At 36.2% G+C, this 144,179-nt stretch overlaps 2 protein-coding genes across 2 annotated transcripts; both read left to right on the top strand.

Annotated features, from left to right (window-relative positions):
- Positions 1 to 30,688: 30,688 nt before the first annotated feature.
- Positions 30,689 to 53,021, top strand: ARPIN (actin related protein 2/3 complex inhibitor). Its single transcript, XM_051981112.1, has 6 exons — positions 30,689 to 31,674; positions 36,032 to 36,107; positions 38,028 to 38,160; positions 45,804 to 46,010; positions 48,490 to 48,653; positions 51,426 to 53,021. The coding sequence occupies exons 1-6, from the start codon at positions 31,583 to 31,585 to the stop codon at positions 51,432 to 51,434; spliced, it is 681 nt and encodes a 226-aa protein (XP_051837072.1). The 5' UTR covers positions 30,689 to 31,582; the 3' UTR covers positions 51,435 to 53,021.
- Positions 53,022 to 54,791: 1,770 nt separating this feature from the next.
- Positions 54,792 to 100,389, top strand: AP3S2 (adaptor related protein complex 3 subunit sigma 2). The gene is made up of 6 exons (XM_051981113.1): positions 54,792 to 55,115; positions 62,066 to 62,157; positions 62,513 to 62,624; positions 63,369 to 63,440; positions 90,442 to 90,549; positions 98,822 to 100,389. Exons 1-6 carry the CDS (start codon positions 55,047 to 55,049, stop codon positions 98,948 to 98,950), a joined length of 582 nt encoding a protein of 193 aa, XP_051837073.1. The 5' UTR covers positions 54,792 to 55,046; the 3' UTR covers positions 98,951 to 100,389.
- The last annotated feature ends 43,790 nt before the right edge of the window (positions 100,390 to 144,179 follow it).

Below are 144,179 nucleotides of genomic sequence, written 5' to 3'. Positions count from 1 at the left end.
ATTTAAAAGGATTGTATATGTTTAACCTATCATAGATTGCTTTCTGTCTTGGGGAGGGAGAGGGAGAAAAACTTGGAACATAATGTGTATTTGGAAAAAGAAAATGTTATTAAGGAAAAAAGAAAATAAATTATCTTTGATAATTCAGCATTTGAAACATGTGAATATGCTCTCGATTTGTAATAATAATATTTTATTTCTCCCTAATTTTATGTAAAAATAATTTTTAACATTATTATTTTTTTAAATTTGAGTTATAAATTTTCTTCCCTCTCCTACTCTTCCTCCCTCTCTGAGATAGTTAGCAATCTGATATAGACTATACACATGTAATCATATAAAATGTATTTGTCATTTTATGGAAGAAAATTCAAATTAAAAAAAAAACATGAAAAAAGTTAAAAATAGTATACTTCAGTCAGCATCTAGATCTATCAACTCTTTGTCTACAAGACAAAGATATATAAATATTTATCTCGAACCCTTTGGGATTGTTTTGGATCATTGTATTGCTGAGAATAGCCAAGCCATTCACAGTTGATCATTGTACAATATTGCTGTTTCTGTGTACAATGTCCTCCTACTTCTGCTCATTTCATTTTGCATCAGTTCATCTAAGTCTTTCCAGGTTTTTCTGAAATCATCCTGTTCATCATTTCTTATTGCACAATAATATTCCATCAAAATAATATATTACAACTTGTACAGTCATTCTCCAATTGATGGACATCTCCTTAATTTCCAATTTTTGTGTTATCACAAAAATACTGCTAAAAATGTTTTTGTACAAATAGGTTTTTCCTCTTCCCCCTCCCTTAAAAAAATCACTTTGAGATATACACCTGGTGATGATGTTGCTGGTTAAAAGATATGCTTCTAATCCTTTGGGCATAGTTCCAAATTGCTCTCAAGAATGGCTGGATCCAGAGGCAGCTACTTGATGAAATGGATAAAATACCAGCCCTGAAGTCAGAAGGATGTGAGCTCAAATCTGTTCTCAAGACACTTAACACTTCCTAGATGTGTGACTTTGAACAAGTCACTTAACTCCCAATTCCTCAGCAAAAAAAAGAATGGCTGGATCCAGTATCACTACTGGATCTATATTCCAAAGATATCATAGAAGAGGAAAAAGGATTCACATATGCAAAAATGTTTAGCAGCTCTTTTTGTGGTGACAAGGAATTGAAAATTGAATGGATGCCCATTAATTGGGGAAGGCTGAATAAGTTATGGTATATGAATGTAATGAAATGTTATTGTTTTATAAGAAATGATGAACATTGATTTCAGAAAAGCCTAGAAATACATGAACTAAGGCTAAATGAAGTGAGCAAAACTAGGAGAACATTGTACACAGTAACAACAAGATTATATCATGATTTACTATGATAGACTTAGCTCTTTTCAGCATTATAATGATCTACAGCAATTCCAATAGACCTGGGATAGAAAATGCCATCTGTATTCAGAGAGAGAACTATGGAGACTAAATGAGGTTTGAAGCATATTTCCACTTTTTTTTTTTTTTTTTTTTTGGTTTGCTTTTTTTTCTGTTGGCTTTCCCCTTTTGTCTGATTTTTGTTTCACATGACAAAAATGGAAATATGTTTTAAATGATTGTACATGTATAACCTATATCAGATTGCTTGCTGTCTTGGGAAAGGGAGAAGTAAGGGAGTGAGGAGGAAAAACTTTGGAATTCAAAGTCTTATAAAATGAATGTTGAAAATGATCTTTACGTATAATTAGAAAAATAAAATAAAGTAAAATTAGAATGGCTGGGTCAATTCACAATTTTACCAATAATTCATTAGTGTCCCAGTTTTTCCATATTCCCTCCAATAATTATAATTTGCTTTTTCAGTCATATTGACCAGTCTGATGTTTATGAAACCTCAAGAATTGCTTTAATTTCCCTTTCTCTAATCAATAGTGATTTAAAGCATTTTTCAATACTATAAATAGATTTGATTTCTTCTTCTGAAAACTACCTGTTCATATCTTTATTCATTTATCAGTTGGGGAATGACTTGTATTCTTATAAATTTAATTCTATATATTTGAGAAATGAGGCTATTATCAGCAACAATTGTTTTAAAAAAATTTTCCTCCAACTTTCCACTTTCCTTCTCATGTTGTTTATATTGGTTTTGTTTGAATAAAACCTTTTAAATTTAATATAATTAAAATTATCCATTTTATATCTCATAATATTCTCTTTTTTGTTTCTAAGTTCTTCCCTTATTCATAGATATATAACAAGCAAACTATTCCATACACTCCTAATTTATTTATGATATGACCCAGTATGTTTAAATCATATACCCATTTTGATCTTATCTTGATATATGGTATGAGATGTTGGTCTAAAACCTGATTTCTGCCATACTGTTCTCTAGTTTCCTAGTAATTTTTTGTCAGATGGTAAGTTCTTGTCCCCAAATCTTAGATCTTTGAATTTATCAAATACTAAATTGCTATAGTTATTTACAACTCTGTATTGTGCACCTAATTTATTTCTACTGATCCATCATTTTTATTTTTTAGTATCAGATTGTTTTGATGATTATCACTTTATAATGTAGTTTGGGATCTGGTATGGCTAGACTGCTTTTGACTTTTAATGACCAAAAAAGTCATAGTTTCAAGGCATAGTTTTGCCTTGAAACTAGAAGAATGGCTAATGGACTTAGTAATAGCATAGGTGAAAAAGGCAATAGCAATGGGAGTGAGGATTGATAATGCTATAAATAGAAAGCATCATCTCTGACTCAAAGACTTCTTTGCAGAATGTGATGACTTTGGCTAACATTAGGAATAGAAGAGAAGAGAAACAGAAGTGAAACTGAAGATTGAGACCATGGGCTGGTTGAAAGAGATCTTTGGACCTTTTCTATTTTTACTCCTGTTGTATTGCTACTGTAGCAGAATGACTGGGCTTTTACCATGGAGGAACTTGAGAAGTTGCAGGAATTTAAACAGCTAAAGAAACATTTAAACAATAGTTATTTAGAATGTAGTCTAATGTAGGCAATGAATAGTTTCTGTCAGATGCAGAGTTTCATCAACATGGAAAATTTATAGAGGATTACTCTTACAAAATTAGCTGAACTAAGGACAGTTCCAGAGGACTTAAGAAATATGCTACTCACCTTCTCACGAAGAAGTAATACTTTTTTTAGATGTCCAACATTGGAATTTGTTTTGTTTGATTATGCATATTTGCGCCAAGGATTTTTTTTTTTTTGGATGGGGGGGGGAAGTAGGAGAGAGGAAAAAATATTCATTAATTGAATAAAAGGAAGAGTTTTTTTTAAATTAAAGATGACTTGAAGTGTCAGTATTTATGATATAAAGACAAAATTAAAAAAAACTTATCTTATTTTTCAGTTTTGTTTAATAGTAGTTGTGGTTGTAGTAGTAGCAATATTATTTTTCTTTTGCTATATAAATGTCAAGTTTTTCAGAGGACTTACATAATAATATCTCATTTGATCCACATCACAGACTACAGAAAAATATTATAGGATAATATGATCACCATTAGTTTTTTAAATTAAGTTTTTGTGATATTTTTTGTTTCTTATGCAATTTTTAAAATTCTGAGTTTAACCACCAAGAAAGAGCATTTCCATACACACAACAGAACACAAAAGAGAATTCCTATTACTTGCCACTTTTTAAAAAAAGTATTTCATGAATTCTACATGTTATTTTCAAAACTACCCAATAATATTGGTTCTATTTAAAAAGACATTCTGAGTATCAAATGTAAGGAGGGTTGTTTGAAGGAGTTCTTATTTAACATAGGAGTTCCCCTGCCAACTTGCTAAAATTGCAGGCCATGAACCTGGAGGAATTTGAAGAGCATAACCCTGTGGAATATGTTGCCATTATCCACTTAGCTTGCTAATAGAACACTTTGTGGGGGTAAGTTTGGAAAACTATGCAATTTATGTCCATGAATAGCTTTCTTCCACCAAGAGCAGTGGATGATAACTGGTAGTAAAACCACATAATAAAGGTGGATATTTTTCCTTAATCTCAGAATGAGATGGTAGCAACTGAGATACTGATAGATTTGTAAAAGCACGTGGCAGAGATTAATATGTGTGGGCCTACTTAGCCTAAGAATCCTGTTCATGGATAATGATCCACATATTCCTGTGGGGAGGAAAAGAGATTTTGAATTTCCTAGCCAGTGGAATCTAGCCTTTTAGCCAAAGATAGGAGAGTTCCTAGATGGCGCCAATTTTGGAAGGTGCCATATGGATCAAGGTTTTTAACCATTTTTTATGTCAGGACTCCTTTTGCAGTCTGAAGAAGTCATTGGAATCCTCCTAATAAAGTTTTTTATGCATAAAACCAATTGTATTGAAATATATTTATCAATGTATTAAAAAAAAACAAGTTTATATTTCTAATTCTTCCACATATGAGCTAAAGACAATTACTGCTCATCCCCTTTGGGAGAGAAGCACTGCAGGCACATAAAATTGAAAGAGAAGGAAATGTTTTTAAACAGTCTCCAGTTTCCACTGTGTCTACAGATTGGTGAGTTACATATGTTCCCACAGTTCATCAGACATCCTAACTGTGATTTGGCATATTTTTTAAATCTAATAAGCATCCTCAGCAGGAAAACTGGAATGTTTAAGCCAAAATCCAAATATTAGGTAACTCATGATGGTCTGGATACTTTGGTTGATTTTGTTTGTTTGTTTACGGAGCTGATTAATATCCTAAGGCTTTAGTTTTAAAGAAGGAGAACTGCCAGGTTCTCTGTGACTGCTTTTGAGAATAGTACAAATACCACACTTATAAAATATTATATCACTAGATTTGACTCCCTATCCATCAAGAAAGAAATAATTCCAGCAACTTTAATAATTTTAAAGATTTAAATTTAAATAATTTGGTAGAATTAAAGATAGATCATTAAGATCTAAAGAAGATAAAAATAAATTTAAAGATTTAAAAATATATAAGATTAGTAAAGCTTGGGATTCAGTTACCATTGAATGAACATGATTAATAAGATGGAAGACTAGACATTTTCTCTGGGTTCTCATGACCTCTCAAACCTCTCTAAAATAGGAAGAATGAACTAAGATTTGAATTCAGGTCCTCGACTCCAGGGCCAGGACTTTCACCATCTAACTGTCTCATTAATGTAGAAGAGAAAAAACAATTTAAGCTGTCTTTATGGTCTGACATCAAAGGGGAAAGAATTCAATGAACTAATATCAGAAAAGGCAAATTTCTTTTTTTTTTAATAACTTTTTATTGATAGAACGCATGCCAGAGTAATTTTTTACAGCATTATCCCTTGCATTCACTTCTGTTCCAATTTTTCCCCTCCCTCCCTCCACCTCTTCCCCAAGATGGCAAGCAATCCTTTACATGTTGAATGGGTTACAGTATATCCTAGATACAATATATGTGTGCAGAACCGAACAGTTTTCTTGTTGCACAGGGAGAATTGAATTCAGAAGGTAGAAACAACCCGGGAAGAAAAACAAAAATGCAAGCAGTTTATATTCATTTCCCAGTGTTCTTTCTCTGGGTGTAGCTGTTTCTGTCCATCTTTGATCAATTAAAACTCTCTTTATTGAAGAGATCCACTTCCATCAGAATACATCCTCAAACAGTATCGTTGTTGAAGTATATAATGATATTCTGGTTCTGCTCATTTCACTCAGCATCAGTTCATGTAAGTCTCGCCAGTCCTCTCTGTATTCATCCTGCTGGTCGTTCCTTACAGAACAATAATATTCCATAATCATATGGAATATGGTTCATATACCACAATTTACTCAACCATTCTCCAATTGATGGGCATCCTTTCATTTTCCAGCTTCTAGCCACTACAAACAGGGCTGCCACAAACATATTTGCACATGTGGATCCCTTTCCTCCTTTAAGATCTCTTTGGGGTATAAGCCCAGTAGAAACACTGCTGGATCAAAGCGTATGCACAGTTTGATAACTTTTTGAGCATAGTTCCAAATCGCTCTCCAGAATGGCTGGCTATGTTCACAATTCCACCAACAATGTATCAGTGTCCCTGTTTTCCCACATCCCCTCCAACATTCCCCATTCTCTTTCCCTGTCATTCTAGCCAATCTGACAGGTGTGTAGTGGTATCTCAGAGTTGTCTTAAATTGCATTTCTCTGATTAATAATCATTTGGAGCATATTTTCATATGTCTATAAATAGTTTCAATTTTTCCGTCTGAGAATTGTCTGTTCATATCCTTTGACCATTTATCAGTTGGAGAATGGTTTGATTTCTTATAGATTAGAGTCAATTCTCTATATATTTTGGAAATGAGGCCTTTATCAGAACCTTTGATTGTAAAAATGTTTTCCCAGTTTATTGTTTCCCTTCTAAACTTGTTTGCATTTGTTTTGTTTCTACAAAAACTTTTCAATTTGATATAATCAAAATTTTCTATGTTGTGGTCAATAGTGATCTCTAGTTCTTCTTTGGTCATAAATTCCTCCCTCTTCCAGAAAAGGCAAATTTCTAACCCTTTACTCAGCTTCTTCTTCCTCTTCACAGGCAAGTGAACCCATGGCTTAAAACACAATTTCACTTTACCTTCCCCTCAGAACCTTCCAGCTCTAAATGGGACAACCACATGGCTGAGCTCTGTTGTTATCCAGAGCTGAGAAAATGAAAAATAGAAGGAACTGGGGCAGGGCACATATGTGGGAGGATGTATAGCACTCAACCAGAATGCTCAACATTCAGTAGGGACCAGTTCTCCCAAAAGTCACTAGGACAGTGAGTGAGCTGGGGGGAGTTTGAAATATCTTTGAGGTTTTCCCCTACAGGAACCTCAAAGGAAATAGTGAAAATGCAAAGGAAAAGAAGTCAGAAAGTAAGTGATACAGGACTATAAAAAGAGAAAAAAAAAAAGACTAAAATTACCAAATATCTCAGGAGGAACAAAAACTCAACTTATTAAATCAAGAGGAAGATATTAATAACAGAAGGGATTATGGCCTTCACATCAGGTTAGGAAAAAAGTCCAGAAATCTATGAATAAAACTGTAAGAAAAAGGATAATGAATTAACATTTGATGAGGCAAAGAACCCTGAGGATTCCAAAGAGAACATGAAACTACAGCAGGATGTTTCTGAATAGTTTAAAAGAGAAATAAAAATTGTAAAAGCAGAATTTATGGCATGCATAGCAGAAAAAATTGGCAGAACAGAAAAATTTGAATCCATGCTGGCAAGCCTCACTAAGGAAACAAAAGAGAAAATAACAAATTGGGAATGCAAATACACAGAAATAAAGGATAATCTGGAAGAAAAGAAGCAAAAAGCAATAACAGCAAAGGAAAATATTATCTCTATTTAAAAAATGCATTAACCATGAGGACAGAATGGGTAAAGGTAATTAAGGATTATTTAGAAGAACATCATAAGCCAAAAAATTCTGGACACTATAATGCCAGAAATAATAGAAGAAAACTTCCAGAACTTCTGAACTCAGTCACTACTGAATAAATTACTTACGGGAGGTTAAATCTATAAATTCTTTCCATTCCTGTTGTTTCCAATCCACCAAGTATTTATTAAGCTCTTGCTATGTGCATGGCCCATAAATAAAACAAAAAACAATCTGGTAGTTCTTGTAGTCCTTGAACGCAAATCAAGGAGTTTACAAGGAAGAAAGAGAATGGGATGGTGATTAGACTTGTGGGGTTTTTGTTTGTTTTTTTGAGGCATTCTGGGTTTAGTGACTTGCCAGAATTTGAATCCAAGGTCGGTATGCACCACTTAGCTTATACTTACAGCATATAAACACATAGGGTGATACGTAATAATTTGAAGAGGAGTAAAGTGAACAACTATAAGGATTGTAAAAGAATTTTCCATAAGGAGGTCATTGAAACCTGGAGGTGCTAAATGTATCCTCCATAGAGATTGGAAAACACCTGACATGGAAGTCTATGTAGACCCTTGCATCATCTAAGTAAACTCTTGCAGGTGAGGATCCCTATCACTGACCAGACATATATTACTGATAACATGTTTGTAAAATATGAAATACTACAAAACTTGATCCCCTACTCACCAGCATGATAAGGCAGGAAATAATCGCAGCAACTGAACCAATTTTTTAAAGCACACTTACAAAACATTATCATCCCACATTCCATTTAGAACTGTGTGGTCAGTTAATTTTATCTTTTCCTCCTGACAGCTGCCACTCTAATTTACTTTCCAGTCATCCAGAATCACCCTTTGAATTGCTTCTTTCTACTCTCCCTCACATTGAGCATCCCCTAAGGTTTTTTTTCCTGGATCCTCTTTTCTCTCTATACTACCTCACTTGGCGACCTCATCACCTCCTGAGGATTCATTTATCATCTTTATAATGATTCCAAGATCTATATATTCAGCCCTAATCTCTCTCTTGAGGTCATTTCCAACTACCTGCGGTAGCTGAGCTGTGGGTTTTGGAAAGAAATAAGAGAAAGAAAGCCAGGTGAGACCTCTTTATGGGAAAGCTATTTTGGTCTAGCTCCCTTGGCTACCTGAGTAGTCGACTGGTGTATGTGTGTGTGTATGTGTGTATGTGTGTGTGTGTGTGTGTGTGTGTGTGTGTGTGAGAGAGAGAGAGAGAGAGAGAGAAGAGAGAGAGAGAGAGAAGAGAGAGAGAGAGAAAGAGAGAGAGAGAGAGACAGAGAGAGAGAGAGAGACAGAGAGAGAGAGAGAGAAAGAGAGAGAGAGGTATTTATGTTCTGGACTTTTGCAGTCTGGTTTCTGATAGTTCTGGTGGGTGGGACAAGTGGTGACACAGTGGCTAGAGTGCTGAGCCTGAAGTCAGGGAGGCTCAAATCTGGCCTGGTATATTTATTAGCTGGGCAAATCACTCAAGTCTGTTTGTCTCAGTTTCCTCATCTGTAAAGTGGGTTGAAGAAGGAAGTGGCAAAGCACTCCAGGCTCTTTGGCAAGAAAACCCCAAATGGGGAACAATTGAACAAACACTGATCCTACTTGTTCTGTCCCAACTTGAGAATTTAATCAATCTTGAGGTTAGTTCCAATGATCTTGTGATGAAGAGAGCCATTTACACCCAGAGAGAGGACTGTGGGATCTGAGTGTGGATCACGACAGAATTTTCAGTCTTTCTGTTGTTGTTCACTTGCATTTTGTTTTCTTTTGTATTTTTTTCCTTTTTGATCTGATTTTTCTTGTGCAGCAAGATAAGTGTATAAATGTTTACATATATTGGATTTAACATATATTTTAACATGTATAATATCTATCCATCTATCTATCTATAGCGTATCTATAGGGTACGGTATGGGGTGGGAGAAAGGAGGGAAAAATTTGGAACACAAGATTTTGCAAGGGTCAGTGTTGAAAAATTATCCATGCATGTGTTTTGAAAATAAAAAGCTTTAACTAAAAAATATTTTAAAAAGAGAATTTAATCAATCAAGAAACATTTGTCAAGCACTCATATGTGTATTGTGTATACACATAATATACATATGTATACATATGACATATGTACACATATATAGATATATCACGTACTGGAAAAACAAGGAAAAAAAGCATAATAATAGTCTTTGGCTTCAAGAGAGCCAATCAGTCAATAAGCATATTTGAAGCATTTACTGTGTACTAGACACTGGATTAAGAGCTTGTGATACAAAGAAAAGGAAAAAACTCACCAGTTTCTGTCTGCAAGGAGTTTACATTCTAATAAGAAAAATAACATGGGTATCTAGGATATACTGCAACCCATTCAACATGTAAAGGACTGCTTGCCATCAGGGGGAAGGGGTGGAGGGAGGGAGGGAAAAAATCGGAACAGAAGTGAATGCAAGGGATAATGCTGTAAAAAATTACCCTGGCATGCATTCTATCAATAAAAAGTTATTAAAAAAAAAAGAAAAAGAAAAAGAAAAATAACATGGATATAAATAGATACAGAGTAAATGAAAAATCGCTTTAGAAGAGGAGGCTCAAGCAGGTGGGAAAGAGCAAAAAAAAACATCCAACAGGGGGTGACAATTGAGCAGTCTTTTTTTTTTTTTTTTTTTAATTGGGTCTTCCTATTTTGCCCTCACTAGAAATACAGGGGCTACTCATGACCCCAGGTCCACTCTAATCACTACAGAGGCTTTGGATTGCTCAGTTTATGACCTGGACCAGTTTAAGCCCCTCTGTAGGCAACTTGGTACTCCCCCCAGGGGTTCACCATCTTAATGCTGAACATAATTAATGCTGACACTTAATCAGCTTAGCCTGCTATAGCTCAGAACTCCTGAGCTCAAGAAATCTGCTAACCTCAGCCCTCCTGTAACAGGGATTACAGACTTGTACCACCACAGTGGGCCTGAGTTGAGGCTTGAAGGAAGACAGAGATTTTGAGAGATAGAGGTTGGAAGGGAGAGGATTCTAGTCATTGTGGGGACAGCCAGGGCAAATGCATGGAGGCGGGAGACTGAACGTTTTGTGGGAAGAAAAGTCACATTGAGCCTGTATGTGTGGAGGGGAGGAATACGCTGCAATAGTCTAGGCAAGAAGTAATATCTGAATCAGGATGGTGAGTGGAGACATCAACAAGAAATATTATAGAAACAGAAATGGCAAGTTTTGGCAACTGATTGAATAGTAGTAGAGTGAGTGAGAGTAAGAAGTTGAAAATGATACTAAGGTTGTTCCCTGTTACTGTCAAGGGCATCCCTATTCTCCCATTTGCCAAGTAATTAGGAATTAGGAATTATCAGATAGGTATAAGGAAAACTGAGTCTCAAAACCCTGAGAAGGAAGAGTATCCAGGAGGTAGTTATTGTTTGTCCTTCCTTACTGAAGAGGACCATGACATCAGGGAAGTGATACCACGACATACAAGTAAATTGGATTTAAGTGAGGGAGACTGGGCAAGGTCACCAGCCTCACTATCTCCTCCAGAGCCAGCTGGGTCCAGGGCCAGATAGAGATGAGGAGGACTGGAGATGGTTCTGGATGCAGAGAGAGGCCTTGGCTTTTTTTGAACAAGGTCCCTAACAGGTCTCAGTCTGATTGATGCAGCATCTATTCAGTGATTAAGACTGGGTAGCAACTGAGGCAAAGAATCTCCTTTTGCATTTAGTCAAAAAAAAAAAAAAATCTAACTAAATAAAGCTGTGGGAGGGAAAGACCAAAGTTTCTGGCCAAAGCAGAAATAATTGCTGTTTACATTCAACCTGGATCCAAACAATGACCAAATGGAACTTGGCTAGGACCTATTAGTGGTGTAATCAGCTAGCTCATTTGCCTGTTAACCTAAAGGTTGGTGGTTCAAGCCCACCCAGCGACTTTAGTAACCTCAATCCAGGAAGAGAAGATGGTCAACGGCAACTGACACAGAGAACTCAAAAAGGCTGTGGACCGAGACAAGGTCATTGTCTATTAGGAGATCACCGGTAATTTTGGGGAGGGCAGTCTCAGTTAAATGATGATGTTGGGAACCAAATTGCAGAGGATTCAAGAGAGAAAATGAACTCATTCACTACGGTCCTACCTCTCCCTCCTCCCATCACCATCTGTAATGAGGTCTCAACTTTGCTTTCCCTGCTTTTGTTTGTAGGGAGATACACCCAATGACCTATTCTCTGACGACTTGCCAAGAGAAGCACGTGAAATGGCATGGCTTCTCTGCAGAAGGAAGTTCCTTTCATAGCCAACAGCTTTGGAAACCTAGAGAACTTGGGGGAATAAGTACACTTGGTGTCTGCACACAGACACACACACACACTTTACTCCACTATGTCTCTATCCACTCCATATTTTCCACTTTATCTCCAGCAGCTATGCTGCTGACAGAGGAGGTCCCAACTAAAGTAATAATGATTTTACTCTTCTCTTTGTCACTTCAAATAGTCCTTCTTTTACCAAGCCCTTAAGTCCATTCTCCTCTCTATGTTCCCTGACCAATTATAACCCATAATTAATGTATTATGACCCAGTTAGATTTTTGTGATAAGCTTTTTAAACTCATTTATACAACTTTTTTTTCCTCAATAGTATTTTATTTTTCCACTTTACATGTAAAGGTAGTTTTCAACATTCATTTTTGTAAGATTTTGAGTTCCACTATGCTGAAAGGGATATTAAACTGTGCATTCCCTTCAATCCAGCAGTTTCTATGGCTTGTATCCCAAAGAGATCATTAAAAAAGGGAAAGGGACCCACACGTGCAAAAATGCTTGTGGCAGCCCTGTTTGTAGTGGCAAGGAACTGGAAACTGAGTGGATGCCCATCAATTGGAGAATGGCTGAATAAGTTGTGGTATATGAATATTATGGAATATTAGTGTTTGGTAAGAAATGACCAGCAGGATGATTTCAGAGAGGCCTGGAGAGACTTACATGAACTGATGCCAAGTGAAATGAACAGAACCCGGAAATCATTATACATAGCAACAACAAAATTATACAATGATCAATTCCAATGGTCCTGTGAGGAAGAGAGCCATTTGCACCCAGAGAGAGAACTGTGGGAACTGAGGATAGACCACAACATAACCTTCTCTCTCTTTTTATTGTTGTTCACTTGTATTTTATTTTCTTTCTCATTTTCTTTCCTTTTTGATCTGATTTTTCTTGTGCAACATGATAAATGTGGAAATATGTATAGAGAATCACACTTGTTTAACATATAATGGATTACTTGCCATCTAGGGGAGGGGGTGGGGAGAAAGGAGAGAAAAAATATAGAATACAAGCTTTTGCAAAGATGAATGTTGAAAACTATCTATGCATATGTTTTGAAAAAAAAGCTTTAAAAAAAAAGATTTTGAGTTCCAAATTTTCTATCTCTCTCTTTACTTTCTCCTTCTCCAAGACTGGAAGCAATCTGATATAGGTTATACCTGTACAATCTTTTTTTTTTTTTTTTAAAGCTTTTTATTTGTAAAACATATGCATGGGTAATTTTTTACACTGATCATTGCAAAACCTTGTGTTTCCCCTCCTTCCCTCTATCCCTTCCCCTAGATGGTAGGTAGTCCAATACATGTTAAATATGTTAAAATATACCCTACACCAGGATATCATCATATACTTCAACAACAATACTATATGATGATCAGTTCTGATGGATGTGGCCCTCTCCAGCAATGAGATGAATCAAATCAGTTCCAATAGAGCAGTAATGAATTGAACCAGCTACACCCAGTGAAAGAACTCTGGGAGATGACTATGAACCACTACATGGAATTCCCAATCCCTATATTTTTGTCCGCCTGCATTTTTTTATTTCCTTCACAGGCTAATTGTACACTATTTCAGAGTCTGATTCTTTTTGTACAGCAAAATAACTGTTAGGACATGTATACTTATATTGTATTTAATTTATACTTTAACATATTTAACATGTATTGGTCAACTGCCATGGGGGTGGGGGGTGGGGAAGGGATGGAGGGGAAAGGAGGGGAAAAATTGGAACAAAAGGTTTGGCAATTGTCAATGCTGTAAAATTACCCATGCATGTAACTTGTAAATAAAAAGCTATTAAAAAAAAATATATATATATATCGCTAAATCCAACATATGTATATATAGTTACATAGTTATCTTGCTGCACAAGAAAAATCGGATCAAGAAGGAAAAAAGAACTGAGAAAGAAACTAAAATGCAAGCAAACAACAACAGAGAGAGTGAGAATGCTATGTTATGGTCCACACAGATCCCACAGTCCTCTCTCCCGGTGTAGATGGCTCTCTTCACCACTTAAAGCAACTGAAATTGTTTTGAATCATCTCATTGTTGAGATGTCCATCAGAATTGATCACATAATCTTGTTGTTGCTCTGTACAATGATGTCCTGGTTCTATTCACTTCACTCAGCATCAGTTCATGTAAGTCTCACAAGTCCTCTCTGAAATCATCCTGTTAGTCATTTCTTACAGAACAATAATATTCCATAACATTCATATACCACAATTTACCCAGCCATTCTGCAATTGATGGGCATCCATTCAATTTCCAGTTTCTGGCCACTATAAACAGGACTGCCACAAATATTTTTGCACATACAGGTCCCTTTCCCTTCTTTAGTATCTCTTGGGGATATAAGCCCAGTAGTAACACTGCTAGATCAAAGGGTATGCACAGTATAAAAACATTTTGGGTTCTTGGATCACTATATTGCTGAGAAGAGCTAAGTCTGTCATAGTTAATCATCACATAATCCTAATACTATATACAATGTTCTGGTTTTGCTCACTTCACTCAGCATCAGTTCATATAAACTTTTCCAGGCTTTTCATAATAAACTCTTAACACGTCTTCCTACCCCCACTGTCTTCCTACTATAAACCATATGACTATCTTCTTTATGCATATCAAAATTCCTCAATAGTCTACCTAGCTTAGTTTAGCAATCAGGGCTTTCTATAAAGCAATATTAGCTTGCTTTTCTGGTCTTATCTCCAATTATTTTCTTTGATTTATTATATTTTAGCCAAATAACTCCTTCCTGACCCCCATGGTGTCCTACACTTTCATACCTCCATGGTCTGGTTCATTTTTGGTCTTATGTCTGTAATACCCTCTTTCTTCCTGATGTCTGTTGCATTCCTACTCATTCTTTTTTTTTTTTTTTCCTTTTAATTCTTTTTTTAATTAAAAAATTTTAATAGCTTTTTATTTTTTCAAATACATGGAAAGATAGTTTTCAACAATCACCTCAGCAAAATCCTGTGTTCCAAATTTTTCTCCCTCCTTCCCTTCTCCTCGCCACAGATAGCAAACAATCCAATATAAGTTAAACATGTGCAATTCTTCTAAACATATTTCCATAATTTTCATTTTGCACAAGAAAAATAAGATAAGAAGGTGAAAGAAAAAAAATGAGAAAAACCCCTACAACATGCAAACAAACCACAACAACAAAAAGTGATAATATTATGCTTTGATTTACGTTCAATCTTCATAGTCCTGTCTCTGAATGTGGGTAGCTCTTTCCATCCCAACTCTATTGGAATTGCCTTGAATCACTTCATTGTTGAAAAGAGCCAAATCCTATCACAGCTGATTATCACATAATCTGGTTGCTGTGTACAATGTTCACCTTGGTTCTGCTCACTTCACTCAGTATCAGTTCATCTAAGTCTCTCCAAGCATCTCTGAAACCATCCTGCTGATCATTTCTTATAGAATAATAATATTCCATTACATTCATATACCATAACTTATTCTGCCATTTCCTAACTGATGAGCAACCAGTTCCAGTTCCTTGCCACTATAAACATTTTTGCAGATGTGAGTCCTTTTCTCTTTTTTATGATCACTTTGGGATACAGACCCAGTAATGAGGCTACTGGTTCAAAGGGTAGGCACAATTCCAAATTGGATATAATTCCAAATTGCTTCCCAAAATGGTTTACATTTACATTTACCACTCCATCAACAATGCATTAGTGTTCCAGTTTTTCCACATTCTCTCCAACATTTATCATTATCTTTTTCTGTCATCTTAGCCAATCTGACAGGTATGTAGTGATATCTCAGAGTTGTCTTATTTTGCATTTCTCTAATCAATAGTGATTTGGAGCATTTTTTTTTCACATGACTATAAATGACTTTAATTTCCTCATCCAAAAATTGTTCGTATTCTTTGACCATTTATCACTTGCAGAATGACTAAAACTATTTTCACAAGGAAAATTGCCTTATTTTAAAAAATGGAAAAAAGAATAAGTAAGCAAAAAAAAAAAAAAAAAGAAATAAAGGTTATAGCATGATGTAGAAATATTATGGCTTAAAAGAAACTGAAAAGAAGATACCAGAAGGAAAAATTAAAATCAGCAATGGCTCTAGAAATGAAGCTTATTCTATCACAAAACATTTTAGTATGAATAAATTCACAAAGAATGCCAAAATGTCAGTGACAGAGAAGAAACATATCATATACTAAAAACAATCATTCAAATTGTAAAAGTTTTTTTGCTCAGGAAAATAAAAGAAAGAAAATCATATGAATACAATATGTGGGAAAATAAAGGAAATTGTACTACATCCCCAAATTATGTGTTTAACCAAACTGAACTATTTCTGGGAAGAAAGTTGTTTTTTTTTTTTTTTTAACTCAACAGATTAATTCTTGGTTTTTCTATAGAAGAACCCAAAGCTGAAGAGGACCTGGGTTAGTGTAGTATGGTGATAAATTATACTAGATTTGAAGCTAGAGGATTTATGTAATGAGCTCCATCTCTACTCTCCTCAGGACCTCAGTGAGAAGTAGATATAGATATTCTTTAACATTCCTTCATGTCTAAATCTATGATATAATATATTTGATATTCATACCATTTAAAAAACTAAGAAGTTTTATCTTTACCAAGTTAAAACATCTTTAAAACAATGGAGAAGTAATTTGACTGTAAATTTTTTTTTAGAAGTAGCTGTTTCCTAGATCTCTCATTGTACAAGAGGAAACTCACATAAATAATTATAAAGTGATTTGCAAACACAGAATAAAATACTTGGACTTGTACTAAAGACCACTGGAGACTGGGATAAGTCAGTAACAATATAAACAGCATTTTCAAAATTCTTTATCTATAAAAAACAAAACTATCTAGGAAAAAACTAATATTGTGCTTTACAAATGAGGTGAAAGGAAGAACTGATTCAGAGACATTAGAGAGGGGAGGAGGGCTGGTAGATCTGAAAACTTGCTCAATTGGGAATGGGTTAAATATGTATTGTTATACGTATATATGCCATGAAGGGTTAGCACTCTCCAGAATCTATAAAGAAATAAGAGAGGGAGAAAATAGGATAAGATGGAATATAGAAAGGTCTATAGATTGATGGTAGTAAGGCAAAGTATGTCGATTCATGGGAAAGAGATAAAGAGGGAGGAAAAATTTGACAGGATAAGGTAGGGCATAGAAGGGTATTTAGATTAAGAGGAATGGGATAATTCCCAAAGTAAGGGAATGGGATAAAGAGAGAGGGAAAAAATGGGGGCAGAAGATAAGGGTGGGGAAGAAGATGAGGGAGGGATTCTTAAGAGGAGATTAACTATTAGCAAGATAAGATAAGGAGTAAAATTAAAGCAGAACAGTTACCAGGAATAGGAAATAATAAATATATGCAAACACTATAACAAGGATCAAAATTAGTGTTCATTAGGAGAAAAAATGTAGTACTAGTAATCACTGATCTCAGACAAAGTCAAACTTATAGAATCAATCAAGAGAGAAATCGACATTATGTCAGCCATATTAATATTGTTTTTTATTCATGTCTACATATATGTAAGTACATATATGTGTAGGCATGTAAGTATATGTATATGTGTATAAAGATATATGTGATTGTGTGTGTGTGTGTGTGTGTGTGTGTGTGTGTGTATCTGTGCTTAACTATAGTCTGCTTGGGAGAGGTGGGAAGGTTGAAAGGAAAAAAAAAGAAAAAAGTAAAACGTGCACAGCAGAGAACAAAGGAATAACCAACAAGGATGCAAAGAAAAGATGGATAGTCATGAATATAAAATTCTCTTCTATTATTATACATGCTTTCTTGAAATGGAAATTTATTGTTACATATTTTGACTCCTCCCTGATGTTCTGCTAGGCACATGACAATATTTTTTTCCCTTTTTTCTTTTTTTCTAAATAAAATAACCTAGCTAGAGTAGGGGAAGGAGTGATGAAAATCCTATAGCAGCAATATCAAATACTGCATTTTATATTGGAAGGGAGGCATGTGTTTGTATGCATTGTAAAACTATGTCTGCATTGATTCTAGTAAAAATTTAGTGGATTGTATGTCATGAATAAAATAATGAAATAGGTGATGGGAGAGGATCAATTATAATCCTAGAGATGAGGCAATATTTCCACTCTTTCTATTATTGTTTGCTTGCATTTTTGTTTTACTTCTCAGGTTTTTTTCTTTCTTTCTTTCTGATTTTTCTTGTGCAGCAAGATAACTGTATAAATATGTATTCATATATTGGATTTAAAAACTACTTGAACATATTTAACATGTATTGGATTACCTGCCATCTAAGGGAAGGGATGGGAGGGAAGAAGAGGATAAGTTGGAACAGAAGGTTTTGCATGGGTCAGTGTTGGAAAATTCCCCATGCATATATTTTGTAAATAAAAGCTATAATAATAATTTTTTTAAAAAGATGAAAGGCAATATAATATAGCTGGTAAACAATGTAATATAGCTGGTAAAGAGTTGCTGATGTAGGAAGGACAATATGGCTTCAAGCCTTATCTGTGACAAATACTTGCAGTGGAACCTTGTTCAGGTTATTCAACCTGTCAATATTTCAGGCAACCCCTACAGAACCATAAACTGCTGAAATGTCAGTCTGCATTGGTAAAGAATTCTTTTTTTTTTTTTCAAATTCATATATTGATAGTTTTCAGCATTCATTTTTGTAAAACTTTGTGTTCCAGATTTTTCTCGCTCCTTCTTTTATCTCCCTCTCTGTTCAAGAAAGTAAGCAATTTATATAGATTAAATATGTGTGATTCTTATAAACATATTTTCATATTTGGAGGACTCTTTCTTAATTGGAATTCCCTGTAAGAATGAAATTACAGGTTCAGTCTGAAAAGTAAGCAACTCCTAAATGAAAAAAGATTGAATTTTCCTACAAAAAGGAATATACTGGTGGAATTGTTTAGTTATATTTTGTTTTTGTTAGTACTTACCCTCTTTTTTTTTTTAATTTTTAATAGCTTTTTATTTAGAAGTTATATGCATGGGTAATTTTATAGCATTGACAATTTCCAACCTTTTGTTCCAATTTTTCTCCTTCTTCCCCCCACCCCCTCCCCTAGATGGCAGGATGACCAATACATGTTAAATATATTAAAGTATAAATTAAATACAAAATAAGTATACATGTCCAAACCGTTAAAAGAATTGGACTCTGAAATATTGTACAATTAGCCTGTGAAGGAAATTAAAAAATGCAGGTGGGCAAAAATATAGGGAATGGGAATTCAATGTAATGGTTCTTAGTCATCTCCTAGAGTTCTTTCACTGGGAGTAGCTGGTTCAGTTCATTACTGCTCCATTGGAGCTGATTTGGTTCATCTCATTGCTGGAGATGGCCACGTCCATCAGAATTGATCATCATATAGTATTGTTGTTGAAGTATATAATGATCTCCTGGCCCTGCTCATTTCACTCAGTATCAATTTGTGTAAGTCTCTCCAGGCTTTTCTGAAATCCTCCTGCTGGTCACTTCTTACCAAACAATAATATTCCATAATATTCATATACCACAGTTTATTTAGCCATTCTCCAACTGATGGGCATCTACTCAGTTTCCAGTTTCTGGCCACTACAAACAGGGCTACCACAAACATTCTTGCACATATAGGTCCCTTTCCCTCCTTTAAGATCTCTTTGGGATATAAGCCCAATACTTATCCTCTTTTTAAATTGTTTATATATGTGAATGTTCATAACTATGGGTAGGAGTTAAAATTTATTAATAAAAATGTATTTAAATGAAAAACCCAAACTTCTTCCTCAAGATATTGTTATATTTCAAACTTAAGTTAACATGATTACTACATTCCTAAGTCAAAACAACAATATCAACACTATTATTGAATTATAACAGCTAACATTTAAGTACTTTAAGTTTTACAGAGTATTTCACATATAATCATAAAAATAAGAGTTAGAATTTATATAAACTCTTGCTTATATAGGTTTGTAGAATGCTTTGCATATAGTAGTAATAATTTTCTTATTGTGTTTGATTCTTCATGATGCTATTTGGGGTTTTCTTGGCAAAGACTCTAGAGTGGTTTGCCATTTCTTTCTCCAGCTTATTTTACAGATGAATAACTAGGGTAAACAGTTAAGTGACTTATCCAGGGTCACACAATTACTACGTGTCTGAGATCACATTTGAATTCAGGCCTTCCTGATTCCTGATTCCAGACCAGGCACTCTATCCACTGTAACATCTGACTGCCCCAGCAGTTAGTAGTAATAATAGCTAGATATAGAAGAATTTTAAGATTTGCAGACAAAATTGCATATAGTAATAATAGCTAGCATTCATATAGCATTGTCAAGTTTGCAGAGGACTTTACACCTAGTAATAATAGCTAATAGTTATTTAGTACTATTACTTATAATATTATTTATTTGGAAGGATGAAGGAAAAGTTGTGTATTCAGAAGAATTCAGAGAATATTGAAGAAAGACTTTCTCATCAGCTAGGTTCTGGAAGAAGGGATTTAGGGAGGCAGAGTAAGGCTGAGACCACTCATTAACTTAAATGCTGTTAAATAGTGGCTGAGATAGAGGTGGGGGATGTGAGAATACTTGATAAAACCCTAAGTGATCTAACACTGGAATAATTCTGCAATGAATGTTTGATCCTTTCAACCAAAATTCAATTTAACAAACATTTATTAAAGCACCTGCTGGGTGCAGCATGCTGATCTAGAATTGGCAGAGATTTAAAGATTAAATCAGACACAGTTTGATGACTTTCAAGAGGAGAGGGGAAGGGACAGATTAAGAAATGTAGGAAATGTAAAAACAAAAGATATTACCAACATATGAGTTAATATAAAAATTTGAAACAGCCTTGCTTTCAGTCCATTGAGGAAGATCACTCCTATCTCCTTAGAGCCACCTCAGAAATTTAACTAAATAACTTTATTCATTCAACAATTGTCTCCTAGATTTACTTTGTCATTCAAGGCTCAACACAGGCCTTGTTCCTTCTAGGAATATATTCCATTGATCTTCATACTTCTGAACCAAGGAAAGATTGTGTCTCCCCAATCTGAATAATGTTTGTTCCTATCCCACTACAATTGTCTCCATATGTTTTTGGTGATTAACAGTAACTGTAACTAGCTTTGTCTAAAGCTCGCTAAGGTTTGTAGAACGTTTTACAAATATTTATATCATTTGATCCTCACAAGAACCAACCCTGGAAAAAAGGAATTATCATTATTCTTATTTTACAGAGAAAAAAACAGAGGCTGTCCAGGGTCATACAGTTATTAAGAGTCTCAAGTCCATTGCTTTGTCCATTGTGCCAACTATCTGTCTCTGGAAAGATGGTAGATTTTCCTTTTTGAAAAGTTAAATGGTTATGCTACATATTGTTATTAATAATGATTTCTTACCTTTGGACACATAGCATTGTGGAATTAGAGAAGGAAAGGAAAGAAACCTTTCATTTTAGCTCTTATCCCTTAAATTTTACAGGAAATGCTTGGCCAAACCTAAGTGAAGTAACTTTGGGTAATTCAGCCACAAATGTTGTGTTAAATGGCTTGCCTAGTTTCATGTGGCTGGTAAGTGTTTTTGACTTCTAGTCTAGTGCCCTATCTACTGCCCCATAAAAGTTAAGTCAAGTCAGCAAGTATTTATTAAATACCTGTTATGTACTAAGCACTGTACTGAGTACTGGGAAAATAAGGGAAATCAAAACCAGTAAATTTTAAGTGTGGCCCTTACTTAGAGTTGTGTCCCTTATAGAAAGGGTATTAACTATATGAAGCAAATATCAGATATAAGATAGCTATTTATTCCTTTCACTACAAAAGAACTGCTTAAAATGCAAATTACTCAAAGTGTACATTAAGAAATAAATAAAACCTAAAACAATAACCCATCATAAGTATTCTATTTTCTCAATAGGTAAGGATAATTCTGTAGAACTGCTGAATAGATATCTCATAATAGATATGATTAGCTCATACCTATAATCTCATATTGTAATGGACATCTCATATCTCACCTAGAATCTATTCTGTCCAAAGGGCTCGCAAAATCTAGATGTTCTGGCTAGGTTTGATTTGAGCTTCCTTAGTTTTTTCAGCTGTACAATCCTGTTTTAAGTGAATGTCATCTCATCCAGGAAGTGGAGTCCTTTTGTAAGTAATTATAATGGACGAGTACTAACTTCCTGGACCTTTTAAAATCATGGGGTTAGTCACAAAAGCTAGAAATAGCCTTTTCTTGGGATCACTATTTAGTGATTTGTGCTAAGGGTAAAATACATAAAGAATAAGACCCTGCAAGGCTTGGCTGGAAGTATAGTCTCAGGATTATCTAGGTATGAAATATACATACAAGTATGTATATACCTGTCTATATAATGTCTATATAGATATATGTCTATATACCTAGACATATACCTGTCTATATAATGTCCATATACCTAGACATTATGGCTACCGGAAGGGCAGAGAAGAAGCTCCCACTTTTTAGAAGTCCAAAGGAGAAATAGTTTGGTTGGGCCTTTCTTGTCTTCTCAGGCTATTAAATGGGTAGCTCTTCATGGCTTAATTGCTAATTATCTTTGGCAAAATTCCCTGATGCATTAATTAGTATTGTTGTACCATTCCCAAGCACAATCAGTCAGTCAACAAGCATTTATTAATTACTATGTGTTAGATACTGTGTTAAGCACTGGGGATTAAAAAAAGAAAGAAAAATACATACACACACCGAGACACAAATCCTCAAAAATCTAGATGGTAGTGGGGGGAGACAAGAGACACTTAAATAGAAATACACAAGAGAAATACAGTGTAAAATGAAGGTGCAAGTCTTGCAACACTGAGACTGACCACATGTCCATTTTCATAGAAACCAAGGATATTCATATACTTGCCTAGCTCCAAGGGCTGTGCCCAGAGCAGCGGATCCAGGATTCCTGTAGTCATCCCCAATATGCCTTGATAAAGCATCATACTGAAAGAAATCTCTGAAAGGCTGTACATCATAAAAAGCAAAAATGCAGCTAAACTAGGTTTAGTGCAATCTATATATAGTGAGAATGATTTTGTGACCTGTGCAGATAGTCCTTTTCTCCCAAGGAGGATGAGTCACTTAGTGGGGTGATATACATGTGGCTGTGTAAGATGGATAACTCTCTCTTAGTTCTTTGTGTGAAAGGTGCAGAAGGTACATCACCAATCTTCTAGTCTCTTGGGTTAATGAGTATAGCATTGGCCTCTACCATTCACTTCCACTCATGCAACATTTCCAGTTACCATATTGTTTCTACCTCCAGAATATCTTTCCAATCTGATCTCTTCTTCCAACAAATATTCCACTACTTTGGGTTAAACCATGTCACCTTTTATGTAGATTATTGCAATAGCCTCAAGTCTTTCCAGTATATCTTTATATTTTCCTTTAAATTGGATCTGATCATGTAACTACTCTATAGGTATATGTCAGAAATAATGTGAGTTCTGTTCAAGATCACCATAATTTAAAAAAATATCAATATAAAGCAAGTCACATAAATTTTTTTGGTTTTCCAGTGCAGATAAAAGTTTTGTTTACATTAGACTATAATCTATTAAGTTCTACTAAGTATACAATATATTCTTTCTTTTTTTTCTTTTCAAAAGATATGCATGGATAATTTTTCAATATTGACCCTTATATAGTCTTGTGTTCCAAATTTTCCCCTTCTTCTCCTTACCCCTTCCCCTAGATGGCAGGTAATCCAATATATGTTATAAATGTTAAAATATATGTTAAATTCAATATATGTAAACATATTTATACACTTATCTTGCTGCATAAGAAAAATCAGATCAAAAAGGAAAGAAAATGAGTAAGGAAACAAAATGCAAACAACAGAAAGAGTGAAAATGCTATGTTGTGATCCACACAGTCTCCACAGGGCTCTCTCTGGGGGCAGATGGCTCTCTTCATAAGTTCATTGGAACTGGCCTGAATTGTCTTATTGTTTAATAGAGCCATGTTCATTAGAACTGATCATCACATAATATTGTTGTTGCTGGGTATAATGATCTCCTGGTTCTGCTCATTTCCCTCAGTATCAATTCATGTAAGTCTCTCCAGGCCTTTCTGAAATCATCCTATTGATCGTTTCTTATAGAACAATAATATTCCATAACATTCATATACCATAACTTATTCTGTCATTCTCCAACTGATGGGAATCCACTCAGTTTTCTAGTGGCAATGTATTATTTCTAAAACAATAACAACAATGTATATCCCTTACTTTAAAAAGTATTATTCAAAAATATTGCCAGCTATCATCTGAGTCTTCAACAAGTCATAATTTTTTTACTGGTCTTGCCTTGAAATTGATAGTTACTGACTGATGAGGGTTGATCAGGTTGCTGAAGGTCAAGGTGGCTGTAGCAATTTCTTAAAATAAGACAGCAATAAGTTTGCTTCACTGTTGGATTCTTCCTTTCACTTGAACAATTAGGATTATTAATTGGCCTAATTTCAATATTATTGTGTCTCAAGGAATAGAGAGTCTGGAAGAAAGGGAGAGAGATAAGAATGGTTTGTCAGTCAGAACACATAAAATATTTATTGATTAAGTTTGCTGTCTTATCTGGGCAAAACAATTATGACAGTAACATTAAAGTTCACTGGTCAAAGATCAGCATGAGATATAATAATTATTAAAAAGTTTGAAATATTGCAGGAATTAACAAAATGTGACACAAAGACATAATATGAGAAAATGCTTTTGGGAAAAGGGCAACAATCAATTTGCTTGAGGCAGGATTGCCATAAACCTTCAATTTGTTTAAAAAAAAAAAGGATTATCTGTGAACTACAATAAAACAAGGTATGCCTGAATAGAATAAAAATAAGTTCCAATAGTTCCCTATTGACTAGAATAAGATATAAAACCTACTTTTAGCTTTGATAGAACTTAATAATCTGGCTTTAACTCATCTCCAGCCTCATTTTATGTTACTCCCCTTCCACTATTCTGAGGTCCAATCAAACTGGCCCTCTCTGTTTTTATGCATGATACTTCATCTCCCACTCCATGCTTTTGCCTTTCTTTACTATCCTCCAAGCCTGGAATATAATTTTTCCTCAACTCTGCCTAAGAGAATTTCTCTCTTCAAAATAACTCAAGTACCAACTTCTACAAAAAGCATTTCTTGATACACACCACCAATTGTTAGTGCCTTCCTTTTTTAAGTGCCTTATTATTTGTAGTTTTTTTGTATTTATTCTCTTTATATATATTCTCCAAATACTTAAATATGTACTTATTTCCCTATTAGAATATAAACTTCTTACAAGTAGGAATTGTTTTATTCTTTGCATCTGTATCCTCATACCTTGTGTAGTGCCTGGCACATAGAAGTTGATACTACTTGTTGATTGATTCTCCGTCTCTTCTACTGAAACTGCTCCAATTTAGATGTGGAATTCCCTTGAGGTTTTAAACTGGTACCTCTTTTTTTTTTTTAATACTCCCCTCCTTTGAGATCTTATCAGTTCTCATAAATTCAATGATCATCTCTAGTAAAATAACCACCAGATTTATGTATGAAGTCTTCATCTCTTTCCCGAACTCCAGTCCCCCATCTCTAACTATCTGCTTGACAAATGTACTTGAATGTTCCACAGGCATCACAAACACAATGTAAAATCCATTCTTCTCCCAAATTTCCCTACTTCTGTTGAGAAATCCTCTAGAGTCTAGAGTCTAGACATCATGGTTCTCAGTCTCAGGGTCATTATTGACTCTTTCCTCTCTGTTCTCACCCTAATATCACCTCCCATTTAATCAACTAAGTTTTATTGGTGCTTCCTCTACAATAGCTCTTCTATTAATCTTCTTCCTTCCAGTCACAAAACCTTTAACTTAGCTTAGCCTCTTATCACTTCTTGCCTGGATTCTTTAACTAGTCTTCTAATTGCTTTCCCTGATTCTCACTTTTCCTTTCCCTCATGCATTCTCTACAAAGCTTCCTATCATATTTCTAAAACATAAATCTGACCATGTCACTCTCTCCCTTGCTCAAAAATCTTCAGTAATACTTTGTTATCTCTTGAATAAGACATAAACTCTTCTGCTTGGCATTTAAAACCTTCCAAAATATGCTTCCCACCTATGTTCTAGCTTATTTCACATTACTCTCCTTTCCAACAAAACTTGTCTAAGAGATGCTTCTTATTCACAACTTTCTGTTTATCTCCTTCCTTTGAAGGGGCTCCAGGGTAAGAAGGCAGATCTTGGCTTTATATTAGAAGGAAGAACTTGAATTAGAATTCAACACACAAAATAAAGTAACAAACAGAACTATTTAGCAATGAAGGGGGCTATATCTTAAGGTGATATTCAAGTAGTTTTAATTCTGTAAGTGGATGAAAGTAGGAGACATGTCTGGAATAACAAATTCTGCAGCAATTTTTAATTGAAATGTCAGTCTGGGATAGGCAAACTGGTCAAAAATTAACTCAAAGGGAAAAGTGTATTATTGACTTATGAAGGAAATTCATTCTCACAATGACAATGATCAAGAATTTAACCATTTAAAAATTACCCTGGCATGCGTTTTATCAATAAAAAATTATTTAAAAAAATATATATATAAAATAAAAAAAAAGAATTTAACCATTTAAAACAGTACTAATTTAAGAGAGCATAGCACAATCATTCAAGACTAGTGAGTGTAAGAGATGAATGATAGTTTTTTGAGCTATGAAGTTAGAAGGACATATTTGGACTTCTTTGAATTTCAAATGATGAAGTTCAATTCCATGACGATAGTCTAGAGGGAACCCAGTTTGAGGGGGGAAGTTGAAGGATGAGGGAAAGATAAGGCAAACTGGAGGGAGAGAGATCTACTGCAACCCTGCCAGTGACTTTGCTGATGAAAACACATTATGGCCTCACAGGACAGGTCAAGCTACATAGTGATCCTTGCACAAAAGATATCCAGAATGTGCTATTCTGTGCTTGCAGAATCCCATTCTTCTATCTATAATGGACTCTCCTCCCCGACATTGAGGTCTCCCCATAGCAATGCAGATCTTTCTATCTTTTGACATCATCTCAGCCTGCCTCAGGAATTTGGTACAATGAGGGGGAAGAGGGAGCCTCCAAACAGTTGGATGTACTCAGCATGGATTGTTCAAATTAGGCATACTAAAGAGAGAAAAGGCTTGCTTAAATTTTTGAATTCATGCACCTTACTCGTTTAAAAAATATTTGTTGAGTGTTCATTATATATAAAAGAGAGAGAGAGAGAGAAAGAGAAAGAGAAATATGCATTAGAAACTAGTCCTGCTCTCAAGGCACTTAAAATCTATCAGGGAGGGTAGGAGGTAATGAGGTATAGCAAATCACTTACCTTCTTTGGTCCTCAGTTTCTTCCACTGTAAAATGAGGGCTACATGGCTTCTGGGATCCCTTCTAGATCCTATTTTATGATTTTATAATTTTATTTATATACATAATTATATGTGTATATACATAAATATATAAATAAGCAATACATGCTAAAAACATTTTAAAAGTTTTATAGGACTATAGGGAACATTTTTATGAAATATTCTCAAGAATCGAAGATTTCACAGGAAAGGTAAAATATGGGTAAGTGCCATTCTAGTTCAGGTCCTTATAACTTGTCTTCTGGACTATTGCTACATTTTTCTCATTGGATTTCCAGCTTCCATCCTGTTGTTGTTCTAATCCATCTTCCATGTATTTGTTAAAATAATCTTCCTAAAGTATAAATCTCAGTATGTCCCTCCCCTCTTCAAGAACCATCAGTCATTCCCTATTGTCTATAAGACAAATTACAAACCTCTCTGCTTGGCATTTAAAGTCCTTCATGATCTGGTTCCATCTAGCCTTTTTAGTCCAATCCACCAGTGGAGCAGTCTCCTTTACCCAATCCAGAAGTAGATTGAACTGCTTGGCTAAGATACTATAATTCCAGGTGACTGTCTTGTGAAGAACCAACCCAGCGGAACAATTTATCCATCATCAACATCAATGTTTCACCCCATATTGAACTTCATAAAGCCTCTCCAGAGAAAGAAAAGACACTGAGACCTAGCTGTTTTAGAGTTGTGAGTTGCCTTGGACACATGTATTCCCCATGTATGTGCCTTACTACAGTTGTACTTAAGTCTGGTTCCATACTTTTGCTTCATAGATTCTACATCTTTTTATGCCATTTAAATAATGCATTTTATATATACATATATTGAAATTAACATTTATTTTAACATGTTTAACATACATTGGATTACCTGTCATCTAGGAGAGAGGATAAGAAGAAGGAGGGGAAAATTTGGAACACAAGGTTTTGCAAGGGTCAATGTTGAAAAATTATCCATGCACATGTTTTGGAAATAAAAAGCTTTAATAATAAATAAATAAATAGAATATTACATTTTATAAAAGCCAACAGAATCTACTGGCTGAATGTTAAGTAGAAGCATAATAGTGGGGCTCCATGAGTTATGTTAGAAGAAAAACCTCTAAGAACCATTGCTAGCAGAAACCTTCTAGGAACCTAATGTGCCAGTGTCAGTTGGGGAAAGTATACAGAGGATGCTGCATGTAAAATGGAAGGGGTTGTACATGTTGATTTCTAATGCCCCTCCCAAGACCAACATTTTAGGACTATATAAAGTAGAAAAACAACCTATTTTAGGAAGATGATCATTTTAGTTTTAGACATCTTGAGTTTAAGTTGATGGAAAGATATCTAGATAGAGATATATAGCAGGAAAATTATAAATGGGGAATAGAAATTAAACTGCACAATATAGACATGATTTAGGAATCAGATATGTAGGAATGGATGAAATCACCTGGAGAGATGATACAATAGGGACTGTTCCTATTGCCTCATCTTCTATTGCCTGACCCTGCCAATGAAGAAGTACCATGGATGCCTATGAACTCTAATCAGTTGGTACTCTGCTGAAAGACACAATACCCAATGATCAGAAAGAGGTCTAAATTCACTTACCATAATTCAGTTCCAACTCTTGGGTTTCTCCTACACTTTCAAGTATAAGCTCTTGACTTAAAGGACTTATTTGATTGTAGGATATGTAGGACCACAGGCAAGTAAATATCTTATGTCTCAGCAGTGATGCCAAGGAGAAATTATATCATGGTGATAGAGTGTCACAGAAACACAATGATAAGACTGAGCACTTAGTTAAATTGCTTTCTTCTCTTCCTCCTTCTTTCTTTCTTTGTTCAGAATGCTGTCATCCTTTTAGTTATATGGTTCAAGCATAAACTGTTTATCTAATAGCTAAGATGTTACCATACTATAGCTTCTGTTCCTCTTTACTAAAATCTACAGATTTTTAAAGAATAGAATGTGTTATTTTTATTTCAGGAAAAGATGGGATCATAATATGGAAAAAATGGACAGTTAATTGACACCGATGAGGTTCAATACTTAATGATGAGGTTGGGTAGCAATTCTTAGCTTAAAATGAGGTACAAGGGTACAAGGCACAAGTGAAGAATTCAGAAGGGCTTCTTATTGGCGAAAGGTGTCTCTATCTACAAGAAGAGGTTACGGACAAAGTGAAAATATAAAATAGATACCAGAAGTGGTAAATATGAAATAGATTTGGGAGAGCAATTGAAAGATTATAGTTAGCAAGGAAAGGAGTTTTAACAATTAGCAAGGGGAAAGACTAGCTCCTTAGCAGCAAAGGTAAAGGGATTACACCATTGATTGGTGGGCTAGTCCCAAAAAGGGATTCAGCAAAGATGGTGTTGGCCATGGACAGATTTAAAAGGAAATTTAACTTTGAGGGTTTGACACCATATTTTGGCTTTCTGATCCGATACAATAAGGTAGAAAGTATTCTAAGAGTTCCACAGAGATGAGATTGCAAAGCTGAGCTGATCCCATCAGTGCCCTTCCCTGCTTGCCTAGGGAAAGTATTATAATTTTATCAGTACTTAAGGCTTTCTCTGCCAACTCTGTCTAGTTACTCAGGGCTTCATTAATATTATCAAAATCACTTTCTGATGGCATCTGCCTGCTTATAGTGAATAATGTGGAATAGTAGGGAATGAAATATTCTGGATAGGATAAAGCCAAAGGATAGTTTTTTTTTTCTTTTCTCTCTGTCTATCCCAGTTTAACTTTGTTTTAGAATTTTTGTACATGATACATACACGTTCAAATATTATTACCTCTACAAGTAGGAGTTTTTGGGAGGCTGTATAACACTAGTTTATTATAGAATAAACTATTTGGTTCTAATGCTACTTACTGTGTGGAATTCCCTTGTATTTCTTCATCAGTAAACGTAGTTTCCCTCTCTAACGTCCTTTAGTATCTTTTCCTAGTGTAAAGGTATATACCTGGGTTTTCCAAGTTCAAGCCAGGCCTTAAAATTTTGGGGAAAAGATGGGGCAAGCACCCGTCAGTGTGTTAGTTATTCCAGGACCAGAGTAAATTATGGTTACTAGGTGGTAATTATTTTTGGCCATAGCAGTTCCTAAAATTCTACTAAGGCAAGAAGAAGGATATGGTCTGAGTGAATTGAGAAATTTAGGAAATGTTTGTTTAATTGAATTAAGGGAGTACCCACATTAATCAAATCATGCATCTTTTGAAATATTTGTAGATTAAATCGAGGAAGGAAGTTTGTGTCCTTTCCCAAAAGATTTAGAGGCTTGATAACTAGAGGTCCCAAACTAAGAATGCATTCATTCTTCTAGAACACTGCCTGGAATCATTGGATTTCAGAACTGCATGTGTCTTTACAAAGCTTCTAGTCTAATTCTCTCATTTTGAAATGAATGAAATTCTAGGCCTGAAAAGTGAAGCTACTTGATTTGGCCAATTCAGTTAAGAGATTTTAGGATTTAGCACAGAGAGGGCCTTTGGAGATTCAAGCCCTTTATTTCCCATATGAGAAAATCCAAACCCGAGATCAGGAAATTTAGCTATAGCACATTGGTAGCGGCAGACCCACGGAAACTCTTTATCTTTTGTATTGTAGTCCAACGCAAGTTTCCTTCTATTTTGGGAAGATGGCTTGGTTTCTCCTGACTCTTAAAAAAACAAAAACGAAAGCGAGCAAGCAAGCATTCCCTATGCTCAGAAGTCCAGTGGTGGGCACCATGTGACCGTCTTTGGGGAGACAGGCTATCCTCTCCCTTCAGGTCCTGGTTCTTCCGAGATCAGGTGTGTTCTCTAATTTTCCACTACTCCTCTTCCGAGACGGACTCATTCTGAACCTACACTGAGCAGAGCCACACAGCACCTGTGGTCTCCTACTTTAGCACGCGGAGAAGGGAAAGCACAGAGCTGCTTTCTGGTCCTGATTGATGATTTTTTTAAAATCATTTTATTTACTTTTTTACTCCTAAATAAACACCAATCCGTGTTCCGCGGCTCTTTTAGTCAGAGACGCTATTGCGCCCCTTCAGGGAAGAAGGTACGTTGCAAGGCTTCTCTTAGGATACGCTCTTTTCCTTTAAAGCCAAATCTTGGAAAGCGGCGGCCTGGATCGTACCATTCCGTACAAACAGGCGGAGAAGCGTCGGGACCCAGGAGAGGCACAGCCCTTGATGCGTCAGAGCCGGCTCAAGGACTAGGCCGCGCTAGGTTGACGACGGGAGCTTGATCTGCACGTGTTCTGAAAGTAAAGACTTGTCTGCTCTTCCCTACCTCTCCTCCGGCAGCTCCCCACGTCTTCCTCACCCCCACCTCAGGCATCCCATCGTCCCGTCCCGGGGAGGAAGTAGTTGCAAAATCATTCCAAATCAATCGCCTCCTCTGTCCCGATGAGCCGCATCTATCACGACAGCGCCCTCCGGAACAAGGCAGTGCACAGCACTCGGCTGCCCGGTTCTTGGGACCCGGCTGCGCACCAGCGGTAGGGCTCCCGTCCGGCCTCGGCCCTGCGCCTGGGCTTGGGCAGCTGTTCTGGACCGCAGCCCCCCACTCTTCCCTGGGCCCGGGCACTGGACGGGGCGGGGCCCCTTTCTGTCTCCGTAGCCTTGGGCTGGCGTTGAGGGTGGGGAAGAAGGGGACTTGGGAGGAGCAGTCACGTCCCTGAGGCGCAGGGTGCCTCAGTTTTGCCGTTGTTGTCCGTCTTTGGAAAAAGATGACTTTTCGTGGTTAGAGCCCCCAAGCCACTTTAGTCCGTCCTGCTACCAACTGCACTCACAAGTGTGCCCCAAATGGGGAACCTGGGGTGCCACCGCGCGCATCCTAGGCCTCCGGCTCCCCCAGTCACATTTACACAATCCTTTAAGGGACCGAGGCTGTCTCCACATCCGTCCGATTAGGTGCAGTGCTGCGGCTACCATGTCCAAGTCACTGATGAGAAAATGGGCTTTAAAATAAAGGGCAATAGGTTAAGCGGCTTGCCGAGGTCGCACAACTAAGGCTGCATTTGAACTCGGACCCTCCTGACTCCCAAGGCCGGTGCGCCAGTCCCTGGGCCACCTAGTGTCCCTCTGCTCTTAGAGCACAGTGACGGCCTTGGGACTCGGTGCCAACTGTCTAGGGACCGAATCCCCTTCCTCTTCCGGACTTGGTTGTACCATCGTAATCCTAGCCCATAGTTCACAAAACTATTAGACACTTCTTAACAGCACGATTTTTGTACCAGTAAGAACCCCGCGGAGCAAAGAGGTTCATTTTTGCCTCACACCGAACAGTGGCAAGGCTGACGCAAATCCAAGATTTGGTTGTTTCTGTGTTAGTATTCATTTTGAAAACATTTATTAAGTGCATACTGTGCATAAGGCCTGAGAGGCTGTAGCTTCAGAAATAGAAAGCAGGCTGGCCTTGGAGTCGGGAGGGCTGGATTCAGGTCTTGCAGATTAGCAGCCACAGAATGGGCATCCCAACCTCAGCCGGACCAAAATGGAATTCTTTTTTTACTTTATCCCTCTGATGAGCTTTCCTACTGCTCTCCAGCGTCCCACTTTCTTCCCATTATTCCGATTGGAAACCGTAATCCAGGTCCTTTTCTTTTTTCACCTGGTCTTCAGCCTCCTAATTTGACTCTGCTTCACATCACCATGCCATATAGTTACCAAATGATTTTCCTAAAGTGTAAATCTGACTTCTCACTGCTCTACTCGATAAACCTCAGCGACTTCTTATTACGACCTCCTTTTGATAGTTCCAGAGTTCTTTATAAAGGTCTCCAGACATACACACAATAGCTCTTCATCCCATGGGCTATAACCTTACCATACTGGCTCTCTTTGTGCCTTGGAATTGTCCATGGTGCTCAGCCTTAGGATCCCTACCTCTGCCCAAGACTCAGATCAACCCCAGCTGCTAAAGCCTTTCTAAGGTTACCTTCCTTACAGTGTGGAGGAGCAGAGACTCTTCCATTTCTTTTCCTATTCCTTGGCCCTGACTGACAAGTTAAATACTTTCAATTGACTGATGAACCTCTCAGTGCCTCAATTACTAAAACTAAATTAAATCAGCTATGCTGGACTTCCAAGATAATAGGAAAAAGTTTCTGCCCTCAAAATTTACATTCTGTTGAAGTTTAGTATTTTGCTAGTTGCCATAGAGTAACTATATTAGGAAAATTTATTGATTCATGATAAATAAGAATTTTCTGATCTTCCCATGTGACTTTTTTAATAGTGAAAATAACACTACTAGCTCTGCTGATAATGTCTCTGGTATGATTTGAACCCAGTTCTTCCAACTGCACTCCATTAAATTGTCTCTTATTTACACAGTAAATAGATTAGAGTTTTAGCTCTAACAATTCAGTTGTTTGGGGTTTTTTAAGCCCTTGAAATTTAACTTGTTTTATTTGTTGGCCTTTTTTTCTCCATGCAAGATCAAATTTAAGGAAAATTTGACCCTGTGTGATTTTTAAATTCAGAACAACTCCTCCTCCCCCACTGTGTCCTTCTTCCCCTTCTAACTGGACTTTGTGAGAAAGAGGGAAAATTTATGGCAACTCAGAGGGATTATTTAAAAGTGAAAAGAATAGCCTCAAAACCCTGCAATATCTTTTTGTTGTGATTCCCCTGCTTTGGTTAAAGTTCATATCCACTGTAATAGTATGAGCTCTAGTTGAACTGTGTTTATTCTGCTTTGCATCATTATGGCAGTGAGAAGGCTGATTTAAGTATTTAAGAGAACAAAACAACAAAACAACACAGCACCAGGTGACCCTCCCCTAAATGCTGGGCTTGAATTATTTTCTGTTTTTGACAGATGGGGAAGCCAAATTACAGAGAAGCAAAATAACTTGCCGTACATCTCTCAGCAAGACTTAGGAGGGGAGCTCCAAAGTGATACCTGACTCTCAGTCTAACACCCTATTAATTGCTTAATACTTCCCAAGTGCAGACTGTGTCTCCTCTACCGGCTTGTGCCAGCTTCCCACTGGGATGGTGAATGTCCTGTTAATCGCTGCCAAGATACTAAGTACTGTAACAGTATTAGCATTGTATTCTCCTGATTTTGTATGGAGTGCTGAGTTTGTGCAATTTGGTCTTAGATCTTACGTGGTTAAACTAGAGAACATGTCTTTCTCAAGGAGTTTTAGGCTCATAGGGAATGTAGACAATGTCAACATTGACTAAACCAGGACTCGACAAATTTGTCTCAGATCTAGGGGCTAGCCCTAAAACTTGGCAACTGTATTGTTTTAAGGGAAAAATAAATAAAAATAAAAGGTGGTAGTGGTGGTAGAGAAAGGCAGCAAGCTTTTACCATAATCCACTGCTTTTCTGCTTGAGATGACTTAACTTAAAAAGATAAAGGAAAAGCAAAATCTTGTTAAGGGTGTGACCAGGAAGGGCAGTCTACTCAAGATTGGGAACAGAGTTTATGGAATCTTTGTTTTAAGCATTTGGAGTTAAGGGACTTTCAGGTCCTCCTGACTCCAGGGCTAGTGTTCTATCCACTGGGCCATCTCTCTGCTCCTGTGGAAGTTTTTAAGGTAGCTCATTTGATACATCTTGAGGCGCTTATCGATGGAATATATTACTACTCTTCCCCTAGGTACTTGTTGACAGCACAATTGGGGCTGAATAATTGGCCCCCTTCTCCAGACAGACTCACAATTTCTGATAAGGTCATTTTCAAACCCTGGTGGTCAGTAATCCTTCTGCCATAAATCTCCTTTTCTGGTACAGAACTTAATGGAAGCCTATATTGGAGCTACTGTAAGTGAAGTCAAACCAGAGCTCACATTGTTCCAGACTTCCATAAAGCAGAATAGTCTTTTCATTTTGCAACATTAGTACAATTAAAACATGCATGACTAAGAAGAAATGTAAGTGGGAAGAGTGCAGTACAATTCCATAGTTTGAGGGGAATATTTTCCTCAAAATGGCAGGCACTGCCATGGTGATTAGCCACTCAAAAGTTGGTTGAGCCCTGGAATAAGCTTTTCACTATTTTAAAAGCCTAAGAAGTAGGACTCTCTACCTTTTCCACAGGGCAGTAAAATAGAAGAGTGGGCACTGACTTCAGACCTTTACTAGCTGTCCTGTTTGCTTCAGTTTTCCTCCTCTGTACAATGAGAAGAAAATGGAAAACAATTCTGGTATCTGCCAAGAAAATCCCAAATGGGGTCACCAAAATCAGACCTGACTATGACCAACAACAACCCTGTGCTCTCCCATCATTCTATCCCTTGTGTGTTTGTGTGGAATGGGTTTAAAAATCCCCTCCCCCCCCCATCTATATAAAGATGATTCCAGCTCTTCATAAAGACCTCCTCCCTCTTCCCATCACCAGCTGTCTACTGGAGATTTACAAATGGACAAGTGATTGATTAGGCTCTGTCTACTATTTTTTTCTCCTTCCTTAGAGCCTGTTTCTCATTTGATCTAATGCCATAAGGTACATCAAATTTTTTTTTTAACTTTAAAGCAAAATACACATATCAGCTATCATATCATTTGCCTGTGAAATCTTTATAAGAATGCATGCACTGTGTCAGTTGAGGGGTTATTTTTCATTCTGTATAATTTAAATGGTGTTTTTTTCCCCAAATATATGCAAAGATAGTTTTCAATATTCACCTGTTCCAAATTTTTCTCCCTCTCCTTTTCTCTCCCCCTTCTCCAAGACAGCAAGCAATCTGATATAGGTTTAGTTTTGGGTAAGAGGGGTATACATGGATGACATGGGTCAGTTTGTGTTAGTGTGGCTTGTGACTTAGAGTCTCAGCCTTATGCTTCCTTCGTAAAGATGTCTAACTAGACTGATCTCCCTTTTCTTCTTTTTATCAGGGGAAATGGCATTCTTCTGGAGGGAGAACTGGTTGATGTCTCTCGTCATAACATCTCAGATGCTAGTGGCAAAAAGGTGAACATGTATTCTTGAGTCGGGGGAGTCTGTACAACATAAACTAGAACAATTTTGGGGAGATTCAAGCAATGTGGAACAGGGAGGTAGAGAATATAGTACGCCATTTGGGGGCAACATGTGATCGGGCCAACATTTATCCCGAGATATTTAGAAAAAGGGGAATAAACAGTTAATAAGCATCTACTGTGTGTCAGGCATTGTGCTGCATGCTTTACAGATATTATTTTGTTTTATTCTCACAATAAACCTATACCATGAGGTAGGTGCTTTTATTATCTTCATTTTTTTTTTTTTTTTGTAGTTGAGTAATTGAGGCAGATAGAAATTACTTGCTCAAGATCATACAGCTAGTGTCTGAGAATGGATCTGAAATATTTTAATATTATTGATATTAATTTAATTAATTAAAAATTAAAAACAATTTTTAAATCTATATAAAGTCCAGGTACTAGATACATGCACATACACAAATGAAGATAGATTAGACAATCTCTAAGTTCCTTGTTTGCAAGGAAACTTTTGCAAGTTTCAAAGTTTTTTCCTTCCAACCACCCTTTGAGGAGGTAGTATAATAATATTATCTTGATTTTTTTAATGTTTCTAAAAAGAGATGTTCCATTCCATCACCCCTCCAGTGGTTAACTGGTACAATGGGTAGTGTGCTGAGCCTGAAGTCAAGAAAATTTGAGTTCTAATGTGGCCTCAGATGCTAATTAGCTAGCTGTAGGATCCTGAGCAGATCACTTTAAAAAAAAAAATCTTGATTTGCCTCAGTTTCCTCATCTGTAAAATGGACATAATAAAAGCACCTATCTCACAGAGTTATTGTGAAGACTAAATATGATAGAGATGGTAACGAGCTTAGCCCAGGGCCAGGCAGGTGATAAGTGCTATATAAATGTTAGCTGTTGTTATTAAACGGAGAAAAGCATGTTTCATGCTTTCAACTTTCTGGAGTTATGATTGGTCATTTCTTTAATCAGAGTTCTGAAATCAAAGCTGTTTCCCTTTACATTATTCTAGTCATGGTCAAATTTGTTCTTCTGATTCTATCCACCTTATACTGTATCAGTTCATAAAAGTTTTTGGGTTTTCTGTGAATCTTTTTGGTACAATAATATTCTATTCCATTTATGTACCATTGTTTTTCTAGCCGTTGCCCAATAGACAGGTATCCATTATATTTCCAGTTCTTTGCTTCAACAACAATTTTAAAAGTTGCCTTTTTTTTTTTTTTGCATGAAATATTTTTGCATTATTACCATTTTACCGAGGTGTAATAGTTTACTATGCGGTCGGGGGTGGGGGTGGGTCCAGAATAATATTAGCCAACCTGTCACACAGTGAATAAATGTCTATTAAACATATATTATATGCTGGGTTCCAGTAATTGATGATTTGATGATTACTCTCCTAACTGTGATGAACTGTGATTCAGTGCTGGTATTCAGTGTTCTAGTGCCTGGGAAAAGTGGGACAGTCCCCAGGCCAGATGGCACATAAAACTTGAGGAGAGGGTGTGTGAAAGTCATGGATTTTGGGGGTGGGAGGGCCACATCCTGGGTCGGGCAAGGGACCTATTGACAGCTGTTCCACAAGTGGGAGTAAACAGTCCCCTTTATCATGTCACCATTTGGGACGTTGCCCTGTTCACCCCAGCTTAGTTCCAGGTCTGGCTCCTATCTAGTCTAGCACTGCTTATCTGAATTATAGAAGCAAGAGAATCAGAATTTATTGGGTCAGAGTTTCACAGATGTAAGGGATTGTTTCCTCCTGGCTCTAATCATTAGTACAAGGTGTAGCACATGACAGAGAGCGGGCAGTTTTAATAGAAGGTGGAAAATGTGGATGGGGGCCCCAGAAGCAGGAAGGACGAGGCGGGGGAGCTGGTTTTACTTTTTCTCTGCTTGACTGCAGGAGCGTTACTATGTGCTGTACATCAGACCCAGCCGCATCCATCGCCGCAAATTCGACTGCAAAGGGAACGAGATAGAACCCAACTTCAGCAACACCAGGAAGGTGAACACGGGCTTCCTCATGTCCTCGTACAGTAGGTATCTCTCTCATCCCTTCTGCCTTATCCTCTGGAGCTCTCCTGCTCTTCCCTTCCCCACCCCTTCTGCCGGCCTTGCCCCCCCTGCTTCCAGATTCCTTCATACCTTGGACTTTTTCCTCTTGTAAAACCAGAGTTCAGAGGAGAGAGCACTGGGCCTGGAGTCAGGAGGACTTGACCCTTACTAGCTCTGCTGAGATCCCTGGGCGAGTCACTTAAGTCTGTTTGCCTCCTCATGTGTAGAAGGAATTGGAGAAAGAAATAACTAATTGCTCTGGTATCTTTGCCAAGAAAACTTCAAATCAGGAGTTGAATATGACTAAACATACTGTCTGAAAGCCTTTGCAGCCCAATATGTAACTTGGTTAAGGAAGTTCTGTAGGATGGGGGTTACCTGCCAGTCTTACCCTCCCAGTCCAAAGAAATAAATAAGAGGGAAAGAAGAAAAGCAGATAGATGAGTAGCAGAGTGGAGAAAATACTACCCGTCCCTTTTTTTCTGTTCTGGGCACCATTGAGCAAGCTGGCTGATTCTGTAATATGGTCCTTTATCCATGTTGGCAGGGGCAAAATGAGTTCCATTTAGAGAAATTCTTCAGTCAGTGCTTTTCGTGGGGAATAAAAGAGAAGACACAAAATTAAGTGGGGGAAATAGGTTTGTTTTTTTCTTTCTATTTCTTCTCAAAATATGAGGCAATATGGTACAGTAGATAAATAACAAGACTCAGTCAGGTATTTAGGACTTTAAGTCTCTCTCAAACATACACAGATTGTATGTGATCCTGAGGTAATCATTTAACCTCTAAGAGGCAACTCTCAAAGATTACAGAACCAATGTTGACCGCAGTGGTATGGAAAATTTCTTGGAAAACTCATACAGTGATGAAATCACAGATCTTTCCCCTCAAAATGTTTGCATGAATGTATGTGTGTTTGTGTTTGTATGTCAGTACGTGTGAATGTGGAAGTGTATTAGTTATTTGAAGAAGGGAAAATATATTGTAAGGATGGGGGTTGACTACATTAATCCAATTAGGGCAGCCAAGTGGCAAAGTGGATAGAATGCAAGTCAAATCTGGCCTCAGACATTTACTACCTGTGTGACCCGGGTCAGTTTATTTGTTTACCTCGGTTTTTTCATCTGTAAAATGACCTGAAGAAGGAAATGGCAAATCACTTCAGAATCTTTGCTAAGAAAATCCCAAATGGGGTGAAGAAGAGTCCTATAAAACTGAATAACAACCAAAGAAATCCCTGCTAGTTTATTTGAATCAATTAAAAGGGTCAACTTTTTTTTTTAAATAACTTTTTATTGATAGACCCTATACCAGGGTAATTTTTTACAGCATTATCCCTTGCACTCATTTCTGTTCCGATTTTTCCCCTCCCTCCCTCCCTTCACCCCCTCCCCCAGATGGCAAGCAGTCCTTTACATGTTGAATAGATTACAGTATATCCTAGATACAATATATGTGTGCAGAACCGAACAGTTTTCTTGATGCACAGGGAGAATTGGATTCAGAAGGTATAAATAACTCAGGAAGAAAAACAAAAAATGCAAGCAGTTTATATTCATTTCCCAGTGTTCTTTCTTTGGGTGTAGCTGCTTCTGTCCATCCTTGATCAATTGAAACTGAATTAGCTCTCTTTATCGAAGAGATCCCCTTCCATCAGAATACATCCTCAAACAGTATCATTGTTGAGGTACATAATGGTCTCCTGGTTCTGCTCATTTCACTTAGCATCAGTTCATGTAAGTCTCGCCAGTCCTCTCTGTATTCATCCCTCTGGTCATTTCTTACAGAACAATAATATTCCATAACGTTCATATACCACAATTTACTCAACCATCCTCCAATTGATGGGCATCCTTTCATTTTCCAGCTTCTAGCCACTACAAACAGGGCTGCCACAAACATTTTGGCACATGCAGGTCCCTTTCCCTTCTTTAGTATCTCTTTGGAGTATAAGCCCAGTAGAAACACTGCTGGATCGAAGGGTATGCACACTTTGATAACTTTTTGAGCATAGTTCCAAATTGCTCTCCAGAATGGCTGGATGTGTTCACAATTCCACCAACAATGTATCAGTGTCCCTGTTTTCCCACATCCCCTCCAACATTCCGCATTATCTTTCCCTGTCATTCTAGCCAATCTGACAGGTGTGTAGTGGTATCTCAGAGTTGTCTCAATTTGCATTTCTCTGATTAATAATGACTTGGAGCATATTTTCATATGTCTATAAATAGTTTCAATTTCTTCATCTGAGAATTGTCTGTTCATATCTTTTGACCATTTATCAATTGGAGAATGGTTTGATTTCTTATGATTAGAGTCAATTCTCTATATATTTTGGAAATGAGGCCTTTATCAGAACCTTTGATTGTAAAAATGTTTTAAGGGTCAACTTTTTAATCCAAAGCACAAATAAACCAAAACCAAAGTATAGCCTCACCAAAAATTCAGCAGAAGAGCACAAGAGAGGAATTGTGACTGAATAGTATAAATTGAAAGTAATAAAGTGCTTTGATCATTGGATTAAAAATAGATAATGTTACACAGAAAATAACTGTGACTAGTTGAGAGAAAAAGATACACCTTTGGGTCTGGGAAAAAAAATAACAAGCCAGTTCAATCAGGTGGCAGACCATTGTAGTTTGTGAAGGGTCCCAACCAAGCCTCCAAGGGGGAATCATTGAGAGGAGAAGGATTTATCTCCTTTTGCTACCTTCTACCTCTCTTCTTCCCTAGAATAACTGGAGCTCCTGTTTCTGAGGCAGGGGATAACCTGTCAATACAAGAGCTGTCGGATGTGATGTTAGACATGGCAGCTGATTTGTTAGTTTCCTCTCACCTTTTCTGCTATCATTGCTTCTCCTGATTTTTTTCTGGTTTTCCCTACAAGGATGAAGCTGAATGGGGTAGGTCAGCCAATCAATCTTTAGTTCTCCTGAACTTGGCCTTCCATGGGATTTCTATTGATAACAAAAATATTGATAAAAAAAATCCAGTTAGATTAATTTTACTTCCTAACAATAAAGAATAGAGGAATGAGGAGGGTGGCTTATTGGATTAACATAGGCACAGGCAGCAATGAACTAGATTCCATTCTAGGATTAGCCCCTGAATCATGGACTGTCCTCGTAAAAATGATGATGAATTGCTGTGTGCACTTTACAATGATCTCATTTTATCATCCCCTAGAAGCTAAGATGTGGTCACAATATTATATCAGGGTTAATACTAACAAATGTAAGTAACATTATGGAGAGAGACATCAAGGTTGTTTTAAAAGAAAAGAAAATGAAACATATCCCTGCCTTAAGCATCCAACTTTATACTATTTCTAAGTGTTTTTAGCTTCTACTGTTAGCTTTAATGATGGAGCCTCTCATTTCTGACTCCATGTTTCATTCACATTGAAATCTTGTCCATCCTTCATGACTTACATCCAATCCTAGCTCATCCAGGAAACCTTTCTACTCCAGGTCTTTCTTGATGTTACCTTTGTCTAAATTATGGCAAGCATAGTATGCAACAGACAATTTAATACTTAAGACTTTTAATACCTTGATGGATCTGTGATCTCCTCAGTATGATTTCTAATTTCTACCTTTGTATAGATGCTGATCCAACCACACTATTTTATTCTGTGGGATTCTTGCCCATGTCTTTCTGTATATATTCTTTTCCCCTCTTCAATATATTTTATTTTTTCCAAATACATGAGTTTTCAACGTTCATTTTTGTAAGCCTTTGAGTTCCAAATTTTTTCTCCCTCCCTCTCTCAGCTCAAGGGGCAGCTTCTCCCTTCTCTAAGGGACAGCAAGCACTCTGATATAGGTTATATGTATACAATCATTTTAAACATATTTCTGGAAAGATTCCATGAAGAATCTATGCAGTGCACTGGAGCTCCTTCTCTGACTCTTTAGCCATTTTTCTGCTATGTGACTAACCCATCTGTTGCCAAATTTTGATAATACATTTATCTTCACTTGAAAGCCATCACTGATAATATTCTGCAGGCTGCTTGTGTGTCTATCCATTGGACTTTGGGATTTAAAAAAAATTAATTGATAAATTTTGTTTTGATCCAAAGCACAAATAAACCAGAACCAAAGCATAGTCCCACTAAAAATTCAGCAGAAGAGGACAAGAGAGGAATTGTGACTGAGTAGTGTAAACTGCCATTTGCTTTTGTAATGACCATTTGTTAAAAGAGAAAAATGCTCATTTCCTTTAACTCATACACAGCACTACAACACTATCCATTGTTGTTGCCTGAATTTTGTTGCTGTTGGAGTTCATCTTAATTTACGTAGTTGTAGGGCACATGAATCGTGTCCTTTGCATCAACTTTCTGCATCATTTCATAGAAGTGTTCCCACATTTCTCTGAATTTTTCATATTTGTCATTCCAAGAATATTCCATTTCATTCATGTGCTACAGTTTATTCATTTACTCTAGGCACTGGGTGTACAGTTTGTCTCCAGCTTTCTGCTTTTATGAATAGTGCTTCTTTGGAAACTTGTGTAAAGATAATATCTTTCCTTGTTGTCATTGACCTTTCTGGAGTAGAATCCTCATAATGAATAACTAGGTTGAAAGATATGAAGAATTTTGTAACTTTTATTACATGATTTCATATTGATTTTGAAAAGAGACCAATTTATGCTCCCATTGTCAGTGAATTAACATAGCTATTTTTCCATAGGCCTGTCAGCCTTGAATATTTCAATCTTTTCTATTTTGATGGGTTCAAGGGTCACCTGCTGTTTTTGACTCTTCTGAAATTATGATATTCCGTGATTGACTGCCATTTTGATATGATCATCATTATCATCATCATCCTAACATTTATATACCCTTATATATACTAGATATTGAATTAAGCATTTTATAAATATGTTGTTTGATCCTCACTACAATTCTGGGAGGTGGATGCTAATATTATTTCCATTTTGCAGGTGATAAAAGTAAGGCAAACAGAAATTAAGTGATTTTTCCAAAGTTATACTAGTAAGTATGGATAGCTAGGAGATGTCTGAGGCTGGATTTGAATTCTTGGGCCTTCTTGACCCCATCCCCATCACTAGTAGAATTATGTTGACTCAAAGGATAGGCTTTTTGTATCACTGAGACAATTGGAATAATTGAAAGTATGGCGATATCTCAAATGGGTTCCAGCTTGATGTCCTCCTCCTGTTCAGTGGTGGACTCAGCTCATTGCCTAACTTGTGTCACCTGTGGGAGGAGAGTCCTAGCAGCACTGAGAATCATCATTCTGGACAATCTGTACTTTTCCTCTACTTTATTTCTGGGTCAAATGGCTAAGCCACTTTTTTTCCCCCAAAGAAGCTATGGCCTTTATTTAGAAAATTCTGTGTTTTCCTGCAGATCAACACAATGTTTTGTACAAAAAAGGAGCATCTGGAGAATTTTGCCCTGAATTTGTTCTTCAACTTCTAGCCTCTTTCAGGTTAATAATAGCTGATGTTTGTGTTGTGTTTGAAAGCTTATAAAACAGACTACATATTTTATGTGATCCACACAAAATCCTTCTAAGATACTATAGACATTAATACCCCCATTTTGTAGATGAGGAAGGTTTGCCCATGCTAACATATTAGTGTTAGAAGCAGGATTTGAACTGCTTATTGTAATGCTCTTTCCAGTGCACCATGAAGACTGTTTAATTCCATGACCCTTGTACATTTGTTGGGCATGTGTCTGTTTTATGGCTCACCTTACCGTGATCCAGATTTTTGAAAGTTCTGTCATAGAATCTGTGTGTTATCAACACACATGGAAGCCACTTCCCTTGGAAAGACTGAAGTTCATTCTAATAGTTTTTTGTAACAAACAATAGCCATGTTGCCTACCCCTCTCAATGTGACTCTGAACAGGAAAATCACCTGAAAACCTGCCTCTTCTCATGTTCATAAAAGATGCATCAGTGTGTGCACAGGCTCCTCTGACAGCTTGTATGAAGCACACCTGGGTCAGGAGTAACCTTTTTCTTGGGGCATAGTCCTAAGTGTGATCTTTCCCTCTCTTTTGGAGTCTTTCCTTCTTTGAAATATCTTAACAATTGATCCCTGACTGCTTTTAAAATTGTGTTCCCTCCAGCAGGGATTTCTTTTGTATGTATTTGATTTGGTGCAGTTCTTGTGGATTTTATGTATGGATCAGACCAGACAAACCATCGAGGCCCCTTTTAATTCTCAAAGTATATGATTTTAAGATTTCATTTTCTTAAGAAGGCTTTTATATGTGTGTGTATCCACATGTGCATTTGCATGTGCATGCACACATGTAGGTATACATGTATGTATGGATACAATACATGTATGTATGTATGAACGCTATGTTTATAGCTTTCTGTTTGTCTATATTCCCATTACTGTCACCACCAGCACAACCACTGACCACTGCTGCTGCACTGTGCGTATACATATATGTGCATTTATACAAGTGTATGTATAGGGTCTATATCTATATTTATAGCCATCTATCTATATTACCATTACTGTCATCACTAGCACAACCACTGACTATTGCTGCTGCTACTATTATTATTAGAGTGGTTTCCTTTTGTCTATTATATTAGGTCTGTGTATATGTATACATGTACATGGATGTGCATGTACACATATGTCTATACAGATATATGTTTATATCTATGTCTCTTTTACCTATCTTGTCACCGCCATTACCAACAACAGCTGCTGCTACCACTATTATTATTATGGTGTTTCTTTTTGTCTGTTATCTTAGGGAGTGTGTGTACATATGTGTGTATACATATATTTAATATAAAAGACAAATATACACACAAACACATATGTACACACAGTGAAGTTCCTGGGTCGTGTGTGTGGGATATATATGTATGCAAACATGTGTGTGTGTGTGCATGTACATGTATGTATAGGTTTATATTGATATCTATATGTGTATTTACACACATGTATTTATAGGTTTGTGTTTATGTCTATGTGCATGCATACATGTGTATATATAGGTTCATGTTTGGATTTATATTTTATATAGGTATATGTTTATATCTATACATAAGTATATATAGGTGTATGTTTATATACATGTTTATATTCGTAAGTGGATTGTAGAGTATGTGGAGGGGAGACAAGTGTAAAAGAATGGAAAGGTGGGGAGCAGCCAGCTTGTGAAAGGTTTCCATTTGGGCTTTGGGGATGGCTCTTTGATATCAGCACCCAAAACAAGGAGCACCTGAAGTTGAGAGAGAAATGCCATGCTTGGGACTACAGCTGTATTTAGTATCAGTGGAGTCCGGCTGCCTCAGAAAATACATTCACTGTCAGAAGAGGTATTTTCTCCTCAGACACTTGAGAATTTCTGATAGAACAGGTATGATGTAATCCCTGGGATTTGAGGGTTTAAGATCCTAATGATTAAAAGCTGTCAGATGACTCCTGGAAAGACCTCCGAGCAGAAAGCAGGATCAGGTTAGACTGTTAGGTGAGTTGGAAGAGCTTCTGTTTGCTCCTGGATTCCCCAGGGATCTCGTTCTTACCCAGAAGACCCTGAGGAGCCAGAAAGATGTTTTGCCTAGGAATTCTAGGCCTTTAATAGAATCTTGTTTGGTCTGGTGGTCAGAGGTGGAAGCCAAAGGTGACACGGACAGGCTCTCGCCCACGGAGTTGAAGGGACTGGTGGAAAAGCCAGAGCTGGTGGCGGTGACAAAATGCCACACTCCAGACCAGGCACTAGCCTTTTGGATTCCAGAGATGGAGATGGAGAAGATTGAACTAGAGCTAGGTGCAGAACTTCGTCTGAAAACCCGGGGTGATGGTCCTTTTATAGGTGAGTAGCAATTTCCTTTCTTTCTTTTATTTTTCCACTTGATAGTATTTTGTTTTAAATTACATATAAAGGTAGTTTTCAACATTTTTTTTTTTTACCAATAGAATATTTGTTAAACTTTTAAAATAAATTATGTGCTTTTGAAAAAAAAAGTAGATATTCATAATGAACATATATATGTATATTTGTTTTATTTTATTTTTTTTATTATAGCTTTTTATTTACAAGATAAATGCATGGGTAATTTTTTTTTTTTTAAATAACGTTTTATTGTGTGCATGGGTAATTTTTGCAAAACCTTCTGTTCCAACTTTTCCCCTCCTTCCTCCATTCCCTCCCCCAGATGGCAAGTAGACCAATACATATTAAATATGTTAAAGTATATGTTAAATACAGTATATGTGTACATATCCATACAGTTATTTTGCTGCAGAAGAAAAATCAGACTTAGAAATAAGGTAAAATTAACCTGAGAAGAAAATCAAAAATGCAAGTGGACAAAAACAGAGGGATTGGAAATTCTAGGTTGGGTTCAAACTCATTTCCCAAAGTTCTTTCACTGGGTGTAGCTGGTTCTCTTCATTATTGAACAAATGGAATTGATTTAGATGAACATATATTTTAAGAAATCATGGGCTTTCTTTATGGTGTTTCTAATTATGGTGTTTCTTTTTGTCTGTTATCTTAGGGGTGTGTGTGTACATATGTATGTATACATATATTTAATATAAAAGACAAATATACACACAAACACATATGACACAAACACAAAGCACATGGTGCTGACATGAAGAGCTTTTTTTTAAAAAAAATGTTTGATTGTAAATATTTTTATCAGGCCTTCTTATTACTGACTTTCCAGGATGCAATGCAACAAGGAATCAGGTTTCAGAAAGAATACCAGAGTTTATTCAAAAAAGAGTAAAATTCAGGAAATAGTTTTAAACTTTGATTCCCATATCACAGTTTGACATTCATTTTGGTAAGATTTTGAATTCCAGATTTTTCTTCCTTGCTCTTTTCCCTCCCCTCTTCCCAACACAGTAAGCCATCTGATATTGTTTGTACAAATACAATCATATTAAACATTTTTCCATATTAGTCATGTTGTGAATGAAAAATCAGAACAAAAGGAAAAATCATGAGAAAGAAAAAACAAAACAGAAAAAGTAAAAAATAGTATGCTTTGATTTACATTCAGTTTCCGTAATTCTTTTTCTGGATTTCTATCACAAGTTTACTGCAATTATCTTGGATCACTGTATTGCTGAGAATTGGAAGGACTTAGTTGGTCATCATGTAATCTTGCTGTTACTGTGTACATTGTTCTCCTGATTTTGCTCATTTCACTCAGCAACAGTTCATGTGAGTCTTTCCAGACTTTTCTGACACCAGCCTGCTCATCAATTTTTTTCTTAAATGATAATAGCTTTTTATTTTTTGAAATACAAAGATAGTTTTCAACATTAACCTTTGCAAAACCTTGTGTTCCCAATTTTTCTCCCTCTTTTCCCCCTTGCCTCCTGTCCTGGGCAGCAAGTAATCCAATATAGGTTAAATGTGTGCAATTCTCGTAAACATATTTCCACATTTATCATGCTGTGCAAGAAAAATTACATCAAAAGGGAAAAAATGAGAAAGAAAAAAACCAAGCAAACAGCTACAAAAAAGGTGAAAATACTTGCTGTGATCCACACTCAATTCCCCCAGTCCTCTCTCTGGTTGCAGGTGGCTCTCTCCAACACAAGTCTATTGGAATTGGCCCGAATCATTTCATTGTTGAAAAGAGCCACATCCATCACAGTTGATGATCACATAATCTTCTTGTTGCTGTGTACAATGTTTTCCTGGTTCTGCTTGCTTTACCCAGAATCATGATGTTCATATACTTCTCTCCAGGACTTTCTGAAACCAGCCTGCTGGTCATTTCTTACAGAAAATAATATTCTATAACATTTATAGAATTGATTCAGCCAGTTCCCAACTGATGGGCATCTCAGTTTCTAATTCCTTACTACCACCAAAAGAGCAGCTACAAATATTTTTACACAATGGGTCCTTTCCCCTTGTAATTCCCCTTTTCAAAACCTCTTTAGCTTACCAATTTTCTCTCTGCTCATGTCTCCCTGGTTACATGAATGGAGGTGCTCTCATGGACCTTACTTCTTAGGTCACTCCATCTTTCCTAGTATTCATGAGAATTCAGCAGATTTTTTTCTGTGCATAGGTAGTTTCATTATGAGACATATGTGTGTGTGGGACAAATCCCTTGGGAATTCTTAATCCTCGGTAGGTTCCTACAGGCTCCTTTGGGTGAGGGGTGACATAATATTATGGGACTTTTGTCATGGATCTAAGAACCACCATCTGGTATCCAAGTTGGTAAATGTGTGCTGAACATACCTGTGGTAGTAAGTTGAGGGCTTGGGGGCTTGCTTGACTCTATTTTGATAGTCATTTTAATGCTCTTCTTTTTTAGGCTCTCTAGCAAAACTTGAGGCTGGAACAGTGACAAAGTGTAATTTTGCTGGTGATAGGCAGACAGGAGCATCCTGGACAGATAATATCATGGCACAAAAATCCTCAGAAGGAGTAGCCTCAGAGCTTCGAGGCCAAGGAGATGGGGCCGAGGATGACGAGTGGGTAAGTTGGGAGTGACTTGGGGGAGTCTTAAAATTGGGGGGAGAAATGGTACCAGGAGACAAGAGGAGCGCTGTCCATTTAAATCCCAACTTTTTTAGGTCTTCTGGCAGTTTTAGAGAGAGTTAGCAACAGACAGAATCCACATTGAATTTAACAAACTATTAATCACATCGTGATGTACAAAGCACCTCTTTTCTTCAGGGGAGAGCAAGATTGGTGAATAGAGAGCTTTCCTCATTTTCACTTTGCATTGTAGTTACAGTGTACAGTGGGATTGATCCCTTGGTAATCCCTACCAGGAGAGGCAGTGTCTGATAGTGGAGAGAGGGCAGTTTTTGCGGTCAGAATGGCCTCAGTTTGGGTTTTGTGACTCTGGAAAAGCCCCATAACTTCTTAGTAGCTTGACCAATTCTTTTGGACTACAAGTTGCACAATAGTAGTTGATCTTTAATGGTGAAAAGATTTATTGGGAACCCTTTGCACCAAAGAAATAAACACAGACGCACAGTAGTATATGCAACTCATTGAATAATGTGATGAACAACTCTGCATCAGCTTTTTATAGAGAAAACCAAAACAATGAACCTTAAGTACCAAGTGCTCCTCTAACCTCTCTGGTTTGTCCCCTTTTCTCCCTTCTCTCAACTCCACCCAGAGCCTACAGATTTGGAAGTAGAACCAGAGTTTGCAAAATTTATATATCTATCTGATATATATATATACACATTTCATTATATCATATATATATTAATTAACATACAACAAAAACACTTTCAAGAATAAGAAAATATCTGTTTTTGTTGCATGTTAATTAATTGGTTAGCCAGGCAAAAAAGCAAGTATTTATTAGACATCAATTAAAAGTCAGGTTATATTGGATTTACATATGTTTTTATTATGTTTAACATATATTGGATTACTTCCCATCTAGGAGAGGAGGTGGGGGAAGAGAGGGAAATTGGAACACAGGGTTTTGCAAGAGTCAATGGTGAAAAATTATCCTTACATATGTTTTGAAAATGAAAAGCTTCAGTTAAAAAAATAGTCATGGGGCAGCTAGTTGGTGTAGTGGATAGAGCACCAGCCCTGAAGTCAGGTGGACCTGAGTTCAAATCTAGCCTCAGACACTTAACACTTCCTGACTGTGTGACCCTGGACAAGTCAACCCCGAAAGTCTCAGCAAAAAAACAAAACAAAACAAAAAAATTAGTCAGGCAATCTGCTAAGTGGAGGGTTAGATGAGTAGCAATAATGAGAAACATTGACTAAAATATTTTTCAGAATCATAGATGCTACAATTTGGAAGGGACATAAGAGATAATTCTTTAAGTCTCAACTAAAATTTCACCTCCTACAAGGAGTCTTTTCCCCACCCCCCCTTTATTCCAACAACAAAAAAGGTCATGCTCTGCTTTGATCCACCTCCAGTCTCCTTTGTTCTCTTTCTGGATGTCAGTGGCTCTTTCTATCTTGTCTATGGGAATTGCCTTGAATCACCTCATTGTTGAAAAGAGCAAAGTAACCGCTGTTTATCTTGTATGTAGCTTGCTTTGCATATATTTGTATGTTGTCTTCCCCATGAGATTGTAAACTCCTTGAAGTCAGGGACTAGCTTTTACCTCTTTTTGTATCTCTAGTGCTTAGCACAGTGCCTGGCACATGATTGATGCAGGATAAATGTTTATTGAATTGAATTGAATCTGTTTGAAGTGGCTGCCATTCTCCTTCCTTTCCCGGGAGGCATCTTCAGTGATGAGATCACTGGCCCTCTCTTGACACATCTCTCATTCAGTCCCAACCTTTATCAATCAAGGTGGCAATACAGAATCCCATAACAGAAGGAAAAAACGTTCCCTCAAGTGAATTGAGCAATTCTAACTAGGCTGAAGTCTCTGAGTTTAATAACCACAGTAATTACCCAATAAGCAGTTCTACTCCCCCTCCCCCCTTTATTTTTTTTTTTTTTTGCTGAGGCATTTGGGCTTAAGTGACTTGCGTAAGGTCACACAGGTAGAAGCTGCCCCTCCCCCGCTTTTAGAATATATTGTAGTAGTTATATAAAAATAGACAGGTACAGAATAAGGAGAGAAGGGATGTAGAGTGGGGGTGGGGCAGCTAGATGGCTCAGTGGAGTCAGGGAGATCTGAATTCAAATCCAACCTCAGATACTTACTATCTTTTGTGACTTTTAATGTCTCTTTGCCTCAGTTTCCCCATCTTTTGTGTGTGTGTGTGTGTGTGTGTGTGTGTGTGTGTGAGGCATTTGGGGTTAAATGACTTGCCCAGGATCACACATCTAGGAAGCGTTTAGTGTCTGAAGCTGGGTTTGAATTCAGGTCCTTCTGACTTCAGGGCTGATGCTCTATCCACTGGACCATCTAAGTACCCCCAGTTACTTCATCTGTAAAATGAGGATAATAATAATAATATCTTCTTAGGATTGCTGTGAGGATCAAATGAGATAATAATTACAAAGTGCTTAGCACAGTGCCTGTCACATAGTAGGTGCTATATAAATGTTAGTTATTATTATTATTTGTTATATTATATTATTATTTTATATTTTATATACAGGCATAATTTATTATATAATAATAATAAATGTTATTTATTATTATTTTTTTTCCATTTTGTGGAAAGTTAAACAACTTTCCCAGAATATATTTCTTCTCATCAGATTGCTCTGGGAATTCTGACTACATTATAGAATTTATTTTATTTTACCAATGTGAGAATTTCAAATAATGTTCTCTGTTAAAAATGTTTCTCTAGGATGACTGAAAATAGCAGGAAGAGGAACATCTTGGTGACCACTCTCAGGATGCAGCTTCTTTTGAATACCTTCACTCTAATTTCATGTTTGATGCTTCTTATGGAACAGCAGCGGTAGAAAGGGAAGATGTCATCACCTCCTCTTAGCCGGAGTTGGAATACACTTCAGACGGCCCATCTCTGCTAATATCCCATTGTGGCTCCTGAAGGATCTGGACTCAAGACCTGTTCTTAGAATTTTCCCATGTTTAGGTGTCATCCAGGAAAAGGACTCCATTTCCTCATTTGGGTGGTTTAAGAACCTTCTTGGAATGTAACCTTTGAAATGAATTGGAGTTATATATGACTACGCTTGGAGGAAACAAAAATGATTCATTCAGCTGAGTCAGTGGCTCGTAGAAAGAAGTTGGTGAATTCCCTGCTGATCATTTTGGCTTTTAACTTCTTGCATGAGTTCCTGAAAAACTGAGTTTGGATATAAGTTCTGTCCCTTTTTGTGCCCCTTCCTTATGGCCTTGAACAGATTCAACTACTCTCTTTCACAGCTCCACCCCCTTTTTATCTGTCTTGGCAATGCAGCCATATTTCCATTTACACTGTAACCTTCATCCCCAATTCCACCTTGTTCCTCTGATAATTGTCCCCTCACTACAGCTGGCTATATTAATCAACATCTCCCGATTCCAAGATGTCTTGGATTGACCACCACTAATTGAGTAATTGATGGGAAGAACCAAAGAGATAGAGTTATCCATCTCTACAGGTGTATCTAATTATTCTATTACTCTAAAACTAATCCTACCAGTCTAGAATGTTTTGTTTTGTAATGTAATTTATACTTCTTTTATAACAGCTAATTTTATCAGTGGTTTTTGTCAATTATTAAATTTCTGGAGGTGGAAGAACATAAAACAACTCTCTGATTTAAGTATGTGATTCCTAGTTTGAATCAGGTCAGCTTACTGTGTGCCAAGAACTTTATTAATCTTTCCAAGTTTCAGGATGCTCTTCATTGAAAGTAATTTCTAAGCATTGGTAATATGTAATGAAAAACAGAATCTGAAGTAGTTGAAATCTACCTTTCCCAAAAAAGGAGTGGACCCAGGTGGGGCCTTGAAGACCTCTGTAACTTAATTTCTAAACTGAACAACCTAAGAATATCAGGCAGTCAGCAAGCATTTATTGAATACCTATTTTGTGCTAGGTGTTATATTAGGGGAAAGATAAAAAGACAAACTGGTGACTCTATTATCTTTCCCTAGATTGGATAGTAACTGAACTTTTATTTCATCGCTTGGTTCTGCCAGTAAGCATTTATTAAGCACTTACTATATGTCAGGCACTGTGTTAAGTACTGGCAGTACAACGAAAGGCAAGTCCTAAAGGAAAAGAGTTTAAAAATAATGTATTTATCTTGAAGATTTTCTGGTCAGTATCATTTTTCAGATGGACACCTAGAAAACTTCTAGTTGCTCATGATGGAAGCCTATTTTTCCGTATTCCAGGGATCTTGAAATAGCATCACTGATGGATTAAATCCTCTAACATTATTTTCTTCCAGAGGGGAAAGAAATAAACATTGTAAAGTTCCTACTATGTGTCTAATACTGTGCTGAGTATTTTATTATTATCATGTTTGATCCTTACAACAACCTTGCAAGCTTGGTGCTGTTAATATCCTCATTTAACAATTGAGGAAACTGAGGCAAACAGGTGACTGGCCCAGTGTCACATAGCTAGTGTCTGAGGCTGTCTTCCTGATTGCAGGTCCCCACTTTAGTGCCCTATCCACAGCCTAAAATGTGTGTTGTATCACATGTATTTAAATTTTTTTATTTTGGTTTTTATTGATGGACTGATAGCTTTTGTTTTTATGTCACCTTGATTTGTGAATATCTCTCTCCCAGGGAGCAATTCTTTGTAACAAAGATTAGGAAAGAAAATAGTAGATGGACAAAAGTAACAATTTTGCTATGTCTCACAGTATATGCAATATTCTTTACAAAATGCAAGAAGATACACTTTCTTCTTACGAATTCTTATGAAACTTGTATACGATAGATCAAAAAAATTTATAAAAATTCTATAGGGTTAGGGTTAAAAGGAAGTTAGAAACTATCCTCACTTTATGATAGTTAGATACTCTACCTGTCTTTGAGGAGGGCCTGATTCTGGGGCTTTGAGTATAAATAAACTGTCTTTCAAGGCCTCTAGACTGGTGGAATTGAGCATGCATGAAGATTGGAGGGTCATAGAATTAGAACTGTTAACGCTTTCATTTTACAGATGAGGAAATTGAGGTCCAGAGAGATTGACTGATTTGCCTAAGGTCAGACAGCTAGGGCTTACCTGAGGTGTGAATTGAGTGGAGATTTTACATGCTCTCAAGTCCAGTACACTTTACACACCACTTAGTTTTGATACTGATTAAACAGGTGCCTTTAAGTAATTTCATTCCTGCTGTACTTTCTCACAAGATTATTTTGTGGATAAACTTTTAAGAGCAAAGAGTACATTATAATAACAGATAGCATTTATGTAATATTTACCATGTACCAGGAACATTTAACTCATGTGATCCTCACAATAACCCTGAAGGTGCTATTATTATCCCCATTTTATAGATAAGAAAACTGAGGCATGTAGAGGTTAAGTGACGCTGACTTTGACCTTGGGTCCTTTTAACCACCTCCCCTGCATTCTGTCTACTGCAATGACATAATAACTAGCATTATAGTTATTAATATAATAATAACTTGCATTTATATAGCAGCTACTATGTGCTAGATACCGTGCTGAGCAATTTATAAGTATGGTATTATCTCATTCAATCCTTACAACAACCGTAGGAGAGAAACGGAAGCAAAAGTGGAGTCCCTTGCACAGTCACATAGCTAGTGAGGGTCTGAAGCTGGATTTGAACTCAGGACAGCCTCACTCCAGCTCCTGCACAAAGCCAGGATCTGTCATTTATCCCTCATGTCCAATCATCCTGCTTATTTGCGGCAGGGAGGGATATGGGTCTTTGAAAACCGGGCTTTTTTTGTAACAAAGATTAGGAAAAAAAATAGTAGATGAACAAAAGTAACAATTTTGCTATGTCTCACAGTACATGCAATATTCTGTACAAAATGCAAGAAGATGCATTTTCTTCTTATGAATTCTTATGAAACTTGTATACGATAGATGAAAGGAAGAATAATGGTCTGAACCAGTATGGGGAACCATATATACACACACACATAACATGGCTTCCCCGCCCCCCCCTTAAATTTTTATTTATTTTCATGTGTATATGTGTGAGATATATGTTTATATCTCACACATATAGATACATATCTCACACACACACACGACTTTTTTTACCCCCTTAAATTTATTTATTTATTTGTTATTTTGATGTTGTAAAGGTCAGTGATGGGCTCCCAGGATTACAAAAGAGCTGATGGGAAAACTGAGTCCCAGGCAAGAACACCCTAAGGAGACGGGTTTTAAGCACCACCTCTAGATTTCCGGGGGGACGTTATTGGCAGGGGGACAGGCCGGAAGTCGGCGTCAGTCCTGGCGGAAAGAGCTGGAAGCGGTGCCTGAGAATCGGTAGCGGCGTCGGCCCCAGGAAAGATGATCCAGGCAATTCTGGTGTTTAACAACCACGGGAAGCCGCGGCTGGTCCGCTTCTACCAGCGCTTCGTGAGTGCGGCCCCCTTCGCGCTACAGCAGAACCTCCTCCTACTCCTTGTCACTCGACCCTTGACCCCTTCCGCCGGTCGCGAATATGCAGCTGCCCGGGCGTGTACACCTGCCGTCCGGGTCCTCCTGTGATCCTGGGAGGCGGCGGGTGTGGCGGAAAGAGGGCAGGGTTTGGAATTTTATATTCCCGAAATAGTGAGATTATCTTGGCGCTCAGCCCTCCTCCTGAGGCGGAAACTGAGGCCGATAGAGAGACGCACTGGTGGGCATTAGCTGAGTCAGGATTCGAACGCAGGGCACTTGATGGCCGGAATTTAGGTTTTCACCCGGACGCTATCAGGGCATCCTTGGACCGGAAATTTCGCCTTTCAAATCCTCAGTTTCCTTTTCTGTAAAAAATAGGTGTGAGGGGGGACGGATTGGACGTAATTGAGGATAAAAATCCTTTCAGGTTTTCAGTGGTCATCTTACTGCCATATACCATAACCAACAGTATTATAAAAATTACAGGGGCCTTCTCTGCTAATCTCGGTTGGCATAGTTTGCATATTTTTGTTTGCTTGTTCCCCCTTCCATTACATTGTAAGTTCCTTTAGGGCCGGGACAGCCTTTTGGCACTCACCTCCCATCCCCCACGAGACACACACACACACACACACACACACACAAATTTTTTTTTTTTAGTCTCCAGAGTTTAACTCTACTGTGCTTAATACATGTGGATTGAACTGAATTGAAGCCGTCTAACTTAACGGCATGGCAGGTTAGAGACTGTAGTTCCTTATTTTTTGTCTCTTTCTAGACCCCTAAGCTCCCAGGCTTTGACTTTATTAGGTCAGTGACCCTTTGCCCTGCCTTGTTAGATGCCCATCTGCATTACGATCTTTATCCCGAGGTACCCTGATTAAACCGTTATTGCAGAAAAAATAATGAAGGGATTTGAAAGTATTTTCAAGGGATAAGTGCTACATATTGTATTGTAATATTGGGTGGACTGGACCTGAAAACTGATTCCTGTGCATAGCTTTCACAGGTCCTGAACTAAGAGGAAAGATCACAGAAATCAGAGCCAAAGAATTTAGCTTCTAGTCATGGCTCTGCTACTTAACTACTGATAGGACCTCGGGCAAGTCTGTCCAGTTTCCTTATCTGGAAAATGAGGATATTAGGGTAAATGATCTCTACAGTTTTCCCCAAATCAGTTATTACATGACTTACCACCAAGAAAAACCCTTAGGGTTGGGTCCTTTTCCTGGAAAGGCATCATGGACCAGGCTGCATGGCATAGTTCCCACTGTGCTGGATTGGGAGTCAGGAGAACAGGATTCAAGTCTTTTCTAATACTACTTTCTAAAGTTATGTTTGAGTCATTTAACTAATATGAGTCTCAGTTTCCTCATCTGTAAAATTGGTCCAGTACCTGTAATACTTGTCTCTCAGGGTTGTTATGAGGCACAGAAAAATATGATGTACGTAAAGTGATTTGCAAACTTGTGTACTATAAATGTCAGTAATTGTTCATTTATTTTTATTGATTTGAAATGCTTTCTTACTTGTATCATTGCCATTATCATTACTAAAATTTTGCTCTTAGATCTTTAGTCCCTTTCCTTGGATCCTTTGTACTGCTTTTCATTTCTTCTCCTCACACTTAGGGATGTGTAGAATCCCGTCTTCCAGAGAGGCAGATCTTTTGAAAATTTGATTTATCTATTTAATTCCACATATATTAATTATTTATCAAATGTAAGATAGCAGATGTGCAAAATTAAAATGAAAATACACAAGAACATAAGTAAGACAGCTTTCTGACTCCAGCAGTTGACATTTGAATGAAGGATATAAGATATGCATAAATAATAGAAAATAGAACGTTTTGCTTAATGAAATATGTAAAAATTATAAACAAAATTGATTAGCATCATCATTTTCCATTTAGAGCAAGATAAGATATGGCTGCATAGGAAAGGTAACATTTGAGGTGAGCTTTTGAAATAGAGGTGAGATTCAACATTCTCTTAGATTTTTTTAGTATAATTTTAAAATTCCAAACACTACTTTTTAAAATATCTTAGCCATATGAAAATGTTTTGCATGATTGCATGTGTAAAATGGGTATCATATTGTTTTCCTTCTCAATAGATGAGACAGGGCTAGAGGAGAGACATGATTTGAATTTCAAAATTAAAAAAAAGATTAAAAAATACTTTAGGTTCAGTTATTTAAATTTTGTGTAGGCAAATGTCAGTTCAGGGCAGCTAGATGGTGAAGTGGATAAAGTACCAGGTGTACAGTCAGGAAGACCCTGGTTCAAATGTGGCCTCAGACACTAGCCTATGTGACCTGGGCAAATCAAATTTGTTTGCCTCAGTTCCCTCATCTTTAAAATGATCTGCAGAAGAACGTGGAAAAATACTTTTAGTATCTTTATCAAGAATACTCCAAGTGAGATCATGAAGAGATAGATGGGACAAAAATAACTGAACAGTAACAAAAATGTCAATTCTGATAGTCCTGGTATGTTGGAGATTATATTGTATCATAAATGTTCAGAAACAAAGTTAAGTGCTGGAAATTTTAACATTGCAGTATTAATAAAATAAATCAGACAGTAATTTGATTTCTCTTTAAGATGGACAAATTGCTTTATTTCATGCATTTAAATGCATATTAAGTACTGCAAACTTTTCCCATTATCTTTCTCTCAAATACTGTTAAGCCATGTTGTTCAGTGTTGCAGCCAAAACACAGAATTCACCCTTTGCTATTCAGCATCATCACAATCTATTTCTATTCTCTTCCCAAATAATGGGCTTATGAAACCAATCAAGCCTTCCCTCATTTAATGCTCTTCCTATAGACCAAAGGGAATTATTATGGTTTCAAAATTCAAAAGGAAATAAATGGGGCAGAATTTATTTTCATATGCGTTCCCTAATTCATTGTAGGAATTATTTTAAATTTAGTTTAAAATAGAAATTCTGTATGTGCCTTAAGTATTTAAATATGTCTTAGAGATGACAGTTGCTTTATACATTAAAGATATGATATTGTTCAGTCGTTTTTTTCAGTCGTGTTCAACTCTTCCTGATTTTGTTTGGCATTTTCTTGGCAAAGATACTGCAGTGGTTTGCCAAGGCCTCCACCTCATTTTACAGATGAAGAAACTGAGCAACAAGGTGAAATGACTTGTCATACAGCTAGTAAGTGTCTGAAGCCAGATTTTAACTTGGGAAGATGTTTTACTGATTCCACACTCAGTTTTCTACTATACCACTTTAGCTACCCTATAAATTAATTTCCAATAATAATAGCTGGAAAACAAAGCAGACTAAAGTTTGTTACTTACATGTCCCTTTGGTTTCTAAGCTACTAGGTTTCACAGACCAATGGGAAGCCAGTGTAGTAGAGGACCCTTGAAAAATGAAGAGGGAAGAAGACAACATTCATTACTTTTAAGTTCCACAGAAACCTAAATTGAACATTCCCCTAGTCTCATAAAGTTTAGATGATTGAGGGCATATAAGCAATTGTTATTTGGCTTTTTCTTGATTAGGAATTTAGATATCTATTTCCCCATCTGTTATTTTATAAAACAGACTTAGTTTGGGAGAGGTTTTAGCCATTTAAAGAAAAATAATTTGTAATTAACATATTGTATATATTTTGTCAAGGGATGAATCAATACCTACAATAATACTTTAGCAATTTTGTATTAAAATTGGGTATTAGTTGTTTGGAAAAAAAATCTTCATCACTGATAAAATTAATCTATATCAAGCTTTTCTTTTGAGTTTTTTTTTTTTTTTATTAGTTAGATATGAGTAGGCAAGTACTTTCCTGTTATAGTCCAACTAGGAGAAGGGTTACAGTTTCAATCTTTCTATCCTCTCTCTGTTCATTCTTATTCTCTCCTCACATAATTTTTTAGTGTGAAAGACAATATCCATAGCTCCTTTTCTTCAAAGATTTTGAAAACAGATTTAAGGTACTGGAGGCAGAGACTAAAACCTCATAGGATTTAGCATGAAATAGATTGGCATCTGAAGATGAAGTATGAACATGGTAGATGAGAAATTTAAAGCATTAGACTTCCTGTTCTGCTACCAAGCCAGGGTCAGATATTTGTCCTGGGATATAGAAGAGCCTGAGTTTGGGGCCCATATACTTAAGGTAGCTCCCAAATCTAATTAACTAATGTGATAGGTTGTGCAACAGATGAAAAGCTATTTACCTCAGTAAAGTCAGTTAATTTGTTGGTTCACAAAGAAATGTATGTGTATATTTTATAGCTTCTGGGGAAATATGTAAATTCTATTTGTTGCTTATAGGCTCAAAATCAGCTATGTTTCTCCACTGACCTCTATTTGATAATCATTTTTATTTCTTCAGAGACTACAGGGTTCCATGCTTCAAAGTCTTACAATAACTCCATACCAGAACACTGGTAGAATATTGGTATTTAAAAAATATGACTTTATTTGGGGGGAGAAGCTTAAGATCATTAGAGTGGCTTTGCAATTTCCTTAAGGCAGAGTTAAGTGGTGAGGAATATGATGGGTTGAGCAGACTGCAACTGTGAGCAATGAAGAACTTCAAAGAAAAATGAGAGGAAAACTTGCTATTGAGGCTAAAGATAATAGGAAGATTAGCCAATCATATGGTTTGATCAAGGAATGGCAATAGATACATAAACTGGGTGCTGCTCTGGATATTTTCTCATATTCTTCACTTATCACTAACTTAGGACTCTTATATCCTCATTTGCTAGTACAGAATAAAAATCATCCAGAATCAGTAGAAAGGTAGGAGTAAGTAAAAGGATGTACCATTACCAGAAGAATATTTACTCTCCTTTCGTAATTAAAACTGTCCAAGAGCAGCCAGGTGAACTTGGAATCAGGAGGAGTTCAGATCCCAAGTCTGACACTTCTTAGATATGTGACCTTGGACAATATCTGTGAGCCTAAATTTTCTTGTCTGTAAAATGGGGATAATAATTTTTGATATGTCTATGTTAGTTATATCAATGTTAAATGTAATCCTTAAGGTGCTACATAGATGTAAATTTGTTATATGAGAAAGAAATATACACCAAAGTAAATACATCTTCAAGGTAAATTCAGAACAAATCAGAGTCCCTAGGGGAAAAAACCCCAAAACATTTAACTATTTTGACTCTTTGGTCAGTTCCTGTGATGAGAACTCTTGGTATTGAGGTTTAACTATCTATCCATTAAGCTTTTACTGAAAGTAAATGCTAATTTGAGGTTTTTCCTCATTAGATCTCAAGGTTTCATTTATTGCTTTAGCTGTCCTGCTAAGAAGAATGATAGCAAACCAAGAGACTTTACTTGTACAGAAGGGATTGTTTACTCAAGAGTTAAAGCACATAGATTTATTTCCATAGAAAAGTCTGAAAAGACTAAATCGTAACTTGAACTCTGTGTAGCTTATCTAGGAGTACACATTGTTCTGAAAAATAGCAAAGTCTAACCTTAACCATATGACAAAATTACTCATGTGATGGATAGGTCGGAGAGACATTGTGAGGTCAGAGGGGACAGTTGATTCCTAACATTGGATTTTTCTGAAATATCCTATTGAGATCTGGATTTTTGACAATAGAAGATGGGAACAGAGTGACAGGAACAAGTGTATTTTTGCTCATCAGACAATTCTTCTGAGGAAATATTTGAGGTATTAGGTCTCTGATTGTATATTTACCATAAGGTTGTTGCTGATGAGCATTGTAGGAAAACAGTTTTAAGCCTTAGGGAATGTATTTTTGGTAGGTCAAAGTGTATTGAGTCGTTCTAAGAATGATAATTTTGGGGTATTGGCAAAAGTCCATGTTATTCCTACTCAGTGATTATGAATTTTGATTAAGGGAAGAATGAGTTGATCTAATAAATTACTTTTAACCAGAAACAATTGCCAGAAACAAGAGCTTTTTCCTGGATCCTTTCCTAACTTTGGGCTTGTGTCTTCCCTAACTTTCAAAAGTTCTAATTTTGAATTTACATGATTTGGACAATAAAGCACTCTTATAACTATGAATGGGAAGGTCTCAGAAAAGATTAATCAAGAGATAGAGCTGGAAATATTTGTGTTGCCAAGAGCTGCCTCATTTATTTTATAATTCATCATGGTGCTAGAAATGAAGACTTGATTGGCAACCACTTGATGTTAGTTGACTAGCAAATATTTGATGCTTCAGGGAAGTAATTCTCAAAGTGATTATCAGGGTCTTGAAGGTTTCCAAGATTGTTAAGGGGATCTTCAAAGTCAAAGCTATTTTCATAATAACATTAACAATACATTATTTGTCTATCAAAGTACTCCTCCCTCTTTCAACTACATATCTGTGTGAGGTGAGATTTTCATCATACACATCAACCAAAACAACATTTCACAGAGCATTTATTTATTTGAGAATCCAGCAATCCTCCGTTAAGCTAGATTTTTAAAAGATTTGCAAAAATTTGTGAAAGTAATGCCATTCTTCTCACTAAATTTTTTTGTTTGGGAACATATAGTTATTTTTTCCTTAAAAAAAAGTTTATATTACCATGTAATAGATTTACAATTTTAAGTGAAGTAATAGTTAAATATTTTAAAAGTTATTAGCTATAATTTCTAGTAGGATAAATATAAATAAATATAATCCACATCAAAGTTCTTTGAAATCTTCAATTTTTAAGAATGTAAATGAGTTCTGATACCAAACAGTTTGAGAACTGCTTTGTCTAGGACAAATCATGTGAGTCCCTGATAATAGTAGAGGGGAATGGGAAAGAACATGGTAGAGAAGGAGGAGTATGGTGAAGACTGGAAACTTCCTGTTTCCAATGTTATGGAATAGCAGAGTTATGTGCCTTAGAAATTTGCATAGTGCTTCATTCTTGTGATTTTCACTGATTTTTCTGACTTTTTTTTTTCCCCTGTAGCCAGAAGAGATTCAACAGCAGATTGTCAGGGAGACTTTCCACCTTGTCCTTAAGCGGGATGACAACATCTGCAACTTCCTAGAGGGGGGAAGGTAAACCAGCAATTTACTTTTTCTTCACTTATTTAAGGGTCTGATCAACCAATAATTCCTGGAACTTCAGGCTGGTGTTGGTAACTCTAAGTATAAAGCTGGATCTAGAATACTTGTAGGCTTTAGCCTCGATGGAGATGTTCATGAAGAGACCCTGTGCTTATAAATTCATCTCTCTTGTGTGTTCCTCTTTTTTTCTCATTGTGAGGAGGGGCTACATGTTACTTTTGCGATTTGAATGTGAATCTGATGAATTTTCCTGTGGATTTTTAGGTAGTGTTTTATAGTGGAAATCACATTTACTGTAGCACAATATTTCAACTTTCTCTGGGGGGGTTGTCTTTTGTTCCTGCAGTTTGATTGGCGGTTCTGACTACAAGTTGATTTACCGGCACTATGCTACTTTGTATTTTGTGTTTTGTGTGGATTCTTCAGAAAGTGAACTGGGGATCTTGGACCTCATTCAGGTATGTATGGTGAACTTGTTGAGAAGTAGAACAGGTACTTAACTTCCTGGGATCTAATTTTCTTATAGGTAAATGAAGGAGGTTAGGCTGGCATTATTGAGCTCCCTCCCAGCTCTAGATCTATGATTCTAGAATCCTAGGGTGAGGTGATAGTAAAATGGCTCCAAGCCTTAGTCAGTGGTGTAAACTGCCCGTTTTACATTATCTTTGCTCATCTCTTTTATCCCTTGGGTCTCCTGGAGGCTCTGTGGAAAGCTTTGTAGTTGGTTTGCCTTGGATCACCAAAACACTTTACTAGTGTTAGGTTGATACCTGAGACAGAATTGTCAGATGACCAGCAGGTGGTGCTCTGAATCAAGTCCTTCTGAACAACTCTAAGTAAAAAGTGGGAGATAGGCAAACAAAAGCTTAGATTAACTATTGATCAAGTAAAAAGGAAACCTCTTGCTATATAAAAACTTTGGGGACCTCATGAAAGGAGAAAGTATTCCACCTGTCTCTGTAAGCTTTGGAGCCATATTAAAATATGAGATTTTTTTTCTCTAGAAGCTTTTTGCATTCCCTGTACTGGGTTACAGTAGTGTTCAGTTAACACTTAATATTAAAAACCCAGTACATATTCTTTTGAGACGTAAGGGTAAGCTTAAGATATAGCTGTCCAACTCCCCAGCGATTTTACTTTTAAAATATATGAACTAATTTTTCTTCCATTTTGATTTAAATTTATTTTTCTTCTTTCTGTAGGTTTTTGTGGAGACATTGGACAAGTGTTTTGAAAATGTCTGTGAGTTGGACTTGATCTTCCACATGGATAAGGTACATCTTGTCCCAGAACAAGGTTCCCAGTAAGTTAGGAGCTTCAGGCTATTTCTATCTCCTTTTCCCTATTCTTTTGTCCAACTTCCACCTTAGGAATGTTCCAGAACTGTCTTTAATATATTTAGTTTGTGTTTTGTTTTCAAACTCTGCATAGCCTCTATTCATTTGTGCAGAGAGAATTGAACATTCATTGAACTCAGAGTAATTGGATACCAGAGTGAGATTTAGGCAGATTATAAAATGTTATTCCATGCTTTGGCCAGGACCCATGGGGGACTTTTGCTGTAGTTTTCAAAGTATGAATTTGTCATGGAAAGTGTAGTTACTAAAATGAAGGTGACATAATTCAGGGTTGTGCTGCATTTCAGTAAGTAGGTGACCACTAAGATCATATTTGGAATGGGAAGAAGGTATGAGTGGGCTAGAGAATTTGTTCTTAGATCCATCTTCAACTATAACTGTGGGATATAGTCTATCCCTTCACTGTTGTGAAGATAGGCTGACTGATGTAAATGAATTATTCAGAGATGGAACATGAAAATTCCAAGAGAGAACCTGGAGCCTGTATTATACTAGTACAACACATGTCCACGTTGTTATCTCCAATATGAACTTGCTCATTTGAAAATCTATTTATATAAGATGACTCATATTTAGTTATGTTCCCTTTAATAAGATCCATCAGTAGGATCTATTGTCCCCATTAGAAGTTTGTCTTTCAGATGTTAGTCTATTACAAGACTTTTTTTGTCAGATTAAATGTTCCTAAGGCAAATCATTGATAGTATTTTTTTTTCAGAAATTATTTTTCATTTCTGAATAAGTTTCTTTGTCTCAGTATTATTGGTCTGCATTGTCATTAAACTCAGTGAAGAATTTTGGAATGAAATTAGATATTTTTCATTATTTTTGTTCTTGGACCCTATGAAGTATGATTCCTGTAGCTCTAGAAGAGAGCCTAGAACATGTGCAGGAAAAGCATAACTTTCTTCTTCTTCTTTCTTTGCTTTACTTTGGATTCTTGGATAGTTATACCAGCTTTCAAAGCCTTCAGGGAAGATTTTGAGCAATCATTCTCCTCTTTCATTATGGGAAAAGATCCTAAAAGCCTCAAAGGGTTACTAGTATATGAATTTAAGTCCTTTGTATTGTGTACTGAATAAGTTAGTTGTTAAAGCTTCTTTTCTCCTATCATATAACTAACAAGGAGATCTAAAATAAAAATCTGCTTCCCTGTTGCATTATTGAATGGACAAAGCCAAGAATAAATGGTTTTGAGAATGTCACATAATGGTTCCTTTCTTTTGTGCTTAATGGTCTTTTTCTCATGTAATTTTTTGAACATTTGTAATTCTCATAAAATAATAAAACAGTTCAAATACATTGACATATTATAAAACTTGATCTTGAAATACATTAAGTAGACACAGAAAAACTGTTGTAATTCTTCTTTACAGTGTTTATCTTCATGTAGTCTCCCATAAAGGATATTGCTGATGTCACAAGTTATTTTTATAACTTATTAGATAGTTCATTGTATTTTACTCACATGTCATCAGAAAAGAATGTCACCCCTGAGATTATTGGGCAACAAATAATGCAGAAAGTAAATTAGAAACCACACCCTGCTTTGAGTGTCAAAAAGATATCTTGCCTAAGACATTTTTTGGTTAGGTAAGACTTCAAATTCATCTTTGATTTCATTTCTGTTTCTGAGATAGATTTAACCTCTTCAGATACAGAAAATAAAGGGGGGAGAAAGATGCTAGAAGTATCATCCTCATTCTTGATTTAACTATTTTATTGCTTTAAATTTAGAAACACAGGGTAATGGCTCCATTCCTAGGTTTGTCTGACTAAGCCTTTTAGGGGCCTTTCTCCTCAGAGTTTTATTGGAATGTTGTACTTCTTCTTTCTTTCTTTCTTTCTTTTTATATTTTATTTTATTTTATAATAACTTTATATTGACAGAATCCATGCCAGGGTAATTTTTTTACAACATTATCTCTTGCACTCGCTTCTGTTGAGATTTTTCCCCTCCCTCCCTCCACCCCCTCTCCTAGATGGCAAGCAGTCCTATATATGTTAGATATGTTGCAGTATATCCTAAATACAATACATGTTTGCAGAATCGAACAGTTCTCTTGTTGCACAGGGAGAATTGGATTCAGAAGGTAAAAATAACCCGGGAAGAAAGACAAAAATGCAGATAGTTCACATTCATTTCCCAGTGTTCTTTCTTTGGGTGTACCTGCTTCTGTCCATCCTTGATCAATTGAAACTGAGTTAGGTCTCTTTGTCAAAGAAATCCACTTCCATCAGAATACATCCTCATATAATATCGTTCTGGAAGTGTATAATGATCTCCTGGTTCTGCTCATCTCACTTAGCATCAGTCCATGTAAATCTCTCCAAGCCTCTCTGTATTCATCCTGCTGGTCATTTCTTACAGAACAATAATATTCCATAACATTCATATACCACAATTTACTCAGCTATTCTCCAGTTGATGGGCATCCCTTCATTTTCCAATTTCTAGCCACTACAAACAGGGCTGCCTCAAACATTTTGACACATACAGGTCCCTTTCCCTTCTTTAGTGTTTCTTTGGGATATAAGCCCAGAAGTAACACTGCTGGATCAAAGGGTATGCACAATTTGACAACTTTTTGGGCATAATTCCAGATTGCTCTCCAGAATGGTTGGATTCGTTCACAACTCCACCAACAATGCATCAGTGTCCCAGTTTTCCTGCATCTCCTCCAACATTCATCATTATTTTTTCCTGTCATCTTAGCCAATCTGACAGGTGTGTAGTGATATCTCAGAGTTGTCTTAATTTGCATTTCTCTGATCAATAGTGATTTGGTACTTCTTCAATCTCTGGAATAACCCTGGTTCTAAAGTGGCTGTATGTTTTATAAATGATCCCATCATGTGACCAAGTTTCTTCAGCTAATTCAAACATAATTGCTATGCAACATCATTGTCATTCATTTCCAAGAACTTTTCCTACTTACTTTTAAATCTTGACTAATTGAAATGAAAGCTTATAGTTGAAATTTATTAACTGGGACTTGTTCTCTCTTAATTAAAAGTTATTAAGGCATCTTATCACTTTAAGTAGGATTGAGTGCAATAAACTCCACTCTTATACTCTCTCCCCATTTTTGATATCTGCTTTTCCCAGAAAAATCTACTGGAGTGTATTTGGCAAAACCTGTAAATCCCAAATCCTGAACAGCTCTTTTAGTGTTTGGGGGTGTTCTTCATTTCCTTTTTGAAGGCCTTGCCCAGTGTCTCTAGAAAAATCTACATAGCATAGTTCATAAGCAAGTCATTAACATTCTTTTGTACTTATAAATACGTAGTACAAATGATTTAAAGTTGTAATAGATTGATTCTTATGTTGGTACTTTGATGGTCCTTACCTAACCTAAAAATAATAAAGATACTATCAAACCACCTTTTTCAGAGTAAAGTCTGTTTACAGTGTTCTCTGAGAATTGTGGGCTTCTTTCCACAGGGATTGAATTCTCTACAAGTCAGCCTTTTACTCTTCTGTTGAGAAACCAAATGAATTTGACTTGGTGTTTGTATAGCAACATTGATTAATTGGTTCTGGGGGACTGGATCCTCATTCTTTCTCTCCTGTGGAGAGGCTTGTCTATTCTGTTAGTTCAATTCCCAAGTGCTACAACAAAACCAAAATTGGGTCTAAGAGGCTTCTGCCCACAGAGATTGGAGACCTAGAGTTGACTAGAAGTTATGCCTGCACAATTAGATGAGAAACTAAACCATTCTAGGTAAAACTTGCATGATTTTCTTTGCCCATGAGGACGTCTGACTGGTTAAGACAAAATTTCTATGTGTTCCTTTGTACATAAAATACAACAGATTTCTCTGGAGATCTTGCTATCTTAGTGATTCTTGTGACGATACAGTCAAATTTTTGAGTCCTTGTACCAAAAGGCATCATTATTTTCCTTGAAAATTTTGACATTTTGTTCCTCCAAATGAATTTTGTTATTTCTTTTCTCCTCTGTAAAGTAATCTTTTGGTAGTTGATGATTGTTATGACCCTGAATAAATAAATTAGTTTAGAAAGTATTGTCATTTCTATTATATTTCTAGCTTTCTTCCTAGAGTTCGCTATATGAACTATCATATCATCTGCAAACTCTAATAAAATTATTAGAAAAAAAAATTGTTTTTCCTTTGCCTGTGCTTATTCCTTCAATTTAATTTCTTTATTGTTTTAACTAGTGTTTTATCACAATGTCATGAAATAGTAATGATACAGACATTCTTGTTTTATTTCTCATCTTATTGGAAAGGTTGTTAATTACTTTTTAAATATTTTTATTTTCTTTAATTATTTCTTTTTGTTTCATGGAGTCATTGAGTTCTCTTTGCTCCATTTTAATTTTCAGAGTTGTTATTTAGGTAGGATTGTTCACCTTCTGTTGAGATTTTTTTTTCTTTTTCTGATTCTTTCTCACAAGTAATTTTATCTTTTATCTCTTGCTTCATTTCCATAAAAGCAATGTTTAGTTTTTCTATTTAATCGTCTTTCCTACCTCAGTTCCTCATTTATGATTTAGTGCCAGTGTGACTCTTCTTCTTCCCCTCCACACAATTATGCCATGTTTAATCCTGACCTTCAATTTCTTGAGCTTCTGTCTCTGGCTTCCACTTCCCCTTACCTATCTACACGGATAGTGCTGACAAGACCTCCTGGCTTATCCACGGGATCATCTGTGGTCTCCAGAGTCCTTAGGAGCAAATGAGGTCAGACTAAATGTAGATGTCTAGTTTTTTTTTCCATGAAGCACTATAGTTTTCATTCATCTTTCTTCCCTAACAGCTTCTCCTTTCAAACATTATAGATCCTCTTTTCTATCACTGAAGGCTTCAGGGACCCCTGGAGTTTCTCTAGTCAGAACACTGGCAAGTTTCTGGCTTGCTTATCTTTGTTGAGTCTAGCTTCCCTAGTAGGATCCCTTTTAAAAACCTCCAGGCTTCAAGCCATTTTATTTATTTAGTTTTTGTTTTTAGTCAGGAGTTGTTGTATGAAGAAATTTACTTTTATTTCTTTTTGATCTGGTATCCATTTGGGTTCTTTGTCAGATTATAGTTAGATCTTCTATAACTCATTTTATTTATTATTATTATTATTTATTAAAGCTTTTTATTTTTCAGAGCAGTGGACAATTCTTCAACATTAGCCCTTGCAGAACCCTGTGTTCCAATTTTCTCTCCTTCCCCCACTCCCTCCCCTAAATGGCAAGCAGTCCAGTATATGTTAAACATGGTAGAAATATATATTCTATAACTCGTTTTAAACAAAAGTCCTTGCATAGTGTTTTCACTATAAAAGTTTCCTGATGTGAATACAAATAAATAAAATAGGTCATAGAGTAACCCATCCCATAAAATTCCGCTTAATTTTCTTTTAACAAAGTCTAGGAAGGTTGTTACATAGGACAGGAGTGAAGTACTGACTACAGATAATTTTTTCCAAAGAGAAGGATGCTCTGAAAGGGAACAGAAATAGAGCACAATATCTAACAGACAGAGCATGGAGAATTTTTTTTGAGGATGGAGTAGATATGAGTGTTTTTGTCAATGGGTAGAGAGTGTGAAGAAAAGTAAGACAGAGGGGAATATGTTGGAAAACATGGGATGAAATAGAATCACTTGTGCATGTAGAGGGGTTTGCCTTGGCAAGAAGAGCTATCTCCTTGTGTGACACAGGATTGGAGGAAGTAGTAGGGAAAGACATTTAAATAATATGATATAGAGAGAGGAAAAGGAGCTCTCAATGAATGGCCTTAGTTTTTTCAGTGAAATATGAGGCAGGGTTCTCAGCTAAGAGGGTAGGGAAAAGCTTTGAAGGTTTGAAGAGAGATGAAAAAGTCTGGAAAAGTCACTGGGGAATAGGATAACAAATCAATTAGGTAAGTATAAAAAGATTGCCTATCAGCAATGAGGAAGTCCAGTTGAGTTATGTATTATGAGATATAGATAATTTAGGACCAGATTCTGGAGGGCTTATGTACCAAGAATTTGGATTTTCTTTATATTGTAATAGTTAGCTATATCCTGTGGAATATGAAGTCCTTTACATGCTCTCACTTTTCAGATGACATTGTGTTGGTGGCCTCAGACTCTAGAATACCTCACAGCCCCTGGAAGTGATCTGTAAGTCCTAATTGTCCATGTAGGAAGCATCAAGTAGGTGAAGAATATTTTGTCCAGATTATGACATACATCTGGATGGAAAACCTATAGAGCTTGTCCATCGTTATGTGTATATAGAACAGAAGGTACAAGTGACTAGAGTTGGGTCCAGAATTAAACAAAAGGCAGAGAACAGGATCATTTGCTTTCAGGAATTGCAAAGTTCATTTAATGATGCTAAGCTTCTCCCAACGACAAAAAAATTACCCATCTTTTTTAAACTAATCTTCTACTAGTGCTATTATAAGACTGTAAGACATGGAACATAACAGTCTCTGAAGGATTGGTAAAGAATGTTGTACAGAGGCCAGTGGATAGCTACCCAGTAGGAGTGAGCAGTTTATAACCAGTCAGATATTTTGAAGAACAGAAGAACAAAGATACCATCAAGACATTGTATGATAGGAAGAAAAAATATACTGTTATGTGATAAGGGTGAAGGATGACAGGGAGATAGCTTGAACTCTCCTCAAAACATCAGGAAAAGTGGTGGAGATCCTCCAGCGAGTTGAGAGGACTGTGTTGAATTTACAAAAAGAGTAACAAAAATCTCCCAGGGCAGCTGTGAATGGACTGCAGCTTGGGTTATTGGAGGAAACATCTACATCTATAAGATGTCAAATCCGTTTTAGAGAGCCAGTTAAATAAGGAAATGACATATATAAAGCTGTGTATAAAATTTTTTTAGTGATTCTTTTTATTTCTTTATACATTTATTTTCTCTCCTCCTTTACCTTGTAACAATGAGTTACAATTTTTTTGCATTTTTTGCATTTTATAGTATTTTTCTTATATGCAAAGAGAGTTTTTAGCATTCATTTTTGTTAGATTTTTGAGGGAGAAATTTTTCTCTCTCCCTCGGTTTCCTACCCCTCTCCAAGTTTGCAGTCCCATATAGGCTATACATGTGCAATCATGTTAAACATATTTCTATATTAGTCATGTTGTAAAAAAAAAGAATCAGGACCTTCATTCATTCCGACCTATAGTTCTTTCTCTGGATGTAAATAGATAGCATTTTCCAATGCAAGCAATGAGTTACAATCATTATAATCAAACAGGTTAAGCAGAACTGACCAAAAAATGGCTATGACTAAGAGTATATACACTATTCCTTTTTCATAGTTCCCTATTTCTCTAACAAGAAGGGGGAAGTCTGTTTTATTATCTAATTGATTTTTTTAATCAGAATTGCTAATTTGAAGCATTATTTTAGGGAAATTATTTTCTACCATTCTTGTCAAGTTAATCTGTAACTGGTTAACTTTTACCAACTAATTTCCCTTCTATGTCCTAAGCTACTCAGTATTGCTAAAGAAAATTATAAAATGTTTATTTCTATCCATTATAAATTTATGTTTCTTAACTTCAAATACTCTCATTTCCATTTCTATGTTCTTTTATTCACCTCTTTTTAAGTTCCTTATCATGTTCTCCACAACAACCATTTGAACCATTTCTATCTCTTTAAACCCAGCTTCCTTGATCAGTATCTTCTGGACATCTCTACCCAGATGTCCCATTGTCATTTCAAATTCAGTATGTTCAAAACTGAATTTATGCTCTGTCTTTTCCCTTAATTTGTTATTCCTTCTATACTGCAACATATCCAACATATAAAGGACTGCTTGCCATCTAGGGGAGGGGGTGGAGGGAGGGAGGGGAAAAAATCGGAACAGAAATGAGTGTCAATATAATGTAATTATTAAATAAAAAATTTAAAAAAAAAAGAAATAAGACTTTGTTTGAGCTAAATGTGATCTCATGGAAGCTATTTATCCTTTTTGAACATCAGTTTCCTTATCTAGGAAAAACAATAATTGTATTACTATAATATATGCTATAGGCTGTTATGAGAATCAAATTCCCAAATGGAATGGATTTCCTCTGAAAGTAATGAGCCTCCCATCACTAAAGGCCATAGGATTGTGATTATTATGATTATTAGACATAATATATACATTGCTCTTGGCATGTTGGCTTCCATTTATATTGTGATAGCCGTGAGAGCAGTAATTATTCTTGCTTTTCTATGTTTCCCCAATACCGGCTTTTACTGAATTCTTGTTTACTTGATTGGAAGAAATTTGTAATTCTGAAAATTAAGTGCCTTGCCCAAAATCATATAGATAGGAATGACATGAGCAGAAAATAAATTTGTGACCACTGACTCTAAACATAAAAAAAAAAAAAAAAAAAAAAAAAAATTTGTTATTCCTTTGAATTCCTTTTTTCTGTTAACTAATCATCTGTCTTATCTTTGCTTGGAAATCTGATGTCATCTTTGACTTCTTCCTTTCCCATACCATTCACATTTATTTAGTTCTCCCTCTGTGATATCATAACTTCCTTCTCATTCCTGTTGTTACTACTTAAGTAATGATTTTTCTCATCATCTCTTGATTAGACCATTACAGTACCTTAATCAGACTCTCCATTCCCAGGCTTCATCCTTCCAACACATTGTTCATATCACTACTAGATTAATCATTCTTAGGTGCAAATCTGATTGTCATTCTTTTGCCTAATATAGAGCATGTCACACAGCTGGCATTTAATATGTTCTTGTTGATTATTGCATAGTGGCTTCTCATTTCCTAAAGGATGAAGAACTAATTTTTGGCATTCAAGTCTCTATAATCTCATACTAATTTAACTTACATTTATTACTCAATCTCACACTGCTTCTAAAAGCCTCCCAACTTGTTGAAATTCTATTTAGCCTTTAAACCCAGATCGAATGGTACCTCTTTTATGAAGCCTTTCTTTATTCCTTCACTTGGAAATTATCTTTCCTTCATTAACATTTTTTTATTAAAATAAATTGAAAGTTTCAAAATGTATGCATAATTTTCAACATTCACCTTTATAAAACCTTGTGTTCCAAATTTGTTTTTCTTCCCTTCGCCTACTCCCTTCCCCAGATGGCAAATAATCCAATATGTTAAATGTGTCAATTCTTCTATACATATTTCCACAGTTATCATACTGCATGTGAAAAATCAGATCAGAAAGGAAAAAAATGAGAACGAAAACAAAATGTAATCAAACAACAATAAAAAAAGGTGAAAATACTATTTTGTGATCCACACCTAGTTGCCACAGTCCTCTCTCTGGGTGCAGATGGTACTCTTCATCACAAGACCATTGAAACTAACTCATCAGCACTTTTTAATTTCATTATTTTCTATTTTAATTTTTTTATGTTTCTCATCATACCAAACTCTGCCTTTGAAGAACCATGACTAAACTTCATCTTGCTCTTTTCCATTGTATGGCATAGTGAGGTAAATATAGCTGGTGCTTCCATTAATTAAATTTATTGTTGCATTTGGATTAGTAGAAGGAGAGATTGATGTCAAGAAAACTTAAACGACTATTGAAATATTCCTAGTTTGAAGTGATAAAGGGCTGGTCTAATGTTTTTAACAATGAAAATAAAATGGAATGGGAAGATAAGGGAAATATTAGGAGAAAAAAAGGTATAGAAAGAATTTGAATGTTGAATGGATTTGGATAAGAAAATGGAAGGTGGTAAAAGAATTGTGATATTTTGAGCTTAGGTACCTGAAAAAATAATTAATTATACTATTGATAAAAATGGGAGATGTCCAAAAGATGAGGTAGTTTGGGGGGAAAATGACAGAATTTGAATCTTCTCTCAGAATCACCACTTACTAGCTGTGTAAATTTGGACAAGTTATTTCTTCTCAGGTGTTAATTTCATCTTCTATAAAGTACCAAGGACTAGATGACTTCCATTGTTGTCACTTGAAGGAACCAAAAATGTTTTGTCTGAAGATGAGAAGATTTAGGGGAACTTGATAGCTGTCTTCAAGTATTTCAAGGACTGTCATGTCATGAAGGAGGGACTAGATTTTTTCAGTGAAGTCACAGAGAGTAGAACCTAGAACAAATGGTGAAAGTGGTGAAGAAGCAAATTGAGGTTCAATATCAAGAAAAATTTCCTCATAATTAGAGCTGCCAAAAGTGCTTGGAAGGCTTAGAGAGACTTTGCCCTTTCTTTGTAGGTCTTCAAGCAGAGGCTGGATCACCATTTATTGGATTTGTTAAGAGTGGGTATTTGTTGTTTGTGTATGGATTGAATTAGCTAATTGCTTAAGGTCCTTTCTCATTCTCAAATTATATTATTCCATGAAGATCTCTTATATTTGTGATTTTATTATTGTTATTTTTAATATGTTTGACTCTAGACATGTTAAATTTGATTTGAAGATAAGACATCCAGGAAGAAAAGTTAGAGATGCTGCTTGGGAACCCAGGAAATAGGTTAAGATAACATGATAGTTGAAATCATGTGAATAAATTAGTTCTTAAAGAGCTATTTATTTAGATAAAAACTTTTGGGGCAAGGCTTTAACCTTGTATTATACCTGCTATAGGGTTGAAAGTCCTGCCAACCTGGAAAGTCTTCTCATCTAATTCTAGGGATGGACTTTGTCATCTGAGAAACTTCCTAGGTAAGTTAGGAAAGATTTCATCAGATTGACTATGGTGATGAGTTATTTTGCTCCAGCTTTCCCAAAGACCATCAACTAAGGTATCTGAGGATTATGTTTGAGTTTTTAGAGGGGAGTACCTACATCAAGCTTACAATCTTTTTCTTCACCTCAATCCCTACTCTCATTACAAGATATCTTTAGGTATACATACAAATGTTCTCCCAAATAATCTAATTTCTTAGTTCCTTAGTTTGCCCAATTCATCTGAATTCCCACTCCCCTAGTTCTGCTCATCTACACATAGAAATAGAATGACCTTGATTTCATTACTAACAAGTGTTCCATTTCCTGAAACCCCAAATTGCTTTATTTATTTTATTTGAATTTATTATCATTCTAACTTGGTTAGCATTCCACTTCAGATATTTACTGGAAGTATGGTCAGGGGCAAGATAAGTAACATCTCTGAGCTTTAGTTTCTGGAATTATAAAATGGAGATGATAATATTTATAGTACCTACATTACAAGATTATTTGGAGATTATAATAAGTTCTAGTGCCTACTGCTCTAAGGCTAAAGATCTGAACTCTGGGTTCTATTGAGGAGGAAAGGGGAAAAAGTGAATGATGAGAGCAGAGGACAGAACAGAAGAAAGTTTAGAAGAAAACACAGAACAGCTTTGGAACTAATACGCAAAATATATATTTTAAATAAAAATAAATATATGGACTTTAAAAAAAAACAAGCTATATATAAGGGAGATTCATGGTTTTTAAACAGTACTTCAGTTGTTAGGATGTTAATGTATATTATATTAGATATCTTATATATATAGGTTATGTAAATAACAAAAAATATATATATATATTTAAAGTAAACTAGTATATGAGTTACTTATTTACCTGTAGCCTAATATAGAGAACCTTGGTTACCTAATTGCACTTTCCTGGATTGCTTGCAATGGAAAGTGTGTATAACAAGGCTCACAGAGCCCATTTAAAAAGATTAATCAATTTATAATTCTACCTGGGATACTTTAGTGAACCTAAGGATATATAGCTAGACTCTGTATTTTTATGTACCTGGTAGAACTGGGATCAAATGATGAATATGCTTTATTTACATCTTCGATAAGAAAATGAGTACTCATAAAACTGGTGGAGCCTTATCTTTGTTGAAAGGCAAAAAGACTTTGCACAATTGTTAGTTGATTCTGAATGACTCATTGAAAATAGTGGAAAGTTTTTGCTATCCATTGACTGACTACTTGGGACTTTTAAGTATTTCAGTTTTTGGGTGGGCATATGAAAACTCCTCTTGCTCTTCCTTCTACCTATTCCCTTTACTCCCATTATGACCCTCCTTTTGTTAATCTGCTTCAGACTTTATAATGAATAGTTTTTGAAGCATCACTTCCCAACAGGATCATATTTCTTGTTGAATCATTTCAGTTGTGTCTAATTCTCCATGACTCTGTTTGGGATTTTCTTGGCAAAGATCCTCGAGAGGTTTGCATTTTCCTTCTCCAGTTCATTTTACAGATAAGGAAACTGAGACAAACAGTTAAGTGATATACTCAGGGTCACACAGCTGATAAGTGTCTGAGGCCACTTCTCTGTGTCTAGATCCTCCTAACTCCAGAGCTAGCGTTTTATCCACTGGGTACCTAGCTTCCCTATGGATCTTCACAATGCTTCCTATTTCCACAGCATATTCTACTCATTAGTAGTAGTTCTTTACAGCCTTCAGAGGTGAAGTGATAATGCTAGTCTGTTTTAGAGCTAAGGAAATTGAAAAAAAGATGAAATAAAGATATCCTGAAAAGCCATTTTCTTTTCCTAATATTCCTATAACTGTCAGGGATATACTGCTTTTTCTTAGTTAGAAACCCTGGAATAATCTTTTATGTTTACTCTTTTTGTGACTTTGTTCTAATTCACCAAATTATACTGATATATGTTTTTTCCACATGCATATATATGTCATTGGGAACTCACGTAGGTTGCTGGATTCTTGGAGATGATAGTCTCATTCAGCCCTGGAACCAAACCATGGATCCATTTAGTCCCAGTAAATCTCTCCCTTTCAAATAAAATATTAAAAACTCTCTAATTTCTATCTTGCCTCAGTTTCTCATCATTATATTTTGGAGGCCTCCCACCAAGATATTAGAAAATGAGAGCAGGATTAGAGTTTAGAGACCTTCGGGTCTCCTCGCTTTGGGCCTTGGGGCGGCTGGAAATCTGGGTTCTTGGCCTGGAGAGGCTGGCCCTCTGGATTTCTCCAGAGTCTCTGGGAAGGAGAGCAGTTTTCAGCCACAGCCCAACATGGATGCTTCATTTCGGCCGCTGGAGAGTAAGTCTGGATGTCTTAGGATATAATCTGATCTGTTTACCTGTTCTGTCTGTGCTAGCATCTGGATTCTCAGAATAATAAAATGCCAAATGGGCATCCAGGATTCTGGATGATACTCTTCTAAGACACATCTGGTCTGATCTGATTCTGAGTGCCTTTTTGGGCACTATCTGGTTATATATGTTAAATGTTTTGTTTAATGTTGTAATTGTGCAGTCTATGTGATTTATGTTCTGTGTTCTTTGTGACTTGTCTGTTTTGTTGGTTAAAGAGCTGTGCTAAAGGTTTAAGAACAATTCAGGGAAATCAAGGCAGGACAATTAGGGAAACTGAGTTAGGACAATAAAAAGGAACTGTGGCACAACACTAGTTCATTTGATTATATGTATAATCCATAGCCTAGAATTAAAACTTAATATTTACACAAACCATTTTCAGATTTTGGGACTTCTCATTAATAATTGTATGTCTTGTACTTCTATCCAGGATTTTCCTTGGGAACATCAGAATTTGCTTTCTCTAGGTCTCTACAGAAAAGAGTAAAGATCTTGCCATTAACAGCCTGCAAGCACTGACTAACCACACATTGACTATAGGATAGACTTTATTCCCCTTTGAAAGTGAAAGACCTAAAGGACTCGCTGGGCCTTTAGGTAATTAAGATAATTCTTCTCTCCCTGAAGATAACAGTAGTTTTTGTTGTTGTTCAATCATTTTAGTCATGGCTCACTTTTTATGACTCCCCTTTAGGGTTTCCTTAGCAAAGATATGGAATGGGTTACCATTTTCTTATCTAGCTCATTTTACAGATGAGAAAACTGAGGAAAGCAGTGTTTAGTGACTTTACCAGGGTCACACATCTAATAAGTGTTTGAGGTTGGATTTGAACTTGGGAAGAGAAATCTTCCTGACTTTAGACTTAGCACTCTATTCACCTCTGGTTGCAAGTCTGTGTTCTCAGTTGGTCACTGCTCCGTGTAGATCATCTCAAGTAGACATATCGACCCCTAGGCTCCATCCAAGGTCCAGTCCTATAACACAACTTCTCAAATGGAGATGTTGATCTAGCTGTCCTATGGGCATTGAATTAAGTATTTTCAAAACAAAATTCTTTATCTTTCCCCCAAATCATCCTTTCCTTCTAACTTTCCTATTTATTTTGAAGGGACCACTATCCTTTCAGTCACCTAGTTGGTAATCTTGGAGATTCAACTCTTTCCTTATGTCCATCCAATCAATGCTAAGTCTTACTGATTATATCTTTTTCCCAGCTCCCCCCTTCTCTCTGGTTCAAATGCTCATCGACTCTCCCCTGTACTACTGTAGAAGCTGCATTCATTTGTCTCCCTTCAGTCAGTCCATCCCCTACACAGTCTCTCTCCAACACACAGAGATGCCTCCACTAGGTTTTAGCTCCCCTCAAAAAGACAAAAAGTTCAAGATTGCTAGAGATTTAATTCTTCTCCTTATGATGGGAATGATTCTTGTCTTCCAAGTAATGACATAGGAAAAAGACAGAAAGAAAGCTATAAAATGCTCTATAAAAAGAAGTAATTCTTGCTTGGATAGATTATGGATAGGAAGAGGTCCAAGGGGCTCTGGGAGGATCATATAATATTTCTGTATCCTTTCCTTTTTTCACTTCATATTAAAATATATATAATTGGTGTTCTGTTAAAATATGGAAATTACTAATTAAGGAATTGAGGCAATTAAGATAACTCTTCTCTCTCTGGAGACAACACTAGTTTTTGTTGATTGGCACTATAAGCCCTTCTGATTCTGCTTTGAGTGCCCTCTAAGGCTTTTTCAGAATGGCTAAGCTTTCCAGAGGAACTGAGATTTAACACATCTTCAAGCATAGAATATTAACTGTCCTTCCAGAAGGCAGTTACTTGGAATTTTTAAAAGGAGAAAAGGAAAAGGAAGAAGCCAAAGGGGAAAGAGGAAGGGAAGGAAATAAGCATTTCTTAAGCATCTTCTTTGTACTAAAACTTTGGGCTAAGTCCATTATAAATGTAACATTTGACCATTAAAACCTACTAACCCATGAAAGAGTCAGGAAAATAGGCTCCTTTGTAAAGATTCCTTTTTAAAATGTAAAATGCTTTATGTTTTAGTTTTGTCATATATCACTGGAGTCAGTGCTGAATGACAGAAAGAAACTCACAGTTACCTTTTATCCCTGGCTTTTTTGAAGTTTATATGCTATAATATTGTAGTTCTTTTGATTTAGTAAAAATAGTTAATTAGCATGTTTTAATTGGTATTACAGTTTTTGTCATTTACTTTATTAGATAACATGAACATGATCTCTTTATTATATTTAAGACCACTCTCTCAGGAATCCAGCTTTCTGCCAGTTAATTTAAAAAAAAATTTCTCAAATAGAAAGACATTCCATTTAGACCACATTTTGGCTTAGAAAACCACAAATTAACATTATCTATAATTATATTATATTGTTATTTATTTTGTTAAGCATTTCTCAATTACATTTTAATCTAATGGCAATCTCAGCAAGTTTGACACATTTGATCTAGAAAACAGTACTATGTGAAATGTTATCTATTACTTTGCAGTTCCTTGTAGAAAACTACACTTAATAAATGTCCGTACATAAAAGGTAGTAGCAGGAGTAGTCATAGCCCAGACTCCTTATTGCTCTTATGTTTGAAAATAGCTGCCCTTTGTTTCTTAATTTAAAACATTCTGGAATGACTGACATAGTGGTACTTCATATTATTTTTTTTCCTCCTTTCAAACCCATTCCCTGTCTTGGAGTTCTTGCTGATGCTGCATGGGATGTATTTATGCTGTCTCATGTTGAAACTTAGAATTTCCCATATGGTTATAAAATATTTGTTAAGTACATATGAAATAATAACCATTAATTCTATATTTAAACTATGTTATGAGTTAAATAGACTTGTAGACTGACGTAGAGATTTATCTACTGTTTTAAACATGGTATTTAAAGGAAAATGTATTCAAGCCATTGAGTTATACATTAACTTTTAGAACATAATATGTCCATAAACTGGGCGATGCTATGTTTACTGCATCAATAAAAATGCCTGGATTTGTACTTCCCTTACTTAATTCTTTTGAATTGGTTTCACTGTTCCTGTTACTGAAGTTGAAGCAAGGATGGGAAGTTAGGGAATAGACATTCCTCTAAGGTGTGGGTTTAACTTCACTTGAGATATGTTTATTATTTTTTTGTTATAGTGGTTTTCTTTTGGTCTAGAAAATACTTAGGACCTCACCCAGGTTCCAGAGGTAGGAAAGAAAGCCAAATCTACATCCTATCAGCCTTCTGATTAAGAAGTGTGGTTGATCTGAGCACCTTTCCATCTCCTTCCTTAGATGTAGAGCAGAGTTCCTATACTTGCTCTTAGTTTTTTTTAATATTTTATTTTTTCTCTAGTCACATGGAAAGACAATTTTTAACATTCACTTAAAAAAAAATTGAGTTCTAAATTTTCTCTCTACCTACCCTTACCTCCCTCTTCCTTGAGATGATAAGCAATTTGATGAGTTATAAATTTTCAATCATGTAAAACATGTTACCATATTAGTCATGTTATGAAAGGAGGCAGACCCATAGGGAAGAAAAACATGGGAAAAAACACAGAAAGTAAAAAATAATAATCTGCATTCAGATTCCATCAGTTCTTTCTCTGGAGATAGAGAGCATATTTCATCATGAATCCTTTGGAATTGTTTAAGATCATTGTATTGTGAAAATAGCTAAGTCATTCACAATTAATCCACATATGGTATTACTGTTTCTGTGTACGACGGTTTCCTGCTTCTGCTCATTTCACTTTGCATCAGTTTAGATCTTTCCAGGTTTTTCTGAAATCCATATTCATCAACTAATCATTGATTAGTTTTAATATGGGAATATAATATCAATTCAGCACACTTAATGGAAGTGTCTTGTTACGGCCAACAACATCTTTTTCTAAGGCACCAATATGTCAGTCATTGTTTGTAACAACCATCTCAAAAACGTTTCCCCTCCTTAGGATGAGAATTTTAAACACAAATGATAGATTATCATTTTTAGGTATTTGACACCCTAAATTCTGAAAGAATATTCTGTGAATATTATAAAACTGATGAGAAGATTTCAGTGTTATTGTTATGTTATACTTGTTCTTTCTTTTATAGTGAGGACTAAAAGTAAAACAAATGAGTGTTGGAACCAGGATACAAACTTTTAAATCTATATCCTTCCCATGAAAATGTATTGCTGTGGGAAATGTTCAAATAGTGACTCAGAAAAAAAACAAGAGTTGGGCAAAATTGACAGAGTAGCTGGTCCTCTTGTCACATTTTTCTGCTTTTAGAAAAGAGAAGTTAGTTATACAGAGTATATGATGGTCTTTCTTGTATAGACAATTGAAGTCCTTGCTTTTGCTGAGGAACAGAATAGAAGGTATGAGAGAAGAGAGTGTGATAAAAGACAGGGAAATATTTCACGTAGGAATAAACCTTTCAGTTACGTGTTGCCAGTCTGTACAGCTGACAGCTTTGACAAGTTGCCCTGGCCATAATGGCCAAGAGAAGAAATTAATTGGACTGGGGCTGCTGCTTGGACAGTAGGAACCAACCTTTGCTCACTAACATTTGACCATAAATTTATTGCTGATTCTTTTATTTGATGTTGAAGAATGTGATTATGTACACAGTTTCTTTTCTTTCTCTGTTTTCCTTCTAGTGTCACACTGTGCTAGAATAGGCTTAGTCATTCAGGATGCTTTTTTCTTTGCTATCTATTATCGTTATAAGAGCTTATTAGTTTATGGATATTGGAAGAATAATTTTCCCACTTAGATATAAATTTTCAATCATGTAAAACATGTTACCATATTAGTCATGTTATGAAATGAGGCAGACCCATAGGGAAGAAAAACATGGGAAAAAACACAGAAAGTAAAAAATAATAATCTGCATTCAGATTCCATCAGTTCTTTCTCTGGAGATAGAGAGCATATTTCATCATGAATCCTTTGGAATTGTTTAAGATCATTGTATTGTGAAAATAGCTAAGTCATTCACAATTAATCCACATATGGTATTACTGTTACTGTGTACGACGGTTTCCTGCTTCTGCTCATTTCACTTTGCATCAGTTTAGATCTTTCCAGGTTTTTCTGAAATCCATATTCATCAACTAATCATTGATTAGTTTTAATATGGGAATATAATATCAATTCAGCACACTTAATGGAAGTGTCTTGTTACGGCCAACAACATCTTTTTCTAAGGCAACAATATGTCAGTCATTGTTTGTAACAACCATCTCAAAAACGTTAACCCCTCCTTAGGATGAGAATTTTAAACACAAATGATAGATTATCATTTTTAGGTATTTGACACCCTAAATTCTGAAAGAATATTCTGTGAATATTATAAAACTGATGAGAAGATTTCAGTGTTATTGTTATGTTATACTTGTTCTTTCTTTTATAGTGAGGACTAAAAGTAAAACAAATGAGTGTTGGAACCAGGATACAAACTTTTAAATCTATATCCTTCCCATGAAACTGTATTGCTGTGGGAAATGTTCAAATAGTGACTCAGAAAAAAAACAAGAGTTGGGCAAAATTGACAGAGTAGCTGGTCCTCTTGTCACATTTTTCTGCTTTTAGAAAAGAGAAGTTAGTTATACAGAGTATATGATGGTCTTTCTTGTATAGACAATTGAAGTCCTTGCTTTTGCTGAGGAACAGAATAGAAGGTATGAGAGAAGAGAGTGTGATAAAAGACAGGGAAATATTTCACGTAGGAATAAACCTTTCAGTTATGTGTTGCCAGTCTGTACAGCTGACAGCTTTGACAAGTTGCCCTGGCCATAATGGCCAAGAGAAGAAATTAATTGGACTGGGGCTGCTGCTTGGACAGTAGGAACCAACCTTTGCTCACTAACATTTGACCATAAATTTATTGCTGATTCTTTTATTTGATGTTGAAGAATGTGATTATGTACACAGTTTCTTTTCTTTCTCTGTTTTCCTTCTAGTGTCACACTGTGCTAGAATAGGCTTAGTCATTCAGGATGCTTTTTTCTTTGCTATCTATTATCGTTATAAGAGCTTATTAGTTTATGGATATTGGAAGAATAATTTTCCCACTTAGATATAAATCTTTCTGATTAAGAGCACTATTAGACCAAGTTACCATTGGACTTTCTCAGTTTTAAATCAATAACACTTTTGTCTAAACTCAGTCAAGAAAAAATTTCTAAGTGAACTTCTGCCATTTGAAATTTTAAATTAGTAAATTGCCTAACTAGGGATTATCACTTTATGTTAAATTTAAGTGCTCAAAATATTTGTGTTGCAAGATCACAATCTCAAAGAAATCTATTTTCTGGACCCCTTCTTTGTGATGTAATTTCCCAATTCAAGTTCAGTCACTGATTCTCTGATATCTTGTTCTCCCTGTATTCATGAAATTCCCTCTTCCATTTTTTTCTGCTATTGTCCTTAACAATTATCCCTAACATGCCCTGACCAGGTTGTCTCAACTTCTTCATTTGAAGTTCTATATAGTCTCAAGGTCAAACTATATGCCACTTTATCCACAAACCTGTATTCCCTCCCTAAATATCTTTTCCCAAAGTGATTTCTCCCTCCTTTGAATTTATCTATTTTTATGACAGTTTTATGTGACAGTTTTGTTTTATAGTTGTTTATCTCCATGTCATCTTTCCCCCTTTAAATAGTCAGAAAATTATCTCCTTCATGGTAGAGATCATTTAACATTCATATTTGTATTCTCTATAGTTTCCTGCATGTAATAGGTGATTAATATACATTTGCTGAATGAATGAATGAGTTCAACAAACTTATATTAAATATTGGGCAGCTAGGCAGTGCAACGGTTGGAGCACCAGGTCTAAAGTCAGAATGACCTGAATTCAAATTTGGTCTCAGATACTTCCTAGCTGTGTAAACCTGGGCAAGTGATTTAACTCTGTTTGCCTCAGTTCCTCAACTTGTAAAATCACCTGAAGAAGAAAATTGCAAATCACTCCAGTATCTTTGCCAAGAAAATCCCAATTGTGGTCATGAAGAGTTGGATTGATTGAAAATTGATTCAAAAATCAAGCCATTCTCCAATTAATAAATGGTCAAAGGATATGAACAGACAATTCTCAGACGAAGAAATTAAAACTATTTAATTTTTTTAATTTATTTTTTCTTTCTTTCTTTCTTCCTTTTTTAAATTTTTTAATAACTTTTTATTGACAGAACCCATGCCAGGGTAATTTTTTTTACAACATTATCCCTTGCATTCACTTCTGTTCTGATTTTTCCCCTCCCCCTCTCCCCTAGATGGCAAGCAGTCCTATATATGTTAAATATGTTGCAGTGTATCCTAGATACAATATGAAATTAAAACTATTTATAGACCTGTGAAAATATGCTCCAAATCATTATTGATCAGAGAAATGCAAATTAAGACAACTCTGAGATACCACTACACACCTGTCAGATTGGCTAGAATGACAGGGAAAGATAACGCAGAATGTTGGAGGGGATGTGGGAAAACAGGGACACTGATACATAGTTGGTGGAATTGTGAACACATCCAGCCATTCTGGAGAGCAATTTGGAACTATGCTCAAAAAGTTATCAAACTGTGTATACCCTTTGATCCAGCAGTGTTTCTACTGGGCTTATACCCCAAAGAGATACTAAAGAAGGGAAAGGGACCTGTATGTGCCAAAATGTTTGTGGCAGCCCTGTTTGTAGTGGCCAGAAACTGGAAACTGAGTGGATGCCCATCAATTGGAGAATGGCTGGGTAAATTGTGGTATATGAACATTATGGAATATTATTGTTCTGTAAGAAATGACCAGCAGGATGAATACAGAAAAGACTGGCAAGACTTACATGAACTGATGCTAAGTGAAATGAGCAGAACCAGGAGATCATTATATACCTCAACAACGATACTGTTTGAGGGTGTATTTTGATGGAAGTGGATCTCTTCAATAAAAAGAGCTAATTCAGTTTCAATTGATCAAGGATGGACAGAAGCAACTACACCCAAAGGAAGAACACTGGGAAATGAATATAAACTGCTTGCATTTTTGTTTTTCTTCCCGTGTTATTTGTACCTTCTGAATCCAATTCTCCCTGTGCAACAAGAGAACTGTTCGGTTCTACACACATATATTGTATCTAGGATATACTGTAACCTATTCAACATGTAAAGGACTGCTTGCCATCTGAGGGAAGGGGTGGAGGGAAGAAGGGGGAAAATCGGAACAGAAGTGAGTGCAAGGGATAATGCTATAAAAAATTACCCTGGCATGGGCTAAAAATAAATAAGTAAATAAATAGATAGATAAAATTAAAAAAAAAAAAAGAAAATTGATTCAACAACAAAAATGCAAAAAGGTACTGTCCTAATATTAGAGTGAGAATGTAATGTGAGAAGAGAACAGTCCTTGTCTTCAAGAAACTTGAAATTTACTGAAGTGGTAAAAACAGATACATAAATAGAGTTCCTTGGTCTTTACTGAATGATAAGTTAAGGAGATTTGTATTTTCAGATTTCTTTTGGAAATAGTTGGATATACTAGATCAAACTGTGGTGATTGTTTTGCATAGTTTAAATCAGATCAACAAATTAGAGACCACATTATCAGCAGGACTAAATGACATATCCTTGAAATTTTATAATTCCCAGAATGAAAAAGGATTAAAGTGTGACTATTGGCCAAAATATAAAACTTCTTGTTAGCCATGTGCCAGTGAGAATGGCAAATTATGTATGATAGAGATTACGAGAAAGACCATGGAAGTTATAGTCCATTATATCAGGCAGGTTTGTAGAATATATAGTAAAGGGTTGAATCTTTGAAAACACATATTTTTAGGAGAAAGACAACATGATTTCTACAATGGGAAATTATATTTAAACAATTTTTTTCTTGGAAAAGGTATATAAACATGTATGAGGAGTGTGTTTCTGAAGATATGGGAAGAAATAAAAAATAGAAGTAGATAATAATCTATGAATATGATGAAGAAAAAGAAAAAGGCTTTTGAATTTTGGGATTAAGAAGTCATTTTGACCATAGAGAGAGTAGTTTCAGTGAAGTGATGATAGCAAATGATTGTTGGCAAGAAATTGATGGAGAGAGTAGGTAATAAAGAAGCAGTGGTCTCAGATGTAGATATCTTTTAAAAATATTTCATTGATTCTTTTAAAAAATATTGCTGTCATTACTTACACACATTTTCTCTCTCTTGCTCTTTTTCTCTCCATTCTAATACAGAGATACGAAAGAAAATAAATATATACACTGACAATACATATGAGTCATTTCACACCCCATAGTCTGCCACTTCTATGCTGAAAGGAGCCAATCAGTCAACAAGTTTACTGAAGGCTTTTACTCTGTTTCAGGCATTGTTTTTATTGCTTGGAATCTCTTATCTCTCATCTTAGAGATGCTCTCAGCTCAGCTCAAGTACTACCTCCTTCAAAAAGCTTTTTTTCTGTTTCCTCACTTGTTAGTGATATGGTTAGGGACCCAAATGATGTGGTTAGTGGCAGTACAGAGAGTTGAGCTGTGAGAATCCCCTTCTGGTCAGCGTAGGTTCAACGTGAAAGAATTCATGAACCCAAAAAGTTTGACTGGCAAAAGGGAAGTTTTATATTGGCACTGAGAAGTCAGTCCTGGAAGAGAGATAAAGGCCCTAGCAGAGAAATCCTGGCAGAAAGATAAACAGAGGTGTTGACACTGAGAAGAGAATGTCTTTACAGCGGGCAGGAGTCCTGACAGGCACCTATGCCAAAGAGAGAGAGAGGTTCCTTGGCAATGGGTGGTCCTGCTTTGGGCCTCTGCAAATTATGAGTTTAATATTACCTTTTTTATAAGAGATCAATTGAATGAGATCACTGCCTCCAGACCTAGATTTCCAGTAGAATGAGACTACTTAAGTTCAGGCTAAGTAGGAGTGGTCCTGAACTAATTTTCAGCTCACTGGAGGGTGCTGCTAGTCCCATCAAGATAACAGAATAAAGCCACTTTATCTTGATTTCCTGAGGCTAGCCTCTCCCCAAGAGTTTCTCAAGAGTTCAAGTAGAGTTTCAGGAATTCATACCCATGGCTTCTCCCCCAAAGTCAGAGGACAGTTTCAGGGTTCCTCTCATCATTAGTACTCTCATTTCTCTGCCAAATCTCTGTATACTTATTTTGTTTATAATCCACATTTATTCACCTTTGAACATGTTGTTTTCCTTTAGTGTAATATAAGTTTTTTTTTTTTTTTGTAATATAAGTTTTTGAGGGTAGAGACTGTCTTCCTTTTTTATATTGTATTTGTATTGTATTTGTATCCCCAGAGCCTGACATATAAAGAGTTTAATAATGATTTGTGTATTGATTTCTCATCAATCCTCAGAAGTGGATATTGATTTAGGCAACTTTTTCAAGAAGTTTACTAATAAATAAGAAAGGAGAAGAGAAAGGTCAAAGAAAGGATTTCTTTAATAGTTTTGAAGACCTGAGGGATTTGTAGGAGCCATTGTAGAGAGAGAAATTGAAATATAAATAAAGTCATAAATGAACAAATAGAGAAGACCAGAAGAAACCTTGGATACACTATGTGTTGAAAATTGTGCTGCAGTGTAAATAGTTCTAAATATATGTTTGGTTTTGTGGTTGACTGGAGTTTGATACACAATAGTTTTTTTTTTTTTTAAAGGTGAAAATACTATGCTTTTATCCATATTTAGTCTCTATAGTTCTCTGAATGCAATTGGTATTTTCATCCCAAGTTTATTGGAATTGTCTTGGATAACTGCATAGTGCACAATAGTTTTGAACTAATTAACACATCAAAGGAAGTTGATGACTATTGCAACAAGGTCCTGAAGGAGGTAAGAGAGCTGTGGGATCAAGAATATAGGTTAGAAATCTACTCCATTTTGTTAATGGTAATGATGATAAATTTTGAAGATTAAATATCCCTTAAAACAAGAGATGTCATTGAGGAATGTTGATACTCTAATGGTTTAGAAGCAGTAGCAATGGAGAATAACGACTATGTTCATTCTTCTTTCTGACCAAAGACACAAATAGACAATACATTTCCTAGGTCAAGTTGAATTGGAGTTGGGGAAGATGCTTATACAAGATATGGGAAGACTTCAGAATACTCTCTGAGTCATTGCATTCCCGCATTATTGCTGACCTTGAGTGTCTCATGTGAAAGATCTGCAGGCCCTGTAGCAACACAAAATAGACATACTCAGAAAGGAGTGATTTGTGATCCAGAGAACTGTGGTATACTATTTCTTGTGGCATAACAATAACTCCTGATCCTTGACCTCTTTAATACCTAAAAAACTGAAGAAAAAATAGTAGATTGAGTAGGGTACTGAAGTAGAGGAAGACAATTTCCAGGAGCGGGCAGATGACATTAAGATGCCCTTGGGGATAATGGCTCAGGACCAGTTAGGGCCAAAGGAGTAGAGGTAATCACTTTGTCGTTTCTTTATCATTGCTTAAGGGAGTAAGGACATGGCTTGTGTAAATGATTGTAGAGGCAAGAGGGCAGGTTGAGTTTGGTTGAATCATAAATTTTAGTGCCAATTTAGTGCAAACTCCTTTAAAAATCCTATTTTGTATAATTCTTGTGTATGTATTTGTATAAATCTTCCATAGAGAATCTACCCAATATATCCTCTTTTTCTAATTTTATATATATATATATCCTGGTGTTCCATGCTATATAAAATGACCAGGAGAATATTGGTCATAAAAATAGGCATTTGCTACAGCAAGTAGACAGGACCTTTGAAAGTATATTCCCATTATCCACATGTGATCCTAGCTTCATTTCCTCTTTATTCATTCTTGCCCAATTTATTGTTTGTTATAGCATGTTTTCTAAATAGATATTTATATGTATACATATATACACATACACATATATACTTACATGCCCACAAGTGCATACACAGCAACAAGCATGCACATACATGTATATGTGTATTGTGTGTGTATATGTATATACATATATACACACATATTTTATATATGTATGTATCCACAGGTATGCATGCCACAAACACAGAGCTAAGTAGTACAGTTATTAGAGTACTATACCTTAAGCCAGGAAGATTTAAATTCAAATGCAGCTTCAGGACACAACTAGTTATATAATCCTGGACAAGTCACTTAACTGCTCTCTATTTTAGTTTCCTCATCTGCAAAATGGTGATGATAATAGCATCTACCTCCCAGAGTTGCAAGGAGGACAAAATGAAATAATATTTGGTTTTGGTTTTTTTTTGTAATTTTATTTTATTTATTTTTTCCTTACTAGCTTTTTTTTTCCTAATTACATGTAAAGATTGTTTTCTTATTTCTTCTTTTTTAATAGTAACTTTTTATTTTTCAAAATACAGGCAAAGATGATTTTCAACGTTGATCTTTGTAAAATCTTGTGTTCCAGATTTTTCTTTTCCCCCCATTTCCTCCTTCCCCTAAACAGCAAATAATACAATATAGGTTAAATATATGCAGTTCTTCTAAAACATATTTCCAGATTTGTCACACTACACAAGAAAAATCAGCTCAAAAGGAGGAAAAATGAGAAAAAAAAACAAGCAAGCAAACAACAACAAAAAGGGTAAAATACTATGTTGTGCTCCACATTCACTCCCCATGTTCTCTCTCTGGATGCAGATGTTTCTCTCCATCACAAGTCTATTGAAATTGGCTAAATCACCTCATTGTTGAAAAGAGCCAACTTCATCACAGTTGATCATCACATAATAAGTAATGGTTTATGAATGTAATGAAATATCATTATTCTATAAGAAATGATGAGCAGGCTGATTTCAGAAAAGGCTGAAAAGACTTACATGGACTGATGCTGAGTGAAGTAATCAGAACTAAGAGAACACTGTATACAGTAACAGCAAGATTGTATGATGATCAACTATGATAGACTTAGCCTCTCTTAGCAATATAATGATCCAGGACAGTTCCAATAGACCTGGGATAAAAAAATGCCATCCGCATCCAGAAAGAAAATTGTAGAGACTGAATGCGGATTGACACATACTACTTTCACCTTTATTTTTGTTTGCTTTTTCTTTCTTGTGGTTTTCTCTTTTGTTTTGATTTTTGTTTAAAATGATTGCTCATAATAACTTAAATTAGATTGCTTGCTGGAGATTGCTTAGGAAGGAAGGAAAGAAAAAGGAGGGAGAAAAAAATTGGAGCTCAAAATCTTACAGAAATAAATGTTGAAAACTCTTTATGATCATAAAAAAGAGAAAAGGACCCACATATGCAAAAATGTTTGTAGCAGTGCTTTTTGTAGTGGCAAGGAACTGGAAAATGAATGGATGTCCATCAGTTGGAGAATGGGTGAATAAGTTATGGTATATGAATGAAAGATAATTAGGAGGATTAGAATAGAGGCTAGTAGGGCAACGACTCCGCCTAGTTTGTTAGGAATTGATCGGAGGATTGCGTATGCAAATAGGAAGTACCATTCTGGTTTGATGTGAGGAGGGGTATTTAGTGGGTTGGCTGGTGAAAAGTTGTCTGGGTCTCTGAGCAAGTCTGGTGAGAATAAGGCTAAAAGGAAGAGTACAAGGAGTAATAGGATTAGGCCTAGGGCATCCTTGATGGTGTAGTATGGAATATTATTATTCTATAAGAAATTATCAGCAGGATGATTTCAGAAAGGCCTGGAGAGACTTATGTGAACTGATGCTAAGTGAAGTAACTAGAACCAAGAGAATGTTGTATACAACAACAAGATGATCACAACTAATCTGTTCACTCTCAATTTGCAGGAAACTCCCTCCTTTTTCTTTTTGGAGGTGCTCAGCTCAGACCCAGGAGCTCTAATTGTTCTTATCTTTGTCTCTCCTTTAGGTACATTATATCCTGCAAGAGGTAGTGATGGGTGGTATGGTGCTGGAAACAAACATGAATGAAATTGTCGCTCAGATTGAAGCTCAAAACAAATTGGAGAAATCAGAGGTGAGTATATCCCTAGGACTCCATTCCCATGGAGTTGAATATAATTTTGTTAGAGGACAGCCAGCAGAAAGGATATGTAGATTTGTTATTTCACTTTGCCTTCCTACTACTGTCCTTTTCTTCTTCCATGCGGATGGGCAAGGTATGGTAGGAAAAGCGCCAGAAGAAGGAGGTGCCCTGGATTGAAGAAGTCTTGTTTCACTCAAATCATTGAATCTCAGAGTTGAAAAGAAATTCACAGTCTGTCCAGTTCAATCTGTACTTGAATAATTCCTTTTACATCGCAGCCCTGATTGTGGTCATCCAGTGTCTGCTTAAAAATGTCCAGTTGTGGAGCATGCTAGTAGGCCTATTTCTTTAGGCGATGCATACCATTTGGGAATGGTTTGAATTGTTCTTTTTTTCTCCCCTTTGTCAAATCTGTCTCTGCAGCTTCCTTCTCTCATGCTTAATTCTGTGCTATGAGCTTAAGTACAAACTCTTCTCCATGATAGCCCTTCATATGCTTGAAGAGAATCATGTGCCCCTAAAATGTCCTCTTCTTTACCCTTTGAGAGTATGGTGTGGAGTCTTCTCTGCCTCCTGGTGATGTTCAGGGTTTGCAGGGACCTTCCTAAGATGTGGTACACAGAATTAAACATGATACTTCCAAGGTTGTCTGATAGATTCAGATGGGACTATTGTCTCTCTTCTTCTCCATTATTCCTCTTTTAAAGCAACCTAAAATTGCATTAGTTTTGTATTGCTATTGAGCTTACAATTCAACAGAACCCTTAGATTTTTTTCATTGAAATCATTTCATCACATTTTGCATATCTTAGACTGGTAAAGTTGTTTCTGAGCCAAGTTTAGGATTTTATGTATTATCTCTATTATATAAGATTTTTTAAAATGTAAACTATTTTTCTAACCATGAAATTTATATATATATAATTTATACGTATATATGTACATATAAATTTATACATATATATACACACATATATGTACATAAATATGTATACACAAAAGACTTCTTTTTATATATCTTTCTATAGTCACCCCCAAAAGACTTGTTTTTTATATATCTTCTTATAGTCTTCTTTCTTCTCCTCTGGGTATTTGCAAAGACAGAGGAGGTTATTGGAAGGAGAAGTGTCATCTTTCCAACAGTCCTCAAGGTTTTTCCTTTTTAAGGGGATTTAAATCCTGGGACAGATCCTGAGGAGAGACAGAAAGTTACTTTGACTAAAGGCAGAGATTTGGAGGTCAGTCCTTTGTGCTTTGCATTTTTTAATCAAGTGAAATCTATTGTGTAATGTTAGTCTGGGTACTTGCATGGATATTTACCCATTAAGACAAGATACCTTTTCTGTAAAGAACCAGCCACCAGCCCAATTCTGATGTCAGGGAAATCCTGGATAGATGCATAAATTAAATAGAAATTTTAGTGAGAAACTCCCAATTTGAAAATTATCCTTGTAAGCCCAAAACTTTATTTCTGGGCTATGTATTATACACACACACACACACACACACACACACACACACACACATATATATAACCTAATGAACTATTCAAATCAGTAATAAAAGTATTTCACAGCACAGTCATGGACAGATTATTGTGGTACCCCACCAGAGATCTCCATCCACATTAGCAGCAGTCCATTTTCAACTATCCTTTGAATCCAGTCATTCAGCTACTATCAGACACACTTAATTGTTATCTAGCTTGCATCTGTTTTGTCCAGAAAAAATGTGAGACTATCAAATATTATGCTAAAATTATTTTCCTAATGAACCCATAATAGCCTTGTTGAAAAAGAAAATGAGGTTAATTTTATATGGCCTGTTCTTGGTGAAACCATAGTGACTCTTACCATTCATCACTTTCCTATTTAAATTTGCAGATTTTCCTTTTGATACATCATTATGTTATCAATATGATTTTTCAGATTTGGGTACTACTTTCACAGATGCAGATTGTAATCCCCTCTCCCAATTAAATAGACCATTTTCAAGAGTCTCTCTGGCTGAAAAATGAATCCCCTTGCAGCCAAATTGCTAATTTATCTCTATAAATGTAGCAGGGTTGATGATGATCATATTATAAAGCAAATAAAAAAGTTTATAAATCAAAACAGTTTGATACTAAGAAGTAACATCAATGCAGTCCATCACTGGGACTGGACTGTAATCTAAGTCTTTTCAGCCTGGTAGTTCTTGCTATGCCTTATTGGTATAATTCTCAAGAACCCAGTTTTTATCTGTACCATAAGATATCACAGTAATTAATATCATGGTACAGAGTTTTGCCAGGAATTGAAGTCAGGCTCATGGCTTATCATTGGAAGGACTGTCTTTTTCTCTTCTTTGGAAATTTAACTTTAAATTGCTCCTCTCAGTTCTGTAGCACCTCTTCTGCTCTCCGTGATATATCAAAGGTCACTGAAAACAGCTCAGCAGTCACAGCTATCATGTCTTGTAATGGTTGCATGTGAGCAGACAGATGTCAGAGGGAATAACTCTGGCCCTGACTCAGAGGTAGTAGATTCATGTCTTTTTTGTGACACTACCTGTATCTTCATAGGCAAGTCACTTGCCCTCTTAGGTCTTCCCATGTAAAAAATGGGGTTGAAGTAGGTGGTCTCTGAGGCCCCTTTCAATATTGATAGAGCAGTTGGTAAGTCCTTATAGTAATGTATGCCAGGCTCTGGGCAAAGTGTGGAGATTTAAATACAGGCTTCCATTCTATTGGGGGAGCACAACACAAAAAAAGGGCCCTAGAAAGTGAAGGGGTTGGAGAGGTGAGGGTGAAATGGGAAGTGAGGAGGAAGCCTGGAGGCTGACATTTCTCCAGGGTAGCAAAGTGGCAGGCAAAGAATCTGAAGAGAGAATTTAGGCAGGAACTCTAGGTCGTTGAACAATTTTTGTTCTTTTATTTATTGAAAGCAGCTCAGAGCTTACTCTTTTTTTTCCACACTCTCCTTAGATAAATCATAACTCTCAGTTAAACATTGTTGAGGGGATTCTTCCTAGTCTGAAGATCATTTTTCTTGCTAGAGAAAAATAAAAGCAAAATTAAATTCGAATAGTTTTTCTTTCTCTGTAGAAGCTATTATCTCATTCTCCCCATTTTCCCAGCAGCCATCTTCCTTTTAAACTTTTTTTTCTTCTCTCTCTCTCTCTGTGTTCAGTTATTTTTCAGTTGTGTCTGACTCTTTGTCAGAGTGGTTTGCTGTTTCTTTTTCTGCTCATTTGTCAATTGAGGACATAAAGGAAAACAGGGTCAAGTAATTTCCCCAGAGTCACATAGCTAGTCCGTGTCTGGGTCCATATTTGAATTCAGAAAGATGAATTTTCATGGCTCCAGGCCTAGCGCTATGTTAGCTGTGCTACCTAGCTGCCTTCTCTTGCCTTTTAACATAGCTTTAAAAAAAGAAAGAAAACTGTAATCATTAATATTTATCTCCATCAGATTTCAAATTATATTATAAAGCAAATAAAAAAGTTTATAAATCAAAACAGTTTGATTCTAAGAAATGGAATAGTGGATCAGTGGAATAGATTAGACACACAATATACAGAAATAAATGAGCATATTCATTCAGTGTTTGATAAACCCAAAGATCAAGCTTTTGTGGCAAGAACTCAAACTATTTGACAAAAAACTGCTAGGAAAGCTGGAAAGCATTCTGAAAGAAATAAGGCAGATCAACATTTCACATTATGAGATGTTGTTAAAATGAGTACATGATTTAGGCTTACAGGATGATATAAGCAATTTAGGGCACATGAAAAGTTTTACTTGTCAGATCTTTGGATAAAGAAAGAATTATGACCAAATAAGAGATAGAGAGGCTCATGGGAAGTAAACTGGATAATTTTGATTACATGAAATTAAAAAGGTTTTGCACAAACAAAACTAATGCAGCCAAAATTAGAAGAAAAGAAATTGGCAAGGAATTAGAAATTGAGGGTTTGCTCATCAATTGAAAAATGACTAAACAAGTTGTGGTACATGATTGTGGTGAAATACTATTGTGTTATAAGAAATGATGAAGGAGATGATTTTAAGAAAAACCTGGGAAGACATGAACTAATGCAAAGTCAAGTGAGCAGAACCAAGAGAACACTGTACATAATAAAAGCAATAATGTTAGGATGATCAGCTGTGAAATATTTAGCTACTGTGATCAAGACAATGATCCATGACAAAGGACTCATGATGAAAAATGCCATCTACTACAAGAGAAAGAACTGAGGAACTGGTTAAAGCATATTTATATTGCTTTTTCTTTTTTCTTTGGCAACATGTAGAACACATAGCTAATATGGAAATGTGTTTTACATGATTTGTAAATTTGTAAATTGTAAAGTATTGCATTACTTGCCTTTTCAGAGGGTTGGAGGATTAGGGGAAGAGAATGGAACTCAAAAAAGTGAATGCCTCACAAATAAATAAATAGTGGGAGAGGAGATTACGCCTCAAGATAAATAAAAAAATCAATAGTTTCAACCTTACCCTCTGCTCATTTTGAAAAAGCTTTAATGCCCTGGTTCTTTTAGAACATTGCTATTCTTTTTCTTATTGAATATAAAATCCTTGAGAGCTCAGATAATCCTGTGTGTGTGTGTGTGTGTGTATGGGTCCCCAGCACCTGGTACTCTGCCTGAAATAGAGGAAATGCTTAATAAATGCTTGTTAATTGGTTACTTTTATATTCATTTTCATTTATTAGCTTTTGCTTCTATTCATCTGTATTTTAGTAATCTATAATATTAAGTTATCTCTTCATTCATGTCAGTCTCTTTAGATAATTTCCTTTTTCTTCCTTATTAAGACTATATGTTATATAAATTTCAGAATTTAATTCTTAGAATATTTTCTCTCTCTTTGGCTTTCCCTGTAGAATTTTTGGCCTTAGGAGCCTGTTCTCTGAAGTCACCTTTACAGTATATCTAGGGTACTTGTCAGACCCATCTTCCCTCTTTTTTTTTTTTTTTTTACCATAAATTCTAATATGAAATGATAATTTCCTGTCAAGGTTCTTAGTTCACTCAGTTCATTAATATTTTTCAGAATCAGGTCCAGAATAGCAATTCTTATTTTTTGAAGAATGAAATTCTCACTAAAGCAAGACAGAAAATTTTCAGATGCTTTGTTTTTTGAAACAGAGTTCTAGCAGTTAGGTGGATTTCAGCAATCCTCCATTACTGTTATATCCTGTGTCCATGCCAGATTTATGATCTGTTTTGCAAACTCTTTGTCTATTTCCTCTTGTCTAAGTGATCCTATCATAGTATAGCTCCTTTTCTTGTTAAAGTATCATTCTTGCTAACATTATTTCCTTTTCTAATTCCTGGATTTCCTTGCATGAACATGTTTATAATTTCTAGTGTCACTCTGCCTCTTTTATGTGTTCTGTTCTTTTTAATTTCATTTATCTGTCTTATCCCATTAATTCTCAGTTATTCAGCACTGAAAGGCCCAAATTTGCCCCCTTCATTAAAGTGGCTAGTTAATTTTGTTTATTAGCCATACATTGTATGAGTTTATGTAGACATCTGGGGCAATGTCCTAGTTTTGTGAGAAAGATTTATTTCCAAAGTCACTTAGCTTCCCTGAGCCTCAGTCTCCTAATTTATGAAATGGATAGCTTATGTTATGTTCCTCATGAAGATTTTATAAGACTTTATGGGGTATAATGTATACAAAGCACTCTTTAATCATAAAACACTATATAGTAACTTCAGTAAGCTACTTATTTGTTGTTCAATTGTTTATACATATCCATGTGTCTTCATGATCATGTGGACTCATAGCACACAAGTTTTCTTGGCAAAGATACTGGAATAGTTTGCTATTTCCTTCTCCACTGGATTAAGACAAACTGGGTTAAGTTTTTGAGGTCAGATTTGAACTCAGGTTTTCCTGCTCCAGGCCCATTGAGTTATCTAGCTGCTTCTTAAGCTACTTATGCCAATGGCCAAACCTACACACTAAAAGGATAGGAATGAAATTGGAAATAGCATGCTTTGTATACTTATAGTATGGGTGGGAAAGCCAATGGGTATGTTTAAGGAAAGCGCCAACCCCGACTATTGGTGTTTTATCCATGCTTTGGTTCCTTGTGTCACTATTCCAAGCCACAGGGCTTCTGGAGGAGTCCTCCATCAGCTTCTCAGACGCTGGTGAAATTTTCTGGTTTGCCTATCTTCTGTCTCTTAACAGAAATTAGAGTTAACTTAGACTTAAAACAGATGCATGGATGAATGGACAAGTATTTATTCAGTGGTAACTACAATTGTTGTCCTAAGTGCTGAGGACAAAAATGAAAAAGAAATGGAATTCCTGGTCTCCAGAAGCCCCAACACACGTAGTAGGCTTCAGCTAGAGATCCAATGAGAGGTTCAGTGCCCATTGGGGTGCAGTGACAAGGCAGGTGGTAGTGCCTCTCTTTAGTTTTTGAGCCATATTCACTGAAAAAACCATAATTCTTTCTGATTTTGAGGTAATTTATAGTGCTCAGGAGTTGGGTGGGGAGAACATTTCTGGGTTATTAGTAGCTAAAGCTCTCAAAAGGGCAGAAAACCATTGACATCTTCATAGTAGGGACAGGGAGCAGGACAGATTATCTGGAAAACACTTGGACTTATCTGACCTTCAGTAGTAGCTGGCATTGCTTCTTTTAGGATGGTTGGATTTTTTCCACTGGGCTCGCACCCCTGAGTAGTGGTTGTGGATTAGATTAGACTGGAAGCAGGACTGGTGGTTTGAAGGGACCTATTTTTTTATTTCTGGAGCTGTTGAGCAGTGTCTTGGATTGCTTCCACTGGGGACTAAAGGAAGAGGTGGTCAGGATTAGGGCAGTGGTTTGACCTGTTTGGTACATACTGTCTCCTGCCTGGGTGGTTGATTGCTTCAGCTGACTTGCTAAATGGCATTGAGAAATCAGGATTGCTTCTTTTTCAGAAATACAAAATTTCTTGAAGAAACTAGATTTGGGTTAATGATTTTCCCCTACTATCTCTGAGGCAATTGGAGTTAGTTAAGTGACTTGCCCAGGGTCACATAACAAAAATATTAAGTGTCTGGGACTGGATTTGAACTCATATCCTCCTGACTTCAGGGTTGTTGCTCTATCCACTGTAGCATCTAGCTGCCCCTGGGTTAATGTTAATGTTTGAAACTAAAATAATAAATTTCCTTTCAAATTTTCCTAGTATCCTGAAACAATTAAATTACTCTATTTTGGCTGAGCTACAAGAAATTCCCTTTTCCACAAAGCCTGGAAGTTTATGATGTGGAAGTCTTTCTAGATTACTACCATAGTGGCAGTGGTTTCTTTAGGAGTATTAGTTAGCCTGATGCTAGAAATAGCAAATGAAATCAGGATCAAGGGATTTTCTAGCTGATGGAAATCAGACTTGCTGAGTGAGGATAGGCTCTATGTTCATATACAGGAAATGGATAGTTAGAAAAAGGAGATCTTGGGAAACATCTTTGACAACTTCTTTCCTTGTCCTCCTGATCTCCGCTTTCCTCCTCTCCTATGTCTATTGTAGATGATGGTGAATGTTTGGCCACCAGCTGTCTTCATCTGCTTTTCATTACAAGTCCTGCCAGTTATATTGCACTTTGGGGCTCTCCAACTTCACATGCGTGTCATTGGTTCTCACATTATAACCACGTGAAGTTTCAAAAGCCAACTCTTTCCCATTTCTTGCAATCTCGTTGGCAAATGACTGAAAATAAAGCAATAGTTTCATTTCCCTTCCAAAAAAGGTTTTTCTGTGACTTAGTTTTCTGTGAAAGTCTAGTTGCTAAGATATCTGACCTAGAAGAAAATATGTAATCTTTCTCCTAATGTAATAACATATCTGTCTGGCCTTAAGGCCTGGAGAAACCAAATCAAATAAAATGCAGAATTTACTGTCCTAAACAGAGCTTTGAGACTATTATATGAAGAATTGCTTGTTATACTTGAAGGATGAGATAGAGAAAATCATAAGTGGGAAGTACCATGGTGCTATGGGAAGAGTTTTGGATTTGAAATCAAAGATTGGAGTTTGAATTCTGACTACCACTCAATACTTCTGTGATTTCAGCCAATTCAGTTAGACTCTTTTGGCCTCAGTTTCATCATCAATCCTTAGCTCTGCAATTTGTTTAGCATTGACCAAAAACATTTGTTTGTCTTCTTTTTTTTGGCATTAAACAGGCACTCAAGAACCTATGATGATATAATCCATTTGACTCATGTTTGTATCTCTTCTCTCCCACTAGGGTGGCCTTTCAGCAGCCCCTGCTCGAGCTGTGTCTGCAGTGAAGAACATTAATCTCCCTGAGATTCCTCGGAACATCAATATTGGGGATATCAACATCAAAGTTCCCAACCTCTCTCAATTTGTCTGAGGACTGAAAGAGCATTAGATGGATCAAGCAGAACTGAATCTCTTTAAAAGTCCAAGGCCAGACTGATCATGGATCTGAGCAAAATTTGAGCCTTTTAGAAGCATTAAGACCTATGATGTGATCTCTTTTTGTTTGGTCAAATTTATGGATGAGGGATTAGGAAAAAGTCAGTGTCATTATATCACAATCTCTGTGCACATATCCACATGAAGGTCTTCATTGCCTATAGGTACAACATTCATATAAGGGATGCATATCCTTCCTAAGTAAGTCAGCTAGCATTCTCAAATCTCCTGCCCCATTTTCTTCTGCATGCTGAATCTCTTAAGGGTGGTGGTTGTGGTTTGAGTTAGTCCCTCCAGATTCTGGTGGGGCAAATGTCTAAAGCTCATTATTCTCAGTGCCACAAAATTCTTGTGGTTATTATACCTTTCTGCTAGGTGCCAAGGATTGGCTCTTTAGATTCAGATTCAGGAAAGCTGGCTTTCCTCTGAAGTCTATCAGGAAATGGTAGGGTGGGGAAACTAATTTTCATAGTTTCACAGATTTCTGAATCACCTGTTGGCTGGATTAAGGTATGGCCAATATTCTTCTGTCTAACCATGTCTTTTTATAGTAAATAACATTTTCCTTCCAAGAAAATATCTTCTTATTTGACAAGAATCCAAGATCTGTTTTTTTGTGTTTTATGAAAAGTATATGGTCAGAAACATGACAGCAGCTTATCCATTGTTCATGGCTTATCCCTGGATTGACAGTGGATTTACAACCACCCAACTTCTCAACAGATGACAAATCTAATAAGCTCCCTGCTTTCGGAATGGTCTTAGCTAAAGGAGTACTTTGGGGGCAGGGAGCCTTACTTTATGCTAATGTGAAATGATATTTGGTTTGTTTTAGGTTTATAGTTCTCTTGTGGTCTTTTGTGAAGTCTTCCTTGGTTAACCTTCACTTGGGAGTTCAGGGCTGAATGTTGCTTCTACCTCTTCTATATCATAAAATCATTGCACTTCCATATATAAGAATAGATCAGGGATCAGGTAGAATTAAAGGAGCTATGTATTTGTGGCAGGGATCAGAGTGAGGAGTGGTGGTGTTCAAGGACTATGGTGAGGAGTATCAGAGTGTCAGCTGAGTCCTGGGTTGAGAATAACCTATTAATGAGTTTAAAGAGGCCCTTCCTGAGTTTCAGGATAGGGTGTGTCCCTTTCCTTCCTGGTAATAAATAATCCTCCATAACTAGTATATCTCTTTTTTTTATGATAAATTTACAGCTAAACTGTCCATAGTAATATCCAAATTCAAATTCTATCCCTCCCAATTGCCTTTTCACTGGACCTGCTCAGATCCTGTAACCGAGTTATTTCAACAGCACACTCTCTTACCTGTATAGTCAAACACATCCTTTTGTCTTGTAATAAATCTTAATTTAAGAGGAACTTCTGTTTTGTATAAAACTTTGCATGCTCTTCTATTCCCCTCCAGGGGAGGGTGTGGGGAACAGAGCTATCATTTTGATTCTTAAGCTTCCTGGGAAGGTAAGTTTACTTGACTCATAGGACCATGATTGAAGAATATTTTTGTCCATATTTGAATTGTGCAACTCATGACACTTGGTCTTTTCACCTTACCACATTTTTCTTTGAAAGAAAATCACTGTCGTTTTGCATTGACTTTTCCTAAGCCCTCCCCAAAACTCTCCCTAGTAATAAGTAGATATAATTATGTATAACAGATCTACACATTGCCTGTGTATAAAAAATGTGGGCTTCCTTCCACCTTAACTTCAAACCTAAAAACAATTTAGGCTTCTATATAGCAGGTTATCCCTGAAATAACCTTAGATTTAGTCTTCCTCAGAGGACAAATTGAAGTTAACAGAGATATTTGCTTTATTGGGTACTGTTAACATATAGAATTAGGACTGAAAAGATCTTTAGATGTCATCTGATTCAATTTCCTCTTTTCCAAAACCGAGGCTCCCAAGAATAAATAAATATAATAATATTATTTATATTAATTTAATTAATTATTATTATAATTTATAAATTAAAATAAAATGTTTTATAAATATAATAAAATTGAAGATTTGTACCCAGCTTCTTTATTGGGACATCTGATATTAAATTGGGACATCAGAATAAATATCTTCCAGCCTCTGATCCCATTCCAAAAGTTATAGATTCTTTCCCTTCTGCCCTCTTTGTCTTTCCCCCCAAGTGTTTCTTAATTCCCAGTAAACTTACGTTAACTAAACTTAAACCTTAGGTAAAAAACTTCTGTCAAAGTCCTGATTACTAGTGAAATGATTATTTAACTGAAACCAGATAGCAAAGAACTTTCAAGGTACTTTTGTATAGTTATAACAGATGATAAAAATTCTAAAAACATTGATAGTGATGTGGGAAAGATTTGTTTCTAGATTCCCATCCCCTCCTAGTGAATGTAATTACCCTTTGACTCACAAATCCTGGTCCCTTTGAATTCCAGTAGAAGATCGGGACCTGCCCCAGCCCCCACCCGGATCTGAGCCAACTTTGGGGCTATACCCAAAAGCCCCTCAAGCTAAATCTCCTATTATAAAAGGGCCATGCTGGGAACCCCTCTTTGCAGAGATTCCAAACATGCTAGCCATGTGAGGACCCTCTGTCCACTGGACCCTCTGTCCGGTGCTCTCCTTATTTCTATCTTCACCTATCTCCTTACTTCCAAACCCAATAATAAACCCCTTTTATCAATCTAGCTCTCAGGCTAATAAATGCTTTTATTGGGGACTAGCGCCAGTACTAGACCTCATTTATCGCTGTATCCTTGCGCCGAATCCAAAGGGGTTGCAGGGGATCTTTGCTTGACTCCCTGTACCCCAAACCTGCCACTAGAGGTCAACTAAACCCTAATCTCATTTAGGTACCCCAAATCTAGACCTCAACAATAGGGCATCTAGGTAGGGTGCTGGGCCTTAAGACAGAAAGACTCAATCATTTTTGTGAATTCAAATCTGGCTTCAGACTCTCTACCTCGGTTTCTTTTTCTGTAAAATTAGCTAGAGGAATAAAAGGGAAATCACTAATATCTTTGCCAAGAAAACTCTAAATAGGATTACATATTCAAGAGATGAAAGTGATTGAACAACAGACTTTTTTGGTACCTTTCTATTATCCCCTTCATACCAAGTATTTTGTTTCTACTTAGAAATATTTGTTTTTTTCATCTCTTTCCATTCTCACTGCTCATTAATCTTGTAGAGAGCCTTATTACCTCACACTGGTATTATGGTCAACCAGCATTTATTAAGCACTTAATATATGCTGAATTATGGGAATACAAATATAAGCAAAAAAAAATTTAGTTCCTTCCTTCAAGGAGCTTACATTCTAATTAGGAAAGACAATATATAAGGAAATTGGAGGGAGTATGAGGTCATGGTGGTAAAGTCTAGAGAGTCAAAAGCGGGGTTAGGAAAGGAATGAAGGTTAGTTCACATGGGCTCATTCTCCAAAATAGAGGTTCTGGGAGGAAAGGAAGCCACAGCGGAGTGAGGGAACTTGTAATAGTTTCCTAACTAGCTTCTCTGTGTCTTAGTTTGTCTCACTCCCAGTCCATTCTGCATTCTGCTATGAGACTAATTCCTGCTTATTCCCACCCCCCATTCCCTAACATCCCATCCTACACATAAGAGAAATTTCATATTCATTCTTTGTAGTGCTATCCCATTGCCTTCAAAATAAAGTTTGGATTGGAGACTACCTTTCAAGGACTACCACAGTCTTGCCTCAACCTACTTAATCTCTCATAACTCAGAATAGAGTGAAGTTCTCACTCATTGAACATTCCGGTGATTGTGCTTCTTCAAAACCTAAAATACCTTTTTCATTTTTCCAAATCCAAATCCAAATTGCAAATCCTCATCTCTGTGGAGTTTTCAACAATGGGAGCATACCCATTTCTTCTTCACCCAACTTCTATAGCATTTATTGCTAGCAACTCATTTTGCCTTGACTTTCCTACTTTGCTTCCTTTTTTACCTTTGATGCCCTTCTAAGGGAGACCTTTCCCCACTCTCTTCCCATGCTCAAGTTTTCTTTTCTGTTTACTTATTGGTCTACCTGTTTTTACATATGATGCTCTACCTACTCAAATTTTTTTGTATTTATATACATATTTCTCCCCAGAATAAATGAAAACTGAGGACAGGACTGTTATATTTGTATTTCCTTGTATTTCCAACAGACTGGCTGAGTGACTGGCACATTTTTATTTCTAGTAAGTATGCCTTGTTCCTTCAACTAGACATTGAACTAAACTTTCTGAAGGTAAGAATCATTGCTTGTAAGATATTATAATACTTCAAAGGATCCTCCCTTTAAGCAGATTATATAAATTCTCAGTCCTTTAGAAGATGGTCTTTGTAAAACACTGTTGTTGAAGTTACTGGGTACAGTTGGACTCTTCCCCATATCATGCTACCAAAATGTTGAGGTTTGGCCACCAGATGATGTGGTACAGGCTGTTACCCAAAAGTATATTGGGGTTACAGACCAGTGTTACGAATTGTCTCAAAAGAATTTATAGGTTTAGACATCTTCCAAAATAAGGGGCAAAGATTTTTTTTTTTATGCTGCTAGGAGCAAGCTAAATCCTTAAGGAATCACTTTAACCCCAGTGTGTGTGTGTATTTGTGGGGAGGCGGGGGGGAGAGAAGGCGGGTAGACTCATTCTAAAAAGGAGTTAATGGGGATCTACAATATGAGCAGATTTTTTTATAGAGTAAATATAACCTTGGTGATTTGACATCATAACTTGACTTTCTAAATGGATACAGTAACTGTGGGGTTAGGATGGTTTTGTCAATTGAAGGTATTTGGTTAAGAATTCTACCAGGTACCTCCACCTGAGATGGAGTTGTAATAAAGTTTACTTACTTAAAAGCCTAATTAAAATCAAAAGGGTCCATTTATAATCCTATCAGTGCTCCTTCTGCTTGCCTCAGGGAGTAGCTAGGCTTCCAGATTGTATATAATAATTCAAATTTTCTCTGCTAATGCCCCCAAGCTATCTAGGACCTCATCATTGTGGTTGGTTGGTGGTCAGCCTCCTGGAAATGTGCATCTCTAATCTTAGCTAATGTTCCACTAATAAAGACTTTGAGAAGCCAAGATCACCTCCATGCCATGATGAGACACTTAGATATTTCTAGAGGAACAATAATGACCATAACTCCTATTTTTACAGTAATAACATTCTTCACATTCATCTGTTCTGATGCTGTGGAGGGGAACCTAAATTTTTCAGGGTCATATCAACAAACTGTCACGTCCTGCCTATTAAGCTGGAAATACTGGAGTCATCTGATAGATGGATCATAGGACTGACTTGTCCATTATCTGAGATCTCACCTACTAAATTTGGAAAATCTCTTCACTAAGTTAACACTTCTTGAGATAAAGTCAAGAAAGAGTCTACATAGGAATTTCCCAAACAGGCAAGATCACATATCTCTGAAGAACTGAAATTTATTATCATTATTGTTGTTCTAAGGTCTTAGAATAGGGCTGAGTCTGTAGTAGACACCCTGCAAATGCCTGATGAACTCGACTTCTTATAATATAAATTTCTTCTAGAATAGTTGCAAAAGAGAATTAGAAAAGCAAGACCCAGGTCTGCTAACATCAAGCACAAACAATGGCCCTCTTTGACTGGTCATTTATTTGCCTGCCATGGAGGACTCCAAGTCAGTGTGCTCTGTTCAAGTCAATTCCATTCAAGTCAATAAATATTTATTCAGTATCTATTGTGTATAAGACAAAAGTACCCAGTATAATGAAAGATATGCTAGATAAACAAGACCGGACTTTGGGTTGAAGAATCTGAAGTCTTTTAAGGGCTGCAAATAATGATAATGTAAATCAGATTGAGAGCGGGCAATAATCATGTTTACCCAGTGGAGAAAGATAACATTGAGGGCATCCCAATTGGCAGCTTATGAGTCACAGACTTAACTCTTCACTGTTGTACACACACACAATACACATCCAATACCATTCAGTTGCCAAGTCTTTTGATTCTATGTCCTCAACATTCCCTTATCTATCTCCTTCTCTTTACTTTGTTTAGGCTCTCATCATTCCTTACCTGGACTGTTTGTTTTATTTTGGGTTTTTTTGGCAAGGCAATTGGGATTAAATGACTTGTCCTGCTAGTAAAAATTAAGTTTAAGTAAATATTAAGTCTGAGGTTAGATTTGAACACAGGTCCTTCTGATTCCAAGGCTGCACCATCTACTTGCCTCTGCCTGGACTAGTTCAAAAGCTTACAAATTGATCTCTCTACAGCATGTCTCTCCTCTCTAATCCATGCTCCACATAGCTACAAAAAAGGTCAGAAAGGATGAGGACTGAGAAAAGGCCATTGAATTTAGCAAAATCCAATGTGACTAAAAATAAAGTTTCAAAATAAAGAGCCCATTGTTATCTTTATAAAGAACAATTTTGATTGAATGGGAGTGATAAGATTCCATTCAGGATCCAAATCTTCTGGTTCCAAGTTCAGAATTCTTTCACTTCCACTAAGACAGAGGTAATGAGAGTCTGAGTTGGTGTGGTGGCAATAGAAAGAAGGGATAGATGGGAGAAATATTTTGAAATAAAAATAGCAGTCCTTAATGAAAGGTTCTGTATGAAAGCAGAAAGACAAAAGGCATCAGTCTACCATTAAGGAAAGAAGTTTTTCCTTTGGACTGAATTCCTAGTTCTGACACTTATTTCCATCCTAACCCTCTTGGAGCACCAAGGACTCTGTGAAACTATGGGAATGTACTGAACAAATTGTAGCAATAATTTCAAGGAAGAAACATCTTTAGAGGATCACTTTAGCGACCCTAGGGACCTGAGACTAAAGGAGCTGCTATGAGTTTTATTTTATTATTAAATACTAGTTTATTTTTTTCTGCTTCCCCTTTTGTCCCCTCCCTCAAGATTATTTTATTTTGCTTATTTTTTTATTTAGTTTTTCAGTACCAAAGTGCTGAGAGGGACTTAAGGAGACTTGCAGAGGCCAAAAGCCTTTCTGTTTGGGGCTAGTTAAATCTTAATGGTTGGCTGGGAATCTTGGAGGCAGAACCAGATTCCAGGGGTGGAAGGTTATCTCAATGCAGGAAACCAGAGTCGCAGCCTTTGCTCTGAGGTACTTGACTGGGTAAATACTTGAGTTTTTTTAATTTTAGGGTTGTATTTTTTTTTTTTAAACTCTATTGCCTTTGCTATCTCTAAAGACCTGGGGCAAATGATTTGGTGACCACATTCTTGAGCTGCCAGACAAAATGAAAGGGATGCATATTAAGTGGACAAGAAAAGAGTTAAAATTAATATTAATTGGCTTTAGTCTTAAGGAATTGCAAAACCTTTAAAATCTTTTATTAGTATAATTAGCACTATTAGTGAACTATCTTTGTGGCATTTTGCTTAACAGAATTTTCTGAATAATTCCTATTTGGGCTAGATTAGATGTATGTATAATGTGAGCTATGTAATATACTAATTTGGGCCCTTGGGACAGAGAGAAGACACCTTTGATTCTTAAAAGAGATTTTGTTTTCTTTCAGGAATCCATGTTTGAAGGAAACTGGGTTAAAAATAACAATAGGAAAAGATTGGGCGCAATGGTATTACATCAGGCATTGCTAGTTTAGCAGTACAGCAGGCTTCACTGCATACCACCTCTTACCCAAAAGTTGGGACTGTATAAAGTGGGAGACTACAGCTGTTGTTCTTGCTGTTTGGAAGGAGGTGGAGGCCAGAAGCCATGAAGAAAAGGAGGGTGGGCATGAGGTTCCCCAATAGGTTTCTAAAATTAGATATGAGACAGTGTACAGTTATGTGATCAATGATGTGGGGTTTGTCACCAGATGATGGTAAGGCACCAAAAGGGGAGTTTGGTCATGTGAAGAATTCACAATGGCCATTCTCTTTGGCAAAAGGTAGATTTAGTTAAAGAAGAGGTTACAGACAAAATAAAGGGATACAGTAGATGCCAGGAGTGATAAATATGAAATAAAGTGGGAGACATGTGAAATACAAGTAACTCAGTGGAACTCACAATTACCCAGTAGAAAGGTAGTAGCCCATGAGGCTGGGGCATGCCCTTAACTGGCAGACTAAATCCTGAAAGGGACTTAGCACCCTAAAAGAGTTAGTCAGCTATAAGGAAAAGTAGGGTTGGGAAGCAGAGTGACGTTAGGGGGGATACCACATGGCAACGAGGAGAGGTAAGGGGGGCAGAGTGCTATGGTGGACTGACCCAAATGAAGACAGCAGCCATGGGATGGCCCATAAGTAGATTTTACAGGAATTTCTGATAGGATATGGCAAGGGTGAGATTGCTGGAGATCCCTACAGATTCTGGATCTTAAGAGTTTTACATAACTTGGATTTCATACTGGATGACGTCTCCAGAGGGTGGGATCATGGAACTAAACTGATGTCTACCAGGTCCTTCTGCCTTCTTGCCCCAAAGATCAATTTTTCTATTAACTACATCTAATAGTGAAGACCTCATCATGCATCATGATGATATGCTAGACTGAGGATCATGAAGACCATAATTCTCTGAATTCATGGGGTAGACAACTGCTATTGAAATATACACAACACAGAAATCATAGAGGTGAAAATCTAGGTTTTGTTATGCTTAAGCATAGGTTCAAGCCTCAGAGAAAACAGTGAACTTGAATAATCATTAGAATCTAACAAAGCCTCTTAATAGACAATTATCAGAGTGACAGAGAAATAATTCTTTTATAACAGTGTGCATTTATATATTGGACAATTTTATACTCTTAGCCCATTAAAGTTAAAGCAAATATAGATGTATAATTTCTTGTTTTCTTAAATGTTATAAAAATTGAACAAAGTAAGTAGAGCCATAATCTCATATAAACAAAATTACCTTAAAAAGGCAATAGGGAAACAAAATTGAGTGACAGATTAAACTTCATTTAGAGAATTCACAAATAAGTTGATCGAGGGAGAAGATAATTACATGTCTTCAAATAGTTAGGGAAATTTGAAATTCTTCCTCTAGCATCTTATCTAAAGAATGTTCAAGGCCTTAAGTAAATTTTCTTGGGACAGGTTTTGGTCAGGTGAGGTTGTTAACAGAAGATAGACTTTCAGTTAACCAAAAGATGTTGTAGGAATGACCTTGAGCCCAAAATAATAAAAATTAATAAAGGAAAATTTATATTTTATATAAAGCTTTTTATTTTCAAAACATATGCATAGATAGTTTTCAACATTCATCCTTGCAAAATTCTTGTGTTCCAATTTTTTTTTCTACTTCCCTGCACTCCCTCTACTAGACGGTAAGTAATCCAATATTTGTTAAACATGTGCAATTCTTCTCTACATATTTCTACAGTTATCATACTGCACAAAAAAATCAAATCAAGAAGGGAAAAATTGAGAGAGAAAACAAAATGTAAGCAAACTACAACAAAAAATGGGAAAATACTATGTTGTGATCCATACTAAGTTCCCACAGTCCTGTCTCTGGGTGCAGATGGCTCTCTTCAACACAACACCATTGAAACTGGCCTGACTCACCTCATTGTTGAAAAGAGCCCCATCCATCAGAATTGATCATTGTATAATATTCTCTTAGTTCTATTCATTTCACTTAGCATCAGTTCAAATTACTCTCCAGGCCTCTCTGAAATCATCCTGCTGGTCATTTCTTATGAACAATAATATTCCATAACATTCATATATCATAACTCATTCAGCCATTCTCCAATTGATGGGCATCCACTCAGTTTCCAGTGCCACTACAAAAAGGGCTGCTATAAACATTTTTGCACATATGGGTCTTTTTCCCTTTTTTATGATCTCTTTGGGATACAGGTCCAGGAGACACTGCTGGATCAAAGGGTATGTACTATTTGATAGCCCTTTGGATACAGTTCCATATTCCTCTCCAGAATGGTTAGATCAGTTCACAACAATATATTAGTGTCCCAGTTTAGTTTTCCCACATCCTCTCCAAAATTCATCATTATCTTTTCTTGTCATCTTAGCCAATCTGAGAAGTATATAGTGATATCTAAGAGTTAATCTTTAATTTGCATTTCTCTAATCAATAGTGATTTAAAGCAATTTTTCATATGACTAGAAATGGTTTTAATTTCTTCATTTGAAAATTATCTGATCATATTCTTTGACCATATATCAATTGAAGAATGAGTTGTATTTTTATAAATTTGAGTTAATGCTCCATATATTTTAGAAATGAGGAGTTTATTAGAACCCTTGGATATAAATTTTTTTCCCACTTTACTGCTTCCCTTCTAATCTTTTATGCATTGGTTTTATTTGTACAAAAACAATAAAAGAAAATTTTAAAAATTTCCATTACAATTTAAATCCTACTCAGTTTTTAACTTATAAAATGGGGATAATAATATCTATGGTAATTACCTCATAGAGTTATAAGGCTTAAATGAAACAGTGTTTATAAGGTGTTTTACAAATAGGTACTATTCAGGTACTATTTAAATGTCAAATGTTATTATGGAGAGAAACTATGGTTATTCCACTTAAAAGTAAATGCTTCCAAATAAAGTAATATTGTGGTAAGGTTAAATAAGATTAAGTTAATTCCAAAAATCAATCATGAGCAAATTCACACAGAGGTACATCATGGTATAATGGAATAGATTATTTGGACTTGGAAATAAATGACAGAAGTTTGAATACTGGGTGTTCTGCTTAATGTCTGTGATATCAAGCAAATCACTTTACTTCTCTGGGTCTCTGTTTCTTCACCTGTAAAATGAGGAGATCTGACTATATGATCTCAGTGTTCAAGAACTCCTTTCTAAACCTAACAACCATCCAGTCAATCAACATGAAGACTGAAACAGTCCTAACTCCTCAAGGAACTTAGGTTATTTTGGAAAAATAGCAAAATAGATACATAGTAGATGGGAAGAAATTTCATTTTAAAAGGGAGCAGAAATCAAGTAGTTCTAGCACCTGAGAGGAGGAGATTAGGAAAGCTTCAGGCAGGAGAAAGAACCTGAAGAAATTGAAGTAAGTCTGATATTTTCAAAGGTGAAAATAGGAGAGAGAAAGAACCTCAGGCCTACTTCTCCACCTATAGCTTCTCACTTGGTTGTGAGAAGTAATTTTTTTTTTAATTTTTAATAGCTTTTTATTTACAAGTTATATGCATGGGTAATTTTACAGCATTGACAATTTCCAACCTTTTGTTCCAATTTTTCCCCTCCTTTCCCCCACCCTATCCCCTAGATGGCAGGATGGTCAATACATGTTAAATATATTAAAGTATAAATTAAATACATAATAAGTATACATGTCCAAATCATTATCGGACTCTGAAATATTGTACAATTAGACTGTGAAGTAAATCAAAAAATGCAGGCAGGCAAAAATATAGGGATTGGGAATTCAATGTAATGGTTCTTAGTCATCTCCCAGAGTTCTTTCACTGGGTGTAGTTGGTTCAGTTCATTACTGCTCCATTAGAACTGATTTGTTTTATCTCATTGCTGAAGATGGCCAGGTCCATCAGAATTGATCATCATATAGTATTGTTGTTGAAGTATATAATGATCTCCTGATCTTGCTCATTTCACTCAGCATCAGTTCGTATAAATTTCTCCAGGCCTTTTTGAAATCATCCTGCTAGTCATTTTTTACTGAACAATAATATTCCATAATATTCATATACTACAATTTACTCAACCATCCTCCAATTGATGGGCATCCTTTCATTTTCCAGCTTCTAGCCACTACAAACAGGGCTGCCACAAACATTTTGGCACATGCAGGTCCCTTTCCCTTCTTTAGTATCTCTTTGGGGTATAAGCCCAGTAGAAACACTGCTGGATCAAAGGATATGCACAGTTTGATAACTTTTTGAGCATAGTTTCAAATTGCTCTCCAGAATGGCTGGATGTATTCACAATTCCACCAACAATGTATCAGTGTCCCTATTTTCCCACATCCCCTCCAACATTCCGTATTATCTTTCCCTGTCATTCTAGCCAATCTGACAGGTGTGTAGTGGTATCTCAGAGTTGTCTTAATTTGCATTTCCCTGATTAATAATGACTTGGAGCATCTTTTCATATGGCTAGAAATAGTTTCAATTTCTTCATCTGAGAATTGTCTGTTCATATCCTTTGACCATTTATCAGTTGGAGAAGGCTTGATTATGAGAAGTAATTTCAATGGACTGGGAAGGAATGAAGTTAAAAGTCTAATTATACAGCAGAAATAGATATTCTATAGAATAGAAACATTTAGGATCAATAGATTTGTATTTTTTTTTAATGTTTTATTTAATTTGAGGGACCCAAAAATCAAAGTCCCTCAAATAACTGTTGACTGAATAAAGACTGAAAGGTTTTTATCCCCCTACATAAGTGTGAATTTCCATACCTGATTACATCATTATATTTTTCCTTGGCATTCATCTTATTTTGATGTAGTTCAGTCCTTCCCCTGATTTGCCACTGGCTGAGTACTGCAAAGGTTATGGCCTATCAAGTTTAATTCCCTGACTTGAATTTGTCCCCTCAGACTGTCTCTTTACATCTTCTTCCAAATCCTCATCTCTAATTATATATTACATTGTATCTCTTATTTTAAGTCCCCACCTCTGAGTACATTTTACAATGTGTTTCAGTATGTTTTCTTATTCTAAATCCCTACCTCTGAATACATTCTCCCTCCATTTTCAAGTCTGAATCCCCTAACTTTGCTTATATTTTTCTTTTATTAGTTTTGTTTCCTTGTTCTAGCTCCCAGACTCCATTTCCTAAGCTTTAACCTCATCTTTCTAATTTGTTTCATTTCTCTGCACCTCTCCAATTAAATTTTCTTAATTCTGTAGAAACCAAACCTCCATCCAGTTCGCATACTCTTGACTTCAACAATTTCTAGTGGTTTAATTATCATTTCTATGCAAATAGATCTATCTATCTATAGATCTATCCAATATTATTTGTTATGTGAATGGCTTTTTGGGAGGAAGAGAGAGAGAATGGAAATAATTTTGGTAATATAAAGAAACAAAAGATATCAATTTAAAAAGTGTGTGTGTATATGTGTGTGGGTATTTATCTCCCTAGTTTTTCTCCTGATGTCTAGTCCGTCATCAATTGCTTCATGGACATTTTGTACTACCTTTCCTAGAGGCATCTCAAACTCAAAACATCCAATACAGACTAATTCTCTTTTCCCAAAACTCATTCCTATTCTTCACTTTCCTATTTTGCACTGATAGCATCATCCTTCCAGTCATCCAGGTTCTTAATTTCACCTTAACTTTTCCCACACCTCATGCATCAAATCAATTGATAAATTTTGTTTTTTACTTCTGTTACATCTCTCTTCCTTGAACCTTTCTATTTATATATGGGTTACAGTGGTTTAGGTCCTCATGACCTCTTGTATTTTTCCTCAGTCTCAATCCTTCTCACCTTTCTGCTACATTTAACACTGTTGAGCATCGCTTCTTTCATCTCTGGATTTTCTCAATACTCCTTTTTCATTGTTGACTTCCTATCTGTATGACTGCTCCTTTTTTGCTCTCATTACTGACGAAGCATCCACCTCAAGCCTCCTACCTGAGAGTACTCTTGGGCCCCCTTCTCTTCTTCCTTTAAATAATACTATCTCACTTGATAGTTTTTATTATTATTATAAAGATGTCTCCCAGATCTATATATCTAGGCTGTTCTCCCCGAGCTAAGTCTCACATTATAAATTATTTATTGAAGATTTTAAACTAGATGTCCTGGAGAAAACTTAAACTCACCATGTCCAAAATTATCTCTCTTACTATAATCTGCTTTCTTCTGTCTAAGGCACAATCTTTCTAGTGTCTCAAATTCATAATCTGGATACTATTCTGGACTCTTCACTCTTGCCCCACATATCTAATCATTTGTCAGATCTTATATTTCTGTCACAACATCTCTTACAACTGACCTTTTCTTCCAACTTACACAATTGCCACCATAGTTCATTTTCTCATCATTCTTGCCTAGATTTTTGCAACATCTTTTTAATTGGTATCCCTAACACAGGTCCCTCATGCTTATGAGGAAGTTTAAGTTTTGTCTTTGTACTTTGATAACTAGAACAGTGTCTGGCACATAAGTGTTACTTTAAAAAGACTTATTGTTTATCTAGAAAACATCTTATTTAAGATGTCCAATAGTCATTTGGATACATGAGAATGGAGATCAGGGAAAAACCTCTCCTTCCTATTCTCTTCCAGGCTGGGGTACAGATATAGGGAGAAGAATGATGGCAGCATTAATGTATCTTGCATTTATATAGTATCTGAAGTCTCTAGTGAAGCCTCTTTCAAATCTCCCAACAACTCAATGAGGGAAACAAAGCCTCATTAACCTTATCTTATAAATAAATATTAATATAAACATTTATATGCATATATTTATATTTTATAAATATTAATATAAATAAAAATTTATCTTATAAATAGGTAATAATAATCCAAATGAGTAGTAATAATAATAGCTGACATGTAGTTTAAGGTTTGCAAAGCTCTCTGTATACTATAACTCATTTGCGTTTCAGCAATACCTTGTATGCTAGGTGTTAATTATTCTCATTTTTTACAGATGAAGAAACTGAAACTCAGAGGGGTTGAACTTTCCAATTAGTAAGTGTCAGTGTGGGATTCAAACTGAGGGCTTCTGAATCTTTCAAATCTATGCATCCTGCTATATAAAGTGAAGCTCAGAGATATTAGGTAAATTAGGAAGTACAGTGGAGAAAATGTTGGATTTAAAGTAAGGAACACCCATGTTCAAATAAAATATGTTACTCACCTGACAGAAGTGATGGGCTTGGGCAGATTGAGATAGATATTTTTGGACATGACCAATATAAGATTTCTTATTTGTTTGTTTGATTATGTATTATTTGTTACAAAGATTTTCTATTTCTTTCTTTTTCAATGGGAGAAGGGGCTAAATAAGAAGAGAAAATGGATTTTCATTGATTGAAACTAATTTAATTAGATATTTTAAATTACATATAAAAATTTTAGCATTCAGTTTTTACAATTTTCAGTTCCAAACCTTCTCCTTCTTTTCTCCCTTCTTTGAGAAGGCAATCAATTTGATTTAGATTATACACATGAAGTTATGCAAAACACAATCCCTATTTTTCTGTTCATTCATTTCAATCATGTCCAATTCTTTGTGATCCCATTTGGAGTTTTCTTGGCAAAGATACTGGTGTAGTTTGTCATTTCCTTCTCCAGCTCATGTGACAGATGAGGAACTGAGGCAAACAGGGCTAAATGACTTATCTGAGATCATGCTGCTAGTGTCTGAGGCCAGCTTAAAACTCAGGAAGATGAGTCTTCCAGACTTAGACTTCACATTCTATATTTGGTAATATATCTGCCCCATCTCCTTTTATCAGCCATGTTGCGAAAGAAAACACAGTCCAAAAACCAAAAACAAATTTAATTTTTAAAACTTCTTTATTCACTTACTTATTGTATAATCCTGGGAGAGTTGTTTCTCTCTCAGCCTCCATTCCTTCACATGTAAGGGATATTCATATATATATATACTCATAAATGGTTAATGACTTTACTAATCATCTTGATTTTCTCCAGCTCCCCTACTATTCAGAAGAGATGAGACTGATCTGGAAATCTGAATCAACCAAGCAAGAGATAAAACTCAGCATTCCTTAACTGGACATATCTGAAATTCCTTGCAGTATTTATACATTAGAAGTTCCTGGAGTATTATTGGCTTGCTGAACCCAGAACTTCACCTGTTATATCAGATAACCAACTCGGTTTGGTTCATATCAATTCCCTGTTCTGAAAAACAACCTGGGAATGACTGGATAAGACCACTATATATAATAATGCCTTCAGCCCCTGTGATTTTTGTCTTTATAACTCATGCTGCCTATGCCTTCCCTTAGCTCAGTTCTAATTGTGTTCCCATGTATACATGTCTGCCTTTTTAGAAGGAATACATCCCTGGGTACAGTCTGAGTGTTTTGTCTTTCTTAGACTGAACTCTGAAAAAAAAAGGTTGATATTTCCAGCTCTAAATCCATGATCCTATGCTTTTCTTACTGTCATACAACCTTTAAATGTAGCACAGCCAGAACCCAAACCCAAGCTTCTCAGAACTCCAAATCAAACTCTACTACTCCATCTCACCTTTTAACAAAAGGAAAACATCCTGGGCTACAAACTAAACAGCTTGGATTGGACTCAGAAACCAGAGGGAAAACTAGGCTAAAGCCCAATTCTTTATAGAAGCTCTATGCTTTGTGAAGGACAAAAACACAGGAATCTTAGGGGAATTGTGGGGAAGAGAAATGAGTATGCATGAGTCAAATTTGGATTATCTGACATTTTAATTTAAGAACAAAGTATCCTCTCCTTAGCTTCAGCCTGACAGCTGTTTTGATGAGCTATAGGGTTGGAACTGTTCTGCTGGATTATCTGGAGGCCTTAATTGAAATTCCAGGAACCTGGGCAGCATGTGTGGATTTCACGGGAAAGAAATGTTCTTTCTTTTGGCGAAACACTGAGAACTAAAACCTGAATTAGAGCTGACTCCTGGTTGGAAGTCAATCTCTCATGATTAGAATGGTTCAGAAGTGGAAAGCTGCCTCAGTTTGCTTCAGTAGAAACTTTCAAATAAGGATTATATGATCCCTTAGTAGGACTGTATTTTAAGGGAGATTGCTATTTAGACAGAAATTGGACTAAATTAGCCTTTTGAAGTCAAGTCAACAAGCATTTATTAATCACTTTATTAGATGCCAGACATTGTTCTAAATGCTCAGAATATAAAAATACAAGCAAAACAAAACAAAACAGTCCCTGACCTCAAAGAGTTTATATTCTAACAGGGGAAGACAACATATAAAAGGGAAAGAAAATGGGAAGGGAAAGATGTCTATTAAGGATGATGAAGTCCAGAGAATCACAAGCAGAGCTAGGAAAGAAGTAAAGGCTGGCTGGCCTGTGCCTTCCAAGACCTTGTAGGTGGAATTTATCGGTGGGAGATAGGGACCACAAAGCTGGAGAGATGTTCCAGAATAAGAAGATCCATAGGATCAGGGGGAACTTCCAGGTTGAATAGCTGAGAATAGCAAAGTGCAGAGAGTAAGAAGCAGAACCAGAAAAAGAATGAACTTTTTTTTTTTTTAAAGCACTCCTTTTTAAAAGCCAAAACGTTTTGTAGACCCCCACATACTAGCTATAATATTCATATGTGTGATTCATTAAATACATAATGACAAAAAGCAACTATGAATTCAACAATGCTTTGTTTATCCCAGTAACATCTGTGTATTTCTGGAGAAGAAAAAACAGCAAAAAATGCAAAAGACATTCATCCAGTCTACAAAATAAGTTGCTTGGAAGGATTAAGAATTTTCAGGACTTTGTAAAAACTCTGGTCCTCAGAGAGCTAATAATAGCCCACAGACTAAAAAAAAAACAGTGGTTGAAATGATCTTTGATGTACCTTGTGATTTTGAGATTTGGTATAATTTTGGTATATTTTGAATTAGTGCTATATTTTCCCTGATTTCTTTATGAAATAGAATTTCCTGAATTTCAACTGTTTGTACTATGGAATTGAAGTTTTTACATCTTTTATTAGTCTTTTTTTGTTATTGGTTTGAATTTTAAAGACATAGTGTTCTCAAATAGAATTTATTATCTAGTTAGTACTAGAGAGAACTTAATATTTCCAGTACTATTTTACTTCTCACATTCATTCAGAAATTAAAAGGTTGTATTATTCACGCTAAAATAGAGAGCTAACTTATAAAGGAAGTCTGTTATAAATGGAAAAAATTGTTGAGTTACAGTCAGGAGATCAGGTTCCTATTCAAGTACTTACTAAACAAATAGATATTGGACCTTGAGCTAATAATCATTTGTTCTCCTTAACCAATTTCCTTATCTGTAAAATGAGAGTGGTTATAAACTAATGGTATTTAAGAACCTTTCCAATTTTAGGCAAATTTTGCTTTGAATTTATGATAGCAAGAAGAATTATTGATTGTTATATGAAAATTACAAAATCCCCAAGCTTTTAGTCCCAAATTGTGCAAGGCCTGTATTTTTTGGGTTACACTCACTCTCTCCACATTTCCTTGCACTCTAGCTTCTGTCTTTACCATTCTATCCATACAAAAAATTTTATATTACTTTCTAATGACCAAATTCAATGTTTTTTTGGTTTTTTTTTTTTTTGTTTTTTTTTGGTTTGTTTTAATCCCAAGCCTCAACCGTTTTGAATTTGCAACATTTGTTGCAGTGTTTGTTTGGCAAATTGTAGAGGAAAATCTTGGTCAAATTCAGATTGAATTTGATGGTCTCTGAAGCCCTTTCTCACTTTGAAACGCTATTGTTTTATAATTGATTGAAAGCTTCATTCTTTCATCCAATCATTAAAGAATTTGCTAAGATCATAGAGCTATAGAATTATAGAGCAGCTCTCACTTCAGAGATTCACATACAACTTTGGGATTAATATGTAATGTGGGACTGGCCAATGTGATGTGATCCAGTTGTGTAATGGGGTACTGGCCAGTTCTCTATCACAAATACTTTCTCACTCAAGGGACTTAGTTTTGTTTTCATTCTTCTCAGAAACTAAGGATGTTAAAAAAAATTGTGTACTGTATGTTTACAAATGGAGAATCAGCCTCCATATATTGAAGACTTCATGTATATATTTTCTGAGATATCCTGAGGCAACCAAAAGAAGTGAGAAAATAAGGTGTACTCAAACCCTTCATAAAAGTTCTTCACAGGAAGGTTACACTCTCATTCATAAGTTAACCTTCATCTTTCTTCACTGCCTTTCTTGCCTTTGATAAAATACATTTCAGTTTTGATTATCACAACATCAGGACAAAGTAGAGTCCAGTTTAGATTTCCTATGGGAAAGAGAATCTTTGTAAATAGTAAGAGTGCTAACAAAATAAGATTTTGAGACCATTTAGTGGTTCATGCTGACTCCAAGATATATCTAAGCTGCTGCACAGGTTTTAGAAAAGAGGCAATCTCTGTGAGCTGGCTGAGTTCCAAAAACTAAGGGGATTAATGAGGAGACTCATGAAATGACAAAGCAATTACTGCTCTATGACTAGGATGAAAGCCCCAGCACTTCCTAATGGAAAATACTCTTGGCTAACCACCAGTTACTTCTGCTATTGCTACTTAGGGGAATTGTGGTTGCAGTGGTATTCTTCCTGTTAGAATATGAAGTTGAAAGCACATCTTAACCCTGTATTCCTACACAGTACAGCAGTTTCCCTATAATGGATTATCATCCTTTTACATTTAGAATGAAAATTTTATTTCTTTCCTGCCTGAAAGTACAATTTATATTAAGGCTTATATTTGGTTTTAACAGATATGGTTTTTTTTTATATTTTATTTTATTTTATAATAACTTTATATTGACAGAATCCATGCCAGGGTAATTTTTTTTACAACATTATCCCTTGCACTCGCTTCTGTTCCGATTTTTCCCCTTCCTCCCCCCACTCCCTCCCCTAGATGGCAAGCAGTCCTATATATTTTAACAGGTATGTTGCTTCATTTTTAAATTCAACTTGACAAAACTAAAATGCAAGTTTTGTTTTATATATTTCCAACCTGTTATATAACCTTGGTTGGTTGGTTTACTCTTTAATTTTTTAAATCCTTACTTCCGCAAGCCCCCCAAATTAGCAATTTAATTAACTTTACAGGGGAAAACCTCCATCCAAAACCTGAAGAAGGTAATTGCTAAACCACCAGTTATTCCAATTTCTCTCTTAATTAATATGTGTGTGTGCATATGTAAACATGTATATATACACACATATATCCCTCAGAAGGGAGAAAATAAAGATTTTGCTTAGCTGGACACTTTTTGTAAGTATATGTGAGAGTTTATTTGTAAGTCAGTTGTTTCAAACTTGGAATATCCTTCCTCATGGGAAGAAATTTTAAATGATGGTTAGCCTCTCAGGCTTAACTCATGGGGTACCCTGAAAACAATGTTTTTATGGGAAAATTCAATAAATTTAATACTAAACATTTACTTATTAAATGCCTAATATGTGTAAAGCTACATGAGAATACAAAGATGAGGTGAAGTGGAAAGATGATTTTGGAGTCAGACATAAGTTAGAATTCTGACTGCCATTTACTATCAGTGGGACTTCAGGGAGGTCAGGTGACCTCCAAAAGCCTTGTTTTCCTTTTCTGTAAAATGATGGGATTGGATTAGCTGACCCCCAACGTTTCTTTTAGCTTTAAATTTATGATCTTAAGGATCTCTGTGCTTAAAGAACCTACCTTATGCTGAAGGAATACAACATGTGCTCAGAAAAAAAAAAATTTAATTGAAATTACAATGTAATTTCCTACAGAAGCTATCTCCTGAGTTTAGCTTTGGAAAAAAGCTAGAAATTCTAAGGGGTAGAGATGAGGGAGTATGCATTCCCCACTTGTGCAAAAACAAAAATGGGTGTTAGGATGTGGTTTTTAGGGAACAGTTAGCAGGCAAGTTTTATTAGAACAGAAAGTTCCTTGGCAAGTCCTGTATATTCTAACTTCACATCACCTCTGGTATGTGCCCCATTCTCCTTTATGACATTGCCACCACCTTGTTGCAGGCCCTCATCACCTCACTCCTACTCTGTTACTTAATGGGTTGGTGAATTGACCTGTATCAAGTCTCCAGACCAGCCTTCTTACTGTTCCTTGCACAAGACACAGTACATTTCCATCCCTATTTCCCATTCTTGCAATAATGTTCTTTCCCAGGAGACCTCTTAGCCTCCCTGGATTTCTCCAGGTTTTTGCTAAAAATTCCACTCTCTACAAGAAACTTATCACTGTATCTCTTATTGCTAGGGCCTAAAGTATAGCTCTAACCCTGTTATTATTTCCCTACTTAATAAACTACAAAGGTTTTATCAAATCTGGATCAAGGACAAATTCCTCTCTTTGGCAAAACCTTCATGGTCTACTTTCAAACTACTTTTCCAGCCTTAATTATTATAACAAGAACAGTTCTGGCTCTTGCTTATACTGTGTTAAGAGGAAGACTATGATGAGAAAGAAGTGGCTACCACTGGGATAAGAATTCGTTGCACAAGGCCTCCATTACAGCAGCTGCACAATCAAGATTGAGAAACAAATCAAGGCTCCTCTAATATCAACAAAAATAAAAAATAAAAAAAGATCACTTAGTATCTGAAGTAGGATTTGAACTCAGAAATGTATACTCTTATCTTTCCCTCCAACTATTTCCATTGGACTCATCCTGCTGAAGCTGATGCTAGGGGCCATCTAACTTCATCCAAATGAGCCTTTACTCTGAATGTAAATACTATCTACAGAAAATCATCTGTGTCTCCTCAACTATCAATAATGTCTAACCAAGGGACCTCTCAGTAATTTTTATCCCATCATACATTACTCCTCTTTGTTTACCCAAGTTAGTCTTCTAGCTTTTCTTTTCACATTATACTCAATATTCTGTTTCCTTCCTTTTCACTGGCCATTTTGATGGCTATAATGTAGCCATCTCTCTCCTCTAGCTCTTAGAATTCTTAGTTTTCTTCAAAGCTCAGATTTATTTAGTCCCCTCTCTATCCCCTGACTTCCACTCATTTTGGTGGTTTGGGTCCTCAGAGCGTACCTTATTATTTCTCTCCTTGGTATTTTAGGGCTAATCTGGAGGATATGAAGAATTTTTAATATTGCTATATGTAAGCCCCATCAATTTGCTCCCCATTAATTTTCCAGTTGATATAGATTCACCATCCATTGTTAATTAGCCTTTACTTAGGACCATTTCCTAAGATTTTGCAGTAAGAACGATTGGTACAAAACACTTTCCCCAAAAGGTCTGTGATTCAAGACAGCTAGGTAGAACACGGGTTCTGGAATCAGGGGAACTTGAGTTCATATCTGGCCTCAGATACATCTTAACTGTATGACCCCAGGTAAGTCATTTAACTCATGATGTGATTTGAAGACCAAAGTGATGTAGTTGATAATAGACACCAGATGATGGTAGGCACCAAAAGTTGGAGTTTGGTCACGTGAACAATTCATAATGGCCATTATCTTTAACAAAAGGTAAATTTATTTAGGGAAATAGGTTACAGACAGAATAAAATAGACACCAGGAATGGTAAATATGACATAGAATGGGAGAGCATATGAAAGACAAGCTCTCCAGTGGAACTCAAAATTATCCAGTAGAAAGGGAGCACCTCATGAGGTTGGGGCATGCTCTTAGCTGACAGGCTAAATCCTGAAAGGGACTTAGCCCCCTAAAGGAGTTAGTTGTAAGGAGGAGAAGTGAGGTTGGGGAGATAGTGGAGTTAGAGGAGATACAACATGGCATGGGTGATGAGAAGTAAGGAGAAAGATACCCCGAGGCAGAGTGCCATGGTGGACTACCCAAAGGAGGGCAGCAGCCATGGGATGGCCCATAAGTATATTTTATTTACTTCAGGGACAAGACTGGGATTTCTACAGAGAGTGGGTCTCAAGAGTTTGACATAACTTGGATTTCAGACAGGATCACCTCCCTAAAAATTGGGAAGGTGGAGCTAAACTGATCTCTATCAGAACCTTCTTTCTGCTAGCCTCAGGGATCAATTCCTCTGTTAACCATACCTAACACTGAAGACTTCATCAGTATATAAGTTTGAGAATAAGAAATGTTTTATATATGTCTTTTCATCACTAGCACCAGGCACATAGTAGGTGCTTACTAAATGTTTGTTGATTCTTGACTACTCAACTTTTAAAGTCCAATTCAAATATTATCACCTTGATGAAACTTTTTTTGTTCTGGCATAGTAAAAGGATTGACTCTGAAGTCAGAATATTTGAGTTAAGAGTCATCCTTTTGTTACTCATGTAACCAATTTCTCTCCAAATCTATGATATTCTTCATGATACTGTGTATATATAGCGGGAGACATTACACCTTATTATTGAAGAGAATGCTAAGTGGAATTCTGCATTCCTCTGTAATGGAATTACTAAATTCATTCCAGAGATTCCTGGATTTAGGGTAAAGGAAACATATAGACAGAAATTGCTATGGGGAGGAAAATAAGACTTTGGGAGAAGTCATATCCTTGGATTTGCTAGAGAATTTAGAGACTGCTAGAATGAATATCCTTTTGAGATAATGATTAGCCTATCTTTAGATAGGTTTGGGATCTGGTCTGCCAGGTTCCTTCTATTTGGCTTCTTCTTGATCCCTCTTTCGGAACTAACTTCCCCTCCAACTCTGAGAAACCCCAAGATTGTATTTCCCCTATAAAAGATGTGCCCACAGGAAGGACATTGCTAAGTCCTTTTCAGCACTAAGCCTATTAGTACATTATTTCCTCTTCATTGTGCCTTCCCTTTAATGGTATCTTTTTCTTTACTATGGCTAACTCTGGTTAGTCTGCTAAACTTGTCTGTGGATTTAACCTACCAGTCATTAACCTATTCCCACCTCATGTCATATTCCTTTAATGGATTTTTCTAAACTCTTTTCCTTGGTAACCCTATTTTTCTCCCAAACCTATTTCATATTTACCTCTTGATTTGTCTGTAACTTCTCCTAAATGAACCTACCTTTTGCCAGAGAATATAGCCATTGTGAATTTGTCATATGTTTATTTTAAACTAGGAATTGCTACCCTGATCTCATCAATGAATGAATGGAAAATAGAGAGGCCATAAGCTGACCCTAAGTATCATTCATATGGAAGGAGGATTCAAATGATTTGGTTTGAATATAGCAGGCATAGCTAGGAGTGAGTGAAAGTTTCCAGGGAGGCAGACTTTAGCTTGATATAAGGAAAAGCTTTCTAAATATTAAAGCTGTCCATGAGGGGAATGGGCTTCCAGGCACATAGTTCCTTGTTGAAGACTGAAGGTGGTCTTTAAGTAGATGCTTATTTTCCATGGATGTCAGGGAAAGGATTTCTTTTTTGATTACAGATTGGGTTGGATGACTACTGAGAGCCTTTCCAAATCTTAAGTTCCATGATTCTGTAAATCAACAATTGACTCACACAGTCAGTTTTATTGACAGATTCAAATGAACAAAAATGGAAGACAATCTGAGAGATAAGGTGTCCTAGAACTGTGACTTTTGTTCTTTACCCATTAGCATCTGGGAAATTAATTAAAGGTCTTTGCACTTGGATCTTTGGGGAAAACGATTCTGAAACCTTCCTCAATGGGGTTTCTTGCCTGGCTATCACTGAAAACATTAACAGAGTGCTGAATTAGAAAGCAGACAATAAAAAGCAGGAAAAGTCTTTTACTTGGACCTCAAATAATAAACAAAGGATGCACTGAGGTTTGTTTTTTGTTTGTATGTTTGTCTTGTATCAGAAGAAAGTAAGGGAGGACACAAAAATAAGTGAACACAAGAGGAACTTTATCTCTGTATTCCTGCAGAAAGGGGAATAAAGGAGTTCTGAAGAGTTAGAAAAATTTTTTCTAGGTTCTAGGATTGGTAGGAATACGAGTGGAAATGAACACAGCCCTCCAACCTGACTAGAAATCTAGAGGTCAGAAAATTGTCATCTCCAAATGCAGGGAATTGAAGGGTCCAAAGTAGTGGATGAGACATGGAAAGTCAGATCAGGTTGGAATTAGAAATCTAGGAGGTTAGATTTCTCCCTGTGAGCCAAATGATCAAGACCAGCCTGAACAAATCCAAATATATTAGTGATGTGGATGATGTAAACACCAGATAATGGGGGGCACCAAAAGTTGGGATTCAGTCATATGAAAAATCCACAATCATCATTCTCTATGATATGGAAAAAGAGATTTATTTAGGGGAAAAGGTTACAGACAAAATTAAGGGATACAATAGATAGCAGGAATGGTAAATGTGAAATAGAGTAGGAGAGCATATAAAAGACAAGTTCCCCGGTAGAACTCACAATTAACCAGGGAACACTCCATGAGATTGGGGCATGCCCTTAGCTGGCAGACTAAATCATGAAAGGGGCTTAGTACCCTAAAAGAGTTAGGTACAAGGAGAAGTGGGGGATCAGAAAAGACACCATGAGGCATGTTGGGATTAGGAGATACCACATGGCATGGAGGGAAGGAGGGATAAGAAAGAAAGAAAGACACCAGAAGACAGAATGCCATGGTGGACTGACCCAAAGGATGGCATCCGAGAAGCCATGGTCCATAAGTAGATTTTATAGGAAAAATTTAACCTCCAGGTTTTCTGACAGGCTATGGCAAGGTAAGACTGCCCAAGACCTCTATAAAGGGTAGGGCTCCCCAGAGGGTAAAACCATGGAACTAAACAGATCTCTATCAATGCTTCTCTTTGCTTTCCTCAGGAATTAATTTTTATCAATTCTTCATTTTTGTTCTGCTAACCATACCCAATATTGAAGACCACATCACTAGGGTTTCTTCAACTTTTTCTACTTGAGATTCTTCTTCACCTGAGTTTTTATACTACCCTGGTCATATAGGTTTATAAAATGGATATACAAATCAAATATTTACTGATAATAAATCATAAATTTTATTTTAAAATAATTATTTGGTATACATATTATTTTACCATTTATTAAAGTTGAAAGCAAATTTGTATACTAATAAGATGAATGAATTACTTATTTTTATTTAAAGAATTAAATCTTGATGGAATAATTGATACCTTTTATAGTTGCTAAAATTTTCACAACCTCTACATTCAGTTACATAACCCTGTGTAGGCTCATTATTAACAGTTTAAAAAGCTTTGAAGTATATTGTCAAGCATCTGATATTGCTATTCAGTTGTTTTCAGTCATATCTGACTCTTTGTGATCCCATTTGGGGTTTTCTTGGCAAAGATACTGGAGTGGTTTGCCATTTATTCACATGCATTTTCTTTTATTTTATTAAAGCTTTTTATTATCAAAACATATGCATGGGTAATTTTTCAACATTGACTCTTTTTTTTTAAATTTTATTTTATTTAATAATAACTTTATATTGACAGAATCCATGCCAGGGTAATTTTTTACAACATTATCCTTTGCACTCGCTTCTGTTTCGATTTTTCCCCTTTCTCCCTCCACTCCCTCCCCTAGATGGCAAGCAGTCCTATATATGTTAGATATTCAACATTGACTCTTGCAAAATCTTCTGTTCAAAATTTTCCCTTCCTTCTTCCCACTCCCTCCCCTAAATGGCAGGTAGTCCAATACATGTTAAATATGTTTAAATATATGTTAAATCCAATATATTCACATGCATTTTCTAGGACCCTACCACATATATATATATATATATATATATATATATATATCCCTATATTTCTCTATATATTGTAATTGTCTACTCTATACTTACAAATCTGGTCCACCTAGATAAAAGTTTTATTATAACAATCATTAGTTCAAAAGTAATAGCAATATAGTAAAATAGCAATAAAAACAATAACTAGTAATAAATATAGTAAATAAATAGTAAGAAATATTTTTTTCTTTACAAACTAAATATTTCTTCAGTAGAAATTTATCATATTTTCTTTCTTTCCTTTTTTTTTTTTTTTTTTTTTTTTTTTGCTCTCATTAAAAAAAAAAATGACAGGACAATTTCTGAGCTTCATCTGTGTCAACCTTTTTTTTTTTTTTTTTTCAGACTTTAGTCTTAAGAAAGACAAATAGGTTGTATATCCATAGGTTTATTCTTCCTAATAAGACTCATTTATACATAGGAACACAGAACTGAGTTCAGGATGGGCATGGGCTGCAGGGATTATAAAGACAAAAAACACAGGGGGTGATGTTAGAATCACATGGTGGTCTTATCAGGTCATTCCTGGGTTGTTTTTCAGAACTAAGAGTTGATATGAATCAGTCTGAGTTGATTATCTGGCATGAGGCAAGTTCTGGCTTTAGTATGCCAATAATGCAGGAAACTTCTGAGGCGCAAATATTGCAAGAAACTTCCAATATGCCCAGAGGAAAATAACAAAGAACAAAAAGCAAGCAGGTAAGTTTATAGAGAGTTAGAGAGTTCAAAACAAAGAATAGAGCAGAGTAAATAACATAATGGGATTGGGGTTCACTGAATGGTGGGAAGTTTGGTAATGGGGTTTAACAATGACCCCTTTTCTTCTTTCATGAAACAAATTCTCATTGTTTGAGTCCAGGTGCAAGACAGCAGTCCAGACTTCTGGGTGACAATCCTTGAAGGATAGCTTAATGTAATAAAGACATCAGGCCAACTCCTTTTTTTTTCCAGACACATTCTCCAAGGCTGTGCCACATTACTCCCAATAGCTACATTTTTAGCTATTCCCAAAGGCCAGGTGGCCCAATACTTAAAAAGTATTGGGGTTGCTACTATTATTGAGTTTTCTACTACATTATTCGCAAGGACTGAACCACATCAGAAGAAATGAGTTTTCTGAGATCACTCAGCTACAAAGGTAAAGCCAAGACTAAAATGTAGGTTCTCTTAACTTCCAATCCAATGCTCTTTACCTTATACCACTGATAGGAAAAAAGTTAAGAAATGAACCTATGATTTCATAGATATCAGGAGCTCTTGGACGTGGAAGTTGTTACCTTCTTTGCAATTTATGTTCTTCGAAGAGCTACTTTGAGCAGGGTTAGTAATTTTTCCCAGGGCTTCACACTCAGTAAGAGGCAAAAGTCGAACCCAAGCCTTTCTCATTTGGAAATTGATTTTCTATTCCTTATAAGCATCCTGCTACCTCTTACTTCATTGCCTCTATAATTCAGGGTCAGAAAAACTGAAAGGATTAGCTCTCTTCCTTCTCAGCTTAATTCATGGTAAGAGCCATATTCTTAGCATGCTCCTAAGGAAGCAGTAGAGAGAGAACTTTCCTCAGAACCAAGAAGACCTGGATTCAAGTTCTGCTATGACATATACTAGCTATGAGATCCTGAGCAAGTTAGCTAACCTCTCCCTGTTTTAAAGAAACTTTCTAATAACAAAAGTTGCAAAGTGGGTGTTGACCTGCATTGATCTATAATTGTTGGTCAGTGAGAATTAAGGATTGTAGTAGAATTGAGATTGAAACCTAGATTCTCTGACTCTAAATCTTGTATTCTTTTCTCCACACCAATTTAGCCTGGCAGCAAGGGGATGATCCAAGTGGTTATTTACAATCTCTAATGCTCCCACGAGCTTATAGTTGTTCAGCAAAAGGCAACAAAAAGGAGCAATCTCATTAACATGGATGCTGAAACAAACAGATCCTCAGTGCTTTAGAATTTGTCCTTGCCCAAGGAGGGAAAGAAGCCTCCAATTCATGGGATCTGCCCTGTTTTTTCCTCTCTTGAACTAGCTCCTGAGGCTTCCACCTTTGTTAAAAAAAAAAAAAAATTTACCTTGGCCAGAGTTGGCATTTATTGGTCTGATTTTCTTGGTTTTCTCATTTCTTATTAGGTAGAATGAAAAGTTAGTCACATTTTTTAAGAGATATAATTGAGCCAGTGTTAGGTCAAAGTTAGAGTATCTAGATTCTTGAACTTTGAATGCCTGTGGTAGAAATTACTATGGGTACTATCCAGAATCTTTTAATTACAAACTCAGGGAGAGCCAAAGAAATTGCAGCACTTATGAATTCTTTCGTGTGTAGCTGGATACACACCTAGTCTTAATCATTGATTGGCATTATCAAGCAAACTGAGACCTATTAAAAACCTTAGCTTAAAAAAGCCAAGGTCTCCCACTGCATACAGCAACATCTTTAATCCTCCTGATCTATATTTCTGGCCATTGGGCCCAGATGGCTTTAGAGGAGAAAGTGAGGCAGGTGACCTTGCACAGCCTTCCTTTTTTTACATCCAATACATTTGCATGTCATGGCACCATCTCCCTGATGTCATGGTCCTCCTTGAGAACAAAGGACAAAGAGCAGAGAGTAGATTCTTGAACTTTGAATGCTTCTATGGAAGTTAGTATGAATACCACCCAGAACTTTTAAATTACAGAATTAGGGAAAACCAAAGGAATAGCAATATTTAAGCATTCTTTTTTGGATGTTTGAGTGGCTCAGTGGATAGAGTGCTGAGCCTAGAGTCAGGAAAACCTGAATTTGAATATGGCCTCAGATATTTACTAGGTATGTGATCAGACAAGTCAAACCTTGTTTGTATCAGTTCCGTCTGTAAAATGAGCTGGAGAAGGAAATGGAAAATTACTGATATCTTTGCCAAGAAAATGTCAAAAGAGTCACAAAGAGTAAGACACAAGTGAAAATGACAAAACAGCAGCAACAACCAATTCTTTCTGATCCCAGTAACTCTCACAGTATCAAATCTATTTACAATTTCTTTGGGGGTTGGATTTGATGACCTTTAAGGTCCCTTCCAGTTCTAAATCTATATTCATATGAGTATTGGACTTGGGGAATCAGGAGACCTGGGGCTGAATCTTCATTCAGACATTTACTATGTCACCATGTACAAGTCACTTAAATTCATTGTTTCTCTTCTATAAGGTAAGAATAATAACCTTTGCAATATCTGTCTTGCAGGTTTGCTATGAGGAAAGGGCTTTGCAAACCTTGATGTGCTTTCCAAATGGTGAGTACTCTCTCTTTTCTCATAATAATGGTGCATCATTGCCTCACTTATTCAGCATAGCTGGGGAGCGAGCATGTTCCTTCTTTAAGCAAATTTTCCTTGTCGCTGAAATTCATTCTTGTGAGGATTTACATTTTTATATTTCCCTGGAATAGAGAATCTCATATCTCATGATGCTGGTGCTTCCTCAAGCAATGTGCATTGCAGTTTATCTTTACCTGCCTATATTATGCAATTTGTTTCAATGCTTTTCCCTAATTTCTTCATGGAGAACCAACCCAATGCCCTGGATATCTTCCTCCTGGCCTTTTAGCATTCCTTGCAAGATTAAGGTTCTTTATCTATTATCCCTTAATTTCACTGCATGACTGACCTTCCTCTTCCAGTCCATACATTTCCTTGATAATTTCTTTCATAATAATAGTTGGTATTTGTTACTTATTTATTCCTCATAGAAACCCTGTGAGATAAGTACTGTAGATGTTAGGAGCCTAATTTTACAAATGGGAAAACTAAGATTTAGAGACCTATATGAATTGCTCATGATCATTATCATCATTGCTTGCACTTATGTAGTAATTTAAGATTGCAAAGCACTTTATGTTATCTCATTTGATCCTCATAACAACCCTGTGAATTAAGTGCTATTCTTTCCCCATTTTACAGATGAGAAAACTGAAACTGATAGGACAAGCAACTTATTCAGGAGCACATATCCTGTAAGGATTTGAAGCAGAATTTGAACTCAGGTCTTCTTGATTCCAAGTCCAGCACTTTCCATGCCATTTAGCTTCTTTTTTCCTTTTATATGCATCTCTTGAACAAGTCATCGTTGGTAATATGACACAGTTTATACCTATCATGTGTTTTTGTGATTCTGATTCTCCTGAGATCATGAAGCTTTTTTATTCTCAGACATAGGAGAACATAGATTTAGAGGAAGAAGGATCTTAGAAGTCATTTCCTTATTCAAAGAAAAACTATTACAATAGTCAAAAAGAAGCATTTTAAGTACCAAGAAATCACATTGAGGATCACATAAGACTTGGCAGCTTTAACCATAGATGAAAAGAGATTTGGAAATTCAGCATTCCAAGGGGCAAACAATAACTTGCTCTGCAAAAGAAAACCCAAAAGGGAAAAAATGAATTTTTCCAACCACTGGATCTTTGAGATTTAGAAAACTGGATCTTCCATAGCATCTCTGAACAGAGTGGAAGAGATGTTGGAGTTTCTGGACCTGGAATGTCTCAGTTCCACTAGTTATTGCCACTCCCTTTTGCTTCCAAGGTCAGTGCTTTGGGTGTCCTATGTCCTTAGTGTACTCTCATGGGAGCCTTTGCTTTTTCTGTCCCTATAAAGAGCATTGCAGACTACAAATCTCTTGGGCAATCTCCAGTCACACTGGGAAGTTTCTGCCTTGATTGCCTTATACTGGTGCTTGCTTTTCTGGAAGGCCCACTTTCCTATTGCCTATGATATTCTGGCTCACTTCTTTATGCATTTCTAAATTGGATGAATTCACTTAAAATAATTTCCCATTGACTTTCTAAATGATTTGTTTTGATGTTCCTTTTAGGTTTTTGCTGGGATCAGTATATGGGAGTGTTAGGTTGCTTGCTTCTGTATGAATCACCATTTTTGTCTGGAAGTTCCCAAATTCTATTATGAAGGGGCAACTAGGTGACACAGTGAACAGAGGATCAGCCATGGAGGCAGGAGCATCTGAATTCAAATTCAGTGTCAGATACTTAATAGCTGTGTGACCCTGGATAAGTCACTTAACCCTGATAGTTTTAAAAAAAGATTTGCTTTTAAAAAATCCTGTTGTGGAATCAACAAACAAATTAGGATCTTATATTCCTATACCACTCAGTTAATTATCACAGAATTGTAAGATCTTAAAACTGGAAAGGATTTTAGAAATCCTTTAGTCTTCCAAATTGAATAAGAATCTTCTCTATAACATGCCCTCAAAGCAGCTCTCTATCCTTTACTTGAAGAACCCCAGAGGGGGGGTGGTGTTAAAATTCTCCCCTTAACTTGGCTCTTCTCAACAATACAATGAAACAAGACAATTCCAATAGACTTCAGATGGAAAATGCCATCCACATCCAGAGATAGAACTATGGAAACTGAAAGTGATCAGAGTATTGTATTTTCATCTTTTTTGTTTGTTTTGCTTTGTTTTTTTTTTTCTTTCTCAGGATTCTTCCCTTTTGGTCTGATTTTTTTTTTTAATACAGTATGACAATTATGGAAATATATTTAAAAGAATTACATATATTTAGCTGTCAGATTGCTTGCTGTCTTGGAGAGAGAGAAGTTAGGAGAGGAAGGGAGAAAAATTTGGAACATTAAGTCTTACAAAATTAAATATTGAAAACTATCTTTACGTGTACTTGGAAAAATAAAATATTATTGAGGAAAAAAAGAATTCTTTCCTTTCATAGAGCTCGTTTTTTTCTTTGTAGTTTCTACAAATTGCTTACTTTCCTCCTCTGGGGCTAAATAGGACAAATCTAATCTATTCTTCATATGATAGGCCTTCAAATTTTTGAGGAAAGTTATCATGTTTTCTCAAGTCTTTTCTTTCTGGGCTAAAAGTTCCTCATTGCTTCATGGACCCTCATATGGTATGATCTTGATGCTCCTTCACCATCCTGGTTACGTACCTCTGGATATTATTCATCTAGTCATGATCCTTTTAAAACTGTGACACCCAAAATTAAAGACAATATATCAAATGAAATGATTCAGATCAATTTCAATAGACTTGTGATGGAGAGAGAGAACTATGGGGACTGAATGTGGATCACAACATGGTATTTTCACCTTTTTTGTTGTTGTTTGCTTGCTTTTTGTATTTTCTCTCTCTCTCTCTTTTTTTTTTTTTTCTTTTTGGTCTGATTTTTCTTGTTCAGCATGGTAGATGTGGTGATATGGAGGAGCTGCCTGTTTGACCTATGTTGGATTGCTTTCTGTCTGAGAGAGGATGATGGGGGGAGGGGAGAGAGAAAAGTTTAGAACATAGGGTTTTGCTAGAATAAGTGTTGAATTCTGTCTTTGCGAGTGTTTTGAAAATAAAAAGCTATTATTAAAAAAAAGAGAGACAAAACATCAGATAAATAGGATCTGACTAGCTGACCAACTATACAACACAACTATTACTGTGTGCTGAGTCCTGCCCCTCTTGCAATTCATATTAGAGTAGCATTTTTTTGGAGGGGTTACCATGTTGCTTTGTTGATTCACTATGTATCCAACAAGAGACAGTCTATTTAGAAAATTGCCTAAGAAAACCTGTCCCTTAGTTATAATTTTATCAAGTATACCTAACATGGGCACAGATGATTCTCATAAAGAATTAATAGACATGAAACTGTAATTTCTGTTGCAAACAACTGGACATATGGTTTCATAGTTGCTGATGTTTTCACTTTTGCCTTTTTATACTAAAACTGTCCCTGATCTTTTCATTCTCTTGGAATTTCCCTCGTTTTGAGATTATCTTGAAAATTAATTCCTGAGTGTCTTTGAAATTTTGCATCACTCCATACAGATTTTCTCCACATGCATTTGGCCAGATCCAGGCCCTTTTCCTGACTTTGCTCATATGTTATTTTTGCTTGCACATGTGGCCAATCATGGGAACAGATTGCTATGGAAACGTTAAAAGATCTGTTTCATTTCACAATTATGTCCTTCTAGATTCGTTTATAACTGTTCTCAAGGATACTTTGGTTTTCTTGGATCTCATACCAAGTTTCAAACTTGTTTTCCCTCTTAATGTTTTTTTACTATTTTGTGAAAGGATCTTATCTATCATCTATCATTTTGCTATCAAATAACTTGTAATGCTAAATCTATGTTATTTTGGGATTTTTTGCCATTATAATTAGAGCACCTAGATGACTCAATGGATAGAGCTCTGAGCCTCTGTCCTTAGACATTTTACTATTGGTGTGATTCTGGGAAAGTCTCTTAACCCTGTCTGCCTCAGTTTTTTCATCTATAAAATGAGCTGGAGAAGGAAATGGCAAACCACTCTAGTATCTTCACCAAGAAAGCCCCAAATGGGGTCATGAAGAGTTGGACATGGTTGTATAAGCAGCAGCCACTATGATTAACAAGATCAACTATTTTCTGTTTGAGATGGGTTATTTTTTGTTGTTCTTTTCTGTATAAATGGCCCAGTGATCTGGTTGAACATGAACAATTGATTATGAAAATCTTTCATAATATGATTATTTCTTCTTTGTGTAGCAAGTTCCTCCTTTCTGTGAAGATAAAATTATGAAATATGAAATTTTGTTGTTCTTTTGTCCACCTGCATTTTTGATTTCCTTCACAGACTAATTGTACACTATTTCAAAACCTGTCTCTTTTTATACAAAAAAAAAAAGAAGAAAAAAAATTTGTCTAGTTAGACCTGTTAAGATTTCACACCATGTTTTGCTCTCACCTTATTCTTTTTAAAACAATTTTACATAAATTTTAACTTTTCTGTATAAATGGCCCAGTGATCTGGTTGAACATGAACAATTGATTATGAAATGTCTTCTTTGTGTAGCAAGTTCTTCCTTTCTGTGAAGATAAGAATTATGAAATATGAAATTAAGCTTTTGCTCAGTGTATGCCATTTCAAGAATGTTCTGGGTCCTGATTCTCTTCTTGAAAAAAATATTAATGATAAGCAGGTTATGACTTCTAAGTAATCCATAAACTTTTGGCTTCTTCTATCTCATAATCCTGACTCATATGTTCATTATATATATATATTTAATTATTTATAAATACATATATAAAAGTATCAACATATATATGTATCTATGTATCTATATAGCTATTTATCTATAGAAGACATATATAGCTATTTATCTAAGAAGACTTATATTACATAGGAAGAGCCAATCTCCCTATCTACATTTGACATTTGTATTAAAGACATTGAACATCAAGGCAGAGTTTGAGTTAATTTTTGGAGTAGAGAAGGATGTTAAATTCTCTGCAACTCTACTCTCTGCAACAAATGTTGATGTAAAAGTTACAATTATCCTAGTGGTGGACCCCTTATGAATTCTCATCTGTTTACTACAAAGTAAGATAATCAAGTGTCCTATCAAATGATGTTTCTTCTTGTTGGTGAGCACCCACTGAATTTAATTCTAATAACTCTTTATTTGTCTCTTCTAAGAAAGCTTACAAACTATCTTTCCCTTTAGATTTGTTTTGCTTTCCAGGGTTTCAATAATAGAGAAAATGTCGACATAGTTATGTCTCTGGTTGTGGATTAACTTGCTGGTCAATGAATGCAGCTCTTGTGTTCAGAGTTCCAACAGCTAAATGAATGTTTATAGATGATTCAAAGATAAACAAACAAAAAATTTGTAGATGGCATAGTAGATGGCATGATGAGTAGACTTGGAATCAGGAAGACCTGAGTTTAAATTTCTCCTCGGACATTTATCAGATAAATGATTCTGGGCAAGTCATTTAGCCTCTCTCAAACTTAGTTTCTTCATCTCTAAAATGAGAATAACAATAATGGCACCTACTTCATAGAGTTGTTATGAGGTTCATATGAAATTTCAAGTGAGATGTTATATGTAAAACATTTTGCAAACTTTAAGGTGCTTATAAAAAGTTAGTTATTATTATTACTATGTTCTACATAAGTTTTGGCCACTCTGACACCATCACCACTGAAGCTGAAAGAGGCTACACAGGACCAAGGGGCAGTTTTTATCATCTTCGCAGAGTGTCATGAGCAAAGACTTTATTCCTTAAGTACTTAAACTTTTTAAAATTTAAGATTATATGCAATGAATCTCCCCGGCCTCCATTCTTCCCTGCCCTGTAATAAATGAATTAACTTATTTAAAACTTCAAATGAGAAATAAAGTGGTACAACGGATGGAGAGTAGATTTGGAGTAAGAATTGAATTCAAGTTTCCCCTTTGACACATACTGGCTGTGTGACACTGATGTGAAGTTTTGAGGAGTCCTTTTTAAGTTGCAGAGAGGGTGCCATGCTATATTGGCAGAGGGAGTTCCTCACTTGGAGTACTTTGTATCATTTATTGGGGAACACTGTCTATAGGAATATAATTTCTGTTCACTTATTTTTGCAAGATATTAGGGAGGTTTTGGCTAGTTTTTCCCCCTAAATTGAGACATTTTCTATCTCTCTCTGTATATTGTGACCCATCTCTTTGGCAAGGGATGTCATTGTGTGACTTTAAGGAAGGTATAATAGATATTTCTAACCTCTTCAGTGCCTCCCTCAACTCTCTTTTCCAAAGAAGATTCTCATTCCTGCCAGGAGGAGGACCAGAAAGTTGGGGCTGGAAACTACTCAACTCTCCTCAGAAAGAGGAGAATAGCAGGATAGAATGATCTCTGTTTCTTTAAATATTTTTAGTCTAGGGGACATGATTAGGTTCAATCTGACTTTTAATCACTGTTATTATTGGGGGGAAAGGAAGACCTCAAACCCTATATCTAATGCTTGACCCCTTTCCCACCAAGTACCAGTTCCATGATGACCCCACACAGTGAATAGCAAAGAAACTCGTTTGTCCAAATTGCAGCAAAACGGAAATCAGATGTCTACATGGGAAAATAGGCAATAGAGTGAAAGAATTCTCCAACTGCAATAACTCATCTCAACCAGGATTACACAAGTAGTAAAAGTCAGATTGAATTTGAACTTGGATATTACTGACTCAGGTTCCTGACTCTAACTACTACATCAGTTGTACACTGAGGTAGACAGAGTTCCAACTTTTCCCCTTCTTCCCCTCCCCCCCCCCCCCCTTCTCCTAGATGGCAAGTAGTCCAATACATGTTAAATATGTTAAAGTATAACACATCTAGTTTCTTTAGAGCAGGAAGCTTTAGGCTGTATTCCTCACTGTCAAATCTTTCTCTATCATGTTAAAAAACCTCTTTACCCTTGAAGTTAATTCCACCCACAGTCTTAACCCACAGGAAATACTCATATCTCACAGCCTCTCCCTCAGATAAACCAATTCCTTCCATTTTAAGGAGAATGCCCAATCCACACCTCTCTGGGCTTCACTCTGGCCTCTTTTTATCGTGCTTTAGGTGTGTACCTTCACAGTACTACCTGCTCTCACCCCTAACCTTTTAGCTTCCTTTTATGTGGTATCTTCCCCCATTAGAATGTAAGCTTCTTGAGGACAGGGTCTGTCTTTTTCTGCTTGTATTTGTATATCTACAATGCAGTACAATGCCTGGCACATAGTATTGCTTAATAAATGTTGGTTGTCTTGACTTGATTTAGAAACTCTCTGTTCCAGGGAAGATCTGGCAAATTATTTGTAATTTATAGTTTTAGAATGAATGAAAACACACTGAACATATATACATTTTACCAAGCACTGTGCTTAAAGGCTGAGATACAAACACAAAAAATGAAAGCACCTGCCACATATTTTAATAAGAAAAAGTAATATTATATAGATAGTCAGGTAGGGGTATTTTGGTTTCAGATATTACAGGTATGGTGAAGGGATCCCTTTGTAGTAGCAAGGGCAATATTGATTTGATTTCTGAACAAGACAGCAATGCAAGATGAAGAGGTGAAGGGTGATAGAGAAGAGTGGTATTAGAGACAAAAATAATGGTGTGAAAGGAGGCCAGCTAGATATAATAGACCACTGTAGAAACTCACCACTGGGGAGATCAAGTCCCTAAAGAGGCAGAGAATCCTGAATGAAAGAGTTAAGTGGCCTAGACAAAGTCTTTATACATAATGTGTGTAGCAAGACTTAGAATTTTAGTCTTCCTTAATCCAAGGTCAGCTTGCTATCTCTGGGATAAAGCTGTGGGAGAAAGAGAAAAAACCATTTTCTGACTAGATTATACACTGGGAAAATTGAAATAATATATAATGAAGCTGGAAAGATAGTTGTAAAGGACTTTACAAATCAAACAGAAGAATTTATATTTGATCCTAGAGGCAATGGGGAGCTACTGAATTTTAATGATACGAGAGTAATATAGTCTGATCTAAGCTTAAGGAAAATCTCTTTAGTAGTAGTATGGTAGAAGAAATGGATTGGAGAGATATTTGAAGCAGGGAGACCAGTTAGGAGGCCTTTGCCATACTCTAAATGAGAAGTAAAGATGGCCTGAATTAGGGTAATATTTTATACTGTACTATTACCTGTTACTGTTGTTGTTTGTCCTTTGTTCTCAAAGAGGACCATGTCCTGATCTATATCTTGTCACTGGACTCAGATGGCTCTGAAGGAGAAAGTGATACTGTTGACTTTGCTATAAACCTCCCTTACTTAAATCCAACTCATTTGCATATCATGGCTTCACCTCCCTAATGTTACTGAAGGACAAACAGCAACCTTTTTGAGTAGGAGTAGGAGCTGCCCCACTAGGGACTCATTTGCAACTGGCCAATTTGACAACAAACTTTTCTATTCTTTCTTCATGCCCTTCCCTTCCCTCTGTCCACATAGGGTATCATACTTACTTGTATTTGCCTTGCCCAGAGGAATGTAAATTTTGATCACTGTGTGAGGGATGAGGAAGACCCTTACCCAAAATGACTACTCAGAGATCACTCAATAGAAGGCAGAAAAGTTGTTTATTGAAAACCTCTGGAGGATGAGCCATCCTATTGTGAGATAAGAAAGTGAAAGCTCTGCATTTTTGGTTTCTTCCCGGGTTATTTATACCTTCTGAATTCAATTCTCCCTGTGCAACAAGAAAACTGTTCAGTTCTGCACACGTATATTGTATCCAGGATATACTGTAATCTATTCAACATGTAAAGGATTGCTTGCCATCTGGGGGAGGGGGTGGAGGGAGAGAGGGGAAAAATCGGAACAGAAGTGAATGCAAGGGATAATGTTGTAAAAAATTACCCTGGCATGAGTTCTATCAATAAAAAGTTATTAAAAAAGAAAAAAGAAAAAAAAGAAAGTGAAAGCTTGCAGTAGGAAGGCTAAAGAAGTAGTAAAGATACATAGCTTTTATACAAGAAATTACATCACAAGTAAAAGAGCATTGAGAAGGGGAGGGGGAGGCATCTAATTGGTTGTTGCTATTTGGGGAGATTGGAATGGAAAGTTTCTGTTTCCCTGAAATCTCCTGATTTCTAGGAAACAGAAAGTCAGGCCTTCAGACTTAATCAAGCAGATAGTGGTCCAGCTAATAGACTAAATATCGATAAATGTCAAATACCAATAAATGTCATCAGCTCAGGTTAAGTAAATATGTTTCTAGCTGGCCAAGGCTCAAGTAGATATGAGCTTGCACATATTATACAGGCCATAGGGGAAACACAGAAATAATGAAAATAAAATACAGAAAAGGAATTCATATATTCCTGTAAGTTCTTCACCTTATCTCTCTCTATTCCATACAACTGAAACACTGGGGTTTACAGTTTAAAACCTTAAACCCAAATCACTCTTGCTCTCATTGATTATTCTTGAAAAAGCTGTGATTGGATATACAATATTGGTGTACCTTTGGCATCAATGATTGCCCTACTACATCAATTCTGGTTTTTCAGTGGCTGTCTTTGGCTCCTCCTTAACCTTTGCAAATATTAGCTTGCTTTCCAGATTCTTTCCAATTCTACTTATTTATCACTCTGGGCTGTTGTCTTTCTTTTTTTTTTTTTTTTAAATTTTCAATAATTGGGGCAGCGGATAGAGCACCAGCTCTGAAGTTAGGAGGACCTGGGTTCAAATTTGATCTCAGACACTTAACACTTCCTAGCTATTTGACGCTGGGCAAGTCACTTAACCCCAATTGTCTCAGCAAATTAATAAAATAATAATAATAATAATTCAACAATGTGTTTTCCAAATACATGTAGAGATAGTTTTTAACATTTGTTTTTCTAAGTCTTTGTGTTCCAATTTTTCTCCTGTTCTTCCTAACCTACCACTTCCCCAAGACAGCAAATAATCTGATATAGGTTAAATATGTGTAATTCTTTTAAACATATTTCCATATTTGTTATGTTGTACAAGAAAAATCAGACCAAAAGGGAAAAAAATGATGAAAAACAAACAAATAAAAAACGAAAATACTATGATGCTTCAATTTATATTCAGTCTCCATAGTTCTCTCTCTGTTCACCTTTCTCAAACCTTAGGTGAAAAGAAAAGACTTTGAATTGTGAATTGACTGGTCTTTCCTAGGAGTCCCTGAAATGCACCAACTCTTTGAGAAAGCGTTTCCTAAGCCACCCAAGCCATCCTACCTCCAGTAGGATAGTATCTTGGTGTTAAGTCAAAGATGTTGGAGTATGGGTTTGGGTGTCATCTCTGAAAGAATTCAGGCTCAAACTGATGAGGCTGAGGGCAACTGACACCAAATTATAGTATTTCAATTCACACATGAGGAATTCACAAAAGGCTTTCTCATTGTCAAGAGGCAGATTTATTTATTTATTATTTAAGAAGTAAGAGACAAAATGAAGAGGTAAAATACCACAGGAGTGGTAAATATAAAATAGATTTGGGAGAGCTTATAGTTAGCAAGGAAAGTGTTTTTTTTTTTTTTAATAACTTTTTATTGATAGAACTCATGCCAGGGTAATTTTTTACAGCATTATCCCTTGCATTCACTTCTGTTCCGATTTTTCCCCTCCCTCCCTCCACCCCTTCCCCCAGATAGCAAGCAGTCCTTTACATGTTAAATAGGTTACAGTATATCCTAGATACAATATATGTGTGCAGAACCGAACAGTTTTCTTATTGCACAGGGAGAATTGAATTCAGAAGGTATAAATAACCCGGGAAGAAAAACAAAAATGCAAGCAGTTTATATTCATCTCCCAGTGTTCTTTCTTTGGGTGTAGCTGCTTCTGCCCATCTTTGATCAATTGAAACTGAATTAGCTCTCTTTATCGAAGAGATCCACTTCCATCAGAATACATCCTCTAACAGTATCATTGTTGAGGTATAGGAAAGTGGTTTTTACCAATTAACAATGGAAAAGACAAGTCCCCCAGGAGAACTCACAACCAGGAAAGAGGGAATACTCCATGAGGTGGGAGTACACCATAGACTGGCAGGCTAAATCCATACAGAAGTTTAGTACCTAAAAGAATGAGTTCTAACAAGGAGAAAGACATCATAAGGCATGGAAGAGGAATGAGAGGAAAGACACCACAAGGCAGAATGCTGTGGATGATTAATCCAAAAGGCATTCAGCAAAGATGACATAGGCCATGAGCAGATTTGTAGAGGAAATTTAACTTTGGGGAGTTTGACATCTTAACTTGACTTTCTGATTTGGAAACAATAAGGTGGAGGTGGAGTTACCCAAAATTTCCACTAGCATGGGACAGTATGATTGAATAGGTTCACTTCCTTGCTTAACCTCAGGGAATAATTTTATCAGTACTTTAGTCTTTCTTGGCCAGCCCCAACTATTACTCAAGATCTCATCAAAACATCTCCAAATGAAGTAAGGACACTTATTTGGGTACTTATTTGGGGGTAAGGGCACCTTGAAGGCTTTCTCCTTGAGGGAGAAGGGCAACCTACCAGAGTGAGGCTAGGATTTATATAAAGGAAAGTAAAAACAACAACAACAACAACAACAACAACAAAGCAGAATTGGGCAGAGCAGGAAAGTTGGATGATCTCAGAGGAGATTTTGTATGTTTTTGGACAAACTCAGAAAAGTCACTGTGAATGGATTAAGGTACATATGGAAAAAGGTAAAAGGCCCTTTTGTTCTAATGAAATTCATGAGAGAGCATAAGTGATAAGAATATTCTAAACAATTCCAGAGCTTAAGGGATTTAACCAAGAAACAACTATACACAAAAAAGACTACCTACAAATCAGTAGAAATCAGTAGAATTGTGTGCTTCTGAAAGGATAGGACTAGGAATTTCAACTTTTCATCTCAAATTTTTGCCCAATTACCTTACACCCCAACAAATTCTCCTATAGTTGGGAGGACTGAATGCCATATCATTCTCCCTCTTTTTCACCTCCACTGGTCCCCACTTCAATCCTCAATGAGTTATCTGCTAGAGGTGTGGTAAGAGTTTGAGATATGAACTTCTATTACAGAAGGCCAATCCAGGACTGGAAACTCTTCTCACTCTTGTGGACTTTGAGACAGATAAAATGAATTCAGATATGCTGAGGGAGGATAAAGAAAAACTGGATGGTATCTAGGAGACATGGAAGAACTGATTATAAAACAAAGATGAGAATGGACTATGATTCTACTTAACCAAAGGTCATGTAGGGTAGACACACCTATCCAGAGTACAGATAAGAACAAGGAAATAAGCTAAAAGATAATTTATTTTATTCATCTGGGTCTTGGACTTCGTTTATGATCCATTAACTCAATGTAGCCATAAAGTCAAACTAGATTGGTCCTCTAGTTTCACAGCTCAGAGCATCTTAGAAACAAGGAACAGACCACACACACACACAAAAAAAAAAAAAAAAAATGAGAAAAGAGATAGAAAAGCTACAAAATGGTGGAATTGTGAATACATCCAGCCATTCTGGAGAGAAATTTGGAACTTTGATCAAAAAGTTATCAAACTGTGCATACCCTTTGACCCAGCAGTGTTACTCCTGGGCTTATATCCCAAAAAGATACTAAAGAAGGGAAAGGGACCTGTATGTGCACAAATGTTTGTGGCAGTCCTCTTTGTAGTGGCCAGAAACTGGAAACTGAGTGGATGCCCATCAATTGGAGAATGGCTGAATAAATTGTGGTATATGAATATTATGGAATATTATTGTTCTGTAAGAAATGACCAGCAGGATGATTTCAGAAAGGCCTGGAGAGACTTACACGAACTGATGCTGAGTGAAATGAGCAGGACCAGAAGATTATTATATACTTCAACAACAATACTATATGATGATCAATTCTGATAGACGTGGCCATCTCTAGCAATGAGATGAACCAAATCAGTTCCAATAGAGCAATAATGAACTGAACCAGCTACACCCAGGGAATGAACTCTGAGAGATGACTAAGAACCATTACATAGAATTCCCAATCCCTCTATTTTTGTCCACCTGCACTTTTGATTTCCTTCCCAGGCTAATTGTACACTATTTCAAAGCCCGTCTCTTTGTATACAACAAAATAACTGTTTGGACATGTATACATATATTGTATTTAACTTATACTTTAACATATTTAACATGTATTGGTTAACCTGCCATCTGGGGGAAGGGATGGGGGGGAAGAAGGAAAAAAGTTGGAACAAAAGGATTTGCAACTGTCAATGCTGAAAAATTACCTATGCATATATCTTGTAAATAAAAAGGTATAATAATGAAAAAAAAAAAGAAAAGTTACAAAAACTAGACACCATCAGACCTCCTTATATATTCTGATACCCATTTCTAGCATAACTACATAGAGTAACAATTGATGTTTATAATTACAAAAAACTTTGAGAGACAGTATGATATATTGATTAACAAGCTGGCCTCAGAGCTTGGAAGACCCAAGTTTAATTTACACTCTCTATAATATCAGGTAGTTCCTAAATCTCTCATATTCTAGGAATCTTTTTATATAAGTTGCAGAAAAGTATGTTCTGTATTGCTATTTTCTTCATTAAGGAGTTTCTAATATCAATGAAATCATATACAATCCTAAATTATTCCTTCCTTCCTTCAACAAATATTTATTGAGCATCATGGGATACCCAAAGACAAATGAGATGTGACTTAGTTCCTACCTTGGAACTTGGGGTCTGACAAGGTCAATAAGACATATGTAAATAACTATAACAGGATGTATGAGATAAGTGTCATGAGGCAGGCAATTATAAAGTGCTCAGGGAAAGAAGAGATTTGCTGATTGAGCTTCTGGATTGTTTACAGATTGGTGAATGCTTGATGTGATTTTTGGATAAACGATGTTTCCCCATCCTCATACCAATTCTCCTGCTTAATTCTCTACCCGATAACCAGAGTTCCTGCACCTCTTGGTTATCATCAAATCCTTTTCTCCAGCAAAGGATATCTGTGTTGTCTGGAAAGGCTTTATGAAGGGAATGGCATTTGAATGATGCTTAAAATATGGATAGTAATTGGACAGGCGGACCCACAGTCAAGATGGAGGAAGGCAACTGATTTTCCAGGCAAAAGAGATATGTCATTGGTTGAGATAGGGCAAGGAAGTGGGATAGTGCAGAGACAGTTTTTGAAGAGAGTACAAGTAGTCTACCTTGGTTAGAACCTAGAATGGTTAATGGAGGAAGACTGAAATTTAAGTCTGGAAATATAAACTGAAGTTCAATGTGAGGGTCAAGAAGGTGAACTTTATTCAGTAGGCTAGATGGCTTATGAACAGCAGGGGAGACAAGAACATACTTATGTTTGAAGAAGATTTATTAGACATGAATGTGTAGGATAAATTGTAAAGAGTTGAGATTAGAGATTTTTGCTATTGTTAAGTCATTTCACTCAACGTTTGACTTCTTGTGACCTTATTTGGCGTTTTCTTGGCAAGGGCACTGCAGTAGTTTGCCATTTCCTTTAAGAAACCATTTAGAAGCCTGTGAACAATATTCCAGGCCAAAGATAAGAACTGAGGTATCTAAGGATATTCTATAGTTCTGACCCAGAATGAAACTATTAATGTAAATATGAAAATTAGGAGATGAAACAAATTTAGGGTGGAGGAAGTGATGAGTTCATTTTCAAGTAGGAAATGCAAATGGAGATGTCCAAGAGATACTTGGAGCTACCTCTTAAGAAACTACCTCTTATATCACTACATCAGACTGGCTAAGATGACAGGAAAATATAATGACGAATATTGGAGGGGATGTGGGAAAACTGGGATACTAATACATTGTCGGTGGAACTGTGAACAGATCCAGCCATTCTGGAGGACAGTTTGGAACTATGTTCAAAAAGTTATCAAACTGTGCATACCCTTTGACCCAGCAGTGTTTCTATTGGGCCTATATCCCAAAGAGATCTTAAAGGAAAGAAAGGGAACCACATGTGCAAAAATGTTTGTGGCAGTCCTTTTCAGAATGGCAAGAAACTAGAAACTGAGTGGATGCCCATCAGCTGGAGAATGGCTGAATAAATTATGGTATATGAATGTTATGGAATATTATTGTTCTATAAGAAACGATCAGGAGGATGATTTCAGAGAGGCCTGGAGAGATTTACATGAACTGATGCTAAGTGAAGTAAGTAGAACCAGGAGATGATTATACATGGCAACAGCAATTTTATATGATGATCAATTCTGATGGATGTGGCTCTTTCCAACAATGAGATGATTGACGCTAGTTCCAATGATCTTGTGATGAAGAGAGTCATCTACACCCAGAGAGAGGACTGTGGGAACTGAGTGTGGACTACAACATAGCATTCCCATTCTTATTGTGGTTGTTGTTCACTTGCATTTTATTTTCTTACTCATTTACTTTTCTTTTTGATCTGATTTTTCTTGTGTAGCAAATACACATATTGGATTTAACACATATTTTAACATGTATAAGATATATTGGATTGCTTGCCATCTAGGGGAAGGAGTGAGGGCAA

Source organism: Antechinus flavipes, chromosome 2 (genome assembly GCF_016432865.1).
Source record: "Antechinus flavipes isolate AdamAnt ecotype Samford, QLD, Australia chromosome 2, AdamAnt_v2, whole genome shotgun sequence".
NCBI lineage: Eukaryota > Metazoa > Chordata > Mammalia > Dasyuromorphia > Dasyuridae > Antechinus > Antechinus flavipes.
Note: the sequence above shows the minus strand (reverse complement) of the source record. Positions and strands in the feature narration are given on the sequence as shown.

Excerpts from the sequence above, each read along its gene's own strand:
- AP3S2 (XM_051981113.1), top strand. The coding sequence starts at position 55,047 with ATGATCCAGGCAATTCTGGTGTTTAACAACCACGGGAAGCCGCGGCTG. Across the intron at positions 55,116-62,065 it reads TCCGCTTCTACCAGCGCTTC|CCAGAAGAGATTCAACAGCA; the intron begins GTGAGTGCGGCC and ends TTTCCCCTGTAG. Across the intron at positions 63,441-90,441 it reads TGATCTTCCACATGGATAAG|GTACATTATATCCTGCAAGA; the intron begins GTACATCTTGTC and ends TCTCTCCTTTAG.
- ARPIN (XM_051981112.1), top strand. The coding sequence starts at position 31,583 with ATGAGCCGCATCTATCACGACAGCGCCCTCCGGAACAAGGCAGTGCAC. Across the intron at positions 38,161-45,803 it reads CTTCCTCATGTCCTCGTACA|AGGTGGAAGCCAAAGGTGAC; the intron begins GTAGGTATCTCT and ends TCTGGTGGTCAG. Across the intron at positions 46,011-48,489 it reads GGGTGATGGTCCTTTTATAG|GCTCTCTAGCAAAACTTGAG; the intron begins GTGAGTAGCAAT and ends CTTCTTTTTTAG.